We start from the raw sequence: 135265 nt of genomic DNA, 5'->3' as shown, positions 1-135265 counted from the left end.
AGCTCTAACCCCTGAGCTATGGAACCACCTGTTTTGGGAAATGCAGGGTAAGGAGCAGGAAAGAGAGGGGAAGGGAAAAGAGAGAGTGGAAGGAGTGCGAGAGAGGGGGAAGGGGAGAGAGATCGGAAAGAGAGAGAGGGAGGAGGCAGGGGAGACGCCTGCCTCCGTCTTTTCAATATTCGCCTCTCAACATCGATATATCGGGTCTTTCACGTAGTAAAACATCCCAAGGCAACTCAGTCACACTCTGCCTCAATCTCTCTGTCTCTCAATCTCTTTCTCTCTCTCCCTCTGTCTCTCTCTCTCTCTGTCTCTCTATCACTTGCTCTCTGTCGCTCACTGTCTCTCGAGCCGGAAGGGGTTAGCGAGGGGGAAGGGGAAAGTCAGAAGGGAAGGGAGAGAGAGAGAGAGAGAGGGAGGCGAGAGATTGAGGATTGAGTGGAGAGAGAGGAGCGGAGAGTGGGAAGGGGAGAAAGTGGGGGAAAGGAACAGGGAGAGGGAAGGAGTGAGTGAGAGGGGGAAGGGGAGAGAGGGAGAGAGAGAGATGGAGAGAGAGAGGAGCGTGTCAGTAGTTGTTATTACATCGGTAGTCCACTAGGTGGGGCTCTATTAGAGGAAGAGAGAGGGAAGGGGAGAGTGAGGGGAAGGAGTGAGAGAGAGGGAAGGGGAGAGTGAGGGGAAGGGAAGGGGAGAGTGAGGGGAAGGGAAGGGGAGAGTGAGGGAAGGGGAGAGTGAGGGGAAGGAGTGAGAGAGAGGGAAGGGGTGAGTGAGGGGAAGGATTAAGAGAGAGGGAAGGGGAGAGTGAGGGGAAGGAGTGAGAGAGAGGGAAGGGGAGAGTGAGGGGAAGGATTGAGAGAGAGGGAAGGGGAGAGTGAGGGGAAGGAGTGAGAGAGAGGGAAGGGGATAGTGAGGGATAGGAGTGAGAGAGAGACGGGGAAGAGGAGAGACAGAGGGAACACCAACAATAATGTATATTTATATAGCGCCTTTAACGTCGTGAAACGTCCCAAGGTGCTCCACAGGAGGATTATGGCATAAAAATTTGACACCGAGCCACAAAAGTAGAAATTAGCGCAGGTGAAGAGGTCGGTTTTAAGGAATGTCTTGAAGGAGGAAAGAGAGGTAGAGAGGCGGAGAGGTTTAAGGAGGGAGTTCCAGAGCTTGGGGCCCAGGCAACAGAAGGCACGGCCACCGATGGTGGAGCGATTATAATCAGGGATGGTCAGAGGGCAGAATTAGAGGAGTGCAGACATAAGGACATAAGAACATAAGAATTAGGAACAGGAGTAGGCCATCTAGCCCCTTGAGCCTGCTCCGCCATTCAATAAGATCATGGCTGATTGTGGGGTTACAGAGATAGGGAGGGATGTAGGAGCTGGAGGAGATTACAGAGATAGGGAGGGGTGTGGGAAGTTACAGAGATAGGGGGGGTTGTGGGGCTGGAGGAGCTTACAGAGATAGGGAGGGGTGTAGGGGCTGTAGGAGATTACAGAGATAGGGGGGGTTGTGGGGCTGGAGGAGGTTACAGAGATAGGGAGGGGTGTAGGTGCTGGAGGAGGGTACAGAGATAGGGAGGGGTGTAGGGGCTGGAGGAGATTACAGAGAAAGGGAGGGGTGTGGGGCTGGAGGAGGTTACAGAGATAGGGAGGGGTGTAGGTGCTGGAGGAGGGTACAGAGATAGGGAGGGGTGTAGGGGCTGGAGGAGGTTACAGAGATAGGGAGGGGTGTAGGGGCTGGAGGAGGTTACAGAGATAGGGAGGGGCGAGGGGCCATGCACGGATTTGTAAACAAGGATGAGAATTTTGAAATCGAGGCATTGCTTAACCGGGAGCCAATGTAGGGCAGAGAGCACAGGGGGTGATGGGTGAGCGGGACTCGGTGCGAGTTAGGACACGGGGCAGTGAGCACAGGGGGTGATGGGTGAGCGGGACTCGGTGCGAGTTAGGACACGGGGGCAGTGAGCACCAGGGGTGATGGGTGAGTGGGACTCGGTGCGAGTTAGGACACGGGGCAGTGAGCACAGGGGGTGATGGGTGAGTGGGACTGGGTGCGAGTTAGGACACGGGGCAGTGAGCACAGGGGGTGATGGGTGAGTGGGACTGGGTGCGAGTTAGGACACGGGGGCAGTGAGCACAGGGGGTGATGGGTGAGCGGGACTCGGTGCGAGTTCGGACACGGGGCAGTGAGCACAGGGGGTGATGGGTGAGCGGGACTCGGTGCGAGTTAGGACACGGGGCAGTGAGCACAGGGGGTGATGGGTGAGCGGGACTGGGTGCGAGTTAGGACACGGGGCAGTGAGCACAGGGGGTGATGGGTGAGTGGGACTCGGTGCGAGTTAGGACACGGGGGCAGTGAGCACAGGGGGTGATGGGTGAGAGTTAGGACACGGGGCAGCCGAGTTTTGGATCACTTCAAGTTTCTATTGGGTGGAATGTAGAAAGAAATTTGAGAGAGGGGGAAGGGGAGAGGATGGGAAGAGGGAAATGAGTGAGAGATGGGGAAAGCAAGAATAAGATGTGGAATGGGTCAGGGAGAGAGAGTGTAAAGGACACAAGGAGGAGAAGAGGGGAGCCTGTTGTTTCAGGAACAGTCTTGGAGCTGTTTAATATTTATAATTAGGCCCCAGGGAGATTTGAACCCACGACCTCTGGTTTACAAGACCAATTCTCTAACCCCTGAGCTATGGAGCCACCTGCTCTGGGAAAGACAGGGGAAGGAGCAGGAAAGAGAGGGGAAGGGAAAAGAGAGAGTGGAAGGAGTGAGAGAGAGGGAATAGAGACAGCGAGAAAGAGAGGAAAAGAGAGGGAGGGGATGGAGAGAGAGAGAGTGGAAGGAGGGAAAGAGAGGGCTAGGGGTGGGAGAGAGAAAGGGGCGAAGGGGAGAGAGAGGAAGGAAGAGGAAAGAGATGTTAAGGGGAGAGAGGGGGAAGGAATGAGAGAGATTGGAGGAAATGGGTAGAGGAGAGAGAGGGAAACGGGAGAGTGCGGAAGGGGAGAGAGGGGGGAATGAGTGATAAAGAGAAATGGGGAGAGCGGCAGAATGTGTAGTGATGGGGAAGATAGGGAGAGAGGGAGAATGAGAAAGGGGGCGAAAGGAGAATAGGAGAGCTTTGTGTTTCAGGGTCAGTCTCAGAGCTGGTCAATATTTATTATTAAATCCCTTGTTAATTGACAGTGAATTTAAATACTGAGTTAACTTTGAATTGGCCCCAGTGAGATTTAAACCCACAACCACTAGTTTACTAAACCAGTGCTTTAACCCCTGAACTATGGAGCCACCTGTTCCAGCGAAAACAGGGGAAGGATCAGGAAAGAGAGGGGAAGGGAAAAGGAGTGCGGAGGGAGGGGAAGGAGAGAGAGTGGGGAAGGAGTGAGAGAGTGGGAAGGGGAGACAGCGAGGAAGAGAGGGAGTTGGGGAAAGAGAGGGAGGGGATGGAGAGAGAGAGTGTGGAATGGGGGGAGAGAGAGGAGAAGGAGTGGGAGAGAGGGGGGGAGGGAAGAGAGATGTTTAGGGGAGAAAGGGTAAAGGAGTGAGAGAGAGGGGGAGTGCAGCGAGGGGGAGAACCTGAAAGGAAAGGGAAAAGAGAGAGACGGGAGTGTAAGGGTGTGGTGGTGGTCCCGGGGGTCAGGTTCACCTCTGACCTACTTGAGCGGTTCGAATCGCCCCCACTCCCTTGGGTTCTAGACTCTGGATTTATTTGGGGGGGTGTGACAAAGTGCAAAGATCAATGGTTTGGTGCAAAAAAACTTTGATTTTATTAAAGACAAGAAAATACAATGTCAAAACTTATAATCACTCTGATAAAGAACAATACATTACACATTCAAAGGGGGTGTACAGTAAAATGACACCTCCCACCTCCCCATACCTAATCCTAGCTAGGTTAGACTCCAGGGCAGGCAGGGACTATGCTTACCATCCTTTCTGGTCAGTTAGCGGTAGTTCACGGTTTCGGGGTTCCTTGAATTGTGTAGGTTCTGCTTGCCGTACCCCGAACGTTGGAGAAGACTTCTAGCTGCACAATCTTCAGTTGGGTTGAGTCCACTGATGCGGTAAAGCACGTTTTGGATCTATGGGGTAAGTACCCGGTTTTCTTCGTTAGAAATAGGTTCAAAGTCTCTTTAGGTAATGTTTTCACCTGTTGGTAGTCAGGACTTAGATTGTAGATTGGAAACTTTCGATTCTTCGGTATCTTCCAGTTGGAGTTTATTTGGAGTTTGGTCGATCGCGGTGGTTTTTCATTGATACCACGTTGGCTGTGGTCAGTTGTTGCCGTGGTGGTGATGTTCTTCCTTCAGGACTTCAGGACTTCGAGGCTGGAGAAGTTAGTTTACAACAGTCGCGTTGGTTTCTCTCCCTTCTTGATGACACAAGCGTGGTCTCGGTTGTTTGGCAAAGTATGTCACACCCTCTGTTAAAACAGGGGCCAGTTATACGGTTTGAGTGGTTCTAATCTTCACACCAAATCAGTCCAGGATTCTTTGATTGAATTTGGCGGGCTTGACTCTTCTTTGTAATATTTTGGAGGGCTCGTTCAAAGTTAACATGTTTTGTGTGGGTTGATGTTCGATAAACTGTTTCCTGATGGAAATATTAGTTTGGTAATCGCAATGTCCTTTTGTGCTTAGTTGCTCGTATACAGGCTGGATTGGGCCTCTTGGTGATGTATATGCTGAAATGGTTTTCCAGATTCAGGTTGATGGTTGGCTATCTCTGGGTTATTTGTTGTAATGTTAATGTCTCTTGTGGAGAAGGATTCTCGAATACCCATTTCTCCAGACAAGTTATGTTAGTCCCAACACCCAGACAGTCTCAATAATCAAGTTGTCTCCTGTCAGTTATTTAGGCCCGCACACAGCCTTGAATGTGTCTTTAAAAATTCCAAAAGTCGACTCAAGTTCGTAGTTTCTTCCATAAGCACTTTAGTGTTCCAAACTTTCCAATCGATAGTCCCAAATTAAATATCGTTTTGAATGAGCCCAAACACTGTGAGGGGGTTCATCTGAATGTTGCATCCTTTCAAGGGGGAAGAGAGTGGGAGGAAAGAGAGACAGGTGTCCAAATACTAAAATTAGACTGCAGTGAGATTTGAACTCACAACCCCTGGTTGATAAAACCAGTGTTCTAACCCCTGAGCTATGGAGCCACCTGCTGTGAGAAAGACATGGGAAGGAGCAGGAAAGAGAGGGGAAGGGAAAAGAGAGAGTGGAAGGAGGGAGAGAGAGGGGAAGGGGAGAGAGTGGGGAAGGAGTGAGAGAGTAGGGAAGGAGAAAGAGAGGGAGGGGAATGGGAAAGGAGTGAGAGAGATGGAAGGGGAGACTGGTCTTTGGCCAGGGACTCCCAGGTGTCGGTTGGGATGTTGCACTTTATCAGGGAGGCTTTGAGGGTGTCCCTTGTAACGTTTCCTCTGCCCACCTTTGGCTCGCTTGCCGTGAAGGAGTTCCGAGTAGAGCGCTTGCTTTGGGAGTCTCGTGTCGGGGCATGCGGACCGCCCAGCAGATAGCTCTTGGTCGGCTGGTGCGGACACGATGGGCCGAAATGGTCTCCTTCCCTGCTGTAAGTTTCTATGAGTTGATGATATATCGGTGCCTCTGAGACTGGATGTGGAAAAGGTGGGATACAGACTGGGGGTGGGAAGTGAAAGTGCTGTGGGCAGATTGTAAAGTGCGGAGTGAGTGGTTCCTGTTGATGGTGTCGGCCTGTCGTCGATTGACGGTCAATTCAGTAACAGAAGCCAAAATTGAGTAGGCGCCAGTGAGATTTGAACCCACGACCCCTGGTTTACTAGACCAGTGCTCTAACCCCTGAGCTATGGAGCCACCTGTAACACCAACTCCTGTTTGCATCTTACTATTGTTAACAAGGAGGTGGGGCCCAAATAATCATTCTCGGTGATTCATCCCTGAACATTGACAGAATCTTACAGCACACAAGGAGGGCCATTCGGCCCATCGTGTCTGTGTCGGCTCTGTGAGAGAGATTAGTGCTTGGAAGTTGTAAAAGGAGGGAGAGAGGGGAATGAGTGGGAGAGGGAATGGGAGAGAGAGGGGGAAGGAGTCAGCCAGAGGGTAATGGGAGAGAGCGTAATGGGAGAGAGTGAGTGGGGGAGGGGAGCAAGATGGGAAGTCGAGAGAGGGAGGAGGCAGGTGAGAGAGAAAGGAAGGGGAGAGAGAGGGAGCAGGGGAGAATCTGAAAAGAAAGGCAAAAGAGTGAGAGAGAGGAGGGAGAGGAGAGAGGGGAAGGGGAGAGAGAGGGAAAGGGGAGAGAGATGGGAAGTCGAGAGAGGGAGGAGGCAGGAGAGAGAGAAAGGAAGGGGAGAGAGAGGGAGCAGGGGAGAATCTGAAAAGAAAGGCAAAAGAGGGAGAGAGAGGAGTGAGGAGAGGGAGCGGAAGGAGAGAGAGGGGAAGGGGAGAGAGAGAGGGAAAGGGGAGAGAGAGATGGAGAAAGTGAGATTGCGGGAAAGTGAGAGAGGAGTTAAAAAAAAAAAGTCCAACGGGTCGTGATCTGGAAAGCAGAGAGACAGGGAAAGGTGTGAGGGGAGCCTGTAGTTACAGGGTCAATCTCAGAGCTGTTTAATATTTATAATCAATGCCTTTGTGAATTGACGGTGAATTTAAATACTGAGCTAATTTTGAGTAGGTTGCAGTGAGATTTGAACCCACGATACCTGGTTTACTAAATACTGTTTGAAGAATGAGGAGGGGGTCAGTGAAACACTCAGATTGTGTCTCATCCCCCAGACTCCTGCCTCCGTCTCTTCAATATTCACTTCTCAACATCGATATATCGGGTCTTTCACGAAGTAAAACATCCCAAGGCAACTCAGTCACACTCTGGCTCTGTCTCTCTTTCTCTCTGTCTCTCTCTCTTTCTTTCTGTCTCTCACCTTCTCACTTTGTACCTCGAGCGGGGAGGCTAGAGCGGGGGAAGGGGAGAGAGAGGGAGAAGGGGAGAGAGGGGGGGGATGGGAGAGATGGGGAGGGGAAGAGTCTGATGGGAAAGGGGAGAGCGAGAGCGAGGGAGTGAAAGGGAGGATGGAGGGGATGCAGACTGCGGAGGGGAGGGAGAAGGAGAGGGTGGGGAGAGAGAGAGGAGGGGAGAAAATGAAAAGGGAGAGGGGAAGGAGTGAGCGAGAGGGGAATGGGAGAGAGAGGGGTAAGGCGAGAGCGAGAGAGGGGAGGGGAAAGAGAGGGAAGGTGAGAGAGAGTGGGGGGAAGGTGAAAGTGATGTTAAGAGGAGTGATGGGGAAGGAGTGAGAGAGAGAGGGGAAGGAGTGAGAGAGTGAGGCAGCGGAGGGAGAAAGGGGAAGGGGAGAGAGGGAGAAGGGGAGAATCTGAAAGGAAAGGGAAAGGAGAGAGAGAGAGGAGGGAGTGGAGGAAAGGGAGCGGAGAAGGAGGAGGGAGAGGGAGAGTGGAAAGGCAGAGTCGGAAGGGGAGAGAGTGGGACGGGAAGAGGGTGAGGCAAGGGAGGGGAAAGGGGGAGAGGGGAATGAGTGAGAGACGGGGAAAGCGAGATAGCGGGAAAGTGAGAGAGGAATAAAAAGATGTGGAACGGGTCGTGATTGTTGTGTACACATGTAAACGTCACCAATATGTAAGACTTGCCACTAGGGGGCACACCTGTGGGAGACCCAATGGTCACCTGTACACCCTGGGACAAGCAGGTATATAAGGTGACTCACCATACTGCTTCCCCACCCTGGAGTCTGAATAAAGAGCACAAGGTCACCACAGTTTGAGCTTGCAATACAGTCCTGTGGATTTATTCTGAACATCACTCACTGGCGACGAGTAACGGATCACCAACCTTCACACGGTAATGGCTGCCGTTGGTCTTGTTGAGGGATTTGTTGAGGGTGATGATTTGGGAAGCCTTCGTTGAGCGTCCCGACCGGTACTACGTCGCCAATGAACAGGACGAGGCTGAGAGAGGGCGATCAAGACCAGGGCGATTCTCCTCACCGTATGTGGGTCTCCGATATACGGCCTGCTCAAAAACCTGCTGGCACCGGTCAAACCAGAGGAGAAGACTTACACAGAGCTGTGTGTGCTGGTGTGGGAACGCCTCAAGCCGAAGGAGAGCACCTTAAAGGCCAGGTATCACTTTTACACCCACCGGCGCTCCCAGGGCCAGAAGATTCCTTGCGGGGCAGTACGGCTTTTGCGGGATCTTTGCGGGAAATGTTGCCGAACGGTTTCGTGCTCGGAATCGGTCACGAGGTCATCCTTCGCAAGCTGCTGTCTGCCGGATCCCGGGATAAACGGGCCCTTTTCGGAATGGGAGGCAGTGACTAGTGGGGTACCGCAGGGCTCAGTGCTGGGACCCCAGCTATTTACAATATACATCAATGATTTAGATGCAGGAATTGAGTGTAATATCTCCAAGTTTGCAGATGACACTAAGCTGGGTGGCGGTGTGAGCTATGAGGAGGATGCTAAGAGGCTGCAGGGTGACTTGGACAGGTTAGGTGAGTGGGCAAATGCATGGCAGATGCAGTATAATGTGGATAAATGTGAGGTTATCCACTTTGGGGGCAAAAACAGGAAGGCAGAATATTATCTGAATGGTGACAGATTAGGAAAAGGGGAGGTGCAACGAGACCTGGGTGTCATGGTACATCAGTCATTGAAAGTTGGCATGCAGGTACAGCAGGAGGTGAAGAAGGCAAATGGGATGTTGGCCTTCATAGCGAGAGGATTTGAGTATAGGAGCAGGGAGGTCTTACTGCAGTTGTACAGGGCCTTGGTGAGGCCACACCTGGAATATTGTGTTCAGTTTTGGTCTCCTAATCTGAGGAAGGACATTCTTGCTATTGAGGGAGTGCAGCGAAGGTTCACCAGACTGATTCCCGGGATGGCTGGACTGATATATGAGGAGAGACTGGATCAACTGGGCCTTTATACACTGGAGTTTAGAAGGATGAGAGGGGATCTCACAGAAACATATAAGATTCTGACGGGACGGGAAGAATGTTCCCGATGTTGGGGAAGTCCAGAACCAGGGGTCACAATCTAAGGATAAGGGGTAAGCCATTTAGGACCGAGATGAGGAGAAACTTCTTCACTCAGAGAGTTGTTAACCTGTGGAATTCCCTGCCGCAGAGAGTTGTTGAGGCCAGTTCGTTGGATATATTCAAGAGGGAGTTAGATGTGGCCCTTACGGCTAAAGGGATCAAGGGGTATGGAGAGAAAGCAGGAAAGGGGTACTGAGGTGAATGATCAGCCATGATCTTATTGAATGGTGGTGCAGGCTCGAAGGGCCGAATGGCCTACTCCTGCACCTATTTTCTCTGTTTCTATGTTTCTATCTGAGCAAGGCCATCACGACAGCCCAGGCCTTCATATCCACGAGCGATAACACGAAACAGATTCGAAGCTCACCGGCAAGTACTGTGCATAAAATAATGTATTCAGCAGGCAGAACGGCACAGGACAGGGCCCACATGACCGCAGAGGCCAGACCTAGGCCTCGAGTGACTCAGAGTCCGCCGTGGGCCGTGAATGCGTATCCATTAGCACCATGTTGGCGCTGCTGGGGTCAGCCATCGAGCCCATCAATGTCGATTCAAGCCCTGTGTGTGCAAGGGCCGTGGAACAATGGGGCACCTCCAGCGAATGTGCAAACGGTCTGTGACTCACCACGTGGCAGAGTCAGGAGAGGACCATCGATCCAGCGAGGGTCACGCTGAACGAGCAGGAGAGGCAACTCAACCTGAGGCTGAAGGGGAAGTACATGGGGTACACACCTTCACCACCAAAAGCCCTCCGATAATGTGAAAAGTTGGACCTAACGGCACTCCAGTCTCCATGGAACTAGACACGGGGGCGGGTCAATCAATAATGAGCCAGAAGGCATTCGAGAGGCTGTGGGGGGGGGCGACAGAGCACAATGACCCAAGCTGATCCCGATTCAGGCAAAGCTGGGCACCTACACCAAGGAACTGAGACCAGTTATTGGTAGTGCGGGCATAAGGGTATCCCATGAGGGAGCGGTGCGCGATTTACCTCTGTGGATTGTTTCAGGTGATGGGCCAATGCTGCTTGGTAGAAGGTGGATGGGGAAGATTCGATGGAACTGGGAAGACCTCTGTGTACCTTCTCCGGCGAACAACCTCTCCCCTTGCTCAAAGGCTGAGCAAGCCCCCCACCTTCAGCTGAACCAGGCGTCGAAGTGCAGATCCATTTGCAGACCCCCGAGGCACAGGCCGCTCATCGCGACCACAGGAGGCGAAGATCAACCGAGCAGCGGTTACAGACGGGGGGTACCCAGCACCCGAAGGCGACGACCTCTTGGCGGCGACGGAAGAGGCTCCAGGTCGACCAAGCGGAGCGGGGCTCCGGCCGAAACCATCCGAATGTGTCTTCCCGACGCCAGAGGCGGGAATCCCTGGGGAGGAAGATGGCGGCAGTCGAGAGAAGCGTCCAGACCACGGGTCGAGAGAAACGTCCAGACCACGGGATGTGGCCGCTACGGAACAGAGGCATGTGTTGGCCAGCGAGGAAGGCCACTGGGTTTGGGGCAAAGGTAAAGGGGGGTGCCGCTGAGAAGGCCAGGAACCCACTATGTTCCAATAAGTTGTTTGCACTGTGGAACCCATGTGAGCGTTCTTTCGCGGCCAATGGTGTACTATCATATGGGGTCGGGGGTACGTTAAAACAAGCCAAAGTAGCGGGCAAACAACAACCGGTCGTATATGTATCTGACAAAGTACTTGTAGGAAGTGATGTGTTATCACATTACCGCCTGCTCACGGCGAACCGCCAGACGGGAGTGTTGCAGCTTATCCGTCGCAAAGACGTAATGCTCATCCCATCAGATTGCCCCCCCCCCCCGGTGGGACAAACCCTGCAACGTGTTACAAAGAAAGGCAGGGAGGCTACACACAGTCGGTGGTGCGGGAACCTCCGTACTACGGCCCAGGATCCACGGGGGACCACACGGCCTCCCGCTACCACTGAAAGTCTCAGGGCCGTATCGGCCCATCCTGGGCTCTCCAGGCCTTAGGGTCAGCGACAATAGTCCGCAGCGGGCAGCCCAGATCACCAAGCCGAGCACCACACGTGTCGCGGTAGACTCCCTACAGACCCCGGCTGTCCCGGGTTGCTACGCAGTCACCGGACAGAGTCGCTCAGGACCGAGCCTTCCGCCTGCTATCAGCAGAGAATGCACCACGATCGTACGGCCCCCCTCCACACCACATCAGAATAAGTGACGTGGACAATATTCAGGGCCCCCAGATGGGGCCGAGAGCACTGTGTGAGACAAAGAGGGGAATGGAGTGTGTGTGTGTGTGTGATGAAAATGGAGTGTTTGGTTGTGAAACCATGTACTGAGCAAACGCAGAAAGCGTTTGGACCAGACCAGACTGCAAACTATCGATAAGCAGGCCACCATTGTGAAAGGACCTGGCCACGTCTGTCCCATCACACCAGGCACTCGGCCGGGCAGCAACGTTCCGACCAACTCACCCAGGCCAGGAATTCAAATCAGGTGATCGACCCGGGGACATAGGGCGTCATATCGCCTCAACTTGCAAATAACTGGTACATAAGCCTTTGGAGGGGGCGGGGGGGGGGAGTGATGTTATGTATGCACCTAAACCTCACCAATATGTCAGACTTGCCACTAGGGGGCACACCTGTGGGAGGCCTAAGGGTCACTTGTGCACCCTGGGACAAGCAGGTACATAAGGTGATCCACCATGCTGCTTCCCCACTCTGGGGTCTCAATAAAGAGACCAAGGTCACAATAGTTTCATAGAAACATAGAAACATAGAAAGTAGGCGCAGGAGTAGGCCATTCGGCCCTTCTAGCCTGCACCGCCATTCAATGAGTTCATGGCTGAACATGCAACTTCAGTACCCCATTCCTGCTTTCTCACCATACCCCTTGATCCCCCTAGTAGTAAGGACTTCATCTAACTCCTTTTTGAATATATTTAGTGAATTAGCCTCAACAACTTTCTGTGGTAGAGAATTCCACAAGTTCACCACTCTCTGGGTGAAGAAATCCCTCCTCATCTCGGTCCTAAATGGCTTCCCCCTTATCCTTCGACTGTGTCCCCTGGTTCTGGACTTCCCCAACATTGGGAACATTCTTCCTGCATCTATAACCTGTCTAACCCCGTCAGAATTTTAAACGTTTCTATGAGGTCCCCTCTCATTCTTCTGAACTCCAGTGAATACAAGAGCAGTTTCAGGATCAGTCTCAAAGATGTTTAATATTTATAACTAAATCCCTTATTAATTGACGATGAATTTAAATACTGATCTAATTTTGAGTCGGCCCCAGTGAGTCAGCTTACGATCCGGTCCCGTGGATTTATTCTGAACATAACAGTGATGGGGGTGGCAGAGAAAGATTTGGAAGGGGAAGAGAGAGTGTGAGGGAGACAAGGAGAGGAGAGGGGAGCCTGTTGTTCTAGGGTCGGTCTCAGAGCTGGTTAATATTTATAATTAAAGCCCTTGTTAATTGACAGTGAATTTAAATCTTGAGTGAGCCCCAGTGAGATTGGATCTCACAACCCCTGGTTTACAAGACCAGTGCTCTAACCCCTGACCCCTGACCTATGGAGCCACCTACTCTGGGAACGACAGGGGTAAGGAGCAGGAAAGAGAGGGGAAGGGAAAAGAGAGAATGGAAGGAGTGAGAGAGAGGGGAAGGGGATCGAGAGAGGGAAGGGGAGAGAGAGAGGGGAAGGGGAAAGTGAGAGGGAAGGGGAGAGAGAGGGAATGAGTGAGAGAGAGGTGGAAGGAGTGAGAAAGAGGGGGAAGGTGTGAGAGAGAGGGGAAGGGGAGAGAGGGGATGAGGAGAGAAGGAGGAGGTAGGGAGAGAGAAAGGAAGGGGAGAGAGAGGGAGAAGGGGAGAATCTGAAAAGAAAGGAAAGAGAGAGAGGAGGGAGGGGAGGAAAGAGAGGGGAGGGAGAGAGAAATGGCAGAGGTGGAGGGGAGAGAGGGGGACGGAGTGAGAGAGGGGGAAGGAGTGAGAGGAGGGAAGGGAAGAAGGTGGGGCGAGGGAGGGTGAAGGGGGAAGAGGGGAATGAGTGAGAGACGGGGAAAGTGAGATAGCGGGAAAGTGAGAGAGGGGTAACAAGATTAAGAACAGGTCGTGAAGGGGAAGGGAGAGAGAGACTGCAAGGGGAGAGAGAAATAAGTGGAAGGGGAGAGAGGGTGGAAGAGAGAGGGGAAGCGGGTGAGAGAGACAGGAAGGAGTGGGAAAGAGAGCGAGGGGAAGAGAGAGGGGAAGGAGTGAGAAGGAGTGGGGAAGGGGAGAGAGCAGAAGTGTAGTGAGAGAGAGGGGGGAAGGGAAAAGAGAGGGAGGGGAAGGGGAGAGAGAGGGCAACATAAGAAATAGGAGCAGGAGTAGGCCATACGGCCCCTCGAGTCTGCTCCGCCATTTAATACGATCATGGCTGAAACGATCATGGACTCAGCTCCACTTCCCTGCCCGCCCCCTTATCCCCTTATCGGTTAAGGAACTGTCTATCTCTGTCTTAAATTTATTCAATGTCCCAGCTTCCACAGCTCTCTGAGGCAGCGAATTCCACAGATTTACAACCCTCTGAGAGAAGAAATTTATCCTCATCTCAGTTTTAAATGGGAGGCCCCTTATACTAAGATCATGCCCTCTAGTTCTAGTCTCCCCCATCAGTGGAAACATCCTCTCTGCAACCACCTTGTCAAGCCCCCTCATAATCTGAAACATTTCGATAAGATCACCTCTCATTCTTCTGAATTCCAACGAATATCGGGCCTTTCACGTAGTAAAACATCCCAAGGCAACTCAGTCACACTCTGCCTCAATCTCTCACTCGCCATCTCTCGAGGGGGAAGATGGAGGAGGAAGGAGTGAGAGAATGTAATTAGAGAGGGAAGTGGAGAGAGCGGAAAGGGAGAGAGAAGATAGAGGAGGAAGGAGTGAGAGAATGTCATTAGAGAGGGGGAAGATGGAGGAGGAAGGAGAGAGAGAATGTAATTAGAGAGGGAAGTGGAGAGAGCGGAAAGGGAGAGAGAAGATAGAGGAGGAAGGAGTGAGAGAATGTAATTAGAGAGGGAAGTGGAGAGAGCGGAAAGGGAGAGAGAAGATAGAGGAGGAAGGAGTGAGAGAATGTCATTAGAGAGGGGGCAGATGGAGGAGGAAGGAGAGAGAGAATGTAATTAGAGAGGGAAGTGGAGAGAGCGGAAAGGGAGAGAGAAGATCGAGGAGGAAGGAGTGAGAGAATGTCATTAGAGAGGGGGAAGGAGAGAGAGAATGTAATTAGAGAGGGGGAAGGAGAGAGAGAATGTAATTAGAGAGGGAAGTGGAGAGAGCGGAAAGCCAGAAATAAGATGTAGAACGGGTCATGATGGGGAAGACAGAGAGAGATTTGGAAGGGGAGAGAGTAGCCTATTATTCCAGGGTCAGTCTCAGAGCTGTTTAATATTTATAATTAGAACACTTGTTAATTGACAGCGAATTTAAATACTGAACTAATTTCAAGTAGGCCCCAGTGAGATTTGAACTAACGACCGCTGGTTTACTAGACCAGTGTTCTAGCCCCTGAGCTATGGAGACAGGGGAAGGAGCAGGAAAGAGAGGGGAAGGGAAAAGAGAGAGTGGAAGGAGTGAGAGAGAGGGGGAAGGGAAGAGAGAGGAGGAAGGGGAGAGAGAGAGGGGGAAGGAGTGAGAGAGAGGGGGAAGGGGAGAGAAAGAGGGGGAAGGGGAGAGAGAGAGGGAGGGGAGAGAGAGAGGGAGGGGAGAGAGAGAGGGAGGGAGGGAAGGGGAGAGAGAGGGTGCAGAAGGGGAGAGAGAGAGTGTGGAAGGGAGGGAGAGAGGAGAGAGGGGAAAGAGGGGGAGGGGAAGAGAGGGGAGGAGTGAGAGAGGAATGGGGACAGAGAGGGAATGGAGACAGGGAGGAAGAGAGCGGGAAGGGGAGAGAGAGGGAGGGAAGGGAGCGGTGTGGCAGGGGAAAGAGGGGGGAAAGGGAAAAAGAGGGGGAAGGAGTGAGAGAGAGAGTGGAAGGGTAGAGAGAGGGGGAAGCGGAGAGAGAGAGTGAAAGGAGTGAGAGAGAGGTAGAAGGAATGAGAGGGAGGGGGAAGGGGAGACATGGAGGAAGAGAGAGAAGGGAAGGGGAGAGAGAGAAGGGGAGAGGAGAGATGGGAACGGGAAAGAGAGGGAGAAGGGGAGAATGTGAAAAGAAAGGGAAACGAGAGAGACGGAGGAGGTCGGGGAGGAGAGAGAGGGGAGGGGAGAGGGAAAGGGAGAGTGAAAAGGCAGAGGGGGAAGGGGAGAGAGGGTGGTCGGGGAATGAGTGGGAGGGGAGAGAGAGGGAAGGAGTGGGGGGTGAATGAAAGTGAGAGAGAAGGGGAGAGAGGGGAAGTGGAGAGCGAGAGAGAGGCAGGAAGGTGAATATGTGAGGGAAATGGGAGAGCGAGAGTGGAGGAGTGGGAAAGAGATGTGAAGGGGAAAGAGAGCGGGGAATGGGGAGAGAGATAGAGGGGCGAGGGGAAAGAGAGGGGGGACGGAGAGAGAGAGAGTGAAATGATGGGGGGAGAGAGGGGAAGGGGAGAGACAGGGGGAAGGAGAGAGGGTGAGCGGGGGAGAGTGGAGTGTGTGAAAGACGGGGAACGTTATATAGCAGGAAAAAGATGTAGAATGGGAAGGGAGAGAGAGATTACTGGAGACAAGAGGAGACGATTGCTGCAGGGTCGGTCTCGGAGCTGTTTAATATTTATGTTTAAAACATTTATTAATTGACATTGAATTTAAATATTGAACTGATTTTGAGTAGGCCCCAGTGAGATTTGAATTCAGAACCCCTGGTTTATTACACCAGTGCTCTAACCCCTGAGCTATGGAGCCAACTGCTTTGGGAAAAACAGAGGAAGGAGCAGAAAAGAGAGGGGAAAGGAAAAGAGCGAGTGGAAGGAGTGAGATAGAGGGGGAAGGGGAGAGAGTGGAAGGAGTGAGAGAGAGGTGGAGGGGAGAAAGAGGGGAGTCAGGTGAAAGAGAAAGGAAGGGGAGAGAGAGGGAGAAGGGGAGAATCTGAAAAGAAAGGGAAAAGAAAGGGAAAAGAGAGAGGAGAGTGAAAGGGCAGAGGGGAAGGGGAGAGAGTGGGGAGAGACTGGGTCGGGGAAAGAGCGGGCGGGGAAAGAGAGAGAGGGAGCGGAGAGAGAGAGGGAAGATGGAGGAGAAAGGAGAGAGAGGAAGGAGTGGGGAGAGAATGAAAGGAGAGAGGGGGAAGAGAGAGAGGGGGAAGGAGAGAGGGTGAGGTGAGGGAGGGGGAAGGGGGGAGAAGGGAATGAATGACAGATGTGGAAAGTGAGATAGTGGGAAAGGCAGAGGGGGTAAAATGATGTAGAACGGGACATGATGGAGAAGGGAGAGAGAGATTTGGAAGGGGAGAGTGTCAGAGAGACGAGAAGAGGAGAGGGGGAAGGGTGTGAGGGGAGTCTGTTGTTTAGAATTCAGCAGAGGAGGACTAAGGGTTTAATTAGGACGGGGTAAGTAGAGTATGAGAGTAAGCTTGCAGGGAACATAAAAACTGACTGCAAAAGCTTCTATAGATATGTGAAGAGAAAACAATTAGTGAAGACAAATGTAGGTCCCTTGCAGTCAGAATCAGGTGAATTTATAATGGGGAACAAAGAAATGGCAGTTCAATTGAACAAATACTTTGGTTCTTTCTTACATAGAAACATAGAAACACAGAAAACAGGTGCAGGAGTAGGCCATTCGGCCCTTCGAGCCTGCACCACCATTCAATAAGATCATGACTGATCATTCCCTCAGTACCCCATTCCTGCTTTCTCTCCATACCCCTTGATCCCTTTAGCCGTAAGGGCCATATCTAACTCCCTCTTGAATATATCCAATGAACTGGTATCAACAACTCTCTGCGGCAGGGAATTCCACAGGTTAACAACTCTCTGAGTGAAGAAGTTTCTCCTCATCTCAGTCCTAAATGGCTTACGCCTTATCCTTACGCCTTAGACTATGTCCCCTGGTTCTGGACTTCCCGAACATCGGGAACATTCTTCCTGCATCTAACATGTCCAGTCCCGTTAGAATTTTATATGTTTCTATGAGATCCGCTCTCATCCTTCTAAATTCCAGTGAATATAAGCCCAGTCGATCCAGTCTCTCCTCATATGTCAGTCCAGCCATCCTGGGAATCAGTCTGGTGAACCTTCGCTGCACTCCCTCAATAGCAAGAATGTCCTTCCTCAGATTAGGAGACCAAAACTGAACTCAATATTCCAGGTGAGGCCTCACCAAGGCCCTGTACAACTGCAGTAAGACCTCCCTGCTCCTCTACTCAAATCCTCTCGCTATGAAGGCCAACATACCATTTGCCTTCTTCACCACCTGCTGTACCTGCATGCCAACTTTCAATGACTGATGTACCATGACACCCAGGTCTCGTTGCACCTCCCCTTTTCCTAATCTGCCGCCATTCAGATAATATTCGCCTTCATGTTTTTGCCACCAAAGTGGATAACCTCACATTTATCCACATTATACTGCATCTGCCATGCATTTGCCCACACACCTAACCTATCCAAGTCACCCAACACACTTTTAGTGTCCTCCTCACAGCTCACACTGCCACCCAGCTTAGTGTCATCTGCAAACTTGGAGATATTACACTCAATTCCCTCATCCAAATCATTCATGTATATTGTAAATAGCTGGGGTCCCAACACTGAGCCCTGCGGCACCCCACTAGTCACTGCCTGCCACTCTGAAAAGGACCCGTTTATCCCGACTCTCTGCTTCCTGTCTGTCAACCATTTCTCTATCCACATCAGTACATTACCCCCAATACCATGTGCTTTAATTTTGCACACCAATCTCTTGTGTGGAACCTTGTCAAAAGCCTTTTGAAAGTCCAAATACACCACATCCACTAGTTCTCCCTTGTCCACTCTACTAGTTACATCCTCAAAAAATTCTTGAAGATTTGTCTAGCATGATTTCCCTTTCATAAATCCATGCTGACTTGGACCGATCCTGTCACTGCTTTCCAAATGTGTTGCTATTTCATCTTTAATAATTGATTCCATCATTTTCCCCACTACCGATGTCAGGCTAACCGGTCTATAATTACCCGCTTTCTCTCTCCCTCCTTTTTTAAACAGCGGCATAACATTAGTTACCCTCCAGTCCATAGGAACTGATCCAGAGTCGATAGACTGTTGTAAAATGATCACCAATGCACCCACTATTTCAAGGGCCACTTCATTAAGTACTCTGGGATGCAGACTATCAGGCCCATGGGGATTTATCGGCCTTCAATCCCATCAATTTCCCGCCGAATAAGGATATCCTTCAGTTCCCCATTTTCATGAGACCCTCGGTCCCCTAGTATTTCCAAAAGATTATTTGTGTCTTCCTTCATGAAGACAGAACCAAAGTATTTGTTTAACTGGTCTGCCATTTCTTTGTTCCCCATTATAAATTCACCTGAATCTGACCTGTTTGTCGTCACTAATTTTTTTAGAAGCCTACAAGCTTCCTCTCTTTTCCCCCTTCCTGGTTAAACTCTTTGTCCTCCTCTGCTGTATTACAAAATTCCCCCAGTCCTCAGGTTTGCTGCTTTTTCTGGCCAATTTATATGCCTCTTCCTTGGATTTAACACTGTCTTTCATTTCCCTTGTGAGCCACATTGCCCATTTTATTTTTACTCCAGACAGGGATGTGCAATTGTTGGAGTTCATCCATGTGATCTTTAAATGTTTACCATTGTCAATCCAACAAGGATCACTGGCCAGTCTATTCACATCTCACACCATCAAAGTTTCCTAAACTTCAGGGCCCTCATCTCTGAATTAACTCTGTCACTCTCCATCTTAATAAAGTTTTCAACCATATTTACAATTAAAGCCCTTGCTAATTTAAATACTGAGATAATTTTGAGTAGGCCCCAGTGAGATTTGAACCCACAACCTCTGGTTTACTAGACGAGTGCTCTAACCCCTGAGCTATGGAGCCACCTGTAACACCAGCTCCTGTTTGCATCTTACTATTGTTAACAAGGAGGTGGGGCCCGAATAATCATTCTTGGTGATTCATCCCTGAACATTGACAGAATCTTACAGCACACAAGGAGGGCCATTCGGCCCATCGTGTCTGTGTCGGCTCTGTGAGAGAGATTAGTGCTTGTAAGTTGTAAAAGGAGGGAGAGAGGGGAATGAATGGGAGAGGGAATGGGAGAGAGAGGGGGAAGGAGTCAGCCAGAGGGGAATGGGAGAGAGCAGAATGGGAGAGAGCGAGTGGGGGAGGGGAGAGAGATGGGAAGTCGAGAGAGGGAGGAGGCAGGGGAGAGAGAAAGGAAGGGGAGAGGGAGGGAGCAGGGGAGAATCTGAAAAGAAAGGCAAAAGAGGGAGAGAGAGGAGGGAGGGGAGGGAGCGGAAGGGGAGAGAGGGGAAGGGGAGAGAGAGGGAAAGGGGAGACAGAGGGGACGGAGTGAGAGATGGAGAAAGTGAGATTGCAGGAAAAAAAAATGCAGAACGGATCGTGACCTGGAAAGCGGAGAGAGTGTCAGCAAGACAGAGGCCTGTTGTTTGAGGGTCAGTCTCAGAGTTGTTAATATTTATAATTAAGCCCCTTGTTAATTGACAGTGTATTTAAATACTGAACTAATTTAGAAAAGGCCCCAGTGAAATTTGAACCCACAGCCCCTGGTTCACTAGACCAGTGCTCTAACCCATGAGCTATGGAACCACCTGCTCTGGGTTGTGGGTCATTCCCCAGTTAGTGCTGTGTGTTTGAAGAATGAGGAGGGGTCAGTGAAACGCTCAGATTGTGTCTCATCCCCCAGACTCCTGCCTCCGTCTCTTCAATATTCACCTCTCAACATCGATATATCGGGTCTTTCACGTAGTAAAACATCCCAAGGCAACTCAGTCACACTCTGTCCCAATCTCTCTGTCTCTCTGTCTCTCTGTCTCTCTCTTTCTGTCATGTATGTATGCTTGGGGTTACTAGCCACCAGGTGGGGCCACTGTCGGAGGTCATTGGGCTGTGCACACGTGTGTACGGCCTAGGTATAAAAGGCCAGCCATCTTGTAATGTAATCACTTTGGGCCCTAATAAAGTAGAGCCAGGTGTGTACCTGTTCGGAGTTGACAGTAATCTGTCTGTTGAGTTATTGCACACACAACACTTTCTCACTCTCTCTCTGTCTCTCTCACACACTCACTTTCTCTCTGTGTGTCTCTCGAGGGGGAAAGGGAGAGAGGGGAAGGGGAGAGAGGGGGAAGGAGTGGGGAGAGAATGAAAGTAGAGAGGGAAGGGGAGAGAGGGGAAGGGGAGAGAGGGGGAAGGAGTGAGGAGAGAATTAAAGTAGAGAGGGAAGGGGAGAGAGGGGAAGGGGAGAGAGGGGGGGGAGGAGTGGGGAGAGAATGAAAGTAGAGAGGGAAGGGGAGAGAGGAGAGAGAGGGGAATGAGGGAGAGTGAGAGGGGAAGGGGAGAGTGAGGAAAGGGAAAGAGAGAGAGCGGGGGTGAGAACGGGGAGGGGAAGGAGAGAGAGAGAGGGGGTCGTGGAACGGGAGAGAGGGGAATGAGTGAGAGACGGGGAAAGCGAAATAGCAGGACAGGGAGTGAGGGGTAAAAAGATGTAGAACGGGTCGTGATGGGGAAGGGAGAGAGAGAGAGTGTAAGAGAGATGAGAACCTGTTGTTTCAGGGTCGGTCTCGGAGCTTTTTAATATTTATAATTAAAACCCTTGTTAATTGACTGCAAATTTAAATATAGAACTAATTGTGAATAGGCCCCAGTGACATTTGAACTCATGACCCCTGGTTTACTAGATCAGTGCTCTAACCCCTGAGCTATGGAGCCAACTGTTTTGGGAAAGACAGGGGAAGGAGCAGGAAAGAGAGGGGAAGGGAAAAGAGAGAGTGGAAGGAGTGAGAGAGACGGGGAAGGAGTGAGAGAGGGAGGAGAAGGGGAGAGAGAGGGGGAGGGGAAAGAGAGGGGGAAGGAGTGAGAGAGAGGGTGAGGGGAGAGAGAGGGGGGAAGGAGTGAGAGAGAGGGGAAGGGGAGAGAGTGGGGGAAGGAGTGAGAGAGAGGGGAAAGGAGTGAGAGAGAGGGGGAGGGGAGAGAGATAGGGGGAAGGAGTGAGAGAGAGGGGAAGGGGAGAGAGATAGGGGGAAGGAGCGATAGAGAGGGGAAGGGGAGAGAAAGGGGAAAGGAGTGAGAGAGAGGGAAGGAGTGAGAGAGAGGGGGAGGGGAGAGAGAGGGGGAAGGAGTGAGAGAGAGGGTGAGGGGAGAGAGAGGGGGGAAGGAGTGACAGAGAGCGGAAGGGGAGAGAGTGGTGGAAGGAGCGAGAGAGAGGGGAAGGGGAGAGAGTGGGGGAAGGAGTGAGAGAGAGAGGGAAGGAGTGAGAGAGAGGGGGAGGGGAGAGAGATAGGGGAAGGAGTGAGAGAGGGGGGAAGGAGTGAGTGAGAGGGGAAGGGGAGACCGAGGGGGAAGGAGTGAGAGAGAGGGGAAGGGGAGAGAGTGGTGGAAGGAGCGAGAGAGAGGGGAAGGGGAGAGAAAGGGGAAAGGAGTGAGAGAGAGGGGGAAGGAGTGAGAGAGAGGGGGAAGGAGTGAGAGAGAGGGGAAGGGGAGAGAGTGGGGGAAGGAGTGAGAGAGAGGGGGAAGGAGTGAGAGAGAGGGGAAGGGGAGAGAGGGAAGTGACAGAGAGAGAAAGGAAGGGGAGAGGGAGGGAGAAGTGGAGAATCTGAAAAGAAAGGGAAGAGAAAGCGAGAGAGCGGACGGAGGGGAAGGGAGAGGGAAAGGGAGAGTGAAACGGCAATGGGGTAAGCGGAGAGAAGGGGGAGAGATTGGGTAGAGGAAAGAGGGGGAGGGGAGAGAGAGGGAAGTTAGAGGAGGAAGGAGAGAGAGGGGAACGTGTGAAGAGGGAATGAATGTAGAGAGGGAAGGGGAGAGGGGGGGAAGGGGAGAGAAAGAGAGGGAAAGGGGAGAGAGAGAGGGGGAGGGGAAAGAAAGGGAGAGAGATGGGGAGGGGAAAGAGAGGGAGAGAGATGGGAAGGGGAGAGAGAGAGAGAGAGGGGAAAGGGAGAGATGGGAAGGGGAGAGAGAGTGAAGAGATCGCAAAGTCTCTGTTTAAAGAATGGACTCAGTCGAGAATATTGCGTGGACTTTGTAGGGTTTGTCTCTGAGGGTATTTTCCCTGTGATGGGATCTCCCTGTGCAGGTACGTGAAAACGCTGGTTTGTTAAAACTCTGGAGACCACATGGCGGCTGTCTGTGACAAAACCCAGGATGTAAAGGTTCACCTGCCAGTCCCAGCAAAAGGAAGGGGGGGGCCACTGACAAAGGGGCTCAGGAACCTGAGGCACCCGTTCACGTGAAGCCAGTGACCAGATTAGAAAGCCACTCGAACGCGAAAGCACTTCCCATCTCCAGTCTCAGACGGGAAGCTGAACAATGAACCCACAGCCTGGCCAGGTGAAGAGGAGCCAGTTTTTTCCCAACACACCGAGCGAGATATGTCCCAGACTCAGGGCCATTCGTCCAATCACAGAACACACGTGGGTCTGATGATGGCCCATCACTGACTAAGCAGCGGAGTGCTTAGAAACAAAAGATTGGTGGGACAGATAGGGGTAGCTCGACTCCGATAAAGATCGTCACTTTTCCACCGTTCTCGTGCTCCCTCTCGCTCTCGCTCCACCGAGATCGACGGAACAAGAAGACGTACCAGAGGAGGAAGCCACAGTTCGACAGAAGAAGGCGCTGAGACTGAGAACCACGTACCCCTCACGGGGTACGACCTCCAGGGCAGTGACTTCCCACGGCTGAGCTGAGCGATCGAGAGCGACTGTGTGTGTGCTGGTGAACATGGTCGCGGGTGTCCCAAGCCAGTAACCAGAGGTGGCCCAGGTGAGGTGTAACGGCTCAGGGTTCTTTCTCAGAAGTGAAGCTTTTTCGGGGCGATTCTGGGGAGGGAGCTTTGTTTGGTTGAGCCAGGGGAAGGGGCTTGTGTGATGAGGTAATTCGTTGTTCAGGGTGGAGTTAGAATCCACCGTAGCAACAAGGGAATGACTGCATGGGACCGGTCCTCAGTTCCGTACTGTGTGTATGTTGTTTGTAACCTGGATATTAATCTCCACACAGACAGTGATTGCGTTTAGTAGTGCATGTTTTACCCAGTGTATGTTAGACCTAATAAATATCAGTAACGGTGTTTCACCGAGGCTTTCCTGTCTGTAACTCATTCCATTTACACTCTGAATAATAATCCCCGGGTACAGAACTTTCGTAAGGTGAGGGCGATTAGAAACATCCGTCTAGCAATTGGGCCAGGATCAAAACCATTCACACCAGGGAGAAGGGGGGAATCTGAAAAGGAAGGGAGAAGAGAGAGAGAGAGAGAGAGGAGGGGAGGGAGGGAAGGGGAAGGGGAGAGAGAGGGAAGATAGAGGAGGAAGAAGAGAGAGGAGAAGGAGTGAGAGAATGAAAGCAGAGAGGGAAGGGGAGAGAGGGGAAGTAGAGAGCGAGAGAGGGGAAGAGGAGAGAGAGAGTGGGGAAGGAGAGGTAAAGAGAGGGGAAGGGAAAAGAGAAAGTTGGGAATGTGAAAGAGCGGGAGGGGAAGGGGAGAGATAGAGAGGGGAAGGAGTGGGAAAGAGAGGGGAAGGGGAAAGAGAGAGTGGAAGGAGTGAGAGAGAGGGGGAAGGGAAAAGAGCGGTTGGTGAAGGGGAGAGAGAGGCAGAAGGGAGAAATCTGAAAAGAAATGGAAAAGAGAGAGAGAGGAGGGAGGGGAGGGAGGGGACAAAAGAGAGGGAGGAAGGAGAGGGAAGCGCAGAGTGAAAAGCGGAGAGAGGGGGAAGGAGAGACAGTGAGGGGAGAGGGTTAGAGAGGGGAATGAGTGAATGTAATGTCTGTAAGCTTGTAATGTTTGTAGCTCCACACTGTGGATGTGGACATATTGTGTACTGCAACTGCAGAGTTAATAATTAAACAGAACCAGGCAGATTTCCGGAGGCTTCCGAGATCGCTGCCTGCCTTGTTAGGAGCTGTGTGTGCTGTGCTCTGTGAATATATCACAGTGAGAGACGGGGAAAGCGAGATAGTGGGAAAGGGAGAGAGGTAGGAAGGAGTGAGAGAGTGTTGGAAATGGGAGACAGGGAGGAAGAGAGAGCGGAAGGGAAGAGAGAGAGGGGGAGGGGAAAGAGAGGGAGGGGCAGAGAGAGGGGAAGGAGAGAGATAGAGAGAGAGGAAAGGAGTGAGAGAGGGGAAAAGGAGAGAGTGGAAGGGGAGAGAAAGAGATGGAAGGCGAGAGAGGGAGGGGAAGGCGAGAGAGGGAGGGGAAGGGGAGAGAGAGAAGGGAAGAGGAGAGAGGGAGGAGACAGAGGAGAGAGAGAAAGGAAGGGGAGAGAGAGGGAGAATGGGAGAATCGGAAAAAAAGGGAAAAGAGAGAGGAGGGAGGGGAGGGATGAGAGGGCAGGGGAGAGTGGGGGACGGAAGAGGGTGAGAGATGGGAATGTGAGAGACGGGAAAAGAGAGATAGCAGAAAAAAGATGTAAAACATGTCAGGCAGAGATCGAGAGAAGGTTGTGAGGGGAGCCTGTTGTTTCAGGGTCAGTCTCAGAGTTGTTAATATTTATAATTAAAGCCCTTGTTAATTGACACTGCATTGAAATACTGAGCTAATTTTGAGTAGGCACCAGTGAGATTTGAACCCACGACCCCTGGTTTACTAGACCAGTGCTCGAACCCCTGAGCTATGGAACCACCTGCCCTGGGCTGTGGGTCATTCCCCAGTTAGTGCTGTGTGTTTGAAGAATGAGGAGGGGTCAGTGAAACGCTCAGATTGTGTCTCATCCCCCAGACTCCTGCCAGAGAGAGGGAAGAGGTGAGTGAAGGAAAGGAGTGAGAGAGAAGGAAGGGGAGAGTGAGGGGAAGGAGTGAGAGAGAGGGGAAGGAGTGAGATAAAGGAATGAGAGAGAGGGAAGGGGAGAGTGAGGGGAAGGAGTGAGAGAGAGGGGAAGGAGTGAGATAAAGGAATGAGAGAGAGGGAAGGGGAGAGTGAGGGGATGGAGTGAGAGAGAGGGAAGGGGAGAGTGGGAGAAGGAGTGAGAGAGAGATGGGGAAGGGGAGAGTGAGGGGAAGGAGTAAGAGAGAGCGAAGGGGAGAGTGAGGGCAAGGAGTGAGAGAGAGGGAAGGGGAGAGTGAGGGGACGGTGTGAGAGAGAGGGAAGGGGAGAGTGAGGGGAAGGAGTGAGAGAGAGACGGGGAAGAGGAGAGACAGAGGGAACACCAACAATAATGTATATTTATATAGCGCCTTTAACGTAGTGAAACGTCCCAAGGTGCTCCACAAGAGGATTATGAGATAAAAATTTGACACCGAACCACAAAAGTAGAAATTAGCGCAGGTGAAGAGGTCGGTTTTAAGGAATGTCTTGAAGGAGGAAAGAGAGGTAGAGAGGCGGAGAGGTTTAGGGAGGGAGTTCCAGAGCTTGGGGCCCAGGCAACAGAAGGCACGGCCACCGATGGTGGAGCGATTATAATCAGGGATGGTCAGGAGGGCAGAATTAGAGGAGTGCAGACATCTCGGGGGGTTGTGGGGCTGGAGGAGGTTACAGAGATAGTGATGGGTGTCGGGCTGGAGGAGGTTACAGGGATAGGGAGGGGTGTAGGGGCCATGGAGGGATTTGTAAACAAGGATGAGAATTTTGAAATCGAGGCGTTGCTTAACCGGGAGCCAATGTAGGTCAGCGAGCACAGGGGGTGATGGGTGAGTGGGACTCGGTGCGAGTTAGGACACGGGGCAGTGAGCACAGAGGGTGATGGGTGAGAGGGACTCGGTGTGAGTTAGGACACGGGGCAGCGAGCACAGGGGGTGATGGGTGAGTGGGACTGGGTGTGAGTTAGGACACGGGGCAGTGAGCACAGGGGGTGATGGGTGAGTGGGACTCGGTGCGAGTTAGGACATGGGGCAGTGAGCACAGGGGGTGATGGGTGAGTGGGACTGGGTGTGAGTTAGGACACGGGGCAGTGAGCACAAGGGGTGATGGGTGAGCGGGACTCAGTGTGAGTTAGCACACGGGGCAGTGAGCACAGGGGGTGATGGGTGAGTGGGACTCGGTGTGAGTTAGGACACGGGACAGCGAGCACAGTTGGTGATGGGTGAGTGGGACTCGGTGCGAGTTGGGACACGGGGCAGTGAGCACAGGGGGTGATGGGTGAGTGGGACTCGGTGCAAGTTAGGACACGGGGCAGTGAGCACAGGAGGTGATGGGTGAGTGGGACTCGGTGCAAGTTAGGACACGGGGCAGTGAGCACAGGGGGTGATGGGTGAGCGGGACTGGGTGAGAGTTAGGACACGGGGCAGTGAGCACAGGGGGTGATGGGTGAGTGGGACTCGGTGCGAGTTAGGACACGGGGCAGTGAGCACAGGGGGTGATGGGTGAGCGGGACTCGGTGCGAGTTAGGACACGGGGGCAGCGAGCACAGGGGGTGATGGGTGAGCGGGACTCGGTGTGAGTTAGGACACAGGGGAGTGAGCACATGGGGTGATGGGTGAGCGGGACTGGGTGTGAGTTAGGACACGGGGCAGTGAGCACAGGGGGTGATGGGTGAGTGGGACTGGGTGTGAGTTAGGACTCGGTGCAGCCAGGTTTTGGATCACCTCTAGTTGACATTGGGTGGAATGTCGGAAGAAGTGAGAGAGAGGGGGAAGGGATGGAGTGAGAGACGGGGAAAGTGAGATAGCGGGAAAAGCTGTTGAATGAGGAAGGCAGAGAGAGATTTGGATGGAGAGAAAGTGAAAGAAGAGGGGAGCTTGTTGTTTCATGATTGGACTCAGAGCTGTGTAATATTTATAAATAAAGTCCTTTTTAATGGATTTTATAAAATTTGATACTGAGCTTATCTTGGGGAGGGCCTAGTGAGATTTGAACCCATGACCCCTGGTTTACTAGACCAGTGCTCTTACCCCTGAGCTATGGAACCACCTGCCCTGAGCTGTGGGTCATTCCCCAGTTAGTGCTGTGTGTTTGAAGAATGAGGAGGAGTCAGTGAAACGCTCAGATTGTGTCTCATCCCCCAGACTCCTGCCTCCGTCTCTTCAATATTCACCTCTCAACATCGATATATCGGGTCTTTCACGTAGTAAAACATCCCAAGGCAACTCAGTCACACTCTGTCCCAATCTCTCTGTCTCTCTCAGTCTCTCTGTGTCTCTGTGTATCTTTCTCAGTCTCTCTCTCTCTGTCTTTCTTTCTCACTCTCTCTCTGTCTCTCAATCATTTTGTCTCTCTGTCTCTCTCTCTCTCTCTCTCTCACTCACTCTCTCTCTGTTTCTCTCTCTTTTTCAGTCTCTCTCTCTGTCTCTCTATCACTTTCTCTCTGTCGCTCACTGTCTCTCGAGCCGGAAGGGGTGAGAGAGGCGGAAGGGGAAAGTCAGAAGGGAAAGGAGAGAGAGAGAGAGAGAGAGGGAGGAGAGAGATTGAGGAGTGAGTGGAGAGAGAGGAGCGGAGAGTGGGAAGGGGAGAAAGCGGGGGAAAGGGACAGGGAGAGGGAAGGAGTGAGTGAGAGGGGGAAGGGGAGAGAGAGAGAGAGAGAGAGAGAGAGAAGGAGAGAGAGAGAGGAGCGTGTCGGTAGTTGTTATTACATCGGTAGTCCACTAGGTGGGGCTCTATTAGAGGAAGAGAGAGGGAAGGGGAGAGTGAGGGGAAGGAGTGAGAGAGAGGGAAGGGGAGAGTGAGGGGAAGGAGTGAGAGAGAGGGAAGGGGAGAGTGAGGGGAAGGAGTGAGAGAGTGGGAAGGGGAGAGTGAGGGGAAGGAGTGAGAGAGAGGGAAGGGGTGAGTGAGGGGAAGGAGTGAGAGAGAGACGGGGAAGAGGAGAGACAGAGGGAACAACAACAATAATGTATATTTATATAGCGCCTTTAAGGTAGTGAAACGTCCCAAGGTGCTCCACAAGAGGATTATGGGATATAAATTTGACACCGAGCCAGAAAAGTAGAAATTAACGCAGGTGAAGAGGTCGGTTTTAAGGAATGTCTTGAAGGAGGAAAGAGAGGTAGAGAGGCGGAGAGGTTTAGGGAGGGAGTTCCAGAGCTTGGGGCCCAGGCAACAGAAGGCACGGCCACCGATGGTGGAGCGATTATAATCAGGGATGGTCAAGAGTGCAGAATTAGAGGAGTGCAGACATCTCGGGGGGTTGTGGGGCTGGAGGGAATTACAGAGATAGTGAGGGGTGTCGGGCTGGAGGAGGTTACAGAGATAGGGAGGGGTGTAGGGGCCATGGAGGGATTTGTAAACAAGGATGAGAATTTTGAAATCGAGGCGTTGCTTAACCGGGAGCCAATGTAGGTCAGCGAGCACAGGGGGTGATGGGTGAGTGGGACTGGGTGTGAGTTAGGACACAGGGTCAGTGAGCACAGGGGGTGATGGGTGAGTGGGACTGGGAGCGAGTTAGGACACGGGGCAGGGAGCACAGGGGGTGATGGGTGAGCGGGACTGGGTGCGAGTTAGGACACGGGGCAGCGAGCACAGGGGGTGATGGGTGAGCGGGACTCGGTGCGAGTTTGGACACGGGGGCAGCGAGCACAGGGGGTGATGGGTGAGTGGGACTGGGTGTGAATTAGGACACGGGGGCAGTGAGCACAGGGGGTGATGGGTGAGTGGGACTCGGTGCGAGTTAGGACATGGGGCAGCCAAGTTTTGGATCACCTCTAGTTTACGACGGGTAGAATGTGGGAAGGAGTGAGAGAGAGAATCAGAGAATCATAAACATTTACAGCACGGGAGGAGGCCATTCGGCCCATCGTGTCCGCACCGGCCGACCAAGAGCTACCCAGCCTAATCCCACTTTCGAGCTCTCGGTCCGTAGCCCTGTAGCTTACGACACTTCAAGTGTACATCCAAGTACTTTTTAAATGTGGTGAGGGTTTCTGCCTCTACCACCCTTTCAGGCCGTGAGTTCCAGACCCCCACCACCCTCTGGGTGAAGACATTTCCCCTCAAATCCCCTCTAAACCTCCCCCCAATTACTTTAAATCTATGCCCCTGGTTATTGACCCCTCTGCTAAGGGGAAATAGGTCCTTCCTATCCACTCTATCCAGGCCCCTCATAATTTTATACACCTCAATTAAATCTCCCCTCAGCCTCCTCTGTTCCCAGGAAAACAACCCCCAGCCTATCCAATCTTTCCTCGTGGCTAAAGTTTTCCAGTCCTGGCAACATCCTGGTAAATCTCCTCTGCACCCTCTCCAGTGCAATCACATCCTTCCTGTAATGTGGTGACCAGAACTGCACGCAGTACTCCAGCTGTGGCCTAACCAGTGTTGTGTGCAGTTCGAGCGTAACCACAGGGCAGGGGTAAGGTGTGCATTTAATAAATTTGGTGAATTTACAGAGTGCCCTCCGAGGGTCAAACCGATGTGGCCGTGGGATTCATTATTTGTGGAAAATCCCAACTGGATCATCTTGTGTCCATTGCCGCATCTTGAGCCTAAAACCAGCGAAGGCAGGAACTGGGAAATGTCAGGATATCACAGGAAGGATGTGATTGCACTGGAGAGGGTGCAGAGGAGATTTACCAGGATGTTGGCGGGACTGGAGAAATTTAGCGACGAGGAAAGATTGGATCGGCTGGGGTTGTTTTCTTTGGAACAGAGGAGGCTGAGGGGAGACCTCCATTCCTTCACCCAGAGGGTGGTGGGGGTCTGGAACTCACGGCCTGAAAGGGTGGTAGAGGCAGAAACCCTCACCACATTTAAAAGGTACTTGGATGTGCACTTGAAGTGCCGTAAGCTACAGGGCTACGCACCGAGAGCTGGAAAGTGGGATCAGGCTGGGATCATATCATCATCATAGGCAGTCCCTCGGAATCGAGGAAGACTTGCTCCCACTCTAAACATGAGTCCTTAGGTGACTGAACAGTCCAATACGGGAACCACAGTCCCTGTCACAGGTGGGACAGATAGACGTTGAGGGAAGGGGAGGGTGGGACTGGTTTGCCGCACGCTCCTTCCGCTGCCTGCGCTTGGTCTCTGCATGCTCTCGGCGACGAGACTCGAGGTGCTCAGCGCCCTCCCGGATGCACTTCCTCCACTCCGGGCGGACTGGTCTTTGGCCAGGGACTCCCAGGTGTCGGTGGGGATGTTGCACTTTATCAGGGAGGCTTTGAGAGTGTTCCCTCTGCCCACCTTTGGCTCGCTTGCCGTGAAGGAGTTCCGAGTAGAGCGCTTGCTTTGGGAGTCTCGTGTCTGGAACATGCGGACTATGTGGCCCTGCCCAGCAGATAGCTCTTGGTCGGCTGGTGCGGACACGATGGGCCGAAATGGTCTCCTTCCCTGCTGTAAGTTTCTATGAGTCGGTGATATATCGGTGTCTCTGAGACTGGATGTGGAAAAGGTGGGATACAGACTGGGGGTGGGAAGTGAAAGTGCTGTGGGCAGATTGCAAAGTGCGGAGTGAGTCGGTTTCTGTTGATGGTGTCGGCCTCTTGACGGTCAATTCAGAAACAGAAGCCAAAATTGAGTAAGACCCAGTGAGATTTGAACTCACAACCACTGGTTTACGAGTCCAGTGCTCTAACCCCTGAGCTATGGAGCCACCTGCGCTGGGAAAGACAGGTCAAGGGGAAGGAAAGAGAGGGGAAGGGGAAAGAGAGAGTGGAAGGAGTGAGAGAGACGAATGGGAGAACTCAGAATGGGAGAGAAAGAGAGTGGGAGGGGAGAGATTAGAAGGGGAGAGAGGAGAAGGGGACAGAGATGGAAAGGCGAGAGAGGGAGAATGGGGAGAATCTGAAAAGAAAGGGAAAAGAGAGAGAGAGGAGAGAGGGGAGGGAAGATGGGGAAGTGAAAAGGCAGAGGGGAGAGTGGATAGGGGAGAGAGGGGAGGAAGGAGTGGGAAGAGAATGAAATTCGAGAGGGAAGGGGAGAACGAGAGAGGAAAAAGATGTTGAACATGTCATCATGGGAAAGGCAGAGAGACAGTAGTTTCAGGATCAGTCTCAAAGATGTTTAATATTTATAACTAAATCCCTTATTAATTGATGGTGAATTTAAATACTGATCTAATTTTGAATTGGCCCCAGTGAGATTTGAACCCACGACCCATGGTTTACTAAACCAGTGCTCTAACCCCTGAGCTATGGAACCACCTGCCCTGGGCTGTGGGTCATTCCCCAGTTAGTGCTGTGTGTTTGAAGAATGAGGAGGGGTCAGTGAAACGCTCAGATTGTGTCTCATCCCCCAGACTCCTGCCTCCGTCTCTTCAATATTCACCTCTCAACATCGATATATCGGGTCTTTCACGTAGTAAAACATCCCAAGGCAACTCAGTCACACTCTGTCCCAATCTCTCTGTCTCTCTGTCTCTCTGTCTCTGTCTCTTTCTTTCTGTCTCTCACCTTCTCACTCTGTCTCTCGAGGCGGGAGGGCAGAGCGGGGGAAGGGGAGAGAGAGGGAGAAGGGAAGAGAGGGGGGGGATTGGAGAGATGGGGAGGGGGAGAGTCTGATGGGAAAGGGGAGAGCGAGAGCGAAGGAATGAAAAGGAGGATGGAGGGGAGTGGAGACTGTGGAGGGGAGGGAGAAGGAGAGGGAGGAGAGAGAGAGGAGGGGAGAAAATGAAAAGGGAGAGGGGAAGGAGTGAGCGAGAGGGGAAGGGGAGAGAGAGAGGGGGAAGGGGAGAGCAAGAGGGGGAGGGGAAAGAGTGGGAAGGGGAAAGAGAGGGGGGAAGGGGAGAGCAAGAGAGGGGAGGGGAAAGAGAGGGAAGGGAAAGGGAGAGAGGGAGAAGGGGAGAGAGAGGGGGGAAGGCGAGAGTGAGAGAGGGGAGGGGAAAGAGTAGGAAGGGGAGAGAGAGGGGGGGGAAGGTGAAAGAGATGTTAAGAAGAGTGATGGGGAAGGAGTGAGAGAGAGAGGGGAAGGAGTGAGAGAGTGAGGAAGGGGAGAAAGAAAGGGGAAGGGGAGAGAGGGAGAAGGGGAGAATCTGAAAGGAAAGGGAAAGGAGAGAGAGAGGAGGGAGGGGAGGAAAGGGAGCGGAGAAGGAGGAGGGAGAGGGAGAGTGGAAAGGCAGAGTTGGAAGGGGAGAGAGTGGGACGGGAAGAGGGTGAGGCGAGGGAGGGGAAAGGGGAAGAGGGGAATGAGTGAGAGACGGGGAAAGCGAGATAGCGGGAAAGTGAGAGAGGAATAAAAAGATGTGGAACGGGTCGTGATTGTTGTGTACACATGTAAACGTCACCAATATGTAAGACTTGCCACTAGGGGGCACACCTGTGGGAGACCCAATGGTCACCTGTACACCCTGGGACAAGCAGGTATATAAGGTGACTCACCATACTGCTTCCCCACCCTGGAGTCTGAATAAAGAGCACAAGGTCACCACAGTTTGAGCTTGCAATACAGTCCTGTGGATTTATTCTGAACATCACTCACTGGCGACGAGTAACGGATCACCAACCTTCACACGGTAATGGCTGCCGTTGGTCTTGTTGAGGGATTTGTTGAGGGTGATGATTTGGGAAGCCTTCGTTGAGCGTCCCGACCGGTACTACGTCGCCAATGAACAGGACGAGGCTGAGAGAGGGCGATCAAGACCAGGGCGATTCTCCTCACCGTATGTGGGTCTCCGATATACGGCCTGCTCAAAAACCTGCTGGCACCGGTCAAACCAGAGGAGAAGACTTACACAGAGCTGTGTGTGCTGGTGTGGGAACGCCTCAAGCCGAAGGAGAGCACCTTAAAGGCCAGGTATCACTTTTACACCCACCGGCGCTCCCAGGGCCAGAAGATTCCTTGCGGGGCAGTACGGTTTTTGCGGGATCTTTGCGGGAAATGTTGCCGAACGGTTTCGTGCTCGGAATCGGTCACGAGGTCATCCTTCGCAAGCTGCTGTCTGCCGGATCCCGGGATAAACGGGTCCTTTTCGGAATGGGAGGCAGTGACTAGTGGGGTACCGCAGGGCTCAGTGCTGGGACCCCAGCTATTTACAATATACATCAATGATTTAGATGAAGGAATTGAGTGTAATATCTCCAAGTTTGCAGATGACACTAAGCTGGGTGGCCAGTGTGAGCTGTGAGGAGGATGCTAAGAGGCTGCAGGGTGACTTGGACAGGTTAGGTGAGTGGGCAAATGCATGGCAGATGCAGTATAATGTGGATAAATGTGAGGTTATCCACTTTGGGGGCAAAAACAGGAAGGCAGAATATTATCTGAATGGTGACAGATTAGGAAAAGGGGAGGTGCAACGAGACCTGGGTGTCATGGTTCATCAGTCATTGAAAGTTGGCATGCAGGTACAGCAGGCGGTGAAGAAGGCAAATGGTATGTTGGCCGACATAGCGAGGGGATTTGAGTATCGGAGCAGGGAGGTCTTACTGCAGTTGTACAGGTCCTTGGTGAGGCCACACCTGGAATATTGTGTTCAGTTTTGGTCTCCTAATCTGAGGAAGGACGTTCTTGCTGTTGAGGGAGTGCAGCGAAGGTTCACCAGACTGATTCCCAGGATGGCAGGACTGACATATGAGGAGAGACTGGATCGACTGGGCTTGTATTCACTGGAGTTTAGAAGGATGAGAGGGGATCTCATCGAAACGTATAAGATTCTGACGGGACAGGACAGGTTAGATGCTGGCCGAATGTTCCCGATGTTGGGGAAGTCCAGAACCAGGGGACACAGTCTAAGGATAAGGGGGAAGCCATTTAGGACCGAGATGAGGAGAAACTTCTTCACTCAGAGAGTTGTTAACCTGTGGAATTCCCTGCCGCAGAGAGTTGTTGAGGCCAGTTCATTGGATATATTCAAGAGGGAGTTAGTTATGGCCCTTAAGGCTAAAGGGATCAAGGGGTATGGAGAGAAAGCAGGAAAGGGGTACTGAGGTGAATGATCAGCCATGATCTTATTGAATGGTGGTGCAGGCTCGAAGGGCCGAATGGCCTACTCCTGCACCTATTTTCTCTGTTTCTATGTTTCTATCTGAGCAAGGCCATCACGACAGCCCAGGCCTTCATATCCACGAGCGATAACACGAAACAGATTCGAAGCTCACCGGCAAGTACTGTGCATAAAATAATGTATTCAGCAGGCAGAACGGCACAGGACAGGGCCCACATGACCGCAGAGGCCAGACCTAGGCCTCGAGTGACTCAGAGTCCGCCGTGGGCCGTGAATGCGTATCCATTAGCACCATGTTGGCCCTGCTGGGGTCAGCCATCGAGCCCATCAATGTCGATTCAAGCCCTGTGTGTGCAAGGGCCGTGGAACAATGGGGCACCTCCAGCGAATGTGCAAACGGTCTGTGACTCACCACGTGGCAGAGTCAGGAGAGGACCATCGATCCAGCGAGGGTCACGCTGAACGAGCAGGAGAGGCAACTCAACCTGAGGCTGAAGGGGAAGTACATGGGGTACACACCTTCACCACCAAAAGCCCTCCGATAATGTGAAAAGTTGGACCTAACGGTACTCCAGTCTCCATGGAACTAGACACGGGGGCGAGTCAATCAATAATGAGCCAGAAGGCATTCGAGAGGCTGTGGAGGGGGGCGACAGAGCACAATGACCCAAGCTGATCCCGATTCAGGCAAAGCTGGGCACCTACACCAAGGAACTGAGACCAGTTATTGGTAGTGCGGGCATAAGGGTATCCCATGAGGGAGCGGTGCGCGATTTACCTCTGTGGATTGTTTCAGGTGATGGGCCAATGCTGCTTGGTAGAAGGTGGATGGGGAAGATTCGATGGAACTGGGAAGACCTCTGTGTACCTTCTCTGGCGAACAACCTCTCCCCTTGCTCAAAGGCTGAGCAAGCCCCCCACCTTCAGCTGAACCAGGCGTCGAAGTGCAGATCCATTTGCAGACCCCCGAGGCACAGGCCGCTCGTCGCGACCACCAGGAGGCGAAGATCAACCGAGCAGCGGTTACAGACGGGGGTACCCAGCACCCGAAGCCGACGACCTCTTGGCGGCGACGGAAGAGGCTCCAGGTCGACCAAGCGGAGCGGGGCTCCGGCCGAAACCATCCGAATGTGTCTTCCCGACGCCAGAGGCGGGAATCCCTGGGGAGGAAGATGGCGGCAGTCGAGAGAAGCGTCCAGACCACGGGTCGAGAGAAACGTCCAGACCACGGGATGTGGCCGCAACGGAACAGAGGCATGTGTTGGCCAGCGAGGAAGGCCACTGGGTTTGGGGCAAAGGTAAAGGGGGGGGGCCGCTGAGAAGGCCAGGAACCCACTATGTCCCAATAAGTTGTTTGCACTGTGGAACCCATGTGAGCGTTCTTTCACAGCCAATGGTGTACTATCATATGGGGTCGGGGGTACGTTAAAACAAGCCAAAGTAGCGGGCAAACACCAACCGGTCGTATATGTATCTGACAAAGTACTTGTAGCAAGTGATGTGTTATCACATTACGGCCTGCTCACGGCGAACCGCCAGACGGGAGTGTTGTACACCAAGCCAAAGTAGCGGGCGAGCCCTAACCGGTTGTATATGTATCTAACAGTTGTATATGTATCGGTGCTGTGACCACAACTGTTTACAATATACATAGATGACCTGGAAGAGGGGACAGAGTGTAGTGTAACAAAATTTGCGGATGACACAAAGATTAGTGGGAAAGCGGGTTGTGTAGAGGACACAGAGAGGCTGCAAAGAGATTTCGATAGGTTAAGCGAGTGGGCTAAGGTTTGGCAGATGGAATACAATGTCGGAAAGTGTGAGGTCATTCACCTTGGGAAAAAAAACAATAAAAGGGAATATTATTTGAATGGGGAGAAATTACAACATGCTGCAGTGCAGAGGGACCTGGGGGGTCCTTGTGCATGAAACTCTTTTGAGAAATGCTACCAACCGGTTTCCAAACATGGTCTGTTGGCGTGTTAAGGTCAACGTGATAACCACTACACTACGGAAACGTTGTTCCAAAAAGTTAGTTTGCAGGTGCAGCAGGTAATCAGGAAGGCGAATGGGATGTTGGCCTTCATTGCGATAGGGATGGAGTACAAAAGCAGGGAGGTCCTGCTGCAACTGTACAGGGTATTGGTGAGGCTGCACCTGGAGTACTGCATGCAGTTTTGGTCACCTTACTTAAGGAAGGATATACTGGCTTTGGAGGGGGTACAGAGACGATTCACTCGGCTGATTCCGGAGATGAGGGGGTTACCTTATGATGATAGATTGAGTAGACTGGGTCTTTACTTGTTGGAGTTCAGAAGGATGAGGGGTGATCTTATAGAAACATTTAAAATCATGAAAGGGATAGACAAGATAGAGGCAGAGAGGTTGTTTCCACTGGTCGGGGAGACTAGAACTAGGGGGCACAGCCTCAAAATACGGGGGGAGCCAATTTAAAGCCCAGTTGAGAAGGAATTTCTCCTCCCAGAGGGTTGTGAATCTGTGGAATTCTCTGCCCAAGGAAGCAGTTGAGGCTAGCTCATTGAATGTATTCAAGTCACAGATAGATAGATTTTTAACCAATAAGGGAATTAAGGGTTCCGGGGAGCGGGCGGGTAAGTGGAGCTGAGTCCACGGCCAGATCAGCCATGATCTTGTTGAATGGCGGAGCAGGCTCGAGGGGCTAGATGGCCTACTCCTGTTCCTAATTCTCATGTTCTTATGTTCTTATAAGTGTTCGTAGCAAGTGATGTGTTACCACACGAGGTCGGGAGTGTTGTACACCAAACCAAAGTAGCGGGCGAGCCTCAGCCGGTTGGACATGTATCCTGTAAGTTACCCAAGGCAGTAGCCTGCGTTCATGGGGCAAAAGAGAGGCACCAACAGGGGTCCCAATATGTGCCCGAGTCAGACAAGCTGCCCATCCCACAGTTTTGGGAGAGCAGAGGCAGCATTATCAAGGCTTTGTTTGGAATATGTCTAACACTGTCTGTGCTCTGTAACATGATCCGCCACGGGCCAGGCACTGAGAATGGCGCTGATGCCCTCAGTTGACCAACCTTGCCCACCCCCCCCGGGGTGGAAACGGCGCAGCCCACAGACCTGCTCGTTGTTACGGAAGTGCGAGAAAGCGATGGGTCCACCGTAAGGGCCCCCTCAGTTTAGGCCCTGGACCAGCCAGGGTCCCACATTACCGCCTGCTCACGGCGAACCGCCAGACGGGAGTGTTGCAGCTTATCCGTCGCAAAGACGTAATGCTCATCCCATCAGATTGCCCCCCGCCCTGTGGGACAAACCCTGCAACGTGTTACAAAGAAAGGCAGGGAGGCTACACACAGTCGGTGGTGCGGGAACCTCCGTACTACGTCCCAGGATCCACGGGGGACCACACGGCCTCCCGCTACCACTGAAAGTCTCAGGGCCGTATCGGCCCATCCTGGGCTCTCCAGGCCTTAGGGTCAGCGACAATAGTCCGCAGCGGGCAGCCCAGATCACCAAGCCGAGCACCACACGTGTCGCGGTAGACTCCCTACAGACCCCGGCTGTCCCGGGTTGCTACGCAGTCACCGGACAGAGTCGCTCAGGACCGAGCCTTCCGTCTGCTATCAGCAGAGAATGCACCATGATCGTACGGCCCCCCTCCACACCACATCAGAATAAGTGACGTGGACAATATTCAGGGCCCCCAGATGGGGCCGAGAGCACTGTGTGAGACAAAGAGGGGAATGGAGTGTGTGTGTGTGTGTGATGAAAATGGAGTGTTTGGTTGTGAAACCATGTACTGAGCAAACGCAGAAAGCGTTTGGACCAGACCAGACTGCAAACTATCGATAAGCAGGCCACCATTGTGAAAGGACCTGGCCACGTCTGTCCCATCACACCAGGCACTCGGCCGGGCAGCAACGTTCCGACCAACTCACCCAGGCCAGGAATTCAAATCAGGTGATCGACCCGGGGACACAGGGCGTCATATCGCCTCAACTTGCACATAACTGGTACATAAGCCTTTGGAGGGGTGGGCGGGGGGGGAGTGATGTTATGTATGCACCAAAACCTCACCAATATGTAAGACTTGCCACTAGGGGGCACACCTGTGGGAGGCCTAAGGGTCACTTGTGCACCCTGGGACAAGCAGGTACATAAGGTGATCCACCATGCTGCTTCCCCACTCTGGGGTCTCAATAAAGAGACCAAGGTCACAATAGTTTCAGCTTACGATACGGTCCCGTGGATTTATTCTGAACATAACAGTGATGGAGAGGGCAGAGAAAAGTGCTGTACCTGCATGCCAACTTTCAATGACTGATGTACCATGACACCCAGGTCTCGTTGCACCTCCCCTTTTCCTAATCTGCCGCCATTCAGATAATATTCTGCCTTCATGTTTTTGCCCCCAAAGTGGATAACCTCACATTTATCCACATTATACTGCATCTGCCATGCATTTGCCCACTCACCTAACCTGTCCAAGTCACCCAACACACTTTTAGTGTCCTCCCCACAGCTCACACTGCCACCCAGTTGGAGATATTACACTCAATTCCCTCATCCAAATCATTAATGTATATTGTAAATAGCTGGGGTCCCAGCACTGAGCCCTGCGGCACCCCACTAGTCACTGCCTGCCATTCTGAAAACGACCCGTTTATCCCGATTCTTTGCTTCCTGTCTGCCAACCAGTTCTCTATCCACGTCAATACATTACCCCCAATACCATGTGCTTTAATTTTGCACACAATCTCTTGTGTGGGACCTTGTCAAAAGCCTTTTGAAAGTCCAAATACACCACATCCACTGGTTCTCCCTTGTCCACTCTACGAGTTACATCCTCAAAAAATTCGAGAAGATTTGTCTGGCATGATTTCCCTTTCATAAACCCATGCTGACTTGGATCGATCCTGTCACTGCTTTCCAAATGTGCTGCTTTTTCATGTTTAATAATTGATTCCATCATTTTCCCCACTACCGATGTCAGGCTAACCGGTCTTTAATTACCCGCTTTCTCTCTCCCTCCTTTTTTAAACAGCGGCATAACATTAGTTACCCTCCAGTCCATAGGAACTGATCCAGAGTCGATAGACTGTTGGAAAATGATCACCAATGCATCCACTATTTTGAGGGCCACTTCCTTAAGTACTCTAGGATGCAGACTATCAGGCCCTGGGGATTTATCAGCCTTCAATCCCATCAATTTCCCAAACACAAGTTCCCACCTAATACGGATATCCTTCAGTTCCCCCTTCTCACTGGACCCTCAGTCCCCTAGTACTTCCGGAAACTTATTTGTGTCTTCCTTCGTGAAGACAGAACCAAAGTATTTGTTTAACTGGTCTGCCATTTCTTTGTTCCCCATTATAAATTCACCTGAATCTGACTGCAAGGGATCTATGTTTGTCGTCACTAATCTTTTTCGAAGCTTTTGCAGTCAGTTTTTATGTTGCCTGCAAGCTTCCTCTCATACTCGATTTTCCCCCTCCTGGTTAAACCCTTTGTCCTCCTCTGCTGTATTACAAAATTTTCCCAGTCCTCAGGTTTGCTGCTTTTTCTGGCCAATTTATATGCCTCTTCCTTGGATTTAACACTATCCTTCATTTCCCTTGTGAGCCACATTCCCCATTTTATTTTTACTCCAGATAGGGATGTGTAATTGTTGGAGTTCATCCATGTGATCTTTAAATGTTGGCCATTATCAATCCAACATCAACCCTTTAAGGGTCACTGGCCAGTCTATTCACATCTCACACCATCAAAGTTATCTTTCCTGAACTTCAAGGCCCTCATCTCTGAATTAACTCTGTCACTCTCCATCTTAATAAAGTATTTGACCCATATTTACAATTCAAGCCCTTGCTAATTTAAATACTGAGCTAATTCTGAGTTGGCCCCAGTGAGATTTGAACCCACGACCCCTGATATAATAGACCAGTGCTCTAACCCCTGAGCTATGGAACCACCTGCCCTGGGCTGTGGGTCATTCCCCAGTTAGTGCTGTGTGTTTGAAGAATGAGGAGGGGTCAGTGAAACGCTCAGATTGTGTCTCATCCCCCAGACTCCAGCCTCCGTCTCTTCAATATTCGCCTCTCAACATCGATATATCGGGTCTTTCACGTCGTAAAACATCCCAAAACAACTCAGTCACACTCTGCCTCAATCTCTCTGTCTCTCTGTCTTTCTCTCTGTCTCTCTGTCTCTCAGTCTCTTGATCTCTCTCTCTCTCTCTCTCTCTCTCTCTCACTGTCTCTCTCTTTCTGTGCAGAGCGGAGGAAGGGGAGAGAGGGAGAAGGGGAGAATTGTTGAGATGGGGAGGGGGAGAATCTGATGGGAAAGGGGAGAGCGAGAGCGAGGGAAGGAGAGAAAGTGAGGAGGGAGGAGAGTGGAGACAGGTGAGGGGAGGGAGAAGGAGAGGGAAGATAGAGCGAGGAGGGGAGAAAATGAAAAGGGAGAGAGGAAGGAGTGAGCGAGAGGGGGAAGGGAGAGAGAGCAGAATGGGGAGCGAGGGGGGAAGGAGAGGGAGAGAGGGGGGAAGCTGAGAGAGAGGGGGAAGAGGAGAAAGATCAGCAAGGAGAGAGCAGAAGGGGCGAGATAGGTGAAAGGATAGAGAGTGAGGGGAGAGAGGGGAAGGAGTGAGAGATGGGGAAAGAGAGATAGCAGGAGAGAGGGTAAAAAGATGCAGAACAGATTGTGATGGGGAAGGAAGAGAGAGGTTTGGAAGGGTAGAGAGAAGCCTGTTTTTCAAGGGTCGGTCTCAGAGCTGTTTAATATTTATAATTTAAGCCCTTGTTAATTGACAGTGCACTTAAATACTGAACTAATTTTGAGTAGGCCCCAGTAAGATTTGAACTCACAACCCTGGTTTATTGGACCAGTGCTCTAACCCCTGAGCTATGGAGCCACCTGCTCTGAGAAAGACAGGGGAAGGAGCAGGAAAGAGAGGGGAAGGGAAAAGAGAGAGTGCAAGGAGGAAGAGAGAGGGGAATTGTCATTTATTCAACCAGCATTTTAACCCATGTCTCATCTGACCAAAGTTGTACACTATGAGAACATTGACCACAAGGGGGTGAACTTGTGGGAGACACTCCTAACCTGGATCTTCAGGTATAAAAGTGGAAGCTCCACCCACTTCCATCACTTGAGTGCTGTGGAATAAAGGACAGGTCACAGACTGACCTTCTCTCAAGCATGGGCCTCGTGTGCATTTATACTGTGCAGTAAGGACGTATCAGGGAAGGGGAGAGAGAGAGAGGAGAGAGAGAGGGGAAGGGGAGAGAGAGGGGAAGGAGTGAGAGAGAGGGAAGGGGAGACAGGTAGGAAGAGTGAGGGGAAGGGAGAGGGAAGAGGGGGTAAGTGGAGAGAGTGTCTGGAATGGTGGGGAGAGAGTGGAAGGAGTGAGAGAGGGAAGGGGAGAGAGGGGGAAGGAGTGGTTAGCGGACAGAGGGGTTAGGGAGAGAAGTAAGATAGACGAGGAAGGAGAGAGAGGAAGGAGTGGGGAAAGAATGAAAGTAGAGAGGGAAGGGGAGAGCAAGAGGAGTGAGAGGGTGAGGCAAGGGAAGGGGGGAGAGGGGAATGAGTGAGAGACGGGGAAAGCGAGATAGCGGGAAAAAGATATAGAACAGGTCGTGATGAAGAAGGGAGAAAGAGATTTGGAAGGGGAAAGAGAATAGGGGGAAGGGAGCCTGTTGTTGCAGAGTCGGTCTTGGAGCTGTTTAATATTTATAATTAAAGCCCTTGTTAATTGAAATACTGAGCTAATTTTGAGTAGGCCCCAGTGAGATTTGAACCCACGACCCCTGGTTTACAAGACCAGTGCTCCAACCCCTGAGCTATGGAGCCACCTACTCTGTGAAAGACAGGGGAAGGAACAGGAAAGAGAGGGGAAGGGAAAAGAGAGAGTGCAAGGAGTGAGAGAGAGGGGGAAGGGGAGAGAGAGAGTGGGGAATGGGGGGAAGGGGAGAGAGAGTGGATGGAGTGAGAGATATCAATGGAAATTGACACGGGTGCATCCGTGAGTGTAATAGCGGAGTCGCTGTACATCGACAAATTGCGTGATTTCCAGCTTGAATGAGATGAGGAGTCCAAGTCATGTTTGACTATAAATACTCATCTATGCCGAAATCAATTTAATAGGCTACCGTTTGGAGTGTCTTCCGCCCCTGCCATATTCCAAGGGGTGATGAACCAGATTTTGCAAGGTATTGAAGGGTTAGTATGTTATTTAGATGACATACGAATTTCAGCATCAAATAGACAAATTCACAATAACATATTGAATGAAGTCCTCAAAAGGCTTGAGAAGCACAGAGTGCGCGTGTCTGCTCGTAAGTGTGAGTTATTTAAAAACTCAGTGGAGTACTTAGGGTACAGAGTAGACAAAGATGGTTTACATCCAACCATGGGAAAGCTGGATGCAATTAGAAATGCACCGACTCCCAGGGTGTGGCAAAGGCTACATATTGATTTTGCTGAGTTAGAAGGACAACAATTGTTCATTGTGATTGATAGCCATTCGAAGTGGGTTGAGGTGTTTCCAATGTGGAAAATAACAACAAGTAAAACAGTGGACATTTTACGAAAATTATTTTCTTCATTTGGCCTCCCTGAAGAAATTGTTTCAGATAATGGACCACAATTTCGTTCAGAAGAATTTGCACAATTCACGAGCAAAAATGGTGTGAAACATACCAAGGTTCCACCATACCATCCTGCTTCGAATGGTGCAGCAGAGCACACTGTACAAATTGTAAAACGTGTCCTCATAAAACAAATGTTAGATCCAAATCCAAGGAAACGACAATTGTCATTGGATCACTAATTGGTTAATTTTTTGATTCCATATTGAAATACTCCTCATACAACTACTGGTCGAACACCAACAGAGTTGTTTCTCAAACGACAGCCACGAACCAGATTCTCGTTGTTAAAGCCAAATTTGGCACAGTCCGTAGAAGAGACACAATTAAGACAGAAAGAGAAGCATGATAGAGGTAGAGTAAAAGAGAGAAGTGTGAAATTGAACCAGAAGGTGAGAGTGAAGAACCATCACCATAAATGTTTAAAGTGGTTACCAGGAAGAGTGGTGAAGATATGTGGTCCTCGCACATATTTGGTAAAGATGTTTGATAATGGACAGGTTAGGTTTGTTCATATTGATCATATTTTACGTACAGACATGGAAGGAGTTGAAGGTGGGAATGATTCAATTATTTCTGACTTATCAGATAGTTTTGATACACCAGTAGCAAATCCTAAATCCAATGTACTGGAAACAAATCCAGGAGAGAATCAGAATGAAAGTCTGAGTCCGAGTCAGGAAAACAAAGAGCCTGACGTTAGAGTGAGTTCAAATGAAAATCAAGGAAATTCCGTGAGGAAAACGTTCTTCAGGATGAGCCTCGAATGAGTGTGAAATCGACACCATGTTTGGAAGGTTCTGTTCGAGAAGGAAGGAATCCTCTTCGAAACAGAAAACAAGTGGTAAAGTTAAATTTGTAAATATGGAAAAAAGAATAAGTTTATATCCTGTGTTATGTATAAACATGAAAATTATGTATGATGTTTGTTATAATAACTTCTTCATTGAGGAGGGAGAAGTGTAATGTCTGTAAGCTTGTAATGTTTATAGCTCCACTCTGTGGATGTGGACGTATTGTGTACTGCAACTGCATAGTTAATAATAAACAGAACCAGGCAGATTTCCGGAGGCTTCTGAGAGAGCAGCGTAACATGTTGGAAGCTGTGTGTGCTTGTGCTCTGTGACTATATCACAGTGAGATAGCGGAAAAGGGAGAGAGGGGTAAAAAGATGTAAAATGGCAAAGGCAGATGGAGAGACAGTGAGGGAGCCTGTTGTTCCAGGGTTGGTCTCGGAGTTGTTTAATATTTATAATTAAAGCTCTTGTTAATTGACAGTGAATTTAAATACTGAGCTAATTTAGAAAAGGCCCCAGTGAGATTTGAACCCACAACCCCTGGTTTACAAGACCAGTGCTCTAACCCCTGAGCTATGGAGCCACCTGCTCTGGGCTGTGGGTCATTCCCCAGTTATTGTTGTGTGTTTGAAGAATGAGGAGGGGTCAGTGAAACGCTCAGATGATGTCTCATCCCCCAGACTCCTGCCTCCGTCTCTTCAATATTCACCTCTCAACATCGATATATCGGGTCTTTCACGTAGTAAAACATCCCAAGGCAACTCAGTCATACTCTGCCTCAATCTCTCTTTCTCTCTCTGTCTCTGTCTCTCTCTCTCTGTCTCTCTATCACTTTCTCTCTGTCGCTCACTGTGTCTCGAGCCGGAAGGGGTCAGAGAGGGGCAAGGGGAAAGTCAGAAGGGAAAGGAGAGAGAGAGAGAGAGAGAGGGAGGAGAGAGATTGAGGAGTGAGTGGAGAGAGAGGAGCGGAGAGTGGGGGAGTGGAGAAAGAGGGGGAAAGGGACAGGGAGAGGAAAGGAGCGAGTGAGAGGGGAAAGGGGAGAGAGAGAGAGAGAGGGAGATGGAGAGAGAGATGAGTGTGTCATTAGTTGGTATTACATCGATAGGTCACTAGGTGGGGCTCTATTAGAGGAAGAGAGAGGGAAGGGGAGAGTGAGGGGAAGGAGTGAGAGAGTGGGAAGGGGAGAGTGAGGGGAAGGAGTGAGAGAGAGAGGAAAGGGGAGAGTGAGGGGAAGGAGTGAGAGAGAGGGAAGAGGAGAGTGAGGGGAAGGAGTGAGAGAGAGAGACGGGGAGAGTGAGAGGAAGGAGTGAGAGAGAGGGAAGTGGAGAGTGAGGGGAAGGAGTGAGAGAGAGACGGGGAAGAGGAGAGACAGAGGGAACACCAACAATAATGTATATTTATATAGCGCCTTTAACGTAGTGAAACGTCCCAAGGTGCTCCACAGGAGGATTATGGGATAAAAATTTGACACCGAGCCAGAAAAGTAGAAATTAGCGCAGGGGACGGAGGGAGGTTTTAAGGAATGTCTTGAAGGAGGAAAGAGAGGTCGAGAGGTTTAGGGAGGGAGTTCCAGAGCTTGGGGCCCAGGCAACAGAAGGCACGGCCACCGATGGTGGAGCGATTATAATCAGGCATGGTCAGGAGGGCAGAATTAGAGGAGTGCAGACATCTCGGGGGGTTGTGGGGCTGGAGGAGGTTACAGAGATAGGGAGGGGTGTCGGGGCTGGAGGAGGTTACAGAGAGAGGGAGGGGTGTTGGGGCTGGGAGAGGTTAGAGATAGGGAGGGGTGTAGGGGCTGGAGGAAGTTGCAGAGATAGGGAGTTGTGAGGGGCCATGGAGGGATTTGTAAACAAGGATGAGAATTTTGAAATCGAGATGTTGCTTAACCGGAAGCCAATATAGGTCACCGAGCACAGTGGGTGATGGGTGAGTGGGACTGGGTGTGAGTTAGGACACGTGGCAGGGAGCACAGGGGGTAATGGGTGAGTGGGACTGGGTGTGAGTTAGGACACGTGGCAGGGAGCACAGTGGGTGATGGGTGAGTGGGACTCGGTGCGAGTTAGGACATGGGGCAGTGAGCACAGGGGGTGATGGGTGAGTGGGACTGGGTGTGAGTTAGGACACGGGGCAGGGAGCACAGGGGGTAATGGGTGAGTGGGACTCGGTGCGAGTTGGGACACGGGGCAGTGGGTGAGCGGGACTTGGTGCGAGTTTGGACACGGGGCAGCGAGCACAGGGGGTGATGGGTGAGCGGGACTTGGTGCGAGTTAGGACACGGGGCAGCGAGCACAGGGGGTGATGGGTGAGCGGGACTTGGTGCGAGTTTGGACACGGGGCAGTGAGCACAGGGGGTGATGGGTGAGTGGGACCTGGTGCGAGTTAGGACACGGGGCAGTGGGTGAGTGGGACCTGGTGCGAGTTTGGACACGGGGGCAGTGAGCACAGTGGGTGATGGGTGAGCGGGACTCGGTGCGAGTTAGGACACAGGGCAGCCGAGTTTTGGATCACCCATAGTTTAAATTGGGTAGAATGTCGAAAGAAGTGTGAGAGAGGGGGAAGGGGAGAGGATACAGAGTGTGGCAAGAGAGGAGAGGGAATTGAGTAAGAGACGGGGAAAAGGGAGAGAGTGTGTGAGAGACACAACAAGGAGGAGAGGGGAGCCTGTTGTTCCAGGGACAGTATTGGAGCTGTTTAACATTTATAATTAAATTCCTTGTTAATTGAGGGTGAATTTAAATACTGAGCCCTACTGAGATTTGAACCCACGACCACTGGTTTATCAGACCAGTGCTCTAACCCCTGAGCTATGGAGCCACCTGCTATGGGAAAGACAGGGGAAGGAGCAGGAAAGAGAGGGAAAGGGAAAAGAGAGAGTGGAAGGAGTGAGAGAGAGGGGAAAGGGGAGAGAGAGGGAAAGGGGAGAGAGAGAGAGTGGAAGAAGTGAGAGAGAGGGGGTAGGGGAAAGAGAGTGGGAGGGGAAGGGGATAGGGAGACAGGGCGGAGGAGAGAGTGGAAGGGGAGAGAGTGGGGAAGGACTGAGAGAGTGGGGAGAAGGGGAGACTGGGAGGGGCAGGGGAGAGGGAGGGAGGAAGGGTAAAGAGATGTTAAGGGGAGAGAGCGGGAAGGAATGTGAGATATCTGGAGGGCAGAGAGGGGAAGGGGAGAGAGAGGGGGAGAACCTGCAAGGAAAGGGAAAGGAGGGAGACAGGAGGGAGGGAAAAGGGGGAAGTGAGTGAGGGAAGGGGAGAGAGAGGGGAAGGGGAGAGAAGGGGAAGGAGAGAGAGAGAGAGAGGAGAAGGGGAGTGCGAGGGGGAAGGGGAGTGTGAGGGGGAAGGGGCGAGAGAGGAGAAAATGGGGAGAAAAGAGAGAGGGAACGGGTGAGGGAGAGGGGAAAGGGGAAAGTGATGGAGGGGAATGGGAGAGAGGGGGATGAAGGGGATAGATAGCGAGGGAAGGGGCGAGGGAGAATGGAGGAAAGGGAGAGAGAGAGGCGAAGGGGAGCGAAAGAGGTGGAAAGGGAGCGTGAAAAGAGAGTGAGGGAAGGGGAGAGATAGGGGAAGGAGTGAGAGAGAGAAGGAGTGAGTGAGGGAGATGGCTAGAGAGAGGGACGGGGAGAGTGAGGGGAAGGAGTGAGAGAGAGAAGGAGTGAGTGAGGGAGATGGCTAGAGAGAGGGACGGGGAGAGTGAGGGGAAGGAGTGAGAGAGAGGACGCTGCCTCAGGTAATCCAGCCGTGGGTCCCAGCCCCCTCCCAACAACAATAATGTATATTTATATAGCGCCTTTAACGTAGTGAAACGTCCCAAGGTGCTCCACAGGAGGATTATGGGATAAAAATTTGACACCGAGCCACAAAAGGAGATATTCGGGCAGGTGACAAGAGGTCGGTTTTAAGGAGCGTCTTGAAGGAGGAAAGAGAGGTAGAGGGAGGGAGTTCCAGAGCTTGGGGCCCAGGCAACAGAAGGCACGGCCACCGATGGTGGAGCGATTATAATCAGGGATGGTCAGGAGGGCAGAATTAGAGGAGTGCAGACATCTCGGGGGGTTGTGGGGCTGGAGGAGATTACAGAGATAGGGAGGGGTGTAGGGGCTGGAGGAGGTTACAGAGATAGGGAGGCGTGGAGGGGCTGGAGGAGATTACAAAGATAGGGAGGCGTGGAGGGGCTGGAGGAGGTTACAGAGATAGGGAGGCGTGGAGGGGCTGGAGGAGATTACAGAGATAAGGAGAGGTGTAGGGGCTGGAGGAGGTTACAGAGATAGGGAGGGGTGTAGGGGCTGGAGGAGGTTACAGAGATAGGGAGAGGTGTTAGGGCTGGAAGAGATTACAGAAAAATGGAGGGCCATGGGCCATGGAGGGATTTGATAACAAGGATGAGAATTTTGAAATCGAGGTGGTGCTTAACCGGGAGCCAATGTAGGTCAGCGAGTACAGGGGGTGATGGGTGAGCGGGACTGGGTGCGAGTTAGGACACGGGGCAGCGAGCACAGGGGGTGATGGGTGAGTGGGACTCGGTGCGAGTTAGGACACGGGGCAGTGAGCACAGGGGGTGATGGGTGAGTGGAACTCGGTGCGAGTTAGGACACGGGGCAGTGAGCACAGGGGGTGATGGGTGAGTGGGATTCGGTGCGAGTTAGGACACGGGGGCAGCAAGCACGGTGGGGGTGATGGGTGAGCGGGACTCAGTGCGAGTTAGGACACGGGGGCAGTGAGCACAGGGGGTGATGTGTGAGCGGGACTTGGTGCGAGTTAGGACACGGGGCAGTGAGCACAGCGGGTGATGGGTGAGTGGGACTTGGTGCGAGTTAGGACACGGGGCAGCGAGCACAGTGGGTGATGTGTGAGCGGGACTTGGTGCGAGTTAGGACACGGGGGCAGTGAGCACAGGGGGTGATGTGTGAGCGGGACTTGGTGTGAGTTAGGACATGGGGCAGCGAGCACAGGGGGTGAAGGGTGAGCGGGACTCGGTGTGAGTTAGGACACGGGGCAGCGAGCACAGGGGGTGATGGGTGAGTGGGACTCGGTGCGAGTTAGGACATGGGGCAGCCGAGTTTTGGATCACCTCTAGTTTACGTCGGGTAGAATGTGGGAAGGAGTGAGAGAGAGAATCAGAGAATCATAAACATTTACAGCACGGGAGGAGGCCATTCGGCCCATCGTGTCCGCACCGGCCGACCAAGAGCTACCCAGCCTAATCCCACTTTCCAGCTCTCGGTCCGTAGCCCTGTAGGATACGACACTTCAAGTGTACATTCAAGTACTTTTTAAATGTGGTGAGGGTTTCTGCCTCTATCACCCTTTCAGGCCGTGAGTTCCAGACCCCCACCACCCTCTGGGTGAAGACATTTCCCCTCAAATCCCCTCTAAACCTCCCCCCAATTACTTTAAATCTGTGCCCCCCGGTTATTGACCCCTCTGCTAAGGGGAAATAGGTCCTTCTTATCCACTCTATCCAGGCCCCTCATAATTTTATACACCTCAATTAAATCTCCCCTCAGCCTCCTCTGTTCCCAGGAAAACAAACCCAGCCTATCCAATCTTTCCTCATGGCTAAAGTTTTCCAGTCCCGACAACATCCTGGTAAATCCCCTCTGCACCCTCTCCAGTGCAATCACATCCTTCCTGTAATGTGGTGACCAGAACTGCACGCAGTACTCCAGCTGTGGCCTAACAAGTGTTGTGTGCAGTTCGAGCGTAACCACAGGGCAGGGGTAAGGTGTGCATTTAATAAATTTGGTGAATTTACAGCGTGCCCTCCGAGGGTCAAACAGATGTGGCCGTGGGATTCATTATTTGTGGAAAATCCCAACTGGGTCATCTTGTGTCCATTGCCACATCTTGAGCCTAAAACCAGCGAAGGCAGGAACTGGGAAATGTCAGGATATCGCAGGAAGGATGTGATTGCACTGGAGAGGGTGCAGAGGAGATTTACCAGGATGTTGGCGGGACTGGAGAATTTTAGCGATGAGGAAAGATTGGATCGGCTGGGGTTGTTTTCTTTGGAACAGAGGAGGCTGAGGGGAGACCTCCATTCCTTCACCCAGAGGGTGGTGGGGGTCTGGAACTCACGGCCTGAAAGGGTGGTAGAGGCAGAAACCCTCACCACATTTAAAAGATACTTGGATGTGCACTTGAAGTGCCGTAAGCTACAGGGCTACGGACCGAGAGCTGGAAAGTGGGATCAGGCTGGGATCATATCATCATCATAGGCAGTCCCTCGGAATCGAGGAAGACTTGCTCCCACTCTAAACATGAGTCCTGAGGTGACTGAACAGTCCCAATACGAGAACCACAGTCCCTGTCACAGGTGGGACAGATAGACGTTGAGGGAAGGGGAGGGTGGGACTGGTTTGCCGCACGCTCCTTCCGCTGCCTGCGCTTGGTTTCTGCACGCTCTCGGCGACGAGACTCGAGGTGCTCAGCGCCCTCCCGGATGCACTTCCTCCACTCCGGGCGGACTGGTCTTTGGCCTGGGACTCCCAGGTGTCGGTGGGGATGTTGCACTTTATCAGGGAGGCTTTGAGAGTGTTCCCTCTGCCCACCTTTGGCTCGCTTGCCGTGAAGGAGTTCCGAGTAGAGCGCTTGCTTTGGGGAGTCTCGTGACTGGGACATGCGGACTATGTGGCCCTGCCCAGCAGATAGCTCTTGGTCGGCTGGTGCGGACACGATGGGCCGAAATGGTCTCCTTCCGTGCTGTAAGTTTCTATGAGTCGATGATATATCGGTGTCTCTGAGACTGGATGTGGAAAAGGTGGGATACAGACTGGGGGTGGGAAGTGAAAGTACTGTGGGCAGATTGTAAAGTGCGGAGTGAGTAGTTCCTGTTGATGGTGTCGGCCTGTCGCCGATTGACGGTCAATTCAGTAACAGAAGCCAAAATTGAGTAGACCCCAGTGAGATTTGAACCCACGACCCCTGGTTTACTAGACCAGTGCTCTAACCCCTGAGCTATGGAACCACCTGCCTTGGGCTGTGGGTCATTCCCCAGTTAGTGCTGTGTGTTTGAAGAATGAGGAGGGGTCAGTGAAACGCTCAGATTGTGTCTCATCCCCCAGACTCCTGCCTCCGTCTCTTCAATATTCGCCTCTCAACATCGATATATCGGGTCTTTCACGTAGTAAAACATCCCAAGGCAACTCAGTCACACTCTGGCTCTGTCTCTTTCTTTCTGTCTCTCACCTTCTCACGCGGTCCCTCGAGGGGGGAGGGTGTAGCGGGGGAAGGGGAGAGAGAGGGAGAAGGGAAGAGAGGGGGGGGATTGGAGAGATGGGGAGGGGGAGAGTCTGATGGGAAAGGGGAGAGCGAGAGCAAGGGAATGAAAGGGAGGATGGAGGGGAGTGGAGACTGGGGAGGGGAGGGAGAAGGAGAGGGAGGAGAGAGAGAGGAGGGGAGAAAATGAAAAGGGAGAGGGGAAGGAGTGAGCGAGAGGGGAAGGGGAGAGAGAGAGGGGGAAGGGGAGAGCAAGAGGGGGAGGGGAAAGAGTGGGAAGGGGAAAGAGAGGGGGGAAGGGGAGAGCAAGAGAGGGGAGGGGAAAGAGAGGGAAGGGAAAGGGAGAGAGGGAGAAGGGGAGAGAGAGGGGGGAAGGCGAGAGTGAGAGAGGGGAGGGGAAAGAGTAGGAAGGGGAGAGAGAGGGGGGGGAAGGTGAAAGAGATGTTAAGAGGAGTGATGGGGAAGGAGTGAGAGAGAGAGGGGAAGGAGTGAGAGAGTGAGGAAGGGGAGAGAGAAAGGGGAAGGGGAGAGAGGGAGAAGGGGAGAATCTGAAAGGAAAGGGAAATGAGAGAGAGAGAGGAGGGAGGGGAGGAAAGGGAGCGGAGAAGGAGGAGGGAGAGGGAGAGTGGAAAGGCAGAGTCGGAAGGGGAGAGAGTGGGACGGGAAGAGGGTGAGGCGAGGGAGGGGAAAGGGGGAGAGGGGAACGAGTGAGAGACGGGGAAAGCGAGATAGCGGGAAAGTGAGAGAGGAATAAAAAGATGTGGAACGGGTCGTGATTGTTGTGTACACATGTAAACGTCACCAATATGTAAGACTTGCCACTAGGGGGCACACCTGTGGGAGACCCAATGGTCACCTGTACACCCTGGGACAAGCAGGTATATAAGGTGACTCACCATACTGCTTCCCCACCCTGGAGTCTGAATAAAGAGCACAAGGTCACCACAGTTTGAGCTTGCAATACAGTCCTGTGGATTTATTCTGAACATCACTCACTGGCGACGAGTAACGGATCACCAACCTTCACACGGTAATGGCTGCCGTTGGTCTTGTTGAGGGATTTGTTGAGGGTGATGATTTGGGAAGCCTTCGTTGAGCGTCCCGACCGGTACTACGTCGCCAATGAACAGGACGAGGCTGAGAGAGGGCGATCAAGACCAGGGCGATTCTCCTCACCGTATGTGGGTCTCCGATATACGGCCTGCTCAAAAACCTGCTGGCACCGGTCAAACCAGAGGAGAAGACTTACACAGAGCTGTGTGTGCTGGTGTGGGAACGCCTCAAGCCGAAGGAGAGCACCTTAAAGGCCAGGTATCACTTTTACACCCACCGGCGCTCCCAGGGCCAGAAGATTCCTTGCGGGGCAGTACGGTTTTTGCGGGATCTTTGCGGGAAATGTTGCCGAACGGTTTCGTGCTCGGAATCGGTCACGAGGTCATCCTTCGCAAGCTGCTGTCTGCCGGATCCCGGGATAAACGGGTCCTTTTCGGAATGGGAGGCACTGACTAGTGGAGTACCGCAGGGCTCAGTGCTGGGACCCCAGCTATTTACAATATACATCAATGATTTAGATAAAGGAATTGAGTGTAATATCTCCAAGTTTTCAGCTGACACTAAACTGGGTGGCGGTGTGAGCTGTGAGGAGGATGCTAAGAGGCTGCAGGGTGACTTGGACAGGTTAGGTGAGTGGGCAAATGCATGGCAGATGCAGTATAATGTGGATAAATGTGAGGTTATCCACTTTGGGGGCAAAAACACGAAGGCAGAATATTATCTGAATGGTGACAGATTAGGAAAAGGGGAGGTGCAACGAGACCTGGGTGTCATGGTTCATCAGTCATTGAAAGTTGGCATGCAGGTACAGCAGGCAGTGAAGAAGGCAAATGGCATGTTAGCCTTCATAGCGAGAGGATTTGAGTATAGGAGCAGGGAGGACTTACTTCAGTTGTACAGGGTCTTGGTGAGGCCTCACCTGGAATATTGTGTTCAGTTTTGGTCTCCTAATCTGAGGAAGGACATTCTTGCTATTGAGGGAGTGCAGCGAAGGTTCACCAGACTGATTCCCGGGATGGCTGGACTGACATATGAAGAGAGACTGGATCAACTGGACCATTATACACTGGAGTTTCGAAGGATGAAACGTATAAGATTCTGACGGGACGGGACAGGTTAGATGCGGGAAGAATGTTCCTGATGTTGGGGAAGTCCAGAACCAGGGGACACAGTCTAAGGATAAGGGGTAAGCCATTTAGGACTGAGATGAGGAGAAACTTCTTCACTCAGAGAGTTGTTCACCTGTGGAATTCCCTGCCGCAGAGAGTTGTTGAGGTCAGTTCATTGGATATATTCAAGAGGGAGTTCGATGTGGCCCTTACGGCCAAAGGGATCAAGGGGTATGGAGAGAAAGCAGGAAAGGGGTACTGAGGGAATGATCAGCCATGATCATATTGAATGGTGGTGCAGGCTCGAAGGGCTGAATGGCCTACTCCTGCACCTATTTTCTATGTTTCTATGTTTCTCAGATTTTTTTCTCCCTAAAATGTCAGGATATCACAGGAAGGATGTGATTGCACTGGAGAGGGTGCAGAGGAGATTTACCAGGATGTTGGCGGGACTGGAGAATTTTAGCGATGAGGAAAGATTGGATCGGCTGGGGTTGTTTTCTTTGGAACAGAGGAGGCTGAGGGGAGACCTCCATTCCTTCACCCTGAGGGTGGTGGGGGTCTGGAACTCACGGCCTGAAAGGGTGGTAGAGGCAGAAACCCTCACCACATTTAAAAGGCACTTGGATGTGCACTTGAAGTGTCGTAAGCTACAGGGCTACGGACCGAGAGCTGGAAAGTGGGATCAGGCTGGGATCATATCATCATCATAGGCAGTCCCTCGGAATCGAGGAAGACTTGCTTCCACTCTAAAAGTGAGGCCTTAGGTGACTGAACAGTCCAATACGGGAACCACAGTCCCTGTCACAGGTGGGACAGATAGACGTTGAGGGAAGGGGAGGGTGGGACAGGTTTGCCGCACGCTCCTTCCGCTGCCTGCGCTTGGTCTCTGCACGCTCTCGGCGACGACACTCGAGGTGCTCAGCGCCCTCCCGGATGCACTTCCTCCACGCCGGGTGGATTGGTCTTTGGCCAGGGACTCCCAGGTGTCGGTGGGGATGTTGCACTTTATCAGGGAGGCTTTGAGGGTGTACCCTGTAATGTTCCCTCTGCCCACCTTTGGCTCGCTTGCCGTGAAGGAGTTCCGAGTAGAGCGCTTGCTTTGGGAGTCTCGTGTCTGGAACATGCGGACAATGTGGCCCTGCCCAGCAGATAGCTCTTGGTCGGCTGGTGCAGACACGATGGGCCGAAATGGTCTCCTTCCCTGCTGTAAGTTTCTATGAGTCGATGATATATCGGTGTCTCTGAGACTGGATGTGGAAAAGGTGGGATACAGACTGGAGGTGGGAAGTGAAAGTGCTGTGGGCAGATTGTAAAGTGCGGAGTGAGTGGTTCCTGTTGATGGTGTCGGCCTGTCGCCGATTGACGGTCAATTCAGTAACAGAAGCCAAAATTGAGTAGGCCCCAGTGAGATTTGAACCCATGATCCCTGGTTTACAAGACCAGTGCTCTAACCCCTGAGCTATGGAGCCACCTGTAACACCAGCTCCTGTTTGCATCTTACTATTGTTAACAAGGAGGTGGGGCCCGAATAATCATTCTTGGTGATTCATCCCTGAACATTGACAGAATCTTACAGCACACAAGGAGGGCCATTCGGCCCATCGTGTCTGTGCCGGCTCTGTGAGAGAGATTCGTGCTTGGAAGTTGTAAAAGGAGGGAGAGAGGGGAATGAGTGGGAGAGGGAATGGGAGAGAGAGGGGGAAGGAGTCAGCCAGAGGGGAATGGGAGAGAGCGAATGGGAGAGCGCGAAAGGGGGAGGGGAGCAAGATGGGAAGTCGAGAGAGGGAGGAGGCAGGGGAGAGAGAAAGGAAGGGGAGAGGGAGAGAGCAGGGGAGAATCTGAAGAGAAAGGCAAAAGCGGGAGAGAGAGGAGTGAGGGGAGGGAGCGGAAGGAGAGAGAGGGGAAGGGGAGAGAGAGAGGGGAAGGGGAGAGAGAGATGGAGAAAATGAGATCGCGGGAAAGTGAGAGAGGAGTTAAAAAAAAAAATGTAGAACGGGTCGTGATCTGGAAAGCAAAGAGACAGGGAAACCTGCCTTTCTGGGGTAGGTCTCAGAGCTGTTTAATATTTATAATTAAAGCTGTGGTCAATTGACAGTGAATTTAAATACCGAACTAATTTTGAGTTTTCCCCAGTGAGATTTGAACCCACAACCCCTGGTTTAATCGACCAGTGCTTTAACCCCTGAGCTATGGAGCCACCTGCCCTGGACTCTGGGTCATTCCCCAGTTAGTGCTGTGTGTTTGAAGAATGAGGAGGGGTCAGTGAAACGCTCAGATTGTGTCTCATCCCCCAGAACTCCTGCCTCCGTCTCTTCAATATTCACTTCTCAACATCGATATATCGGGTCTTTCACGTAGTAAAACATCCCAAGGCAACTCAGTCACACTCTGGCTCTGTCTCTCTGTCTCTCGGTCTCTCTCTTTCTGTCATGCATGTATGCTTGGGGTTACTAGCCACCAGGTGGGGCCACTGTCGGAGGTCATTGGGCTGTACACACGCGTGTTCGGCCCAGGTATAAAAGGCCAGCCATCTTGTAATGTAATCACTTTGGGCCCGAATAAAGTAGAGCCAGGTGTGTACCTGTTCGGAGTTGACAGTAATCTGTCTATTGAGTTATTGCACACACAACACTTTCTCACTCTTTCTCTGTCTCTCTCACACACTCTCACTTTCTCTCTGTGTGTCTCTCGAGGGGGAAAGGGAGAGAGGAGAAGGGGAGAGAATGGGAAGGAGTGGGGAGAGAATGAAAGTAGAGAGGGAAGGGGAGAGAGGGGAAGGGGAGAGAAGGGGAAGGAGTGGGGAGAGAATGAAAGTAGAGAGGGAAGGGGAGAGAGGAGAGAGAGGGGAAAGAGGGAGAGTGAGAGGGGAAGGGGAGAGCGAGGAATGGGAAAGAGAGAGAGGGGAAGGAGAGAGAGGGAGGGGAAAGGGAGAGAGGGGAAGGGGAGAGAAGGGGAAGGAGTGGGGAGAGAATGAAAGTAGAGAGGGAAGGGGAGAGAGGAGAGAGAGGGGAAAGAGGGAGAGTGAGAGGGGAAGGGGAGAGCGAGGAAAGGGAAAGAGAGAGAGGGGAAGGAGAGAGAGTGGGGAAAGGGAGAGAGGGGAAGGGGAGAGAAGGGGAAGGAGTGGGGTCAGAATGAAAGTAGAGAAGGAAGGGGAGAGAGGAGAGAGAGGGGAAAGAGGGAGAGTGAGAGGGGAAGGGGAGAGCGAGGAAAGGGAAAGAGAGCGAGGGGAAGGGGAAAGAGAGGGAGGGGAAGGAGTGAGAGGGGGGGTTGAGAACAGGGAGGGGAAGGAGAGAGGATAAGAAAGGGGAATGAGTGAGAGATGGGGAAAGTGGGAAAAAGATGCAGAATGGGTCATGATGGGGAAGGGAAAGAGAGATTTTTAATGTGGGAGAGAGAGTAAATCAGGACAAGAAGAGGAGAGGGGAGCTGTAATTCCAGGGTCAGTCTCAGAGCTGTTTAATATTTATAATTAAATCGCTAGTTAATTCACGGTGAATTTAAATACTGAGCTAATTTTGATTTGGCTCCAGTGTAATTTAAACTCACGACCCCTGGTTTACAAGACCAGTGCTCTAACCCCTCAGATATGGGGCCACCTGCTCTGGGAAAGACACGGGAAGGAGCAGGAAAGAGAGGGGAAGGGAAAAGAGAGAGTGGAAGGAGTGAGAGAGAGGGGGAAGGGGAGAGAGGGGGCAAGGGGAGAGTGTGGGGAGGGGAGTGAGACGGTGGAAGGGGAGAGAGTAAGGGGAAGGGGAGAGAGAGAGAGAGAGAGAGGGGAAGGAATGAGAGAGAGGGGGAAGGAATGAGAGAGAGGGGAAGGGGAGAGGGAGGGAGGGGAAGGGGAGAGGGAGGGAGGGGAAGGGGAGAGGGAGGGAAGGAGTGACAGAGCGAAGTTGAGACAGTGAGAAAGAGAAGGAGGTGGGGAAAGAGAGGGATGGGAGTGGGAGAGAGGTGGAGGGGAAAGAGCGGAAGAGGAGAGAAAGGGGAAGGAGTGAGAGAGAGGGGGAAGAGGAGACTAGCGGGGGCAGGGGAGAGTGAAGAAGGGGAGAGAGAGGGGAAGGGGAGAGAGTGGTGAAGGGGAGAGAGAGGGGAAGGGGAGAGAGATGGTGGAAGGGGAGAGATTGGGGAAGGGGAGAGAGTGAGGAAGGGGCTCTCTGCGGCAGGTAATTCCACAGGTTAACAACTCTCTGAGTGAAGAAGTTTCTCCTCATCTCGGTCCTAAATGGCTTACCCCTTATCCTTAGAATGTGTCCTCTGGTTCTGGACTTCCCCAACATCGGGAACATTCTTCCTGCATCTAACCTGTCCAGTCCCATCAGAATTGTATATGTTTCTATGAGATCCCCTCTCATCCTTCGAAACTCCAGTGAATACAGGCCCAGTTGATCCAGTCTGTCCTCATATGTCAGTTCTGCCATCCCTGGAATCAGTCTGGTGAACCTTCGCTGCATTCCCTCAACAGCAAGAATGTCCTTCCTCAGATTAGAAGACCAAAACTGAACACAATATTCCAGGTGAGGCCTCACCAAGGCCCTGTACAACTGCAGTAAGACCTCCCTGCTCCTATACTCAAATCCCCTCGCTATGAAGACCAACATGTCATTTGCCTTCTTCACTGCCTGCTGTACCTGCATGCCAACTTTCAATGACTGATGTACCATGACACCCAGGTCTTGTTTTACCTCCTCTTTTCCTAAAGTGTCACCATTCAGATAATATTCTGCCTTCCTGTTTTTGCCACCAAAGTGGATAACCTCACATTTATCCACATTATACTGCATCTGCCATGCATTTGCCCACTCACCTAACCTGTCCAAGTCACCCTGCAGCCTCTTAGCATCCTCCTCACAGCTCACACTGCCACCCAGTTTAGTGTCATCTGCAAACTTGGAGATATTACACTCAATTCCTGCATCTAAATCATTGATGTATATTGTAAATAGCTGGGGTCCCAGCACTGAGCCCTGCGGCACTCCACTAGTCACTGCCTGCCATTCTGAAAAGGACCCGTTTATCCTGACTCTCTGCTTCCTGTCTGCCAACCAGTTCTCTCTCCACGTCAGTACATTACCCCCAATACCATGTGCTTTAATTTTGCACACCAATCTCTTGTGTGGGACCTTATCAAAAGCCTTTTGAAAGTCCAAATACACCACATCCACTGGTTCTCCCTTGTCCACTCTACTAGTTACATCCTCAAAAAATTCCAGAAGATTTGTCAAGCATGATTTCCCTTTCATAAATCCATGCTGACTTGGACCGATCCTGTCACTGACACAGACAGATAGGGGATGGGTGACCAATAGGAAGAGCAGTGGAAGGAAGGTAGTGCAGAGGTACCCTGTGGTCATCCCCCTCCAAAACAGAGACACCGTTTTGGGTACTGCTGGAGGGATGACTCACCAGGGGAGGGCAGCAGCATCCTAGTCCATGGCACTGTGGGTGGCTCTGTTCCTGTCGATGGTCTCAGCCTGTCGCTGATTGACGGCAAATTTAGAAACAGAAGACACCCCACTGAAATTTGAACTCACAACCCCTGGTTTATTAGACCAGTGCTCTAACCCCTGGGCTATGGAGCCACCTGCTCTGGAAAAGACAGGGGAAGGAGTAGGAAAGAGAGGGGAAGGGAAAAGAGAGAGTGGAAGGAGTGAGAGAGAGGGGGAAAGGGGAGAGAGTGGGGAAAGGGAGAGAGAGAGTGGAAGGAGTGAGAGAGAGGTGGAGGGGAGAGAGAGGGGAGTCAGGGGAAAGAGAAAGGAAGGGGAGAGAGAGGGAGAAGGGGAGAATCTGAAAAGAAAGGGAAAAGAAAGGGAAAGGAGAGAGGAGACTGAAAGGGCAGAGGGGAAAGGGAGAGAGTGGGGAGAGACTGGGTCGGGGAAAGAGAGAGAGAGAGGGAAGATAGAGGAGGAAGGAGAGAGAGGAAGGAGTGGGGAGAGAATGAAAGGAGAGAGGGGGAAGAGAGAGAGAGGGAAGGAGAGAGGGTGAGGTAAGGGGGGAGAAGGGAATGAATGACAGATGGGGAAAGCGAGATAGCGGGAAAGACAGAGGGGGTAAAATGATGTAGAACGGGACATGATGGAGAAGGGAGAGAGAGATTTGGAAGGGGAGAGTGTCAGAGAAACGAGAAGAGGAGAGGGGGAAGGGTGTGAGGGGAGTCTGTTATTTAGAATTCAGGAGAGGAGGACTAAGAGTTTAATTAGGATGGGGCAAGTAAAATATGAGAGTAAGCTTGCAGGGAACATAAAAACTGACTGCAAAAGCTTCTATAGATATGTGAAGAGAAAACGATTAGTGAAGACAAATGTAGGTCCCTTGCAGTCAGAATCAGGTGAATTTATAATGGAGAACAAAGAAATGGCAGACCAATTGAACAAATACTTTGGTTATTTCTTCCATAGAAACATAGAAACACAGAAAATAGGTGCAGGAGTAGGCCATTCGGCCCTTCGAGCCTGCACCACCATTCAATAAGATCATGACTGATCATTCCCTCAGTACCCCATTCCTGCTTTCTCTCCATACCCCTTGATCCCTCTAGCCATAAGGGCCATATCTAACTACCTCTTGAATATATCCAATGACCTGGTATCAACAACTCTCTGCGGCAGGGAATTCCACAGGTTAACAACTCTCTGAGTGAAGAAGTTTCTCCTCATCTCAGTCCTAAATGGCTTACCCCTTATCCTTAGACTATGTCCCCTGGTTCTGGACTTCCCGAACATCGGGAACATTCTTCCTGCATCTAACCTGTCCAGTCCCGTTAGAATTTTATATGTTTCTATGAGATCCCCTCTCATCCTTCTAAACTCCAGTGAATACAGGCCCAGTCGATCCAGTCTCTCCTCATATATCAGTCCAGCCATCCCGGGAATCAGTCTGGTGAACCTTCGCTGCATTCCCTCAATAGCAAGAACGTCCTTCCTCAGATTAGAAGACCAAAACTGAACACAATATTCCAGGTGTGGCCTCACCAAGGCCCTGTACAACTGCAGTAAGACCTCCCTGCTCCTAAACTCAAATCCCCTCGCTATGAAGGCCAACATACCATTTGCCTTCTTCACCACCTGCTGTACCTGCATGCCAACTTTCAATGACTGATGTACCATGACACCCAGGTCTCGTTGCACCTCCCCTTTTCCTAATCTGCCGCCATTCAGATAATATTCGCCTTCATGTTTTTGCCACCAAAGTGGATAACCTCACATTTATCCACATTATACTGCATCTGCCATGCATTTGCCCACTCACCTAACCTGTCCAAGTCATCCTGCAGCCTCTTAGCATCCTCCTCACAGCTCACACTGCCACCCAGCTTAGTGTCATCTGCAAACTTGGAGATATTACACTCAATTCCCTCATCCAAATCATTAATGTATATTGTAAATAGCTGGGGTCCCAACACTGAGCCCTGCGGCACCCCACTAGTCACTGCCTGCCACTCTGAAAAGGACCCGTTTATCCCGACTCTCTGCTTCCTGTCTGTCAACCATTTCTCTATCCACATCAGTACATTACCCCCAATACCACGTGCTTTGATTTTGCACACCAATCTCTTGTGTGGAACCTTGTCAAAAGCCTTTTGAAAGTCCAAATACACCACATCCACTGGTTCTCCCTTGTCCACTCTACTCGTTACATCCTCAAAAAATTCTTGAAGATTTGTCTAGCATGATTTCCCTTTCATAAATCCATGCTGACTTGGACCGATCCTGTCACTGCTTTCCAAATGTGTTGCTATTTCATCTTTAATAATTGATTCCATCATTTTCCCCACTACCGATGTCAGGCTAACCGGTCTATAATTACCCGCTTTCTCTCTCCCTCCTTTTTTAAACAGCGGCATAACATTAGTTACCCTCCAGTCCATAGGAACTGATCCAGAGTCAATAGGCTGTTGTAAAATGATCACCAATGCATCCATTATTTCAAGGGCCACTTCCTTAAGTACTCTGGGATGCAAGCTATCAGGCCCTGGGGATTTATCGGCCTTCAATCCCATCAATTTCCCGCCTAATAAGGATATCCTTCAGTTCCCCCTTCTCACGAGACCCTCGGTCCCCTAGTATTTCCAGAAGATTATTTGTGTCTTCCTTCATGAAGACAGAACCAAAGTATTTGTTTAACTGGTCCGCCATTTCTTTGTTCCCCATTATAAATTCACCTGAATCTGACTGCAAGGGATCTGTTTGTCGTCACTAATTTTTTTAGAAGCCTACAAGCTTCCTCTCATAATCTATTTTCCCCCCTCCTGGTTAAAACCCTTTGTCCTCCTCTGCTGTGTTACAAAATTCTCCCAGTCCTCAGGTTTGCTGCTTTTTCTGGCCAATTTATATGCCTCTTCCTTGGATTTAACACTATCCTTCATTTCCCTTGTGAGCCACATTCCCCATTCTATTTTTACTCCAGACAGGGATGTACAATTGTTGGAGTTCATCCATGTGATCTTTAAATGTTTGCCATTGTCAATCCAACAAGGATCACTGGCCAGTCTATTCACATCTCACACCATCAAAGTTTCCAAAACTTCAGGGCCCTCATCTCTGAATTAACTCTGTCACTCTCCATCTTAATAAAGTTTTCAACCATATTTACAATTAAAGCCCTTGCTTATTTAAATACTGAGATAATTTTGAGTTGGCCCCAGTAAGATTTGAACCCACGACCCCTGGTTTACAAGACCAGTGCTCTAACCCCTGAGCTATGGAGCCACCTGTAACACCAGCTCATGTTTGCATCTTACTATTGTTAACAAGGAGGTGGGGCCCGAATAATCATTCTTGGTGATTCATCCCTGAACATTCACAGAATCTTACAGCACACAAGGAGGGCCATTCGGCCCATCGTGTCTGTGCCGGCTCTGTGAGAGAGATTAGTGCTTGTAAGTTGTAAAAGGAGGGAGAGGGGGAATGAGTGGGAGAGGGAATGGGAGAGAGAGGGGGAAGGAGTCAGCCAGAGGGGAATGGGAGAGAGCAGAATGGGAGAGAGCGAGAGGGGGAGGGGAGAGAGATTGGAAGTCGAGAGAGGGAGGAGGCAGGGGAGAGAGAAAGGAAGGGGAGAGGGAGGGAGCAGGGGAGAATCTGAAAAGAAAGGCAAAAGAGGGAGAGAGAGGAGGGAGGGGAGGGAGAGAGAGGAGGGAGGGGAGGGAGCGGAAGGGGAGAGAGGGGAAGGGGAGAGAGAGGGAAAGGGGAGACAGAGGGGAAGGAGTGAGAGATGGAGAAAGTGAGATTGCAGGGAAAAAAAATGCAGAACGGATCGTGACCTGGAAAGCGGAGAGAGTGTAAGCAAGACAGAGGCCTGTTGTTTGAGGGTCAGTCTCAGAGTTGTTAATATTTATAATTAAACCCCTTGTTAATTGACAGTGTATTTAAATACTGAACTAATTTAGAAAAGGCCCCAGTGAGATTTGAACTCACAACCCCTGGTTTACTAGACCAGTGCTCTAACCCCTGAGCTATGGAACCACCTGCCCTGGGCTGTGGGTCATTCCCCAGTTAGTGCTGTGTGTTTGAAGAATGAGGAGGGGTCAGTGAAACGCTCAGATTGTGTCTCACCCCCCAGACTCCAGCCTCCATCTCTTCAATATTCGCCTCTCAACATCGATATATCGGGTCTTTCACGTAGTAAAACATCCCAAGGCAACTCAGTCACACTCTGGCTCAATCTCTCTGTCTCTCTCTCTTTCTCTCTGTCTCTCAGTCTCTCGATCTCTCTCTCTCTCTCTCTCACTGTCTCTCTCTTTCTGTGCAGAGCGGAGGAAGGGGAGAGAGGGAGAAGGGGAGAATTGTTGAGATGGGGAGGGGGAGAGTCTGATGGAAAAGGGGAGAGCGAGAGTGAGGGAAGGAGAGAAAGTCAGGAGGGAGGGGAGTGGAGACAGGTGAAGGGAGGGAGAAGGAGAGGGAAGATAGAGCGAGGAGGGGAGAAAATGAAAAGGGAGAGAGGAAGGAGTGAGCGAGAGGGGAAGGGGAGAGAGAGCAGAATGGGGAGCGAGGGGGAAAGGAGAGGGAGAGAGGGGGGAAGCTGAGAGAGAGGGGGAAGAGGAGAAAGATCAGCAAGGAGAGAGCAGAAGGGGCGAGATAGGTGAAAGGATAGAGAGTGAGGGGAGAGAGGGGAAGGAGTGAGAGACGGGGAAAGAGAGATAGCGGGAGAGAGGGTAAAAAGATGCAGAACGGATTGTGATGGGGAAGGAAGAGAGAGGTTTGGAAGGGTAGAGAGAAGCCTGTTTTTCAAGGGTCGGTCTCAGAGCTGTTTAATATTTATAATTTAAGCCCTTGTTAATTGACAGTGAACTTAAATACTGAACTAATTTTGAGTAGGCCCCAGTGAGATTTGAACTCACAACCCCTGGTTTACTAGATCAGTGCTCTAACCCCTGAGCTATGGAGCCACCTGCTTTGAGAAAGACAGGGGAAGGAGCAGGAAAGAGAGGGGAAGGGAAAAGAGAGAGTGCAAGGAGGAAGAGAGAGGGGAATTGTCATTTATTCAACCAGCATTTTAACCCATGTCTCATCTGACCAAAGTTGTACACTATGAGAACATTGACCACAAGGGGGTGAACTTGTGGGAGACACTCCTAACCTGGATCTTCAGGTATAAAAGTGGAAGCTCCACCCACTTCCATCACTTGAGTGCTGTGGAATAAAGGACAGGTCACAGACTGACCTTCTCTCAAGCATGGGCCTCGTGTGCATTTATACTGTGCAGTAAGGACGTATCAGTGAAGGGGAGAGAGAGAGGGGAAGGAGTGAGAGAGAGGGAAGGGGAGACAGGTAGGAAGAGTGAGGGGAAGGGAGAGTCAGAGGGGGAGAGGAAAGAGGGGGTAAGTGGAGAGAGTGTCTGTAATGGTGGGGAGAGAGTGGAAGGAGTGTGAGAGGGAAGGGGAGAGAGGGGGAAGGAGTGGTTAGCGGACAGAGGGGTTAGGGAGAGAAGTAAGATAGACGAGGAAGGAGAGAGAGGAAGGAGTGGGGAGAGAATGAAAGTAGAGAGGAAAGGGGAGAGCAAGAGGAGTGAGAGGGTGAGGCAAGGGAAGGGGGGAAAGGGGAATGAGTGAGAGACGGGGAAAGCGAGATAGCGGGAAAGGAGAGAGGGGTAAAAAGATATAGAACAGGTCGTGATGAGGAAGGGAGAAAGAGATTTGGAAGGGGAAAGAGAATCGAGAAGAGGAGAGGGGGAAGGGAGCCTGTTGTTGCAGAGTCGGTCTTGGAGCTGTTTAATATTTATAATTAAAGCCCTTGTTAATTGAAATACTGAGCTAATTTTGAGTAGGCTCCAGTGAGATTTGAACCCACGACCCCTGGTTTACAAGACCAGTGCTCTTACCCCTGAGCTATGGAGCCACCTACTCTGTGAAAGACAGGGGAAGGAACAGGAAAGAGAGGGGAAGGGAAAAGAGAGAGTGCAAGGAGTGAGAGAGAGGGGGAAGGGGAGAGAGAGAGTGGGGAATGGGGGGAAGGGGAGAGAGAGTGGATGGAGTGAGAGATATCAATGGAAATTGACACGGGTGCATCCGTGAGTGTAATAGCGGAGTCGCTGTACATCGACAAATTGCGTGATTTCCAGCTTGAACAAGATGAGGAGTCCAAGTCATGTTTGACTATAAATACTCATCTAGGCCTATATCAATTTAATAGGCTACCGTTTGGAGTGTCTTCCGCCCCTGCCATATTCCAAGGGGTGATGAACCAGATTTTGCAAGGTATTGAAGGGTTAGTATGTTATTTAGATGACATACGAATTTCAGCATCAAATAGACAAATTCACAATAACATATTGAATGAAGTCCTCAAAAGGCTTGAGAAGCACAGAGTGCGCGTGTCTGCTCGTAAGTGTGAGTTATTTAAAAACTCAGTGGAGTACTTAGGGTACAGAGTAGACAAAGATGGTTTACATCCAACCATGGGAAAGCTGGATGCAATTAGGAATGCACCCACTCACAGGGTGTGGCAAAGGCTACATATTGATTTTGCTGAGTTAGAAGGACAACAATTGTTCATTGTGATTGATAGCCATTCGAAGTGGGTTGAGGTGTTTCCAATGTGGAAAATAACAACAAGTAAAACAGTGGACATTTTACGAAAATTATTTTCTTCATTTGGCCTCCCTGAAGAAATTGTTTCAGATACTGGACCACAATTTCGTTCAGAAGAATTTGCACAATTCACGAGCAAAAATGGTGTGAAGCATACCAAGGTTCCACCATACCATCCTGCTTCGAATGGTGCAGCAGAGCACACTGTACAAATTGTAAAACGTGCCCTCACAAAACAAATGTTAGATCCAAATCCAAGGAAACGACAATTGTCATTGGATCACAAATTGGTTAATTTTTTGATTACATATTGAAATACTCCTCATACAACTACTGGTCGAACACCAGCAGAGTTGTTTCTCAAATGACAGCCACGAACCAGATTCTCGTTGTTAAAGCCAAATTTGGCACAGTCCGTAGAAGAGACACAATTAAGACAGAAAGAGAAGCATGATAGAGGTAGAGTAAAAGAGAGAAGTGTGAAATTGAACCAGAAGTTGAGAGTGAAGAACCATCACCATAAATGGTTAAAGTGGTTACCAGGAAGAGTGATGAAGATATGTGGTCCGCGCACATATTTGGGAAGGATGTTTGATAATGGGCAGGTTAGGTTTGTTCATATTGATCATATTTTACGTACAGACATGGAAGGAGTTGAAGGTGGGAATGATTCAATTATTTCTGACTTATCAGATAGTTTTGATACACCAGTAGCAAATCCTAAATCCAATGTACTGGAAACAAATCCAGGAGAGAATCAGAATGAAAGTCTGAGTCCGAGTCAGGAAAACAAAGAGCCTGACGTTAGAGTGAGTTCAAATGAAAATCAAGGAAATTCCGTGAGGAAAACGTTCTTCAGGATGAGCCTCGAATGAGTGTGAAATCGACACCATGTTTGGAAGGTTCTGTTCAAGAGCGAAGAAATCCTCTTCGAAACAGAAAACAAGTGGTAAAGTTAAATTTGTAAATATGGAAAAAAGAATAAGTTTATATCCTGTGTTATGTATAAACATGAAAGTTATGTATGATGTTTGTTATAATAACTTCTTCATTAAGGAGGGAGAAGTGCAATGTCTGTCAGCTTGTAATGTTTATAGCTCCACTCTGTGGATGTGGACGTATTGTGTACTGCAACTGCATAGTTAATAATAAACAGAACCAGGCAGATTTCCGGAGGCTTCCGAGAGAGCTGCCTGCCATGTTGGAAGCTGTGTGTGCTTATGCTCTGTGAATATATCACAGTGAGATAGCGGAAAAGGGAGAGAGGGGTAAAAGGATGTAAAATGGCAAAGGCAGATGGAGAGACAGTGTAAGCGAGACGAGAACTTGCAGTTCCATGGTCGGTCTCGGAGCTGTTTAATATTTATAATTAAAGACCTTGTTAATTGACAGTGAACTTAAATATTGAGCTGCTTTAGAATAGGCCCCAGTGAGCTTTGAACTCATAACCCCTGGTTTACAAGACCAGTGCTCTAACCCCTGAGCTATGGAACCACCTGCTCTGGGCTGTGGGTCATTCCCCAGTTAGTGCTGTGTGTTTGAAGAATGAGGAGGGGTCAGTGAAACGCTCAGATTGTGTCTCATCCCCCAGACTCCTGCCTCAGTCTCTTCAATATTCGCCTCTCAACATCGATATATCGGGTCTTTCACGTAGTAAAACATCCCAAGGCAACTCAGTCACACTCTGTCCCAATCTCTCAGTCTCTCTGTCGCTCACTATATCTCTCTCACGCTCTCTCTCTGTCTCTCCATCACTTTCTCTCTGTCGCTCTCTGTCTCTCGAGCTGGAAGGAGTTAGAGAGAGGCAAGGGGAAAGTCAGAAGGGAAAGGAGAGAGAGAGAGAGAGGGAGGAGAGAGATTGAGGAGTGAGTGGAGAGAGAGGAGCGGAGAGTGGGGAAGGGGAGAAAGCGGGGGAAAGGGACAGGGAAGGGGAGAGAGAGAGAGAGAGAAGGAGAGAGAGAGGAGTGTGTCAGTAGTTGTCATGACATCGACAGTCCACGAGGTGAGCGTCTATTAGAGGAAGAGAGAGGGAAGGCGAGAGTGAGGGGAAGGAGTGAGAGAGAGGGAAGGGGAGAGTGAGGGGAAGGAGTGAGAGAGAGGGAAGGGGAGAGTGAGGGGAAAGAGTGAGAGAGAGGGAAGGCGAGAGTGAGGGGAAGGAGTGAGAGAGAGGGAAGGGGAGAGTGAGGGGAAGGAGTGAGAGAGAGGGAAGGGGAGAGTGAGGGGAAAGAGTGAGAGAGAGGGAAGGGGAGAGTGAGGGGAAGGAGTGAGAGAGAGGGGAGGGGAGAGTGAGGGGAAGGAGTGAGAGAGAGGGAAGGGGAGAGTGAGGGGAAAGAGTGAGAGAGAGAGAAGGGGAGAGTGAGGGGAAGGATTGAGAGAGAGACAGGGAAGAGGAGAGACAGAGGGAACACCAACAATAATGTGTATTTATATAGCGCCTTTAACGTAGTGAAACGTCCCAAGCTGCTCCACAGGAGGATTATGGGATAAAAATTTGACACCGAGCCACAAAAGTAGAAATTAACGCAGGTGAAGAGGTCGGTTTTAAGGAGCGTCTTGAAGGAGGAAAGAGAGGTAGAGAGGCGGAGAGGTTTAGGGAGGGAGTTCCAGAGCTTGGGGCCCAGGCAACAGAAGGCCCGGCCACCGATGGTGGAGCGATTATAATCAGCGATGGTCAGGAGGACAGAATTAGAGGAGTGCAGACATCTCGGGGGGTTGTGGGGCTGGAGGAGATTACAGAGATAGGGAGGGGTGTAGGGGCTGGAGGAGGTTACAGAGATAGGGAGGGGTGTAGGGCTGGAGGAGGTTACAGAGATAGTAAGGGGTGTAGGGGCTGGAGGAGATTACAGAGATAGGGAGGGGTGTAGGGGCTGGAGGAGGTTACAGAGATCTCGGGGGGTTGTGGGGCTGGAGGAGGTTACAGGGATAGGGAGGGGCGAGGGGCTGGAGGAGGTTACAGAGATAGGGAGAGGTGTAGGGCTGGAGGGGGTGACAGAGATAGGGAGGGATGTAGGGGCTGGAAGAGGTTACAGAGATAGGGAGGGGTGTAGGGGCTGGAGGAGGTTACAGAGATCTCGGGGGGTTGTGGGGCTGGAGGAGGTTACAGAGATAGGGAGGGGCGAGGGGCTGGAGGAGGTTACAGAGATAGGGAGAGGTGTAGGGGCTGGAGAAAGTTACACAGATACGGAGGCTTGTGGGGCCGGAGGAGTTTACAGAGATAGGGAGGGGTGTAGGGGCTGGAGGAGGTTACAGAGATAGGGAGGGGTGTAGGGGCTGGAGGTTACAGAGATAGGGAGGGGTGTAGGGGCTGGAGGAGATTACAGAGATAGGGAGGGGTGTAGGGGCCATGGAGAGATTTGTAAACAAGGATGAGAATTTTGAAATCGAGGCGTTGCTTTACCGGGAGTCAATGTAGGTCAGTGAGCACAGGGAGGTGATGGGTGAGTGGGACTGGGTGCGAGTTAGGACACGGGGGTAGTGAGCACAGGGGGTGATGGGTGAGTGGGACTCGGTGCGAGTTAGGACACGGGGGTAGTGAGCACAGGGGGTGATGGGTGAGTGGGACTCGGTGTGAGTTAGGACACGGGGGCAGTGAGCACAGGGGGTGATGGGTGAGCGGGACTCGGTGCGAGTTAGGACACGGGGCAGTGAGCACAGGGGGTGATGGGTGAGCGGGACTGGGTGCGAGTTAGGACACGGGTCAGTGAGCACAGGGGGTGATGGGTGAGTGGGACTGGGTGCGAGTTAGGACACGGGGCAGTGAGCACAGGGGGTGATGGGTGAGCGGGACTGGGTGTGAGTTAGGACACGGGTCAGTGAGCACAGTGGGTGATGGGTGAGTGGGACTGGGTGCGAGTTAGGACACGGGGCAGTGAGCACAGGGGGTGATGGGTGAGCGGGACTGGGTGTGAGTTAGGACACGGGGTCAGTGAGCACAGGGGGTGATGGGTGAGCAGGACTCGGTGCGAGTTAGGACACGGGGCAGCGAGCACAGGGGGTGATGGGTGAGTGGGACTGGGTGTGAGTTAATACACGGGGTCAGTGAGCACAGGGGGTGATGGGTGAGCGGGACTCGGTGCGAGTTAGGACACAGGACAGTGAGCACAGGGGGTGATGGGTGAGTGGGACTCGGTGCGAGTTAGGACACGGGGTCAGTGAGCACAGGGGGTGATGGGTGAGCGGGACTCGGTGCGAGTTAGGACACGGGGCAGTGAGCACAGAGGGTGATGGGTGAGTGGGACTCGGTGCGAGTTAGGACACGGGGCAATGAGCACAGGGCTGATGGGAGGGCGGGACTCGGTGCGCGTTAGGACACGGGAGTGAGCACAGGGGGTGATGGGTGAGCGAGACTGGGTGCGAGTTAGGACATGGGGTCAGCGAGAACAGGGGGTGATGGGTGAGTGGGACTGGGTGCGAGTTAGGACACGGGGGCAGTGAGCACAGAGGGTGATGGGTGAGTGGGACTGGGTGCGAGTTAGGACACGGGGGCAGTGAGCACAGAGGGTGATGGGTGAGCGGGGCTGGGTGCGAGTTAGGACACAGGTCAGTGAGCACAGGGGGTGGTGGGTGAGTGGGACTGGGTGCGAGTTAGGACACGGGTCAGTGAGCATAGGGGGTGATGGGTGAGCGGGACTCGGTGCGAGTTAGGACACGGGGCAATGAGCACATGGGGTGATAGGTGAGCGGGACTCGGTGCGAGTTAGGACATGGGGCAGCCGAGTTTTGGATCACCTCTAGTTTACGACGGGTAGAATGTGGGAAGGAGTGAGAGAGAGAATCAGTGAATCATAAACATTTACAGCATGGAAGGACGACATTCCGGCCCATCGTGTCCACACCGGCCGACCAAGAGCTACCCAGCCTAATCCCACTTTCCAGCTCTGGGTCCGTAGCCCTGTAGGTTACGACACTTCAAGTGTACATCCAAGTACTTTTTAAATGTGGTGAGGGTTTCTGCCTCTACCACCCTTTCAGGCCGTGAGTTCCAGACCCCCACCACCCTCTGGGTGAAGACATTTCCCCTCAAATCCCCTCTAAACCTCCCCCCAATTACTTTAAATCTGTGCCCCCTGGTTATTGACCCCTCTGCTAAGGGGAAATAGGTCCTTCCTATCCACTCTATCCAGGCCCCTCATAATTTTATACACCTCAATTAAATCTCCCCTCAGCCTCCTCTGTTCCCAGGAAAACAACCCCAGCCTATCCAATCTTTCCTCGTGGCTAAAGTTTTCCAGTCCCGGCAACATCCTGGTAAATCTCCTCTGCACCCTCTCCAGTGCAATCACATCCTTCCTGTAATGTGGTGACCAGAACTGCACGCAGTACTCCAGCTGTGGCCTAACCAGTGTTGTGTACAGTTCGAGCGTAACCACAGGGCGGGGGTAAGGTGTGCATTTAATAAATTTGGTGAATTTACAGAGATCCCTCCGAGGGTCAAACCGATGTGGCCGTGGGATTCATTATTTGTGGAAAATCCCAACTGGATCATCTTGTGTCCATTGCCGCATCTTGAGCCTAAAACCAGCGAAGGCAGGAACTGGGAAATGTCAGGATATCGCAGGAAGGATGTGATTGCACTGGAGAGGGTGCAGAGGAGATTTACCAGGATGTTGGCGGGACTGGAGAATTTTAGCGACGAGGAAAGATTGGATCGGCTGGGGTTGTTTTCTTTGGAACAGAGGAGGCTGAGGGGAGACCTCCATTCCTTCACCCAGAGGGTGGTGGGGGTCTGGAACTCACGGCCTGAAAGGGTGGTAGAGGCAGAAACCCTCACCACATTTAAAAGGTACTTGGATGTACACTTGAAGGGAGAGAGGGGAATGAGTGGGAGAGGGAATGGGAGAGAGAGGGGGAAGGAGTCAGCCAGAGGGGAATGGGAGAGAGCGTAATGGGAGAGAGCGAGACGGGGAGGGGAGCGAGATGGGAAGTCGAGAGAGGGAGGAGGCAGGGGAGAGAGAAAGGAAGGGGAGAGGGAGGGAGCAGGGGAGAATCTGAAAAGAAAGGCAAAAGAGTGAGAGAGAGGAGGGAGGAGAGAGACAGGGAAAGGGGAGAGAGAGGGAAAGGGGAGAGAGATGGGAAGTCGAGAGAGGGAGGAGGCAGGGGACAGAGAAAGGAAGGGGAGAGAGAGGGAGCAGGGGAGAATCTGAAAAGAAAGGCAAAAGAGGGAGAGAGAGGAGTGAGGGGAGGGAGCGGAAGGAGAGAGAGGGGAAGGGGAGAGAGAGAGGGAAAGGGGAGAGAGAGATGGAGAAAGTGAGATTGCGGGAAAGTGAGAGAGGAGTTAAAAAAAAATGTAGAACAGGTCGCGATCTGGAAAGCAGAGAGGCAGGCAAAGGTGTGAGGGGAGCCTGAAGTTCCAGGGTCAATCTCAGAGCTGTTTAATATTTATAATCAATGCCCTTGTTAATTGAAATCCTGAGCTCATTTTGAGCAGTTTGCAGTGAGATTTGAACCCACGACCCCTGGTTTACTAAACCAGTGCTCTAACCCCTGAGCTATGGAACCAGCTGCCCTGGGCTGTGGGTCATTCCCCAGTTAGTGCTGTGTGTTTGAAGAATGAGGAGGGGTCAGTGAAACCCTCAGATTGTGTCTCATCCCTCAGACTCCTGCCTCTGTCTCTTCAATATTCGTCTCTCAACATCGATATATCGGGTCTTTCACGTAGTAAAACATCCCAAGGCAACTCAGTCACACTCTGTCCCAATCTCTCTGTCTCTCTGTCTCTCTATCTCTTTCTTTCTGTCTCTCACCTTCTCACTCTGTCCCTCGAGGGGAGAGGGTAGAGCGGGGGAAGAGGAGAGAGAGGGAGAAGGGGAGAGAGAGGGGGGATGGGAGAGATGGGGAGGGGGAGAGTCTGATGGGAAAGGGGAGAGCGAGAGCGAGGGAATGAAAGGGAGGATGGAGGGGAGTGGAGACTGTGGAGGGGAGAGAGAAGGTGAGGGAGAGGAGAGAGAGAGGAGGGGAGAAAATGAAAAGGGAGAGGGGAAGGAGTGAGCGAGAAGGGAATGGGAGAGAGAGAGGGAAGGCGAGAGCGAGAGAGGGGAGGGGAAAGAGAGGGAAGGGGAGAGAGAGTGGGGGGAAGGTGAAAGAGATGTTGAGAGGAGTGATGGGGAAGGAGTGAGAGAGAGAGGGGAAAGGGAGAGAAAGAGTGGGGAAGGAGAGGGAAAGAGAGGGGAAGGGAAAAGAGAAAGTTGGGAATGTGAAAGAGCGGGAGGGGAAGGGGAGAGAGTGGGAGAAGGGGGAAACCTGAAAAGAAATGGAAAAGAGAGAGAGAGAGAGGAGGGAGGGGACGAAAGAGAGGGAGGAAGGAGAGGGAAGCGGAGAGAGGAGGAAGGAGAGACAGTGAGGGGAGAGGGTTAGAGAGGGGAATGAGTGAGTGTAATGTCTGTAAGCTTGTAATGTTTGTCGCTCCACACTGTGGATGTGGACATATTGTGTACTGCAACTGCAGAGTTAATAATTAAACTGAACCAGGCAGATTTCCGGAGGCTTCCGAGAGAGCTGCCTGCCTTGTTAGGAGCTGTGTGTGCTGTGCTCTGTGAATATATCACAGTGAGTGACGGGGAAAGCGAGATAGTGGGAAAGGGAGAGAGGTAGGAAGGAGTGAGAGAGAGTTGGAAATGGGAGACAGGGAGGAAGAGAGAGTGGAAGGGGGGAGAGAGAGGGGGAGGGGAAAGAGAGGGAGGGGACAGAGAGAGGGGGAAGGAGAGAGATAGAGAGAGAGGAAAGGATAAGAGAGTGGAATAGGAGAGAGCGGAAGGGGAGAGAAAGAGATGGAAGGCGAGAGAGGAAGGGGAGATGGAAGGCGAGAGAGGAAGGGGAGAGAGAGAAGGGAAGAGGAGAGAGGGAGGGATAGAGAGAGAAAGGAAGGGGAGAGAGAGGGAGAATGGGAGAATCTGAAAAAAAAGGGAAAAGAGAGAGAGAGGAGGGAGGGGAGGGAAGAGAGAGCAGGGGAGAGTGGGGGATGGAAGAGGGCGAGAGATGGGAATGTGAGAGACGGGAAAAGCGAGAAAGCGGAAAAAAGATGTAAAATATGTCAAGCAGAGAGTGAGAGAATGTTGTGAGGGGAGCCTGTTGTTGCAGGGTCAGTCTCAGAGATGTTGAATATTTATAATTAAAGCCCTTGTTAATTGACAGTGAATTTAAATACTGAACTAATTTTGAGTAGGCCCCAGTGAAATTTGAACCCATGACCCCTGGTTTACTAGACCAGTGCTCTAACCCCTGAGCTATGGGTCATTCCCCAGTTAGTGCTGTGTGTTTGAAGAATGAGGAGGGGTCAGTGAAACGCTCAGATTGTGTCTCATCCCTCAGACTCCTGCCTCCGTCTCTTCAATATTCGCCTCTCAACATCGATATATCGGGTCTTTCACGTAGTAAAACATCCCAAGGCAACTCAGTCACACTCTGCCTCAATCTCTCAGTCTCTCTCAATCTCTCTGTGTCTCTGTGTATCTTTCTCAGTCTCTCTCTCTCTGTCTTTCTTTCTCACTCTCTCTCTGTCTCTCTATCACTTTGTCTCTCTGTCTCTCTCTCTCTCTCTCTCACTCACTCTCTCTCTGTTTCTCTCTCTTTTTCAGTCTCTCTCTCTGTCTCTCTATCACTTTCTTTCTGTCGCTCACTGTCTCTCGAGCTGGAAGGGGTTAGAGAGGGGGAAGGGGAAAGTCAGAAGGGAAAGGAGAGAGAGAGAGAGAGAGGGAGGGGAGAGATTGAGGAGTGAGTAGAGAGAGAGGAGCGGAGAGTGGGAAGGGGAGAAAGTGGGGCAAAGGAACAGGGAGAGGGAAGGAGTGAGTGAGGGGGGAAGGCGAGAGAGAGAGAGAGAGAGATGGAGAGAGGAGCGTGTCAGTAGTTGTTATTACATCGATAGTCCACTAGGTGGGGGTCTATTAGAGGAAGAGAGAGGGAACGGGAGAGTGAGGGGAAGGAGTGAGAGAGAGGGAAGGAGAGAGTGAGGGGAAGGAGTGAGAGAGAGGGAAGGGGAGAGTGAGGTGAAGGAGTGAGAGAGAGGGAAGGAGAGAATGAGAGGAAGGAGTGAGAGAGAGGGAAGGGGAGAGTGAGGGGAAGGAGTGAGAGAGAGGGAAGGGGAGAGTGAGAGGAAGGAGTGAGAGAGAGAGGGGAGCGGAAAGAGAGGGAAGGGGAGAGAGAGTGGGGGGAAGGTGAAAGAGTTGTTGAGAGGAGTGATGGGGAAGGAGTGAGAGAGAGCGAGGGGAAGCGGAGAGAAAGAGTGAGGAAGGAGAGGGAAAGAGAGGGGAAGGGAAAAGAGAAAGTTGGGAATGTGAAAGAGCGGGAGGGGAAGGGGAGAGGGTGGGAGCAGGGGGAAACCTGAAAAGAAATGGAAAAGAAAGAGAGAGAGAAGAGGGAAGGGAGGGAGGGGACGAAAGAGAGGGAGGAAGCAGAGGAAAGCGGAGAGTGAAAAGCGGAGAGAGGGGGACGGAGAGACAGTGAGGGGAGAGGGTTAGAGAGGGGAATGAGTGAGTGTAATGTCTGTAAGCTTGTAATGTCTGTAGCTCCACACTGTGAATGTGGACATATTGTGTACTGCAACTGCAGAGTTAATAATTAAACAGAATCAGGCAGATTTCCGGAGGCTTCCGAGAGAGCTGCCTGCCTTGTTAGGAGCTGTGTGTGCTGTGCTCTGTGAATATATCACAGTGAGAGATGGGGAAAGCGAGATAGTGGGAAAGGGAGAGAGGTAGGAAGGAGTGAGAGAGAGTTGGAAATGGGAGACAGGGAGGAAGAGAGAGCGGAAGGGGGGAGAGAGAGGGGGAGGGGAAAGAGAGGGAGGGGACAGAGAGAGGGGGAAGGAGAGAGATAGAGAGAGAGGAAAGGATAAGAGAGTGGAATAGGAGAGAGCGGAAGGGGAGAGAGAGAAGGGAAGAGGAGAGAGGGAGGGATAGAGAGAGAAAGGAAGGGGAGAGAGAGGGAGAATGGGAGAATCTGAAAAAAAAGGGAAAAGAGAGAGAGAGGAGGGAGGGGAGGGAAGAGAGAGCAGGGGAGAGTGGGGGATGGAAGAGGGCGAGAGATGGGAATGTGAGAGACGGGAAAAGCGAGAAAGCGGAAAAAAGATGTAAAATATGTCAAGCAGAGAGTGAGAGAATGTTGTGAGGGGAGCCTGTTGTTGCAGGGTCAGTCTCAGAGATGTTGAATATTTATAATTAAAGCCCTTGTTAATTGACAGTGAATTTAAATACTGAACTAATTTTGAGTAGGCCCCAGTGAGATTTGAACCCATGATCCCTGGTTTACTAGACCAGTGCTCTAACCCCTGAGCTATGGAACCACCAGCCCTGGGCTGTGGGTCATTCCCCAGTTAGTGCTGTGTGTTTGAAGAATGAGGAGGGGTCAGTGAAACGCTCAGATTGTGTCTCATCCCCCAGACTCCTGCCTCCGTCTCTTCAATATTCGCCTCTCAACATCGATATATCGGGTCTTTCACGTAGTAAAACATCCCAAGGCAACTCAGTCACACTCTGCCTCAATCTCTCTGTCTCTCTGTCTCTCTGTCTCTGTCTCTTTCTTTCTGTCTCTCACCTTCTCACTATGTCCCTCGAAGGGAGAGGGTAGAGCGGGAGAAGGGGAGAGAGAGGGAGAAGGGGAGAGAGAGGGGGGATGGGAGAGATGGGGAGGGGGAGAGTCTGATGGGAAAGGGGAGAGCGAGTGCGAGGGAATGAAAGGGAGGATGGAGGGGAGTGGAGACTGTGGAGGGGATAGAGAAGGTGAGTGAGAGGAGAGAGAGAGGTGGGGAGAAAATAAAAAGGGAGAGGGGAAGGAGTGAGCGAGAAGGGAATGGGAGAGAGAGAGGGAAGGAGTGAGCGAGAGAGGGGAGGGGAAAGAGAGGGAAGGGGAGAGAGAGTGGGGGGAAGGTGAAAGAGATGTTGAGAGGAGTGATGGGGAAGGAGTGAGAGAGAGAGAGGGGAAGGGGAGAGAAAGAGTGGGGAAGGAGAGGGAAAGAGAGGGGAAGGGAAAAGAGAAAGTTGGGAATGTGAAAGAGCGGGAGGGGAAGGGGAGAGAGTGGGAGCAGGGGGAAACCTGAAAAGAAATGGAAAAGAGAGAGAGAGGAGGGAGGGGACGAAAGAGAGGGAGGAAGGAGAGGGAAGCGGAGAGTGAAAAGCGGAGAGAGGGGGAAGGAGAGACAGTGAGGGGAGAGGGTTAGAGAGGGGAATGAGTGAGTGTAATGTCTGTAAGCTTGTAATGTTTGTCGCTCCACACTGTGGATGTGGACATATTGTGTACTGCAACTGCAGAGTTAATAATTAAACTGAACCAGGCAGATTTCCGGAGGCTTCCGAGAGAGCTGCCTGCCTTGTTAGGAGCTGTGTGTGCTGTGCTCTGTGAATATATCACAGTGAGAGACGGGGAAAGCGAGATAGTGGGAAAGGGAGAGAGGTAGGAAGGAGTGAGAGAGAGTTGGAAATGGGAGACAGGGAGGAAGAGAGAGCGGAAGGGGAGAGAGAGAGGGGGAGGGGAAAGAGAGGGAGGGGACAGAGAGAGGGGGAAGGAGAGAGATAGAGAGAGAGGAAAGGATGAGAGCGGGGAATAGGAGAGAGCGGAAGGGGAGAGAAAGAGATGGAAGGCGAGAGAGGAAGGGGAGAGAGAGAAGGGAAGAGGAGAGAGAGGGAGAATGGGAGAATCTGAAAAAAAAGGGAAAAGAGAGAGAGAGGAGGGAGGGGAGGGAAGAGAGGGCAGGGGAGAGTGGGGGATGGAAGAGGGCGAGAGATGGGAATGTGAGAGACGGGAAAAGCGAGAAAGCGGAAAAAAGATGTAAAACATGTCAAGCAGAGAGAGAGAGAATGTTGTGAGGGGAGCTTGTTGTTCCAGGGTCAGTCTCAGAGATGTTGAATAATTATAATTAAAGCCCTTGTTAATTCACAGTGAATTTAAATACTGAACTAATTTTGAGTAGGCCTCAGAGAGATTTGAACCCACGACCCCTGGTTTACTACACCAGTGCTCTAACCCCTGAGCTATGCAACCACCTGTTGTGGGCTGTGGGTCATTCCCAGTTAGTGCTGTGTGTTTGAAGAATGAGGAGGGGTCAGTGAAACGCTCAGATTGTGTCTCATCCCCCAGACTCCTGCCTCCGTCTCTTCAATATTCACTTCTCAACATCGATATATCGGGTCTTTCACGTAGTAAAACATCCCAAGGCAACTCAGTCACAATCTGCCCCAATCTCTCAGTCTCTCTCAATCTCTCTGTGTCTCTGTGTATCTTTCTCAGTCTCTCTCTCTCTGTCTTTCTTTCTCACTCTCTCTCTGTCTCTCTATCACTTTGTCTCTCTGTCTCTCTCTCTCTCTCTCTCACTCACTCTCTCTCTGTTTCTCTCTCTTTTTCAGTCTCTCTCTCTGTCTCTCTATCACTTTCTTTCTGTCGCTCACTGTCTCTCGAGCTGGAAGGGGTTAGAGAGGGGGAAGGGGAAAGTCAGAAGGGAAAGGAGAGAGAGAGAGAGAGAGGGAGGGGAGAGATTGAGGAGTGAGTAGAGAGAGAGGAGCGGAGAGTGGGAAGGGGAGAAAGTGGGGCAAAGGAACAGGGAGAGGGAAGGAGTGAGTGAGGGGGGAAGGCGAGAGAGAGAGAGAGAGAGATGGAGAGAGGAGCGTGTCAGTAGTTGTTATTACATCGATAGTCCACTAGGTGGGGGTCTATTAGAGGAAGAGAGAGGGAACGGGAGAGTGAGGGGAAGCAGTGAGAGAGAGGGAAGGGGAGAGTGAGGGGAAGGAGTGAGAGAGAGGGAAGGGGAGAGTGAGGTGAAGGAGTGAGAGAGAGGGAAGGGGAGAGTGAGGGGAAGGAGTGAGAGAGAGGGAAGGGGAGAGTGAGGTGAAGGAGTGAGAGAGAGGGAAGGAGAGAATGAGAGGAAGGAGTGAGAGAGAGGGAAGGGGAGAGTGAGGGGAAGGAGTGAGAGAGAGGGATGGGGAGAGTGAGAGGAAGGAGTGAGAGAGAGGGAAGGGGAGAGTGAGGGGAAGGAGTGAGAGAGAGGGAAGGGGAGAGTGAGAGGAAGGAGTGAGAGAGAGTGGGGAGCGGAAAGAGAGGGAAGGGGAGAGAGAGTGGGGGGAAGGTGAAAGAGTTGTTGAGAGGAGTGATGGGGAAGGAGTGAGAGAGAGAGAGGGGAAGCGGAGAGAAAGAGTGGGGAAGGAGAGGGAAAGAGAGGGGAAGGGAAAAGAGAAAGTTGGGAATGTGAAAGAGCGGGAGGGGACGGGGAGAGGGTGGGAGCAGGGGGAAACCTGAAAAGAAATGGAAAAGAAAGAGAGAGAGAAGAGGGAAGGGAGGGAGGGGACGAAAGAGAGGGAGGAAGCAGAGGAAAGCGGAGAGTGAAAAGCGGAGAGAGGGGGACGGAGGGACAGTGAGGGGAGAGGGTTAGAGAGGGGAATGAGTGAGTGTAATGTCTGTAAGCTTGTAATGTTTGTCGCTCCACACTGTGAATGTGGACATATTGTGTACTGCAACTGCAGAGTTAATAATTAAACTGAACCAGGCAGATTTCCGGAGGCTTCCGAGAGAGCTGCCTGCCTTGTTAGGAGCTGTGTGTGCTGTGCTCTGTGAATATATCACAGTGAGTGACGGGGAAAGCGAGATAGTGGGAAAGGGAGAGAGGTAGGAAGGAGTGAGAGAGAGTTGGAAATGGGAGACAGGGAGGAAGAGAGAGTGGAAGGGGGGAGAGAGAGGGGGAGGGGAAAGAGAGGGAGGGGACAGAGAGAGGGGGAAGGAGAGAGATAGAGAGAGAGGAAAGGATAAGAGAGTGGAATAGGAGAGAGCGGAAGGGGAGAGAAAGAGATGGAAGGCGAGAGAGGAAGGGGAGATGGAAGGCGAGAGAGGAAGGGGAGAGAGAGAAGGGAAGAGGAGAGAGGGAGGGATAGAGAGAGAAAGGAAGGGGAGAGAGAGGGAGAATGGGAGAATCTGAAAAAAAAGGGAAAAGAGAGAGAGAGGAGGGAGGGGAGGGAAGAGAGAGCAGGGGAGAGTGGGGGATGGAAGAGGGCGAGAGATGGGAATGTGAGAGACGGGAAAAGCGAGAAAGCGGAAAAAAGATGTAAAATATGTCAAGCAGAGAGTGAGAGAATGTTGTGAGGGGAGCCTGTTGTTGCAGGGTCAGTCTCAGAGATGTTGAATATTTATAATTAAAGCCCTTGTTAATTGACAGTGAATTTAAATACTGAACTAATTTTGAGTAGGCCCCAGTGAAATTTGAACCCATGACCCCTGGTTTACTAGACCAGTGCTCTAACCCCTGAGCTATGGGTCATTCCCCAGTTAGTGCTTTGTGTTTGAAGAATGAGGAGGGGTCAGTGAAACGCTCAGATTGTGTCTCATCCCCCAGACTCCTGCCTCCGTCTCTTCAATATTCACCTCTCAACATCGATATATCGGGTCTTTCACGTAGTAAAACATCCCAAGGCAACTCAGTCACACTCTGCCTCAATCTCTCTGTCTCTCTGTGTCTCTGTGTATCTTTCTCAGTCTCTCTCTCTCTCTCTCTGTCTTCCTTTCTCACTCTCTCTCTGCCTCAATCTCTCTGTGTCTCTGTGTATTTTTCTCAGTCTCTCTCTCTCTGTCTTTCTTTCTCACTCTCTCTCTGTCTCTCAATCACTTTGTCTCTCTGTCTCTCTCTCTCTCTCTCTCACTCACTCTCTCTCTGTTTCTCTCTCTTTTTCAGTCTCTCTCCCTGTCTCTCTATCACTTTCTCTCTGTCGCTCACTGTCTCTCGAGCCGGAAGGGGTTAGAGAGGGGGAAGAGGAAAGTCAGAAGGGAAAGGAGAGAGAGAGAGAGAGAGAGGGAGGGGAGAGATTGAGGAGTGAGTAGAGAGAGGAGCGGAGAGTGGGAAGGGGAGAAAGTGAGGGAAAGGAACAGGGAGAGGGAAGGAGTGAGTGAGGGGGAAGGCGAGAGAGAGAGAGAGAGAGATGAAGAGAGAGGAGCGTGTCGGTAGTTGTTATTACATCGATAGTCCACTAGGTGGGGGTCTATTAGAGGAAGAGAGAGGGAAGGGGAGAGTGAGGGGAAGGAGTGAGAGAGAGGGAAGGGGAGAGTGAGGGGAAGGAGTGAGAGAGAGGGAAGGGGAGAGTGAGGGGAAGGAGTGAGAGAGAGGGAAGGGGAGAGTGAGGGGAAGGAGTGAGAGAGAGGGAAGGGGAGAGTGAGAGGAAGGAGTGAGAGAGAGGGAAGGGGAGAGTGAGGGGAAGGAGTGAGAGAGAGGGAAGGGGAGAGTGAGAGGAAGGAGTGAGAGAAAGGGAAGAGGTGAGTGAAGGAAAGGAGTGAGAGAGAAGGAAAGGGAGAGTGAGGGGAAGGAGTGAGAGAGAGGTAAGGGGAGAGTGAGGGGAAGGAGTGAGAGAGAGAGAAGCAGAGAGTGGGGGAAGGAGTGAGAGAGAGGGAAGGGGAGAGTGAGGGGAAGGAGAGAGAGAGAGGGAAGGGGAGAGTGAGGGGAAGGAGTGAGAGAGAGGGAAGGGGAGAGTGAAGGGAAGGTGTGAGAGAGAAGGAAGGGGAGAGTGAGGGGAAGGAGTGAGAGAGAGGGAAGGGGAGAGTGAGGGGAAGGAGTGAGAGAGAGGGAAGGGGAGAGTGAGGGGAAGGAGTGAGAGAGAGGGAGGAGGAGAGTGAGGGGAAGGAGTGAGAGAGAGACGGGGAAGAGGAGAGACAGAGGGAACAACAACAATAATGTGTATTTATATAGTGCCTTTAACGTAGTGAAACGTCCCAAGGTGCTCCACAGGAGGATTATGGGATAAAAATTTGACACCGAACCACAAAAGTAGAAATTAGCGCAGGTGAAGAGGTTGGTTTTAAGGAGCATCTTGAAGGAGGAAAGAGAGGTAGAGAGGTGGAGAGGTTTAGGGAGGGAGTTCTAGAGCTTGGGGCCCAGACAACAGAAGGCAAGGCCACCGATGGTGGAGCGATTATAATCAGGGATGGTCAAGAGTGCAGAATTAGAGGAGTGCAGACATCTCGGGGGGTTGTGGGGCTGGAGGGAATTACAGAGATAGTGAGGGGTGTCGGGCTGGAGGAGGTTACAGAGATAGGGAGGGGTGTAGGGGCCATGGAGGGATTTGTATACAAGGAAGAGAATTTTGAAATCGAGGCGTTGCTTAACCGGGAGCCAATGTAGGTCAGCGAGCACAGGGGGTGATGGGTGAGTGGGACTGGGTGTGAGTTTGGACACAGGGTCAGTGAGCACAGTGGGTGATGGGTGAGTGGGACTCGGTTTGAGTTAGGACACGGGGGCAGCGAGCACAGGGGGTGATGGGTGAGTGGGACTCGGTGCGAGTTAGGACACGGGGCAGTGAGCACAGGGGGTGATGGGTGAGCGGGACTCGGTGCGAGTTAGGACACGGGGGCAGCGAGCACAGGGGGTGATGGGTGAGTGGGACTGGGTGTGAGTTAGGACACGGGGGCAGTGAGCACAGGGGGTGATGGGTGAGTGGGACTCGGTGCGAGTTAGGACACGGGGCAGTGAGCACAGTGGGTGATGGGTGAGTGGGACTCGGTGCGAGTTAGGACATGGGGCAGCCAAATTTTGGATCACCTCTAGTTTACGACGGGTAGAATGTGGGAAGGAGTGAGAGAGAGAATCAGAGAATCATGAACATTTACAGCACGGGGAGGAGGCCATTCGCCCATCGTGTCCGCACCGGCCGACCAAGAGCTACCCAGCCTAATCCCACTTTCCAGCTCTCGGTCCGTAGCCCTGTAGGATACGACACTTCAAGTGTACATCCAAGTACTTTTTAAATGTGGTGAGGGTTTCTGCCTCTACCACCCTTTCAGGCCGTGAGTTCCAGACCCCCACCATCCTCTGGGTGAAGACATTTCCCCTCAAATCCCCTCTAAACCTCCCCCCAATTACTTTAAATCTGTGCCCCCTGGTTATTGACCTCTCTGCTAAGGGGAAATAGGTCCTTCCTATCCACTCTATCCAGGCCCCTCATAATTTTATACACCTCAATTAAATCTTCCCTCAGCCTCCTCTGTTCCGAGGAAAACAACCCCAGCCTATCCAATCTTTCCTCATGGCTAAAGTTTTCCAGTCCCGGCAACATCCTGGTAAATCTCCTCTGCACCCTCTCCAGTGCAATCACATCCTTCCTGTAATGTGGTGACCAGAACTGCACGCAGTACTCCAGCTGTGGCCTAACCAGTGTTGTGTACAGTTCGAGCGTAACCACAGGGCGGGGGTAAGGTGTGCATTTAATAAATTTGGTGAATTTACAGAGTGCCCTCCGAGGGTCAAACCGATGTGGCCGTGGGATTCATTATTTGTGGAAAATCCCAACTGGATCATCTTGTGTCCATTGCCGCATCTTGAGCCTAAAACCAGCGAAGGCAGGAACTGGGAAATGTCAGGATATCGCAGGAAGGATGTGATTGTACTGGAGAGGGTGCAGAGGAGATTTACCAGGATGTTGGCGGGACTGGAGAATTTTAGCGACGAGGGAAGATTGGATCGGCTGGGGTTGTTTTCTTTGGAACAGAGGAGGCTGAGGGGAGACCTCCATTCCTTCACCCAGAGGGTGGTGGGGGTCTGGAACTCACGGCCTGAAAGGGTGGTAGAGGCAGAAACCCTCACCACATTTAAAAGGTACTTGGATGTGCACTTGAAGTGCCGTAAGCTACAGGGCTACGCACCGAGAGCTGGAAAGTGGGATCAGGCTGGGATCATATCATCATCATCGGCAGTCCCTCGGAATCGAGGAAGACTTGCTCCCACTCGTAACATGAGTCCTGAGGTGACTGAAATGGTCACCTTCCGTGCTGTAAGTTTCTATGAGTCGGTGATATATCGGTGTCTCTGAGACTGGATGTGGAAAAGGTGGGATACAGACTGGGGGTGGGAAGTGAAAGTACTGTGGGCAGATTATAAAGTGCGGAGTGAGTGGTTCCTGTTGATGGTGTCGGCCTGTCGCCGATTGACGGTCAATTCAGTAACAGAAGCCAAAATTGAATAGGCCCCAGTGAGATTTGGTGCAAAGGTAAAGCGGAGGGACGCTGAGAAGTCCAGGAACCCACTGCGTTCCAATAAGTTGTTTGCAACTGTGGAACCCATGTGAGCGTTCTTTCGCGGCCAATGATGTACTATCATATGGGGTCGGGGGTACGTTAAAACAAGCCAAAGTAGCGGGTGAACACCAACCGGTCGTATATGTATCTGACAAAGTACTTGTAGCAAGTGATGTGTTACCACACGAGGTCGGGAGTGTTGTACACCAAACCAAAGTAGCGGGCGAGCCCCAACCGGTTGTACATGTATCCTGTAAGTTACCCAAGGCAGTAGCCTGCGTTCATGGGGCAAAAGAGAGGCACCAACGAGGGTCCCAATATGTGCCCGAGTCAGACAAGCTGCCCATCCCACAGTTTTGGGAGAGCAGAGGCAGCATTATCAAGGCTTTGTTTGGAATATGTCTAACACTGTGTGTGCTCTGTAACATGATCCGCCACGGGCCAGGCACTGAGAATGGCGCTGATGCCCTCAGTTGACCAACCTTGCCCACCCCCCGGGGTGGAAACGGCGCAGCCCACAGACCTGCTCGTTGTTACGGAAGTGCGAGAAAGCGATGGGTCCACCGTAAGGGCCCCCTCAGTTTAGGCCCTGGACCAGCCAGGGTCCCACATTACCGCCTGCTCACGGCGAACCGCCAGACGGGAGTGTTGCAGCTTATCCGTCGCAAAGACGTAATGCTCATCCCATCAGATTGCCCCCCCCCCCTGTGGGGCAAACCCTGCAACGTGTTACAAAGAAAGGCAGGGAGGCTACACACAGTCGGTGGTGCGGGAACCTCCGTACTACGGCCCAGGATCCACGGGGGACCACACGGCCTCCCGCTACCACTGAAAGTCTCAGGGCCGTATCGGCCCATCCTGGGCTCTCCAGGCCTTAGGGCCAGCGACAATAGTCCGCAGCGGGCAGCCCAGATCACCAAGCCGAGCACCACACGTGTCGCGGTAGACTCCCTACAGACCCCGGCTGTCCCGGGTTGCTACGCAGTCACCGGACAGAGTCGCTCAGGACCGAGCCTTCCGCCTGCTATCAGCAGAGAATGCACCACGATCGTACGGCCCCCCTCCACGCCACATCAGAATAAGTGACGTGGACAATATTCAGGGCCCCCAGATGGGGCCGAGAGCACTGTGTGAGACAAAGAGGGGAATGGAGTGTGTGTGTGTGTGTGATGAAAATGGAGTGTTTGGTTGTGAAACCATGTACTGAGCAAACGCAGAAAGCGTTTGGACCAGACCAGACTGCAAACTATCGATAAGCAGGCCACCATTGTGAAAGGACCTGGCCACGTCTGTCCCATCACACCAGGCACTCGGCCGGGCAGCAACGTTCCGACCAACTCACCCAGGCCAGGAATTCAAATCAGGTGATCGACCCGGGGACACAGGGCGTCATATCGCCTCAACTTGCAAATAACTGGTACATGAGCCTTTGGAGGGGGCGGGGGGGGGGAGTGATGTTATGTATGCACCTAAACCTCACCAATATGTCAGACTTGCCACTAGGGGGCACACCTGTGGGAGGCCTAAGGGTCACTTGTGCACCCTGGGACAAGCAGGTACATAAGGTGATCCACCATGCTGCTTCCCCACTCTGGGGTCTCAATAAAGAGACCAAGGTCACAATAGTTTCAGCTTACGATACGGTCCCGTGGATTTATTCTGAACATAACAGTGATGGGGAGGGCAGAGAGAGATTTGGAAGGGGGAGAGAGAGTGTGAGGGAGACAAGGAGAGGAGAGGGGAGCCTGTTGTTCCAGGGTCGGTCTCAGAGCTGGTTTATATTTATAATTAAAGCCCTTGTTAATTGACGGTGAATTTAATAAATAAGCTGATCTTGAGTAGGCCCCAGTGAGATTTGAACTCACGACGCCTGGTTTACTAGACCAGTGCTCTAACCCCTGAGCTATGGAGCCACCTGCTCTGGGAAAGACAGGGGAAGGAGCAGGAAAGAGAGGGGAAGGGAAAAGAGAGAGTGGAAGGAGTGAGAGAGAGGGGGAAGGGGAGACAGAGAAGGAAGGAGTGAGAGAGAGGGGGAAGGAGGGGGAAGAGGAAGAGAGGGAGGGAAAGGAGTGAGAGGGGTAAAGGGGAGAGAGTGTGTGGAAGGGAGGGAGAGAGTGTGGAAGGGAGGGAGAGAGTAGAAGGAGTGAGAAAGGGAGGGGAGGGGAAGAGAGGGGAGGAGGAGTGAGAGAGAGAGGGGAAGTGGAGAGAGAGTGGAAGGAGTGAGAGAGGGGGAAGGGGAGAGAGATGGGGATAGGAGAAATAGGAACGAGAAAGAGAGGGAGAAGGGGAGAATCTGAAAAGAAAGGGAAAAGGGAGAGACAGAGGAGGTAGGGGTGGAGAGAGAGGGGAGGAGAGAGGGAAAGGGAGAGTGAAAAGGCAGAACGGGAGGGGGAGAGAGGGTGGAGAGAGTGGGTAGGGGTATGAGGGGGAGGGGAGAGAGAGGGAAGATAGAGGAGGAAGGAGAGAGAGGGAAGGAGTGCGCGGTGAATAAAAGTGAGAGAGAAGGGGAGAGAGGGGAAGTGGAGAGTGAGAAAAGGGAAGGGTTAGAGAGAGGCGGGAAGGGGAAGGTGATCGTGGAGGAGTGGGAAAGAGAAGTGAAGGGGAAAGGGAGAGAGAAAGAGTGGCGAGGGGAAAGAGAGGGGACGGAGAGAGAGAGAGTGAAAGGGTGGGGGAGAGAGGGGGAGGGGAGTCTGTGAGGGACGGGGAAAGTTCAATAGCGGGAAAAAGATGCAGAACGGGAAGGGAGAGCGATATCACTGGAGACAAAAGGAGATTGTTGCTCCAGGGTCAGTCTCAAAGCTGTTTAATAGCCTTGTTAATTGAGGCTGAATTTAAATATTGAGTTAACTTTGAGGAGGCCCCATTGAGATTTGAACTCATGACCGCTCGTTTACAAGACCAGTGCTCTAACCCCTGAGCTATGGAGCCTCCTGTTTGAGGAGTTACAGGGGAAGGAACAGGAAAGAGAGGGGAAGGGAAAAGAGAGCGTGGAAGGAGTGAGAGAGATGGGGAAGGGGAAAGAGAGGAAGGGGAGAGAGAGGAAGACGGAGTGAGAGAGAGAGGAATGGGAGAGAAGGAGAGGGGGAGGGGAGAGACGGGAAGGGGAGAGAGATGGGAAGACGAGAGAGGGAGGGGGCAGGGGAGAGAGAAAGGAAGGGGAGACAGAGAGGGCGAAGGGGAGAATCGGAAAAGAATGGTAAAGAGAGAGAGTGGAGGGAGGGGAGGGACGAGAGTGGAAGGGGAGAGGGAGAGTGAAAGGGAGAGTGAAAAAGCAGAGGGGGAAGGGGAGAGAGGGGGGAGAGAGGGGGAGAGGAGAGAGAGGCAAGATAGAGGAGGGAGGAGAGAGAGGGGAAGGAGTGGGGGGAGAATGACAGGAGAGAGGAAAGGGGAGAGAGAGAGAGGGAGGGGAAGGGGAGTGAGCGAGGGGAATGGTAATGTGGGAGGGGAAGGGGAGAGAGAGAGGGGGAGGGGGAAAGAGTGGGGATGAAGAGATAGAGTTAAGGGGGGGAGAGAGAGCGGAAGGACTGAGAGAGGGAAGGGGAGAGAGAAGAATAGATGGTTCTGTTGTGTATCTGTAAAGCATGCACTCCCATCTTCCGCCACCAGGGAGCACATCCCCTGAAGTCCCAAGGGATCCCAGCATCCCTTGGGAGCACTGTGTATAAGCCGGGCCCTAAGGCCTGTTCCTCACTCTGGAGTGTCTTAATAAAGACTGAGGTCACTGTTACTTTAACCTCCCTGTGTGCAGTCTCATCTGTGTTAGGAACACAACAGGTTCATTCTCTGGTTACCAACCAGTAACTAGTGGTGTGCCGCAGGGATCAGTGCTGGGACCCCAACTATTTACAATCTATATTAACGACTTGGAAGAAGGGACTGAGTGTAACGTAGACAAGTTTGCTGACGATACAAAGATGGGAGGAAAAGCAATGTGTGAGGAGGACACAAAAAATCTGCAAAAGGACATAGACAGGCTAAGTGAGTGGGCAAAAATTTGTCAGATGGAGTATAATGTTGGAAAGTGTGAGGTCATGCACTTGGGCAGAAAAAAATCAAAGGGCAAGTTATTATTTAAATGGAGAACGATCGCAAAGTGCCGCAGTACAGCGGGACCTGGGGGTACTTGTGCATGAAACACAAAAGGTTAGTGTGCAGGTACAGCAAGTGATCAGGAAGGCCAATGGTATCTTGGCCTTTATTGCAAAGGGGATGGAGTATAAAAGCAGGGAAGTCTTGCTACAGTTATACAGGGTATTGGTGAGGCCACACCTGGAGTACTGCGTGCAGTTTTGGTCTCCATATTTACGAAAGGATATACTTGCTTTGGAGGCAGTTCAGAGAAGGTTCACTCGGTTTATTCCGGGGATGAGGGGGGTTGACTTATGAGGAAAGGTTGAGGAGGTTGGGCCTCTACTCATTGGAATTCAGAAGAAGGAGAGGTGATCTTATCGAAACGTATAAGATTATGAGGGGGCTTGACAAGGTGGATGCAGAGAGGATGTTTCCACTGATGGGGGAGACTAGAACTAGGGGGCATGGTCTTAGAATAAGGGGCCGCCCATTTAAAACTGAGATGAGGAGGAATTTCTTCTCTCAGAGGGTTGTAAATCTGTGGAATTCGCTGCCTCAGAGAGCTGTGGAAGCTGGGACATTGAATACATTTAAGACAGAGATAGACAGTTTCTTAACCGACAAGGGAATAAAGGGGCGGGCAGGGAAGTGGAGCTGAGTCCATGATGGTATTAAATGGCGGAGCAGGCTCGATGGGCCGTATGACCTACTCCTGCTCCTATTTCTTATGTTCTTATGTTTTTATCGTAGAATCTGAAAAGAAAGGGAGAAGAGACACAAAGAGTGGGTAGGGGAGAGGGTGACAGAGAGGAATGAGTGAGAGACTGGGGAAAAAAGGTTACAATGGGAAGGGAGGAGAGAGTGTAAGAGACGGGGAAGTGTAGACAGGGAGTCTGTTGTTTCAGGGTCGGTCTTTGAGCTGTTCAATTTTTATAATTAAAGTCCTTGTTAATTGACAGTGAACTTAAATACTGAGCTAATTTTGAGTAGGTCCCAGTGAGATTTGAACCCACGACCCCAGGTTTACTAGACCAGTGCTCTAACCCCTGAGCTATGGAGCCACCTGTTTTGTGAAAAGACAAGGGGAAGGAGCAGGAAAGGGAGGGGAAGGGAAAAGAGAGAATGGAAGGAGTGAGAGAGAGGGGGAAGGGGAGAGTAAGAGATGGAAGGGGAGAGGGGGGAAGGGGAGAGAGATGGGAAGGCAAGAGAGGGAGGAGGCAAGGGAGAGAGAAAGGAAGGGGAGAGAGAGGGAGAACGGGAGATTCTGAAAAGAAAGGGAAAAGAGAGCGAGAGAGGAAGGAGGGGAGGGAGGGAAGTGGAGAGTGAAAAGGCGAGGGGAAAGGGAGAGAGGGTGGAGAGACTGGGTCAGCGAAAGAGACACAATGAGAGAGTGGATAGCTGAGAGAGAGGGTGAGGCGATGGAGGGGGGAGAGGGGAATGAGTGAGAGCTGGGAAAGCGAGATCGTGGGAAAAAGATGTAGAACAGGTCATGATGGGGAAGAGAGAGACAGGAGTCTGTTGTTCCAGGGTTGGTCTCAGAGCTGTTGAATATTTATAATTAAACCCCTTGTTAATTGACAGTAAATTTAAACAATGAGCTAATTTTGAGTAGGCCCCATTGAGATTTGAACCCACGACCCCTGGTTTACTAGACCAGTGCTCTAACCCCTGACCTATGGAGCCACCTGCCCTGGGCTGTGGGTCATTCCCCAGTTAGTGCTGTGTGTTTGAAGAATAAGGAGGGGTCAGTGAAACGCTCAGATTGTGTCTCATCCCCCAGACTCCTGCCTCCGTCTCTTCAATGTTCGCCTCTCAACATCGATATATCGGGTCTTTCACGTAGTAAAACATCCCAAGGCAACTCAGTCACACTCTGCCCCAATCTCTCTGTCTCTCAGTCTCTCTGTGTCTCTGTGTATCTTTCTCAGTCTCTCTCTCTCTCTCTGTCTTCCTTTCTCACTCTCTCTCTGCCTCAATCTCTCTTTGTCTCTGTGTATTTTTCTCAGTCTCTCTCTCTCTGTCTTTCTTTCTCACTCTCTCTCTGTCTCTCTATCACTTTGTCTCTCTGTCTCTCTCTCTCTCACTCACTCACTCTCGCTCTGTTTCTCTCTCTTTCTCAGTCTCTCTCTCTGTCTCTCAATCACTTTCTCTCTGTCGCTCACTGTCTCTCGAGCTGGAAGGGGTTAGAGGGGGGAAGGGGAAAGTCAGAAGGGAAAGGAGAGAGAGGGAGGGAGGGGAGAGATTGAGGAGTGAGTGGAGAGAGAGGAGCGGAGAGTGGGAAGGGGAGAAAGCGGGGGAAAGGAACAGGGAGAGGGAAGGAGAGAGTGAGGGGGGAAGGCGAGAGAGAGAGAGAGAGAGATGGAGAGAGAGAGGAGCGTGTCAGTAGTTGTTATTACATCGATAGTCCACTAGGTGGGGCTCTATTAGAGGAAGAGAGAGGGAAGGGGAGAGAGAGGTGAAGGAGTGAGAGAGAGGGAAGGGGAGAGTGATGGGAAGGAGTGAGAGAGAGGGAAGGGGAGAGTGAGGGGAAGGAGTGAGAGAGAGGGAAGGGGAGAGTGAGGGGAAGGAGTGAGAGAGAGGGAAGGGGATGGAGTGAGAGAGAGGGAAGGGGAGAGTGAGGGGAAGGAGTGAGAGAGAGACGGGGAAGAGGAGAGACAGAGGGAACACCAACAATAATGTATATTTATATAGCGCCTTTAACGTAGTGAAACGTCCCAAGGTGCTCCACAGGAGGATTATGGGATAAAAATTTGACACCGAGCCACAAAAGTAGAAATTAGCGCAGGTGAAGAGGTCGGTTTTAAGGAGAGTCTTGAAGGAGGAAAGAGAGGTAGAGAGGCGGAGAGGTTTCGGGAGGGAGTTCCAGAGCTTGGGGCCCAGGCAACAGAAGGCACGGCCACTGATGGTGGAGCGATTATAATCAGGGATGGTCATGAGAGCAGATATAGAGGAGTGCAGACATCTCGGGGGGTTGTGGGGCTGGAGATTACAGAGATAGGGAGGGGTGTAGGGGCTGGAGGAGGTTACAGAGATAGGGAGGGGTGTAGGGGCTGGAGATTACAGAGATAGGGAGGGTGTAGGGGCTGGAGGAGGTTACAGAGATAGGGAGGGGTGTAGGAACTGGAGGAGGTTATAGAGATAGGGAGGGTGTAGGGGCTGGAGGAGGATACAGAGATAGGGAGGGGAGTAGGGGCTGGAGGAGGTTACAGAGATAGGGAGGGGTGTAGGGGCTGGAGGAGGTTACAGAGATAGGGAGGGGTGTAGGGGCTGGAGGAGGTTACAGAGATAGGGAGGTGCGAGCGTCATGGAGGGATTTGTAAACAAGGATGAGAATTTTGAAATCGAGGTGTTGCTTAACCGGGAGCCAATGTAGGGCAGAGAGCACAGGGGGTGATGGGTGAGCAGGACTGGGTGTGAGTTAGGACACGGGGGCAGTGAGCACAGGGGGTGATGGGTGAGTGGGACTCGGTGCGAGTTAGGACACGGGGGCAGTGAGCACAGGGGGTGATGGGTGAGTGGGACTTGGTGCGAGTTAGGACACGGGGCAGTGAACACAGGGGGTGATGGGTGAGCGGGACTGGGTGTGAGTTAGGACACGGGGCAGTGAACACAGTGGGTGATGGGTGAGCGGGACTGGGTGCGAGTTAGGACACGGGATCAGCCAAGTTTTGGATCATCTCTGGTTTATATTGGGTAGAATGTGGGAAGAATTGAGAGACAGGGGGAAGGGGAATGAGAGGTGGGGAGCGGAAGGGGGAGAGAGAGAGACAGGAAAGGATAGAGAGTGGGTGTGGCAAGGGAGGGGGGAGACGGGCAAAGCGAGATCGCGGGAAAGGGGGTAAAAGATGCAGAATGGGGGTCGGCAGAGAGAGATTTGGATGGAGAGAAAGTGTAATTGAGACGACAACCTGTTGTTCCAGGGTCGGTATCAGAGCAGTTTAATATTTATAATTAAAGCCCTTGTTAATTGACGGTGAATTTAAATACTGACCTAATTTTGAGTATGCCCCAGTGAGATTTGAACCCACGACCCTGATTTACTAGACCAGTGTTCGAACCCCTGAGCTATGGAACCACTTGTTTTGGGAAACGCAGGGTAAGGAGCAGGAAAGAGAGGGGAAGGGAAAAGAGAGAGTGGAAGGAGTGAGAGAGAGGGGGAAGGGGAAATAGAGGGAGAGGGAAGGGTGGCGATGGAGTGAGTGAGAGAGGATAATGGATGAGAGCGGAAGGGGAGAGTAAGTGATGGAAGGGAAGAAAGGGGAAGGGGAGAGGGGGGAAGGGGAGAGAGATGGGAAGGCAAGAGAGGGAGGAGGCAAGGGAGAGAGAAAGGAAGGGGATAGAGAGGGAGAACGGGAGACTCTGAAAAGAAAGGGAAAAGAGAGCGAGAGAGGAAGGAGGGGAGGGAGGGAAGTGGAGAGTGAAAAGGCGAGGGGAAGGGGAGAGAGGGTGGAGAGACTGGGTTGGCGAAAGAGACAGAGTAAGCGGAGAGAGGGGGTGAGAGAGTGGATAGCGGAGAGAGAGGGTGAGGCGAGGGAGGGGGAAAGGGGGAGAAGGGAATGAGTGAGAGACGGGAAAGCGATAAAAATGTGTAGAACGGGTCGTGATGAGGAAGGGAGAGTCAGAGACACAAGAAGGAGGAGAGAGGGGGGACCCTGTTGTTGCAGGGACAGTCTTGGAGCTGTTTAATATTTATAATTAAAGCCCTTGTTAATTGACAGTGAATTTAAATACTGAGCTAATTTTGAGTAGGCCCCAGTGAGATTTGAACCCACGACCCCTGGTTTATTAGACCAGTGCTCTAACCCCAGAGCTATGGAACCACCTGCCCTGGGCTGTGGGTCATTCCCCAGTTAGTGCTGTGTGTTTGAAGAATGAGGAGGGGTCAGTGAAACGCTCAGATTGTGTCTCATCCCCCAGACTCCTGCCTCCGTCTCTTCAATATTCGCCTCTCAACATCGATATATCGGGTCTTTCACGTAGTAAAACATCCCAAGGCAACTCAGTCACACTCTGTCCCAATCTCTCAGTCTCTCTCTGTCTCACTGTCTCTGTCTCTTTCTTTCTGTCTCTCACCTTCTCACTCTGTCCCTCGAGGGGAGAGGGTAGAGCGGGGAAAGGGGAGAGAGAGGGAGAAGGGGAGTGAGAGGGGGGATGGGAGAGATGGGGAGGGGGAGAGTCTGATGGGAAAGGGGAGAGCGAGAGCGAGGGAATAAAAGGGAGGATGGAGGGGAGTGGAGACTGTGGAGGGGAGAGAGAAGGTGAGGGAGAGGAGAGAGAGAGGAGGGGAGAAAATGAAAAGGGAGAGGGGAAGGAGTGAGCGAGAGGGGAATGGGAGAGAGAGAGAGGGAAGGCGAGAGCGAGAGAGGGGAGGGGAAAGAGAGGGAAGGGGAGAGAGAGTGGGGGGAAGGTGAAAGAGATGTTGAGAGGAGTGATGGGGAAGGAGTGAGAGAGAGAGGGGAAGGGGAGAGAAAGAGTGGGGAAGGAGAGGGAAAGAGAGGGGAAGGGAAAAGAGAAAGTTGGGAATGTGAAAGAGCGGGAGGGGAAGGGGAGAGAGTGGGAGAAGGGGGAAACCTGAAAAGAAATGGAAAAGAGAGAGAGAGAGAGGAGGGAGGGGACGAAAGAGAGGGAGGAAGGAGAGGGAAGCGGAGAGTGAAAAGCGGAGAGAGGAGGAAGGAGAGACAGTGAGGGGAGAGGGTTAGAGAGGGGAATGAGTGAGTGTAATGTCTGTCAGCTTGTAATGTTTGTCGCTCCACACTGTGGATGTGGACATATTGTGTACTGCAACTGCAGAGTTAATAATTAAACTGAACCAGGCAGATTTCCGGAGGCTTCCGAGAGAGCTGCCTGCCTTGTTAGGAGCTGTGTGTGCTGTGCTTTGTGAATATATCACAGTGAGAGACGGGGAAAGCGAGATAGTGGGAAAGGGAGAGAGGTAGGAAGGAGTGAGAGAGAGTTGGAAATGGGAGACAGGGAGGAAGAGAGAGCGGAAGGGGAGAGAGAGAGGGGGAGGGGAAAGAGAGGGAGGGGACAGAGAGAGGGGGAAGGAGAGAGATAGAGAGAGAGGAAAGGATGAGAGCGGGGAATAGGAGAGAGCGGAAGGGGAGAGAAAGAGATGGAAGGCGAGAGAGGAAGGGGAGAGAGAGAAGGGAAGAGGAGAGAGAGGGAGAATGGGAGAATCTGAAAAAAAAGGGAAAAGAGAGAGAGAGGAGGGAGGGGAGGGAAGAGAGGGCAGGGGAGAGTGGGGGATGGAAGAGGGCGAGAGATGGGAATGTGAGAGACGGGAAAAGCGAGAAAGCGGAAAAAAGATGTAAAACATGTCAAGCAGAGAGAGAGAGAATGTTGTGAGGGGAGCTTGTTGTTCCAGGGTCAGTCTCAGAGATGTTGAATAATTATAATTAAAGCCCTTGTTAATTCACAGTGAATTTAAATACTGAACTAATTTTGAGTAGGCCTCAGAGAGATTTGAACCCACGACCCCTGGTTTACTACACCAGTGCTCTAACCCCTGAGCTATGCAACCACCTGTTGTGGGCTGTGGGTCATTCCCCAGTTAGTGCTGTGTGTTTGAAGAATGAGGAGGGGTCAGTGAAACGCTCAGATTGTGTCTCATCCCTCAGACTCCTGCCTCCGTCTCTTCAATATTCACCTCTCAACATCGATATATCGGGTCTTTCACGTAGTAAAACATCCCAAGGCAACTCAGTCACACTCTGCCTCAATCTCTCAGTCTCTCTCAATCTCTCTGTGTCTCTGTGTATCTTTCTCAGTCTCTCTCTCTCTGTCTTTCTTTCTCACTCTCTCTCTGTCTCTCTATCACTTTGTCTCTCTGTCTCTCTCTCTCTCTCTCTCACTCACTCTCTCTCTGTTTCTCTCTCTTTTTCAGTCTCTCTCTCTGTCTCTCTATCACTTTCTTTCTGTCGCTCACTGTCTCTCGAGCTGGAAGGGGTTAGAGAGGGGGAAGGGGAAAGTCAGAAGGGAAAGGAGAGAGAGAGAGAGAGAGGGAGGGGAGAGATTGAGGAGTGAGTAGAGAGAGAGGAGCGGAGAGTGGGAAGGGGAGAAAGTGGGGCAAAGGAACAGGGAGAGGGAAGGAGTGAGTGAGGGGGGAAGGCGAGAGAGAGAGAGAGATGGAGAGAGGAGCGTGTCAGTAGTTGTTATTACATCGATAGTCCACTAGGTGGGGGTCTATTAGAGGAAGAGAGAGGGAACGGGAGAGTGAGGGGAAGCAGTGAGAGAGAGGGAAGGAGAGAGTGAGGGGAAGGAGTGAGAGAGAGGGAAGGGGAGAGTGAGGTGAAGGAGTGAGAGAGAGGGAAGGAGAGAATGAGAGGAAGGAGTGAGAGAGAGGGAAGGGGAGAGTGAGGGGAAGGAGTGAGAGAGAGGGAAGGGGAGAGTGAGAGGAAGGAGTGAGAGAGAGAGGGGAGCGGAAAGAGAGGGAAGGGGAGAGAGAGTGGGGGGAAGGTGAAAGAGTTGTTGAGAGGAGTGATGGGGAAGGAGTGAGAGAGAGCGAGGGGAAGCGGAGAGAAAGAGTGAGGAAGGAGAGGGAAAGAGAGGGGAAGGGAAAAGAGAAAGTTGGGAATGTGAAAGAGCGGGAGGGGAAGGGGAGAGGGTGGGAGCAGGGGGAAACCTGAAAAGAAATGGAAAAGAAAGAGAGAGAGAAGAGGGAAGGGAGGGAGGGGACGAAAGAGAGGGAGGAAGCAGAGGAAAGCGGAGAGTGAAAAGCGGAGAGAGGGGGACGGAGAGACAGTGAGGGGAGAGGGTTAGAGAGGGGAATGAGTGAGTGTAATGTCTGTAAGCTTGTAATGTCTGTAGCTCCACACTGTGAATGTGGACATATTGTGTACTGCAACTGCAGAGTTAATAATTAAACAGAATCAGGCAGATTTCCGGAGGCTTCCGAGAGAGCTGCCTGCCTTGTTAGGAGCTGTGTGTGCTGTGCTCTGTGAATATATCACAGTGAGAGACGGGGAAAGCGAGATAGTGGGAAAGGGAGAGAGGTAGGAAGGAGTGAGAGAGAGTTGGAAATGGGAGACAGGGAGGAAGAGAGAGCGGAAGGGGGGAGAGAGAGGGGGAGGGGAAAGAGAGGGAGGGGACAGAGAGAGGGGGAAGGAGAGAGATAGAGAGAGAGGAAAGGATAAGAGAGTGGAATAGGAGAGAGCGGAAGGGGAGAGAGAGAAGGGAAGAGGAGAGAGGGAGGGATAGAGAGAGAAAGGAAGGGGAGAGAGAGGGAGAATGGGAGAATCTGAAAAAAAAGGGAAAAGAGAGAGAGAGGAGGGAGGGGAGGGAAGAGAGAGCAGGGGAGAGTGGGGGATGGAAGAGGGCGAGAGATGGGAATGTGAGAGACGGGAAAAGCGAGAAAGCGGAAAAAAGATGTAAAATATGTCAAGCAGAGAGTGAGAGAATGTTGTGAGGGGAGCCTGTTGTTGCAGGGTCAGTCTCAGAGATGTTGAATATTTATAATTAAAGCCCTTGTTAATTGACAGTGAATTTAAATACTGAACTAATTTTGAGTAGGCCCCAGTGAGATTTGAACCCATGATCCCTGGTTTACTAGACCAGTGCTCTAACCCCTGAGCTATGGAACCACCAGCCCTGGGCTGTGGGTCATTCCCCAGTTAGTGCTGTGTGTTTGAAGAATGAGGAGGGGTCAGTGAAACGCTCAGATTGTGTCTCATCCCCCAGACTCCTGCCTCCGTCTCTTCAATATTCGCCTCTCAACATCGATATATCGGGTCTTTCACGTAGTAAAACATCCCAAGGCAACTCAGTCACACTCTGCCTCAATCTCTCTGTCTCTCTGTCTCTCTGTCTCTGTCTCTTTCTTTCTGTCTCTCACCTTCTCACTATGTCCCTCGAAGGGAGAGGGTAGAGCGGGAGAAGGGGAGAGAGAGGGAGAAGGGGAGAGAGAGGGGGGATGGGAGAGATGGGGAGGGGGAGAGTCTGATGGGAAAGGGGAGAGCGAGTGCGAGGGAATGAAAGGGAGGATGGAGGGGAGTGGAGACTGTGGAGGGGATAGAGAAGGTGAGTGAGAGGAGAGAGAGAGGTGGGGAGAAAATAAAAAGGGAGAGGGGAAGGAGTGAGCGAGAAGGGAATGGGAGAGAGAGAGGGAAGGAGTGAGCGAGAGAGGGGAGGGGAAAGAGAGGGAAGGGGAGAGAGAGTGGGGGGAAGGTGAAAGAGATGTTGAGAGGAGTGATGGGGAAGGAGTGAGAGAGAGAGAGGGGAAGGGGAGAGAAAGAGTGGGGAAGGAGAGGGAAAGAGAGGGGAAGGGAAAAGAGAAAGTTGGGAATGTGAAAGAGCGGGAGGGGAAGGGGAGAGAGTGGGAGCAGGGGGAAACCTGAAAAGAAATGGAAAAGAGAGAGAGAGGAGGGAGGGGACGAAAGAGAGGGAGGAAGGAGAGGGAAGCGGAGAGTGAAAAGCGGAGAGAGGGGGAAGGAGAGACAGTGAGGGGAGAGGGTTAGAGAGGGGAATGAGTGAGTGTAATGTCTGTAAGCTTGTAATGTTTGTCGCTCCACACTGTGGATGTGGACATATTGTGTACTGCAACTGCAGAGTTAATAATTAAACTGAACCAGGCAGATTTCCGGAGGCTTCCGAGAGAGCTGCCTGCCTTGTTAGGAGCTGTGTGTGCTGTGCTCTGTGAATATATCACAGTGAGAGACGGGGAAAGCGAGATAGTGGGAAAGGGAGAGAGGTAGGAAGGAGTGAGAGAGAGTTGGAAATGGGAGACAGGGAGGAAGAGAGAGCGGAAGGGGAGAGAGAGAGGGGGAGGGGAAAGAGAGGGAGGGGACAGAGAGAGGGGGAAGGAGAGAGATAGAGAGAGAGGAAAGGATGAGAGCGGGGAATAGGAGAGAGCGGAAGGGGAGAGAAAGAGATGGAAGGCGAGAGAGGAAGGGGAGAGAGAGAAGGGAAGAGGAGAGAGAGGGAGAATGGGAGAATCTGAAAAAAAAGGGAAAAGAGAGAGAGAGGAGGGAGGGGAGGGAAGAGAGGGCAGGGGAGAGTGGGGGATGGAAGAGGGCGAGAGATGGGAATGTGAGAGACGGGAAAAGCGAGAAAGCGGAAAAAAGATGTAAAACATGTCAAGCAGAGAGAGAGAGAATGTTGTGAGGGGAGCTTGTTGTTCCAGGGTCAGTCTCAGAGATGTTGAATAATTATAATTAAAGCCCTTGTTAATTCACAGTGAATTTAAATACTGAACTAATTTTGAGTAGGCCTCAGAGAGATTTGAACCCACGACCCCTGGTTTACTACACCAGTGCTCTAACCCCTGAGCTATGCAACCACCTGTTGTGGGCTGTGGGTCATTCCCCAGTTAGTGCTGTGTGTTTGAAGAATGAGGAGGGGTCAGTGAAACGCTCAGATTGTGTCTCATCCCCCAGACTCCTGCCTCCGTCTCTTCAATATTCACTTCTCAACATCGATATATCGGGTCTTTCACGTAGTAAAACATCCCAAGGCAACTCAGTCACAATCTGCCCCAATCTCTCAGTCTCTCTCAATCTCTCTGTGTCTCTGTGTATCTTTCTCAGTCTCTCTCTCTCTGTCTTTCTTTCTCACTCTCTCTCTGTCTCTCTATCACTTTGTCTCTCTGTCTCTCTCTCTCTCTCTCTCACTCACTCTCTCTCTGTTTCTCTCTCTTTTTCAGTCTCTCTCTCTGTCTCTCTATCACTTTCTTTCTGTCGCTCACTGTCTCTCGAGCTGGAAGGGGTTAGAGAGGGGGAAGGGGAAAGTCAGAAGGGAAAGGAGAGAGAGAGAGAGAGAGGGAGGGGAGAGATTGAGGAGTGAGTAGAGAGAGAGGAGCGGAGAGTGGGAAGGGGAGAAAGTGGGGCAAAGGAACAGGGAGAGGGAAGGAGTGAGTGAGGGGGGAAGGCGAGAGAGAGAGAGAGAGAGATGGAGAGAGGAGCGTGTCAGTAGTTGTTATTACATCGATAGTCCACTAGGTGGGGGTCTATTAGAGGAAGAGAGAGGGAACGGGAGAGTGAGGGGAAGCAGTGAGAGAGAGGGAAGGGGAGAGTGAGGGGAAGGAGTGAGAGAGAGGGAAGGGGAGAGTGAGGTGAAGGAGTGAGAGAGAGGGAAGGGGAGAGTGAGGGGAAGGAGTGAGAGAGAGGGAAGGGGAGAGTGAGGTGAAGGAGTGAGAGAGAGGGAAGGAGAGAATGAGAGGAAGGAGTGAGAGAGAGGGAAGGGGAGAGTGAGGGGAAGGAGTGAGAGAGAGGGATGGGGAGAGTGAGAGGAAGGAGTGAGAGAGAGGGAAGGGGAGAGTGAGGGGAAGGAGTGAGAGAGAGGGAAGGGGAGAGTGAGAGGAAGGAGTGAGAGAGAGTGGGGAGCGGAAAGAGAGGGAAGGGGAGAGAGAGTGGGGGGAAGGTGAAAGAGTTGTTGAGAGGAGTGATGGGGAAGGAGTGAGAGAGAGAGAGGGGAAGCGGAGAGAAAGAGTGGGGAAGGAGAGGGAAAGAGAGGGGAAGGGAAAAGAGAAAGTTGGGAATGTGAAAGAGCGGGAGGGGAAGGGGAGAGGGTGGGAGCAGGGGGAAACCTGAAAAGAAATGGAAAAGAAAGAGAGAGAGAAGAGGGAAGGGAGGGAGGGGACGAAAGAGAGGGAGGAAGCAGAGGAAAGCGGAGAGTGAAAAGCGGAGAGAGGGGGACGGAGAGACAGTGAGGGGAGAGGGTTAGAGAGGGGAATGAGTGAGTGTAATGTCTGTAAGCTTGTAATGTTTGTCGCTCCACACTGTGAATGTGGACATATTGTGTACTGCAACTGCAGAGTTAATAATTAAACTGAACCAGGCAGATTTCCGGAGGCTTCCGAGAGAGCTGCCTGCCTTGTTAGGAGCTGTGTGTGCTGTGCTCTGTGAATATATCACAGTGAGTGACGGGGAAAGCGAGATAGTGGGAAAGGGAGAGAGGTAGGAAGGAGTGAGAGAGAGTTGGAAATGGGAGACAGGGAGGAAGAGAGAGTGGAAGGGGGGAGAGAGAGGGGGAGGGGAAAGAGAGGGAGGGGACAGAGAGAGGGGGAAGGAGAGAGATAGAGAGAGAGGAAAGGATAAGAGAGTGGAATAGGAGAGAGCGGAAGGGGAGAGAAAGAGATGGAAGGCGAGAGAGGAAGGGGAGATGGAAGGCGAGAGAGGAAGGGGAGAGAGAGAAGGGAAGAGGAGAGAGGGAGGGATAGAGAGAGAAAGGAAGGGGAGAGAGAGGGAGAATGGGAGAATCTGAAAAAAAAGGGAAAAGAGAGAGAGAGGAGGGAGGGGAGGGAAGAGAGAGCAGGGGAGAGTGGGGGATGGAAGAGGGCGAGAGATGGGAATGTGAGAGACGGGAAAAGCGAGAAAGCGGAAAAAAGATGTAAAATATGTCAAGCAGAGAGTGAGAGAATGTTGTGAGGGGAGCCTGTTGTTGCAGGGTCAGTCTCAGAGATGTTGAATATTTATAATTAAAGCCCTTGTTAATTGACAGTGAATTTAAATACTGAACTAATTTTGAGTAGGCCCCAGTGAAATTTGAACCCATGACCCCTGGTTTACTAGACCAGTGCTCTAACCCCTGAGCTATGGGTCATTCCCCAGTTAGTGCTTTGTGTTTGAAGAATGAGGAGGGGTCAGTGAAACGCTCAGATTGTGTCTCATCCCCCAGACTCCTGCCTCCGTCTCTTCAATATTCACCTCTCAACATCGATATATCGGGTCTTTCACGTAGTAAAACATCCCAAGGCAACTCAGTCACACTCTGCCTCAATCTCTCTGTCTCTCTGTGTCTCTGTGTATCTTTCTCAGTCTCTCTCTCTCTCTCTCTGTCTTCCTTTCTCACTCTCTCTCTGCCTCAATCTCTCTGTGTCTCTGTGTATTTTTCTCAGTCTCTCTCTCTCTGTCTTTCTTTCTCACTCTCTCTCTGTCTCTCAATCACTTTGTCTCTCTGTCTCTCTCTCTCTCTCTCTCACTCACTCTCTCTCTGTTTCTCTCTCTTTTTCAGTCTCTCTCCCTGTCTCTCTATCACTTTCTCTCTGTCGCTCACTGTCTCTCGAGCCGGAAGGGGTTAGAGAGGGGGAAGAGGAAAGTCAGAAGGGAAAGGAGAGAGAGAGAGAGAGAGAGGGAGGGGAGAGATTGAGGAGTGAGTAGAGAGAGGAGCGGAGAGTGGGAAGGGGAGAAAGTGAGGGAAAGGAACAGGGAGAGGGAAGGAGTGAGTGAGGGGGAAGGCGAGAGAGAGAGAGAGAGAGATGAAGAGAGAGGAGCGTGTCGGTAGTTGTTATTACATCGATAGTCCACTAGGTGGGGGTCTATTAGAGGAAGAGAGAGGGAAGGGGAGAGTGAGGGGAAGGAGTGAGAGAGAGGGAAGGGGAGAGTGAGGGGAAGGAGTGAGAGAGAGGGAAGGGGAGAGTGAGGGGAAGGAGTGAGAGAGAGGGAAGGGGAGAGTGAGGGGAAGGAGTGAGAGAGAGGGAAGGGGAGAGTGAGAGGAAGGAGTGAGAGAGAGGGAAGGGGAGAGTGAGGGGAAGGAGTGAGAGAGAGGGAAGGGGAGAGTGAGAGGAAGGAGTGAGAGAAAGGGAAGAGGTGAGTGAAGGAAAGGAGTGAGAGAGAAGGAAAGGGAGAGTGAGGGGAAGGAGTGAGAGAGAGGTAAGGGGAGAGTGAGGGGAAGGAGTGAGAGAGAGAGAAGCAGAGAGTGGGGGAAGGAGTGAGAGAGAGGGAAGGGGAGAGTGAGGGGAAGGAGAGAGAGAGAGGGAAGGGGAGAGTGAGGGGAAGGAGTGAGAGAGAGGGAAGGGGAGAGTGAAGGGAAGGTGTGAGAGAGAAGGAAGGGGAGAGTGAGGGGAAGGAGTGAGAGAGAGGGAAGGGGAGAGTGAGGGGAAGGAGTGAGAGAGAGGGAAGGGGAGAGTGAGGGGAAGGAGTGAGAGAGAGGGAGGAGGAGAGTGAGGGGAAGGAGTGAGAGAGAGACGGGGAAGAGGAGAGACAGAGGGAACAACAACAATAATGTGTATTTATATAGTGCCTTTAACGTAGTGAAACGTCCCAAGGTGCTCCACAGGAGGATTATGGGATAAAAATTTGACACCGAACCACAAAAGTAGAAATTAGCGCAGGTGAAGAGGTTGGTTTTAAGGAGCATCTTGAAGGAGGAAAGAGAGGTAGAGAGGTGGAGAGGTTTAGGGAGGGAGTTCTAGAGCTTGGGGCCCAGACAACAGAAGGCAAGGCCACCGATGGTGGAGCGATTATAATCAGGGATGGTCAAGAGTGCAGAATTAGAGGAGTGCAGACATCTCGGGGGGTTGTGGGGCTGGAGGGAATTACAGAGATAGTGAGGGGTGTCGGGCTGGAGGAGGTTACAGAGATAGGGAGGGGTGTAGGGGCCATGGAGGGATTTGTATACAAGGAAGAGAATTTTGAAATCGAGGCGTTGCTTAACCGGGAGCCAATGTAGGTCAGCGAGCACAGGGGGTGATGGGTGAGTGGGACTGGGTGTGAGTTTGGACACAGGGTCAGTGAGCACAGTGGGTGATGGGTGAGTGGGACTCGGTTTGAGTTAGGACACGGGGGCAGCGAGCACAGGGGGTGATGGGTGAGTGGGACTCGGTGCGAGTTAGGACACGGGGCAGTGAGCACAGGGGGTGATGGGTGAGCGGGACTCGGTGCGAGTTAGGACACGGGGGCAGCGAGCACAGGGGGTGATGGGTGAGTGGGACTGGGTGTGAGTTAGGACACGGGGGCAGTGAGCACAGGGGGTGATGGGTGAGTGGGACTCGGTGCGAGTTAGGACATGGGGCAGCCAAATTTTGGATCACCTCTAGTTTACGACGGGTAGAATGTGGGAAGGAGTGAGAGAGAGAATCAGAGAATCATGAACATTTACAGCACGGGGAGGAGGCCATTCGCCCATCGTGTCCGCACCGGCCGACCAAGAGCTACCCAGCCTAATCCCACTTTCCAGCTCTCGGTCCGTAGCCCTGTAGGATACGACACTTCAAGTGTACATCCAAGTACTTTTTAAATGTGGTGAGGGTTTCTGCCTCTACCACCCTTTCAGGCCGTGAGTTCCAGACCCCCACCATCCTCTGGGTGAAGACATTTCCCCTCAAATCCCCTCTAAACCTCCCCCCAATTACTTTAAATCTGTGCCCCCTGGTTATTGACCTCTCTGCTAAGGGGAAATAGGTCCTTCCTATCCACTCTATCCAGGCCCCTCATAATTTTATACACCTCAATTAAATCTTCCCTCAGCCTCCTCTGTTCCGAGGAAAACAACCCCAGCCTATCCAATCTTTCCTCATGGCTAAAGTTTTCCAGTCCCGGCAACATCCTGGTAAATCTCCTCTGCACCCTCTCCAGTGCAATCACATCCTTCCTGTAATGTGGTGACCAGAACTGCACGCAGTACTCCAGCTGTGGCCTAACCAGTGTTGTGTACAGTTCGAGCGTAACCACAGGGCGGGGGTAAGGTGTGCATTTAATAAATTTGGTGAATTTACAGAGTGCCCTCCGAGGGTCAAACCGATGTGGCCGTGGGATTCATTATTTGTGGAAAATCCCAACTGGATCATCTTGTGTCCATTGCCGCATCTTGAGCCTAAAACCAGCGAAGGCAGGAACTGGGAAATGTCAGGATATCGCAGGAAGGATGTGATTGTACTGGAGAGGGTGCAGAGGAGATTTACCAGGATGTTGGCGGGACTGGAGAATTTTAGCGACGAGGGAAGATTGGATCGGCTGGGGTTGTTTTCTTTGGAACAGAGGAGGCTGAGGGGAGACCTCCATTCCTTCACCCAGAGGGTGGTGGGGGTCTGGAACTCACGGCCTGAAAGGGTGGTAGAGGCAGAAACCCTCACCACATTTAAAAGGTACTTGGATGTGCACTTGAAGTGCCGTAAGCTACAGGGCTACGCACCGAGAGCTGGAAAGTGGGATCAGGCTGGGATCATATCATCATCATCGGCAGTCCCTCGGAATCGAGGAAGACTTGCTCCCACTCGTAACATGAGTCCTGAGGTGACTGAAATGGTCACCTTCCGTGCTGTAAGTTTCTATGAGTCGGTGATATATCGGTGTCTCTGAGACTGGATGTGGAAAAGGTGGGATACAGACTGGGGGTGGGAAGTGAAAGTACTGTGGGCAGATTATAAAGTGCGGAGTGAGTGGTTCCTGTTGATGGTGTCGGCCTGTCGCCGATTGACGGTCAATTCAGTAACAGAAGCCAAAATTGAATAGGCCCCAGTGAGATTTGGTGCAAAGGTAAAGCGGAGGGACGCTGAGAAGTCCAGGAACCCACTGCGTTCCAATAAGTTGTTTGCAACTGTGGAACCCATGTGAGCGTTCTTTCGCGGCCAATGATGTACTATCATATGGGGTCGGGGGTACGTTAAAACAAGCCAAAGTAGCGGGTGAACACCAACCGGTCGTATATGTATCTGACAAAGTACTTGTAGCAAGTGATGTGTTACCACACGAGGTCGGGAGTGTTGTACACCAAACCAAAGTAGCGGGCGAGCCCCAACCGGTTGTACATGTATCCTGTAAGTTACCCAAGGCAGTAGCCTGCGTTCATGGGGCAAAAGAGAGGCACCAACGAGGGTCCCAATATGTGCCCGAGTCAGACAAGCTGCCCATCCCACAGTTTTGGGAGAGCAGAGGCAGCATTATCAAGGCTTTGTTTGGAATATGTCTAACACTGTGTGTGCTCTGTAACATGATCCGCCACGGGCCAGGCACTGAGAATGGCGCTGATGCCCTCAGTTGACCAACCTTGCCCACCCCCCGGGGTGGAAACGGCGCAGCCCACAGACCTGCTCGTTGTTACGGAAGTGCGAGAAAGCGATGGGTCCACCGTAAGGGCCCCCTCAGTTTAGGCCCTGGACCAGCCAGGGTCCCACATTACCGCCTGCTCACGGCGAACCGCCAGACGGGAGTGTTGCAGCTTATCCGTCGCAAAGACGTAATGCTCATCCCATCAGATTGCCCCCCCCCCCTGTGGGGCAAACCCTGCAACGTGTTACAAAGAAAGGCAGGGAGGCTACACACAGTCGGTGGTGCGGGAACCTCCGTACTACGGCCCAGGATCCACGGGGGACCACACGGCCTCCCGCTACCACTGAAAGTCTCAGGGCCGTATCGGCCCATCCTGGGCTCTCCAGGCCTTAGGGCCAGCGACAATAGTCCGCAGCGGGCAGCCCAGATCACCAAGCCGAGCACCACACGTGTCGCGGTAGACTCCCTACAGACCCCGGCTGTCCCGGGTTGCTACGCAGTCACCGGACAGAGTCGCTCAGGACCGAGCCTTCCGCCTGCTATCAGCAGAGAATGCACCACGATCGTACGGCCCCCCTCCACGCCACATCAGAATAAGTGACGTGGACAATATTCAGGGCCCCCAGATGGGGCCGAGAGCACTGTGTGAGACAAAGAGGGGAATGGAGTGTGTGTGTGTGTGTGATGAAAATGGAGTGTTTGGTTGTGAAACCATGTACTGAGCAAACGCAGAAAGCGTTTGGACCAGACCAGACTGCAAACTATCGATAAGCAGGCCACCATTGTGAAAGGACCTGGCCACGTCTGTCCCATCACACCAGGCACTCGGCCGGGCAGCAACGTTCCGACCAACTCACCCAGGCCAGGAATTCAAATCAGGTGATCGACCCGGGGACACAGGGCGTCATATCGCCTCAACTTGCAAATAACTGGTACATGAGCCTTTGGAGGGGGCGGGGGGGGGGAGTGATGTTATGTATGCACCTAAACCTCACCAATATGTCAGACTTGCCACTAGGGGGCACACCTGTGGGAGGCCTAAGGGTCACTTGTGCACCCTGGGACAAGCAGGTACATAAGGTGATCCACCATGCTGCTTCCCCACTCTGGGGTCTCAATAAAGAGACCAAGGTCACAATAGTTTCAGCTTACGATACGGTCCCGTGGATTTATTCTGAACATAACAGTGATGGGGAGGGCAGAGAGAGATTTGGAAGGGGAAGAGAGAGTGTGAGGGAGACAAGGAGAGGAGAGGGGAGCCTGTTGTTCCAGGGTCGGTCTCAGAGCTGGTTTATATTTATAATTAAAGCCCTTGTTAATTGACGGTGAATTTAATAAATAAGCTGATCTTGAGTAGGCCCCAGTGAGATTTGAACTCACGACGCCTGGTTTACTAGACCAGTGCTCTAACCCCTGAGCTATGGAGCCACCTGCTCTGAGAAAGACAGGGGAAGGAGCAGGAAAGAGAGGGGAAGGGAAAAGAGAGAGTGGAAGGAGTGAGAGAGAGGGGGAAGGGGAGACAGAGAAGGAAGGAGTGAGAGAGAGGGGGAAGGAGGGGGAAGAGGAAGAGAGGGAGGGAAAGGAGTGAGAGGGGTAAAGGGGAGAGAGTGTGTGGAAGGGAGGGAGAGAGTGTGGAAGGGAGGGAGAGAGTAGAAGGAGTGAGAAAGGGAGGGGAGGGGAAGAGAGGGGAGGAGGAGTGAGAGAGAGAGGGGAAGTGGAGAGAGAGTGGAAGGAGTGAGAGAGGGGGAAGGGGAGAGAGATGGGGATAGGAGAAATAGGAACGAGAAAGAGAGGGAGAAGGGGAGAATCTGAAAAGAAAGGGAAAAGGGAGAGACAGAGGAGGTAGGGGTGGAGAGAGAGGGGAGGAGAGAGGGAAAGGGAGAGTGAAAAGGCAGAACGGGAGGGGGAGAGAGGGTGGAGAGAGTGGGTAGGGGTATGAGGGGGAGGGGAGAGAGAGGGAAGATAGAGGAGGAAGGAGAGAGAGGGAAGGAGTGCGCGGTGAATAAAAGTGAGAGAGAAGGGGAGAGAGGGGAAGTGGAGAGTGAGAAAAGGGAAGGGTTAGAGAGAGGCGGGAAGGGGAAGGTGATCGTGGAGGAGTGGGAAAGAGAAGTGAAGGGGAAAGGGAGAGAGAAAGAGTGGCGAGGGGAAAGAGAGGGGACGGAGAGAGAGAGAGTGAAAGGGTGGGGGAGAGAGGGGGAGGGGAGTCTGTGAGGGACGGGGAAAGTTCAATAGCGGGAAAAAGATGCAGAACGGGAAGGGAGAGCGATATCACTGGAGACAAAAGGAGATTGTTGCTCCAGGGTCAGTCTCAAAGCTGTTTAATAGCCTTGTTAATTGAGGGTGAATTTAAATATTGAGTTAACTTTGAGGAGGCCCCATTGAGATTTGAACTCATGACCGCTGGTTTACAAGACCAGTGCTCTAACCCCTGAGCTATGGAGCCTCCTGTTTGAGGAGTTACAGGGGAAGGAACAGGAAAGAGAGGGGAAGGGAAAAGAGAGCGTGGAAGGAGTGAGAGAGATGGGGAAGGGGAAAGAGAGGAAGGGGAGAGAGAGGAAGACGGAGTGAGAGAGAGAGGAATGGGAGAGAAGGAGAGGGGGAGGGGAGAGACGGGAAGGGGAGAGAGATGGGAAGACGAGAGAGGGAGGGGGCAGGGGAGAGAGAAAGGAAGGGGAGACAGAGAGGGCGAAGGGGAGAATCGGAAAAGAATGGTAAAGAGAGAGAGTGGAGGGAGGGGAGGGACGAGAGTGGAAGGGGAGAGGGAGAGTGAAAGGGAGAGTGAAAAAGCAGAGGGGGAAGGGGAGAGAGGGGGGAGAGAGGGGGAGGGGAGAGAGAGGCAAGATAGAGGAGGGAGGAGAGAGAGGGGAAGGAGTGGGGGGAGAATGACAGTAGAGAGGAAAGGGGAGAGAGAGAGAGGGAGGGGAAGGGGAGTGAGCGAGGGGAATGGTAATGTGGGAGGGGAAGGGGAGAGAGAGAGGGGGAGGGGGAAAGAGTGGGGATGAAGAGATAGAGTTAAGGGGGGGAGAGAGAGCGGAAGGACTGAGAGAGGGAAGGGGAGAGAGAAGAATAGATGGTTCTGTTGTGTATCTGTAAAGCATGCACTCCCATCTTCCGCCACCAGGAAGCACATCCCCTGAAGTCCCAAGGGATCCCAGCATCCCTTGGGAGCACTGTGTATAAGCCGGGCCCTAAGGCCTGTTCCTCACTCTGGAGTGTCTTAATAAAGACTGAGGTCACTGTTACTTTAACCTCCCTGTGTGCAGTCTCATCTGTGTTAGGAACACAACAGGTTCATTCTCTGGTTACCAACCAGTAACTAGTGGTGTGCCGCAGGGATCAGTGCTGGGACCCTAACTATTTACAATCTATATTAACCACTTGGAAGAAGGGACTGAGTGTAACGTAGACAAGTTTGCTGACGATACAAAGATGGGAGGAAAAGCAATGTGTGAGGAGGACACAAAAAATCTGCAAAGGGACATAGACAGGCTAAGTGAGTGGGCAAAAATTTGTCAGATGGAGTATAATGTTGGAAAGTGTGAGGTCATGCACTTGGGCAGAAAAAAATCAAAGGGCAAGTTATTATTTAAATGGAGAACGATCGCAAAGTGCCGCAGTACAGCGGGACCTGGGGGTTACTTGTGCATGAAACACAAAAGGTTAGTATGCAGGTACAGCAAGTGATCAGGAAGGCCAATGGTATCTTGGCCTTTATTGCAAAGGGGATGGAGTATAAAAGCAGGGAAGTCTTGCTACAGTTATACAGGGTATTGGTGAGGCCACACCTGGAGTACTGCGTGCAGTTTTGGTCTCCATATTTACGAAAGGATATACTTGCTTTGGAGGCAGTTCAGAGAAGGTTCACTCGGTTTATTCCGGGGATGAGGGGGGTTGACTTATGAGGAAAGGTTGAGGAGGTTGGGCCTCTACTCATTGGAATTCAGAAGAAGGAGAGGTGATCTTATCGAAACGTATAAGATTATGAGGGGGCTTGACAAGGTGGATGCAGAGAGGATGTTTCCACTGATGGGGGAGACTAGAACTAGGAGGCATGGTCTTAGAATAAGGGGCCGCCCATTTAAAACTGAGATGAGGAGGAGTTTCTTCTCTCAGAGGGTTGTAAATCTGTGGAATTCGCTGCCTCAGAGAGCTGTGGAAGCTGGGACATTGAATACATTTAAGACAGAGATAGACAGTTTCTTAACCGACAAGGGAATAAAGGGGCGGGCAGGGAAGTGGAGCTGAGTCCATGATGGTATTAAATGGCGGAGTAGGCTCGATGGGCCGTATGACCTACTCCTGCTCCTATTTCTTATGTTCTTATGTTTTTATCGTAGAATCTGAAAAGAAAGGGAGAAGAGACACAGAGAGTGGGTAGGGGAGAGAGGGGGAGGGGAGAGGGTGACAGAGAGGAATGAGTGAGAGACTGGGGAAAAAAGGTTACAATGGGAAGGGAGGAGAGAGTGTAAGAGACGGGGAAGTGTAGACAGGGAGCTTGTTGTTTCAGGGTCGGTCTTTGAGCTGTTCAATTTTTATAATTAAAGTCCTTGTTAATTGACAGTGAACTTAAATACTGAGCTAATTTTGAGTAGGTCCCAGTGAGATTTGAACCCACGACCCCTGGTTTACTAGACCAGTGCTCTAACCCCTGAGCTATGGAGCCACCTGCTTTGTGAAAAGACAAGGGGAAGGAGCAGGAAAGGGAGGGGAAGGGAAAAGAGAGAATGGAAGGAGTGAGAGAGAGGGGGAAGGGGAGAGTAAGAGATGGAAGGGGAGAGGGGGGAAGGGGAGAGAGATGGGAAGGCAAGAGAGGGAGGAGGCAAGGGAGAGAGAAAGGAAGGGGAGAGAGAGGGAGAACGGGAGATTCTGAAAAGAAAGGGAAAAGAGAGCGAGAGAGGAAGGAGGGGAGGGAGGGAAGTGGAGAGTGAAAAGGCGAGGGGAAGGGGAGAGAGGGTGGAGAGACTGGGTCAGCGAAAGAGACAGAATGAGAGAGTGGATAGCTGAGAGAGAGGGTGAGGCGATGGAGGGGGGAGAGGGGAATGAGTGAGAGCTGGGAAAGCGAGATCGTGGGAAAAAGATGTAGAACAGGTCATGATGGGGAAGAGAGAGACAGGAGTCTGTTGTTCCAGGGTTGGTCTCAGAGCTGTTGAATATTTATAATTAAACCCCTTGTTAATTGACAGTAAATTTAAACAATGAGCTAATTTTGAGTAGGCGCCAGTGAGATTTGAACCCGCGACCCCTGGTTTACTAGACCAGTGCTCTAACCCCTGACCTATGGAGCCACCTGCCCTGGGCTGTGGGTCATTCCCCAGTTAGTGCTGTGTGTTTGAAGAATGAGGAGGGGTCAGTGAAACGCTCAGATTGTGTCTCATCCCCCAGACTCCTGCCTCCGTCTCTTCAATATTCACTTCTCAACATCGATATATCGGGTCTTTCACGGAGTAAAACATCCCAAGGCAACTCACTCACTCCTTCCCCTCTCTCTGTCTCTCAGTCTCTCTGTGTCTCTGTGTATCTTTCTCAGTCTCTCTCTCTCTCTCTCTGTCTTCCTTTCTCACTCTCTCTCTGCCTCAATCTCTCTTTGTCTCTGTGTATTTTTCTCAGTCTCTCTCTCTCTGTCTTTCTTTCTCACTCTCTCTCTGTCTCTCTATCACTTTGTCTCTCTGTCTCTCTCTCTCTCACTCACTCACTCTCGCTCTGTTTCTCTCTCTTTCTCAGTCTCTCTCTCTCTGTCTCTCAATCACTTTCTCTCTGTCGCTCACTGTCTCTCGAGCTGGAAGGGGTTAGAGGGGGGAAGGGGAAAGTCAGAAGGGAAAGGAGAGAGAGGGAGGGAGGGGAGAGATTGAGGAGTGAGTGGAGAGAGAGGAGCGGAGAGTGGGAAGGGGAGAAAGCGGGGGAAAGGAACAGGGAGAGGGAAGGAGAGAGTGAGGGGGGAAGGCGAGAGAGAGAGAGAGAGAGATGGAGAGAGAGAGGAGCGTGTCAGTAGTTGTTATTACATCGATAGTCCACTAGGTGGGGCTCTATTAGAGGAAGAGAGAGGGAAGGGGAGAGAGAGGTGAAGGAGTGAGAGAGAGGGAAGGGGAGAGTGATGGGAAGGAGTGAGAGAGAGGGAAGGGGAGAGTGAGGGGAAGGAGTGAGAGAGAGGGAAGGGGAGAGTGAGGGGAAGGAGTGAGAGAGAGGGAAGGGGATGGAGTGAGAGAGAGGGAAGGGGAGAGTGTGGGGAAGGAGTGAGAGAGAGACGGGGAAGAGGAGAGACAGAGGGAACACCAACAATAATGTATATTTATATAGCGCCTTTAACGTAGTGAAACGTCCCAAGGTGCTCCACAGGAGGATTATGGGATACAAATTTGACACCGAGCCACAAAAATAGAAATTAGCGCAGGTGAAGAGATCGGTTTGAAGGAGAGTCTTGAAGGAGGAAAGAGAGGTAGAGAGGCGGAGAGGTTTCGGGAGGGAGTTCCAGAGCTTGGGGCCCAGGCAACAGAAGGCATGGCCACTGATGGTGGAGCGATTATAATCAGGGATGGTCATGAGGGCAGATATAGAGGAGTGCAGACATCTCGGGGGGTTGTGGGGCTGGAGATTACAGAGATAGGGAGGGGTGTAGGGGCTGGAGGAGGTTACAGAGATAGGGAGGGGTGTAGGGGCTGGAGATTACAGAGATAGGGAGGGTGTAGGGGCTGGAGGAGGTTACAGATATAGGGAGGGGTGTAGGAACTGGAGGAGGTTATAGAGATAGGGAGGGTGTAGGGGCTGGAGGAGGATACAGAGATAGGGAGGGGAGTAGGGGCTGGAGAAGGTTATAGAGATAGGAGGGGTGTAGACGCTGGAGGAGGTAACAGAGATAGGGAGGGGTGTAGTGCTGGAGGAAGTTACAGAGATAGGGAGGGGTGTAGGGGCTGGAGGAGGTTACAGAGATAGGGAGGGGTGTAGGGGCTGGAGGAGGTTACAGAGATAGGGAGGTGCGAGCGTCATGGAGGGATTTGTAAACAAGGATGAGAATTTTAAAATCGAGGTGTTGCTTAACCGGGAGCCAATGTAGGGCAGAGAGCACAGGGGGTGATGGGTGAGCAGGACTGGGTGTGAGTTAGGACACGGGGGCAGTGAGCACAGTGGGTGATGGGTGAGTGGGACTCGGTGCGAGTTAGGACACGGGGGCAGTGAGCACAGGGGGTGATGGGTGAGTGGGACTTGGTGCGAGTTAGGACACGGGGCAGTGAACACAGGGGGTGATGGGTGAGCGGGACTGGGTGTGAGTTAGGACACGGGGCAGTGAACACAGTGGGTGATGGGTGAGCGGGACTGGATGCGAGTTAGGACACGGGATCAGCCAAGTTTTGGATCATCTCTGGTTTATATTGGGTAGAATGTGGGAAGAATTGAGAGACAGGGGGAAGGGGAGTGAGAGGTGGGGAGCGGAAGGGGGAGAGAGAGAGACAGGAAAGGATAGAGAGTGGGTGTGGCAAGGGAGGGGGGAGACGGGCAAAGCGAGATAGCGGGAAAGGGGGTAAAAGATGCAGAATGGGGGTCGGCAGAGAGAGATTTGGATGGAGAGAAAGTGTAATTGAGACGACAACCTGTTGTTCCAGGGTCGGTATCAGAGCAGTTTAATATTTATAATTAAAGCCCTTGTTAATTGACGGTGAATTTAAATACTGACCTAATTTTGAGTATGCCCCAGTGAGATTTGAACCCACAACCCTGATTTACTAGACCAGTGCTCTAACCCCTGAGCTATGGAACCACCTGCTTTGGGAAACGCAGGGTAAGGAGCAGGAAAGAGAGGGGAAGGGAAAAGAGAGAGTGGAAGGAGTGAGAGAGAGGGGGAAGGGGAAATAGAGGGAGAGGGAAGGGTGGCGATGGAGTGAGTGAGAGAGGATAATGGATGAGAGCGGAAGGGGAGAGTAAGTGATGGAAGGGAAGAAAGGGGAAGGGGAGAGGGGGGAAGGGGAGAGAGATGGGAAGGCAAGAGAGGGAGGAGGCAAGGGAGAGAGAAAGGAAAGGGAGAGAGAGGGAGAACGGGAGACTCTGAAAAGAAAGGGAAAAGAGAGCGAGAGAGGAAGGAGGGGAGGGTGGGAGGTGGAGAGTGAAAAGGTGAGGTGAAGGGGAGAGAGGGTGGAGAGACTGGGTTGGCGAAAGAGACAGAGTGAGCGGAGAGAGGGGGTGAGAGAGTGGATAGCGGAGAGAGAGGGTGAGGCGAGGGAGGGGGAAAGGGGGAGAAGGGAATGAGTGAGAGACGGGAAAGCGATAAAAAGGTGTAGAACGGGTCGTGATGAGGAAGGGAGAGTCAGAGACACAAGAAGGAGGAGAGAGGGGGGACCCTGTTGTTGCAGGGACAGTCTTGGAGCTGTTTGATATTTATAATTAAAGCCCTTGTTAATTGACAGTGAATTTAAATACTGAGCTAATTTTGAGTCGGCCCCAGTGAGATTTGAACCCACGACCCCTGGTTTATTAGACCAGTGCTCTAACCCCAGAGCTATGGAACCACCTGCCCTGGGCTGTGGGTCATTCCCCAGTTAGTGCTGTGTGTTTGAAGAATGAGGAGGGGTCAGTGAAACGCTCAGATTGTGTCTCATCCCCCAGACTCCTGCCTCCGTCTCTTCAATATTCGCCTCTCAACATCGATATATCGGATCTTTCACGTAGTAAAACATCCCAAGGCAACTCAGTCACACTCTGTCCCAATCTCTCAGTCTCTCTCTGTCTCACTGTCTCTGTCTCTTTCTTTCTGTCTCTCACCTTCTCACTCTGTCCCTCGAGGGGAGAGGGTAGAGCGGGGAAAGGGGAGAGAGAGGGAGAAGGGGAGTGAGAGGGGGGATGGGAGAGATGGGGAGGGGGAGAGTCTGATGGGAAAGGGGAGAGCGAGAGCGAGGGAATAAAAGGGAGGATGGAGGGGAGTGGAGACTGTGGAGGGGAGAGAGAAGGTGAGGGAGAGGAGAGAGAGAGGAGGGGAGAAAATGAAAAGGGAGAGGGGAAGGAGTGAGCGAGAAGGGAATGGGAGAGAAAGAGAGGGAAGGAGTGAGCGAGAGAGGGGAGGGGAAAGAGAGGGAAGGGGAGAGAGAGTGGGGGGAAGGTGAAAGAGATGTTGAGAGGAGTGATGGGGAAGGAGTGAGAGAGAGAGAGGGGAAGGGGAGAGAAAGAGTGGGGAAGGAGAGGGAAAGAGAGGGGAAGGGAAAAGAGAAAGTTGGGAATGTGAAAGAGCGGGAGGGGAAGGGGAGAGAGTGGGAGAAGGGGGAAACCTGAAAAGAAATGGAAAAGAGAGAGAGAGAGAGGAGAGAGGGGAGGGAGGGGACGAAAGAGAGGGAGGAAGGAGAGGGAAGCGGAGAGTGAAAAGCGGAGAGAGGGGGAAGGAGAGACAGTGAGGGGAGAGGGTTAGAGAGGGGAATGAGTGAGTGTAATGTCTGTAAGCTTGTAATGTTTGTCGCTCCACACTGTGGATGTGGACATATTGTGTACTGCAACTGCAGAGTTAATAATTAAACTGAACCAGGCAGATTTCCGGAGGCTTCCGAGAGAGCTGCCTGCCTTGTTAGGAGCTGTGTGTGCTGTGCTCTGTGAATATATCACAGTGAGAGACGGGGAAAGCGAGATAGTGGGAAAGGGAGAGAGGTAGGAAGGAGTGAGAGAGAGTTGGAAATGGGAGACAGGGAGGAAGAGAGAGTGGAAGGGGAGAGAGAGAGGGGGAGGGGAAAGAGAGGGAGGGGACAGAGAGAGGGGGAAGGAGAGAGATAGAGAGAGAGGAAAGGATGAGAGCGGGGAATGGGAGAGAGCGGAAGGGGAGAGAAAGAGATGGAAGGCGAGAGAGGAAGGGGAGAGAGAGAAGGGAAGAGGAGAGAGGGAGGGGAGAGAGAGAAAGAGAGGGAGGGGACAGAGAGAGGGGGAATGGGAGAATCTGAAAAAAAAGGGAAAAGAGAGAGAGAGGAGGGAGGGGAGGGAAGAGAGGGCAGGGGAGAGTGGGGGATGGAAGAGGGTGAGAGATGGGAATGTGAGAGACGGGAAAAGCGAGAAAGCGGAAAAAAGATGTAAAACATGTCAAGCAGAGAGAGAGAGAATGTTGTGAGGGGAGCCTGTTATTCCAGGGTCAGTCTCAGAGATGTTTAATATTTATAATTAAAGCCCTTGTTAATTGACACTGTATTTAAATACTGAATTAATTGTGAGTAGGCCCCAGTGAGATTTGAACCCACAGTCCATGGTTTACTAGACCAGTGCTCTAACCCCTGAGCTATGGAGCCACCTGCCCTGGGCTGTGGGTCATTCCCAGTTAGTGCTGTGTGTTTGAAGAATGAGGAGGGGTCAGTGAAACGCTCAGATTGTGTCTCATCCCCCAGACTCCTGCCTCCGTCTCTTCAATATTCACCTCTCAACATCGATATATCGGGTCTTTCACGTAGTAAAACATCCCAAGGCAACTCAGTCACACTCTGTCCCAATCTCTCTGTCTCTCTGTCTCTCTGTGTCTCTGTGTATCTTTCTCAGTCTCTCTCTCTCTGTCTTTCTTTCTCAGTCTCTCTCTCTGTCTCTCGATCACTTTGTCTCTCTGTCTCTCTCTCTCTCACTCACTCACTCTCTCTCTGTTTCTCTCTCTTTCTCAGTCTCTCTCTCTGTCTCTCTATCACTTTCTCTCTGTCGCTCACTGTCTCTCGAGCCGGAAGGGGTTAGAGGGGGGAAGGGGAAAGTCAGAAGGGAAAGGAGAGAGAGAGAGAGGGAGGGGAGAGATTGAGGAGTGAGTGGAGAGAGAGGAGCGGAGAGTGGGAAGGGGAGAAAGCGGGGGAAAGGAACAGGGAGAGGGAAGGAGTGAGTGAGGGGGGAAGGCGAGAGAGAGAGAGAGATGGAGAGAGAAAGGAGCGTGTCAGTAGTTGTTATTACATCGATAGTCCACCAGGTGGGGCTCTATTAGAGGAAGAGAGAGGGAAGGGGAGAGTGAGGGGAAGGAGTGAGAGAGAGAGAAGGGGAGAGAGAGGGGAAGGAGTGAGAGAGAGGGAAGGGGAGAGTGAGGGGAAGGAGTGAGAGAGAGGGAAGGGGAGAGTGAGGGGAAGGAGTGAGAGAGAGGGAAGGGGAGAGTGAGGGGAAGGAGTGAGAGAGAGGGAAGGGGAGAGTGAGGGGAAGGAGTGAGAGAGAGGGAAGGGGAGAGTGAGGGGATGGAGTGAGAGAGAGGGAAGGGGAGAGTGAGGGGAAGGAGTGAGAGAGAGACGGGGAAGAGGAGAGACAGAGGGAACAACAACAATAATGTATATTTATATAGCGCCTTTGACGTAGTGAAACGTCCCAAGGTGCTCCACAGGAGGATTATGGGACAAAAATTTGACACCGAGCCACAAAAGTAGAAATTAGCGCAGGTGAAGAGGTCGGTTTTAAGGAGAGTCTTGAAGGAGGAAAGAGAGGTCGAGAGGCGGAGAGGTTTAGGGAGGGAGTTCCAGAGCTTGGGGCCCAGGCAACAGAAGGCCCGGCCACCGATGGTGGACCGATTATAATCAGGGATGGTCAGGAGGGCAGAATTAGAGGAGTGCAGACATAAGGACATAAGAATTAGGAACAGGAGTAGGCCATCTAGCCCCTTGAGCCTGCTCCGCCATTCAATAAGAACATGGCTGATTGTGGGGTTACACAGATAGGGAGGGATGTAGGAGCTGGAAGAGATTACAGAGATAGGGAGGTGTGTGGGAAGTTACAGAGATCGGGAGGGTTGTGGGGCTGGAGGAGGTTACAGAGATAGGGAGGGGTGTAGGGGCTGGAGGAGATTACAGAGAAAGGGAGGGGTGTAGGGGCTGGAGGAGTTTACAGAGATAGGGAGGGGTGTAGGTGCTGGAGGAGGTTACAGAGATAGGGAGGGGTGTAGGTGCTGGTGGAGGTTACAGAGATAGGGAGGGGTGTAGGGGCTGGTGGAGGTTACAGAGATAGGGAGGGGTGTATGTGCTGGAGGAGGTTACAGAGATAGGGAGGGGTGTAGGGGCTGGAGGAGGTTACAGAGATAGGGAGGGGTGTAGGGGCTGGAGGAGGTTACAGATATAGGGAGGGGTGTAGGGGCTGGAGGAGGTTACAGAGATAGGGAGGGGTGTAGGTGCTGGAGGAGGTTCCAGAGATAGGGAGGGGTGTAGGGGCTGAAGGAGGTTCCAGAGATAGGGAGGGGTGTAGGGGCTGGAGGAGGTTACAGAGATAGGGAGGGGTGTAGTGGCTGGAGGAGGTTACAGAGATAGGGAGGGGTGTAGGTGTTGGAGGAGGTTATAGAGATAGGGAGGGGTGTAGACGCTGGAGGAGGTAACAGAGATAGGGAGGGGTGTAGTGCTGGAGGAAGTTACAGAGATAGGGAGGGGTGTAGTGCTGGAGGAAGTTACAGAGATAGGGAGGGGTGTAGGTGTTGGAGGAGGTTATAGAGATATGGAGGGGTGTAGACGCTGGAGGAGGTAACAGAGATAGGGAGGGGTGTAGTGCTGGAGGAAGTTACAGAGATAGGGAGGCGCGAGCGTCATGGAGGGATTTGTAAACAAGGATGAGAATTTTGAAATCGAGGCGTTGCTTAACCGGGAGCCAATGTAGGGCAGAGAGTACAGGGGGTGATGGGTGAGTGGGACTCGGTGTGAGTTAGGACATGGGGCAGTGAGCACAGGGGGTGATGGGTGAGCGGGACTCGGTGCGAGTTAGGACACGGGGCAGTGAGCACAGTGGGTGATGGGTGAGCGGGACTCGGTGCGAGTTAGGACAGGGGGCAGAGAGCACAGACGGTGATGGGTGAGCGGGACTCGGTGCGAGTTAGGACATGGGGCAGTAAGCACAGGGGGTGATGGGTGACCGGGACTCGGTGCGAGTTAGGACACGGGGCAGTGAGCACAGGGGGTGATGGGTGAGCGGGACTCGGTGCGAGTTAGGACACGGGGCAGTGAGCACAGTGGGTGATGGGTGCGCGGGACTCGGTGCGAGTTAGGACACGGGGCAGTGAGCACAGGGGGTGATGGGTGAGCGGGACTCGGTGCGAGTTAGGACATGGGGCAGTGAGCACAGGGGATGATGGGTGAGCGGGACTCGGTGCGAGTTCGGACACGGGGCAGCGAGCACAGGGGGTGATGGGTGAGCGGGACTTGGTGTGAGTTAGGACACGGGGCAGGGAGCACGGAGGGTGATCGGTGAGCGGGACTGGGTGTGAGTTAGGAGACGGGGCAGTGAGCACAGCGGGTGATGGGTGAGCGGGACTTGGTGCGAGTTAGGACACGGGGTCAGTCGAGTTTTGGATCACCTCTAGTTTATATTGGGGTAGAATGTGGGAAGAATTGAGAGACAGGGGGAAGGGTAATGAGAGGTGGGGAGCGGAAGGGGGAGAGAGAGAGACTGGAAAGGATAGAGAGTGGGTGTGGCAAGGGAGGGGGGAGACGGGCAAAGCGAGATAGCGGGAAAGGGGGTAAAAGATGCAGAATGGGGGTCGGCAGAGAGAGATTTGGATGGAGAGAAAGTGTAATGGAGATGACAACCTGTTGTTCCAGGGTCGGTATCAGAGCAATTTAATATTTATAATTAAAGCCCTTGTTAATTGACGGTGAATTTAAATATTGAGCTAATTTTGAGTAGGCCCCAGTGAAATTTGAACCCACGGCCCTGATTTACTAGACCAGAGCTCTAACCCCTGAGCTATGGAACCACCTGTTTTGGGAAACGCAGGGTAAGGAGCAGGAAAGAGAGGGGAAGGGAAAAGAGAGAGTGGCAGGAGTGAGAGAGAGGGGGAAGGGGAAATAGAGGGAGAGGGGAGGATGGCGATGGAGTGAGTGAGAGAGGATAATGGATGAGAGCGGAAGGGGAGAGTAAGTGATGGAAGGGGAGAGAGGGGAAGGGGAGAGGGGGGAAGGGGAGAGAGATGGGAAGGCAAGAGAGGGAGGAGGCAAGGGAGAGAGAAAGGAAGGGGAGAGAGAGGGAGAACGGGAGACTCTGAAAAGAAAGGGAAAAGAGAGGAAGGAGGGGAGGGAGGGGAGGGAGGGAAGTGGAGAGTGAAAAGGTGAGGGGAAGGGGAGAGAGGGTGGAGAGACTGGGTTGGCGAAAGAGACAGAGTGAGCGGAGAGAGGGGGTGAGAGAGTGGATAGCGGAAGAGGGTGAGGCGAGGGAGGGGGAAAGGGGGAGAAGGGAATGAGTGAGAGACGGGAAAGCGATAAAAAGGTGTAGAACGGTTCGTGATGAGGAAGGGAGAGTCAGAGACACAAGAAGGAGGAGAGAGGGGGGACCCTGTTGTTCCAGGGAAGGTCTTGGAGCTGTTTAATATTTATAATTAAAGCCCTTGTTAATTGACAGCGAATTTAAATACTGAGCTAATTTTGAGTAGGCCCCAGTGAGATTTGAACCCATGACCCCTGGTTTACTCGACCAGTGCTCTAACCCCTGAGCTATGGAGCCACCTGCTCTGGGAACTCAGGGGAAGGAGCAGGAAAGTGAGGGGAAGGAGTGAGAGAGAGGGGGAAGGGGAGAGAGATCGGAAAGAGAGAGAGGGAGGAGGCAGGGGAGACTCCTGCCTCCCTCTCTTCAATATTCGCCTCTCAACATCGATATATCGGGTCTTTCACGTAGTAAAACATCCCAAGGCAACTCAGTCACACTCTGCCCCAATCTCTCTGTCTCTCAATCTCTTTCTCTCTCTCCCTCTGTCTCTCTCTCCCTCTGTCTCTCTCTCACTTTCTCTCTGTCGCTCACTGTCTCTCGAGCCGGAAATGTTAGAGAGGGGGAAGGGGAAAGTCAGAAGGGAAGGGAGAGAGAGAGAGAGAGAGGGAGGAGAGAGATTGAGGATTGAGTGGAGAGAGAGGAGCGGAGAGTGGGAAGGGGAGAAAGCGGGCGAAAGGGACAGCGTGAGGGAAGGAGTGAGTGAGCGGGGGAAGCGGAGAGAGGGAGAGAGGGAGATGGAGAGAGAGCGGAGCGTGTCAGTAGTTGTTATTACATCGATAGTCCACTAGGTGGGGCTCTATTAGAGGAAGAGAGAGGGAAGGGGATAGAGAGAGGGAAGGGGAGAGAGAGAGGGGAAGGGGAAAGTGAGAGGGAAGGGGAGAGAGAGGGAATGAGTGAGAGAGAGGTGGAAGGAGTGAGAAAGAGGGGGAAGGTGTGAGAGAGAGGGGAAGGGGAGAGAGGGGATGAGGAGAGAAGGAGGAGGTAGGGAGAGAGAAAGGAAGGGGAGAGAGAGGGAGAAGGGGAGAATCTGAAAAGAAAGGAAAGAGAGAGAGGAGGGAGGGGAGGAAAGAGAGGGGAGGGAGAGAGAAATGGCAGAGGTGGAGGGGAGAGAGGGGGACGGAGTGAGAGAGGGGGAAGGAGTGAGAGGAGGGAAGGGAAGAAGGTGGGGCGAGGGAGGGTGAAGGGGGAAGAGGGGAATGAGTGAGAGACGGGGTAAGTGAGATAGCGGGAAAGTGAGAGAGGGGTAACAAGATTAAGAACAGGTCGTGAAGGGGAAGGGAGAGAGAGACTGCAAGGGGAGAGAGAAATAAGGGGAAGGGGAGAGAGGGTGGAAGAGAGAGGGGAAGCGGGTGAGAGAGACGGGAAGGAGTGGGAAAGAGAGCGAGGGGAAGAGAGAGGGGAACGAGTGAGAAGGAGTGGGGAAGGGGAGAGAGCAGAAGTGTAGTGAGAGAGAGGGGGAAAGGGAAAAGAGAGGGAGGGGAAGGGGAGAGAGAGGGCAACATAAGAAATAGGAGCAGGAGTAGGCCATACGGCCCCTCGAGTCTGCTCCGCCATTTAATACGATCATGGCTGAACCGATCATAGACTCAGCTCCACTTCCCTGCCCGCCCCCTTATCCCCTTATCGGTTAAGGAACTGTCTATCTCTGTCTTAAATTTATTCAATGTCCCGGCTTCCACAGCTCTCTGAGGCAGCGAATTCCACAGATTTACAACCCTCTGAGAGAAGAAATTTCTCCTCATCTCAGTTTTAAATGGGCGGCCCCTTATTCTAAGATCATGCCCCCTAGTTCTAGTCTCCCCCATCAGTGGAAACATCCTCTCTGCATCCACCTTGTCAAGCCCCCTCATAATCTGAAACATTTCGATAAGATCACCTCTCATTCTTCTGAATTCCAACGAATATCGGGCCTTTCACGTAGTAAAACATCCCAAGGCAACTCAGTCACACTCTGCCTCAATCTCTCACTCGCCATCTCTCGAGGGGGAAGCTGGAGGAGGAAGGAGTGAGAGAATGTAATTAGAGAGGGAAGTGGAGAGAGCGGAAAGGGAGAGAGAAGATCGAGGAGGAAGGAGTGAGAGAATGTCATTAGAGAGGGGGAAGGAGAGAGAGAATGTAATTAGAGAGGGAAGTGGAGAGAGCGGAAAGCCAGAAATAAGATGTCGAACGGGTCATGATGGGGAAGACAGAGAGAGATTTGGAAGGGGAGAGAGTAGCCTATTATTCCAGGGTCAGTCTCAGAGCTGTTTAATATTTATAATTAGAACACTTGTTAATTGACAGCGAATTTAAATACTGAACTAATTTCAAGTAGGCCCCAGTGAGATTTGAACTAACGACCGCTGGTTTACGAGACCAGTGTTCGAACCCCTGAGCTATGGAGACAGGGGAAGGAGCAGGAAAGAGAGGGGAAGGGAAAGAGAGAGTGGAAGGAGTGAGAGAGAGGGGGAAGGGGAGAGAGAGAGGGAGGGGAGAGAGAGAGGGAGGGAGGGAAGGGGAGAGAGAGGGAGCAGAAGGGGAGAGAGAGAGAGTGTGGAAGGGAGGGAGAGAGGGGAGAGGGGAAAGAGGGGGAGGGGAAGAGAGGGGAGGAGTGAGAGACGGATGGGGACAGAGAGGGAATGGAGACAGGGATGAAGAGAGCGGGAAGGGGAGAGAGAGGGGGTGAAGGGAGCGGTGTGGCAGGGGAAAGAGGGGGGAAAGGGAAAAAGAGGGGGAAGGAGTGAGAGAGAGAGTGGAAGGGTAGAGAGAGGGGGGAGCGGAGAGAGAGAGTGAAAGAAGTGAGAGAGAGGTAGAAGGAATGAGAGGGAGGGGGAAGGGGAGACATGGAGGAAGAGAGAGAAGGGAAGGGGAGAGAGAGAAGGGGAGAGGAGAGATGGGAACGGGAAAGAGAGGGAGAAGGGGAGAATGTGAAAAGAAATGGAAACGAGAGAGACGGAGGAGGTCGGGGAGGAGAGAGAGGGGAGGGGAGAGGGAAAGGGAGAGTGAAAAGGCAGAGGGGGAAGGGGAGAGAGGGTGGTCGGGGAATGAGTGGGAGGGGAGAGAGAGGGAAGGAGTGGGGGGTGAATGAAAGTGAGAGAGAAGGGGAGAGAGGGGAAGTGGAGAGCGAGAGAGAGGCAGGAAGGTGAATGTGGGAGGGGAATGGGAGAGCGAGAGTGGAGGAGTGGGAAAGAGATGTGAAGGGGAAAGAGAGCAGGGAATGGGAGAGAGATAGAGGGGCGAGGGGATAGAGAGGGGGGACGGAGAGAGAGAGAGTGAAAGGATGGGGGGAGAGAGGGGAAGGGGAGAGACAGGGGGAAGGAGAGAGGGTGAGCGGGGGAGAGTGGAGTGTGTGAAAGACGGGGAAAGTTTTTCAGCAGGAAAAAGATGCAGAATGGGAAGGGAGAGAGAGATTACTGGAGACAAGAGGAGACGATTGCTGCAGGGTCGGTCTCGGAGCTGTTTAATATTTATGTTTAAAACACTTATTAATTGACATTGAATTTAAATATTGAACTGATTTTGAGTCGGCCCCAGTGAGATTTGAATTCAGAACCCCTGGTTTACAAGACCAGTGCTCTAACCCCTGAGCTATGGAGCCAACTGCTCTGGGAAAAACAGGGGAAGGAGCAGAAAAGAGAGGGGAAAGGAAAAGAGAGAGTGGAAGGAGTGAGATAGAGGGGGAAGGGGAGAGAGTGGAAGGAGTGAGAGAGAGGTGGAGGGGAGAAAGAGGGGAGTCAGGTGAAAGAGAAAGGAAGGGGAGAGAGAGGGAGAAGGGGAGAATCTGAAAAGAAAGGGAAAAGAAAGGGAAAAGAGAGAGGAGAGTGAAAGGGCAGAGGGGAAGGGGAGAGAGTGGGGAGAGACTGGGTCGGGGAAAGAGCGGGCGGGGAAAGAGAGAGAGGGAGCGGAGAGAGAGAGGGAAGATAGAGGAGAAAGGAGAGAGAGGAAGGAGTGGGGAGAGAATGAAAGGAGAGAGGGGGAAGAGAGAGAGGGGGAAGGAGAGAGGGTGAGGTGAGGGAGGGGGAAAGGGGGAGAAGGGAATGAATGACAGATGTGGAAAGTGAGATAGCGGGAAAGGCAGAGGGGGTAAAATGATGTAGAACGGGACATGATGGAGAAGGGAGAGAGAGATTTGGAAGGGGATTGAGAGTGTCAGAGAGACGAGAAGAGGAGAGGGGGAAGGGTGTGAGGGGAGTCTGTTATTTAGAATTCAGCAGAGGAGGACTAAGGGTTTAATTAGGACGGGGTAAGTAAAGTATGAGAGTAAGCTTGCAGGGAACATAAAAACTGACTGCAAAAGCTTCTATAGATATGTGAAGAGAAAACAATTAGTGAAGACAAATGTAGGTCCCTTGCAGTCAGAATCAGGTGAATTTGTAATGGGGAACAAAGAAATGGCAGATCAATTGAACAAATACTTTGGTTCTGTCTTACATAGGAATATAGAAACACAGAAAATAGGTGCAGGAGCAGGCCATTCAGCCCTTCGAGCCTGCACCACCATTCAATATGATCATGACTGATCATTCCCTCAGTACCCCATTCCTGCTTTCTCTCCATACCCCTTGATCCCTTCAGCCGTAAGGGCCATATCTAACTCCCTCTTGAATATATCCAATGAACTGGAATCAACAACTCTCTGCGGCAGGGAATTCCACAGGTTAACAACTCTCTGAGTGAAGAAGTTTCTCCTCATCTCGGTCCTAAATGGCTTACCCCTTATCCTTAGACTGTGTCCCCTGGTTCTGGACTTCCCCAACATCGGGAACATTCTTCCTGCATCTAACCTGTCCAGACCTGTTAGAATTTTATATGTTTCTATGAGATCCCCTCTCATCCTTCTAAACTCCACTGAATAAAGGCCCAGTTGCTCCAGTCTCTCCTCATATGACAGTCCGGCCATCCCGGGAATCAGTCTGGTGAACCTTCGCTGCACTCCCTCAATAGCAAGAACGTCCTTCCTCAGGCTAGGAGACCAAAACTGAACACAATATTCCAGGTGAGGCCTCACCAAGGCCCTGTACAACTGCAGTAAGACCTCCCTGCTCCTATACTCAAATCCTCTCGCTATGAAGGCCAACATACCATTTGCCTTCTTCACCACCTGCTGTACCTGCATGCCAACCTTCAATGACTGATGTATCATGACACCCAGGTCTCGTTGCACCTCCCCTTTTCCTAATCTGCCGCCATTCAGATAATATTCGCCTTCATGTTTTTGCCACCAAAGTGGATAACCTCATATTTATTCACATTATACTGCATCTGCCATGCATTTGTCCACTCACCTAACCTGTCCAAGTCACCCTGCAGCCTCTTAGTGTCCTCCTCACAGCTCACACCGCCACCCAGTTTAGTGTCATCTGCAAACTTGGAGATATTACACTCAATTCCCTCATCCAAACCATTAATGTATATTGTAAATAGCTGGGGTCCCAACACTGAGCCCTGCGGCACTCCACTAGTCACTGCCTCCCATTCTGAAAACGACCCGTTTATCCCGATTCTTTGCTTCCTGTCTGCCAACCAGTTCTCTATCCACGTCAATACATTACCCCCAATACCATGTGCTTTAATTTTGCACACTAATCTCTTGTGTGGAACCTTGTCAAAAGCCTTTTGAAAGTCCAAATACACCACATCCACTGGTTCTCCCTTGTCCACTCTACTAGTTACATCCTCAAAAAATTCCAGAAGATTTGTCTAGCATGATTTCCCTTTCATAAATCCATGCTGACTTGGACCGATCCTGTCACTGCTTTCCAAATGTGCTGCTTTTTCATGTTTAATAATTGATTCCATCATTTTCCCCACTACCGATGTCAGGCTAACCGGTCTATAATTACCCGCTTTCTCTCTCCCTCCTTTTTTAAACAGCGGCATAACATTAGTTACCCTCCAGTCCATAGGAACTGATCCAGAGTCAATAGACTGTTGGAAAATTATCACCAATGCATCCACTATTTTGAGAGCCACTTCCTTAAGGACTCTGGGATGCAGGCTATCAGGCCCCGGGGATTTATCTGCCTTCAATCCCATCAATTTGCCGAACACAAGTTCCCACCTAATAAGGATATCCTTCAGTTCCCCCTTCTCACTGGACCCCGCAGTCCCCGAGTACTTCCGGAAACTTATTTGTGTCTTCCTTCGTGAAGACAGAACCAAAGTATTTGTTTAACTGGTCCGCCATTTCTTTGTTCCCCATTATAAATTCACCTGAATCTGACTGCAAGGGATCTATGTTTGTCGTCACTAATTCTTTTAGAAGCCTGCAAGTTTCCTCTCATACTCTATTTCCCCCCACTTCCTGGTTAAACCCTTTGTCCTCCTCTGCTGTGTTACAAAATACTCCCACAGTCCTCAGGTTTGCTGCTTTTTCTGGCCAATTTATATGCCTCTTCCTTGGATTTAACACTATCCTTCCCTTGTTAGCCACGGTTGAGCCACCTTCCCCGTTTTATTTTTACTCCAGACAGGGATGTACAATTGTTGGAGTTCATCCATGTGATCTTTAAATGTTTGCCATTGTCAATCCAACATCAACCCTTTCAGGATCACTGGCCAGTCTATTCTAGTCTAATACCATCAAAGTTACCTTTCTTGAACTTCAGGCCCCTCATTTCTGAATTACTTCTGTCATTCTCCATCTTAATAAAGTATTTGACCATATTTACAATTAAAGCCCTTGCTAACTTAAATACTGAACTAATTTTGAGTAGGCCCCAGTGAAATTTGAACCCACAACCCTTGGTTTACGAGACCAGTGCTCTAACCCCTGAGCTATGGAACCACCTGCCCTGGGCTGTGGGTCATTCCCCAGTTAGTGCTGTGTGTTTGAAGAATGAGGAGGGGGTCAGTGAAACGCTCAGATTGTGTCTCATCCCCCAGACTCCTGCCTCCGTCTCTTCAATATTCGCCTCTCAACATCGATATATCGGGTCTTTCACGTAGTAAAACATCCCAAGGCAACTCAGTCACACTCTGCCTCTCTCTCTCTGTCTCTCTGTCTCTGGCTCTCTGTCACTCACTGTCTCTCGAGCCGGAACAGGTTGGAGAGGGGGAAGGGGAAAGTGAGAAGGGAAAGGAGAGAGAGAGAGAGAGGGGGAGGAGAGAGATTGAGGAGTGAGTGGAGAGAGAGGAGCGGAGAGTGGGGAAGTGGAGAAAGAGGGGGGAAAGGGACAGAGAGAGGGAAGGAGAGAGTGAGGGGAAGGAGTGAGAGAGAGGGAAGGGGAGAGTGAGGGGAAGGATTGAGAGAGAGGGAAGGGGAGAGTGAGGGGAAGGAGTGAGAGAGAGGGAAGGGGAGAGTGAGGGGAAGGATTGAGAGAGAGGGAAGGGGAGAGTGAGGGGAAGGAGTGAGAGAGAGGGAAGGGGAGAGTGAGGGAAAGGAGTGAGAGAGAGGGAAGGGGAGAGTGAGGGGAAGGAATGAGAGAGAGGGAAGGGGAGAGTGAGGGGAAGGAGTGAGAGAGAGTGAAGGGGAGAGTGAGGGGAAGGAGGGAGAGAGAGGGAAGGGGAGAGTGAGGGGAAGGAGCAAGAGAGAGGGAAGGAGAGAGTGAGGGGAAGGAATGAGAGACAGAGAAGGGGAGAGTGAGGGGAAGGAGTGAGAGAGAGAGAAGGGGAGAGTGTGGGGAAGGAGGGAGAGAGAGGGAAGGGGAGAGTGAGGGGAAGGAGTGAGAGAGCGGAAAGGAGAGAGTGAGGGGAAGGAATGAGAGAGAGGGAAGAGGAGAGTGAGGTGAAGGAGTGAGAGTGAGGGAAGCGGAGAGTGAGGGGAAGGAGTGAGAGAGAGGGAAGGGGAGAGTGAGGGGAAGGAGTGAGAGAGAGACGGGGAAGAGGAGAGACAGAGGGAACACCAACAATAATGTATATTTATATAGCGCCTTTAACGTAGTGAAACGTCCCAAGGTGCTCCACAGGAGGATTATGGGATAAAAATTTGACACCGAGCCACAAAATGAGATATTAGGGCAGGTGAAGAGGTCGGTTTTAAGGAGCGTCTTGAAGGAGGAAAGAGGGGGAGAGAGGTTGAGAGGTTTAGGGAGGGAGTTCCAGAGCTTGGGGCCCAGGCAACAGAAGGCCCGGCCACCGATGGTGGAGTGATTATAATCAGGGATGGTCAGGAGGGCAGAATTAGAGGAGTGCAGACATCTCGAGGGGTGTAGATGCTGGAGGAGGTTAGAGATAGGGAGGGGTGTAGGGGCTGGAGGAGGTTACAGAGATAGGGAGGGTTGTGGGGCCGGAGGAGATTACATAGATAGGGAGTTGTGAGGGGCCATGGAGAGATTTTAAAGAAGGATGAGAATTTTGAAATCGAGAGGTTGCTTTACCGGGAGTCAATGTAGGACAGTGAGCACAGGGGGAGATGGGTGAGCGGGTCTCGGTGAGAGTGAGGACACGGGGGCAGTGAGCACAGGAGGTGATGGGTGAGCGGGACTCGGTGCGAGTTAGGACACGGGGCAGCGAGCACAGGGGGTGATGGGTGAGCGGGACCCGGTGCGAGTTAGGACACGGGGCAGCGTGCACAGTGGGTGATGGGTGAGTGGGACTCGGTGCGAGTTAGGACACTGGGCAGCGAGCACAAGGGCTGATGGGTGAGTGGGGCTCGGTGCGAGTTAGGACACGGGGCAGTGAGCACAGGGGTGATGGGTGAGTGGGACTTGGTGCGAGTTAGGACACGGGGGCAGTGAGCACAGGGGGTGATGGGTGAGTGGGACTCGGTGCGAGTTAGGACACAGGGGCAGTGAGCACAGTGGGTGATGGGTGAGTGAGACTCGGTGCGAGTTAGGACACGGGGCAACGAGCACAGGGGGTGATGGGTGAGCGGGACTCGGTGTGAGTTAGGACACGGAGCAGTGAGCACAGGGGGTGATGGGTGAGCGGGACTGGGTGTGAGTTAGGACACGGGTCAGTCAGCACAGGGGGTGATGGGTGAGTGAGACTTGGTGCAAGTTAGGTCATGGGGCAGCCGAGTTTTGGATCACCTCTAGTTTACGATTGGTAGAATGTGGGAAGGAGTGAGAGAGAGAATCAGAGAACCATACAGCATTTACAGCATGGAAGGAGGCCATTCCGGCCCATCGTGTCCGTACCGGCCGACCAAGAGCTACCCAGCCTAATCCCACTTTCCAGCTCTCGGTCCGTAGCCCTGTAGCTTACGACACTTCAAGTGTACATCCAAGTACTTTTAAATGTGGTGAGGGTTTCTGCCTCTACCACCCTTTCAGGCCGTGAGTTCCAGACCCCCACCATCCTCTGGGTGAAGACATTTCCCCTCAAATCCCCTCTAAACCTCCCCCCAATTACTTTAAATCTATGCCCCCTGGTTATTGACCCTCTCTGCTAAGGGGAAATAGGTCCTTCCTATCCACTCTATCCAGGCCCCTCATAATTTTATACACCTCAATTAAATCTCCCCTCAGCCTCCTCTGTTCCCAGGAAAACAAACCCAGCCGATCCAATCTTTCCTCATGGCTAAAGTTTTCCAGTCCCGGCAACATCCTGGTAAATCTCCTCTGCACCCTCTCCAGTGCAATCACATCCTTCCTGTAATGTGGTGACCAGAACTGCACGCAGTACTCCAGCTGTGGCCTAACCAGTGTTGTGTACAGTTCGAGCGTAACCACAGGGCGGGCATTTAATAAATTTGGTGAATTTACAGAGTGCCCTCCGAGGGTCAAACAGATGTGGCCGTGGGATTCATTATTTGTGGAAAATCCCAACTGGATCATCTTGTGTCCATTGCCGCATCTTGAGCATAAACCAGCGAAGGCAGGAACTGGGAAATGTCAGGATATCGCAGGAAGGATGTGATTGCACTGGAGAGGGTGCAGAGGAGATTTACCAGGATGTTGCCGGACTGGAGAATTTTAGCGACGAGGGAAGATTGGATCGGCTGGGGTTGTTTTCTTTGGAACAGAGGAGGTTGAGGGGAGACCTCTATTCCTTCACCCAGAGGGTGGTGGGGGTCTGGAACTCACGGCCTGAAAGGGTGGTAGAGGCAGAAACCCTCACCACATTTAAAAGGTACTTGGATGTGCACTTGAAGTGCCGTAAGCTACAAGGCTACGCACCGAGAGCTGGAAAGTGGGATCAGGCTGGGATCATATCATCATCATAGGCAGTCCCTTGGAATCGAGGAAGACTTGCTTCCACTCTTAACATGAGTCCTTAGGTGACTGAACAGTCCAATAGGGGAACCACAGTCCCTGTCACAGGTGGGACAGATAGACGTTGAGGGAAGGGGAGGGTGGGACTGGTTTGCCGCACGCTCCTTCCGCTGCCTGCGCTTGGTTTCTGCACGCTCTCGGCGACGAGACTCGAGGTGCTCAGCGCCCTCCCAGATGCACTTCCTCCACTCCGGGCAGACTGGTCTTTGGCCCAGGGTCTCCCAGGTGTCGGTGGGGATGTTGCACTTTATCAGGGAGGCTTTGAGGGGTGTCCCTTGTAACGTTTCCTCTGCCCACCTTTGGATCGCTTGCCGTGAAGGAGTTCCGAGTCGAGCGCTTGCTTTGGGAGTCTCGTGTCTGGGACATGCGGACTATGTGGCCCTGCCCAGCAGATAGCTCTTGGTCGGCTGGTGCAGACACGATGGGCCGAAATGGTCTCCTTCCCTGCTGTAAGTTTCTATGAGTTGATGATATATCGGTGTCTCTGAGACTGGATGTGGAAAAGGTGGGATACAGACTGGGGGTGGGAAGTGAAAGTACTGTGGGCAGATTATAAAGTGCGGAGTGAGTGGTTCCTGTTGATGGTGTCGGCCTGTCGCCGATTGACGGTCAATTCAGTAACAGAAGCCAAAATTGAGTAAGCCCCAGTGAGATTTGAACCCACGACCCCTGGTTTACAAGACCAGTGCTCTAACCCCTGAGCTATGGAGCCACCTGTAACACCAGCTCCTGTTTGCATCTTACTATTGTTAACAAGGAGGTGGGGCCCGAATAATCATTCTCGGTGATTCATCCCTGAACATTGACAGAATCTTACAGCACACAAGGAGGGCCATTCGGCCCATCGTGTCGGTGTCGGCTCTGTGAGAGAGATTAGTGCTTGGAAGTTGTAAAAGGAGGGAGAGAGGGGAATGAGTGGGAGAGGGAATGGGAGAGAGAGGGGGAAGGAGTCAGCCAGAGGGGAATGGGAGAGAGCGGAACGGGGGAGAGCGAGAGGGGGAGGGGAGAGAGATGGGAAGTCGAGAGAGGGAGGAGGCAGGGGAGAGAGAAAGGAAGGGAAGAGAGAGGGAGGGAGCAGAGGAGAATCTGAAAAGAAAGGAAAAAGAGTGAGAGAGAGGGGAGAGAGAGGGAAAGGGGAGAGAGAGGGGAAAGAGTGAGAGAAGGAGAAAGTGAGATTGCAGGAAAAAAAAATGCAGAGCGGATCGTGACCTGGAAAGCAGAGAGAGTGTAAGCAAGACAGAGGCCTGTTGTTTGAGGGTCAGTCTCAGAGTTGTTAATATTTATAATTAAAGCCCTTGTTAATTGACACTGTATTTAAATACTGAACTAATTTAGAAAAGGCCCCAGTGAGATTTCAACCCACGACCCCTGGTTTACTAGACCAGTGCTCTAACCCCTGAGCTATGGAACCACCTGCCCTGGGCTGTGGGTCATTCCCCAGTTAGTGCTGTGTGTTTGAAGAATGAGGAGGGGTCAGTGAAACGCTCAGATTGTGTCTCATCCCCCAGACTCCTGCCTCCGTCTCTTCAATATTCGCCTCTCAACATCGATATATCGGGTCTTTCACGTAGTAAAACATCCCAAGGCAACTCAGTCACACTCTGTCCCAATCTCTCTGTCTCTCTGTCTCTCTCTTTCTGTCATGTATGTATGCTTGGGGTTACTAGCCACCAGGTGGGGCCACTGTCGGAGGTCATTGGGCTGTACACACGCGTGTACGGCCTAGGTATAAAAGGCCAGCCATCTTGTAATGTAATCACTTTGGGCCCTAATAAAGTAGAGCCAGGTGTGCACCTGTTCGGAGTTGACAGTAATCTGTCTGTTGAGTTATTGCACACACAACACTTTCTCACTCTCTCTGTCTCTCTCACACACTCTCACTTTCTCTCTGTGTGTCTCTCGAGGGGGAAAGGGAGAGAGGGGAAGGGGAGAGAGAGGGGGAAGGAGTGAGAGAGAGGAGAAGGAGTGGGGAGAGAATGAAAGTAGAGAGGGAAGGGAAGAGAGGGGAAGGGGAGAGAGGGGAAGGGGAGAGAAGGGGAAGGAGTGGGGAGAGAATGAAAGTAGAGAGGGAAGGGGAGAGAGGAGAGAGAGGGGAAAGAGGGAGAGTGAGAGGGGAAGGGGAGAGCGAGGAAAGGGAAAGAGAGAGAGGGAGAGAGGGGTAAAAAATGTAGAACGGGTCGTGATGGGGAAGGGAGAGAGAGAGAGATGAGAACCTGTTGTTCCAGGGTCGGTCTCGGAGCTTTTTAATATTTATAATTAAAACCCTTGTTAATTGACGGCAAATTTAAATACAGAACTAATTTTGAATAGGCCCCAGTGAGATTTGAACACACGACCCCTGGTTTATTAGACCAGTGCTCTAACCCCTGAGCTATGGAGCAAACTGCTTTGGGAAAGATAGGGGAAGGGGCAGGAAAGAGAGGGGAAGGTAAAAGAGAGAGTGGAATTAGTGAGAGAGAGAGGGAAGGAGTGAGAGAGGGAGGGGAAGGGGAGAGAGAGTGGGGGAAGGGGAGAAAGTGGGGGAAGGAGTGGGAGAGTGGGAGAAGGAGTGAGAGAGCGGCGAAGGAGTGAGAGAGAGGGGGAAGCAGTGAGAGAGAGGGGGAGGGGAGAGAGAGGGGGAAGGAGTGAGAGAGAGGGTGAGGGGCGAGAGAGGGGGGAAGGAGTGAGAGAGGGGGAAGGGGAGAGAGTGGGGGAAGGAGTGAGAGAGAGGGGGAAGGAGTGAGAGAGAGGGGGAGGGGAGAGAGAGGGGGAAGGAGTGAGAGAGAGGGTGAGGGGCGAGAGAGGGGGGAAGGAGTGAGAGAGGGGGAAGGGGAGAGAGTGGGGGAAGGAGTGAGAGAGAGGGGGAAGGAGTGAGAGAGAGGGGGAGGGGAGAGAGATAGGGGAAGGAGTGAGAGAGAGGGGGAAGGAGTGAGGTAGAAGGGGAGGGGAGAGAGATAGGGGAAGCAGTGAGAGAGTGCGGAAGGAATGAGAGAGAGGGGAAAGGGAGAGAGAGGGGGGAAGGAGTGAGAGAGAGCGGAAGGGGAGAGAGTGGTGGAAGGAGCAAGAGAGAGGGGAAGGGGAGAGAGTGGGGTAAGGAGTGAGAGAGAGGGGGAAGGAGCGAGAGAGAGGGGGAGGGGAGAGAGATAGGGGAAGAAGTGAGAGAGGGGGGAAGGGGAGAGCGAGGGGGAAGGAGTGAGAGAGAGGGGAAGGGGAGAGAGTGGTGGAACGAGTGAGAGAGAGGGGGAGGGGAGAGAGAGGGGGAAGGAGTGAGAGAGAGGGTGAGGGGAGAGAGAGGGGAAGGAGTGAGAGAGAGGGGAAGGGGAGAGAGTGGGGGAAGGAGTGAGAGAGAGGGGGAAGGAGCGAGAGAGAGGGGGAAGGAGTGAGAGAGAGGGGGAGGGGAGAGAGAGGGGGAAGGAGTGAGAGAGAGGGTGAGGGGAGAGAGAGGGGGAAGGAGTGAGAGAGAGGGGAAGGGGAGAGAGTGGGGGAAGGAGTGAGAGAGAGGGGAAGGGGAGAGAAAGGGGAAAGGAGTGAGAGACAGTGGAAGGGGAGAGAGGGGAAGGGGAGAGAGGGAGGTGACAGAGAGAGAAAGGAAGGGGAGAGAGAGGGAGAAGTGGAGAATCTGAAAAGAAAGGGAAGAGAAAGCGAGAGAGCGGACGGAGGGGAAGGGAGAGGGAAAGGGAGAGTGAAACGGCAATGGGGTAAGCGGAGAGAAGGGGGAGAGATTGGGTAGTGGAAAGAGGGGGAGGGAAGAGAGAGGGAAGTTAGAGGAGGAAGGAGAGAGAGGGGAACGTGTGAAGAGGGAATGAATGTAGAGAGGGAAGGGGAGAGGGGGGAAGGGGAGAGAAAGAGAGGGAAAGGGGAGAGAGAGAGGGGGAGGGGAAAGAGAGGGCGAGAGATGGGAAGGGGAGAGAGAGTGAAGAGATCGCAAAGTCTCTGTTTGAAGCATGGACTCAGTCGAGAATATTGCGTGGACTTTGTAGGGTTTGTCTCTGAGGGTATTTGCCCTGTGATGGGATCTCCCTGTGCAGGTACGTGAAAACGCTGGTTTGTTTAAAACTCTGGAGACCACATGGCGGCTGTCTGTGACAAAACCCAGGATGTAAAGGTTCACCCGCCAGTCCCAGCAAAAGGAAGGGGGGGGCCACTGACAAAGGGGCTCAGGAACCTGAGGCACCCGTTCACGTGAAGCCAGTGACCAGATTAGAAAGCCACTCGAACGCGAAAGCACTTCCCATCTCCAGTCTCAGACGGGAAGCTGAACAATGAACCCACAGCCTGGCCAGGTGAAGAGGAGCCAGTTTTTTCCCAACACACCGAGCGAGATATGTCCCAGACTCAGGGCCATTCGTCCAATCACAGAACACACGTGGGTCTGATGATGGCCCATCACTGACTAAGCAGCGGAGTGCTTCGAAACAAAAGTTTGGTGGGACAGATAGGGGTAGCTCGACTCCGATAAAGATAGTCACTTTTCCACCGTTCTCGTGCTCCCTCTCGCTCTCGCTCCACCGAGATCGACGGAACAAGAAGACGTACCAGAGGGGGAAGCCACAGTTCGACAGAAGAAGGCGCTGAGACTGAGAACCACGTACCCCTCACGGGGTACGACCTCCAGGGCAGTGACTTCCCACGGCTGAGCTGAGCGATCGAGAGCGACTGTGTGTGTGCTGGTGAACATGGTCGCGGGTGTCCCAAGCCAGTAACCAGAGGTGGCCCAGGTGAGGTGTAACGGCTCAGGGTTCTTTCTCAGAAGTGAAGCTTTTTCGGGGCGATTCTGGGGAGGGAGCTTTGTTTGGTTGAGCCAGGGGAAGGGGCTTGTGTGATGAGGTAATTCGTTGTTCAGGGTGGAGTTAGAATCCACCGTAGCAACAAGGGAATGACTGCATGGGACCGGTCCTCAGTTCCGTACTGTGTGTATGTTGTTTGTAACCTGGATATTAATCTCCACACAGACAGTGATTGCGTTTAGTAGTGCATGTTTTACCCAGTGTATGTTAGACCTAATAAATATCAGTAACGGTGTTTCACCGAGGCTTTCCTGTCTGTAACTCATTCCATTTACACTCTGAATAATAATCCCCGGGTACAGAACTTTCGTAAGGTGAGGGCGATTAGAAACATCCGTCTAGCAATTGGGCCAGGATCAAAACCATTCACACCAGGGAGAAGGGGGGAATCTGAAAAGGAAGGGAAAAGAGAGAGAGAGAGAGAGGAGGGGAGGGAGGGAAGGGGAAGGGGAGAGAGAGGGAAGATAGAGGAGGAAGAAGAGAGAGGAGAAGGAGTGAGAGAATGAAAGTAGAGAGGGAAGGGGAGAGAGGGGAAGTAGAGAGCGAGAGAGGGGAAGGGGAGAGAGAGAGTGGGGAAGGAGAAGGAAAGGGAAAGAGAGGGGAAGGGAAAAGAGAAAGTTGGGAATGTGAAAGAGTGGGAGGGGAAGGGGAGAGATAGAGAGGGGAAGGAGTGGGAAAGAGAGGGGAAGGGGAAAGAGAGGGGGGAAGGAGAATAAGCGGGTGGTGAAGGGGAGAGAGAGGCAGAAGGGAGAAATCTGAAAAGAAATGGAAAAGAGAGAGAGAGAGGAGGGAGGGGAGGGAGGGGACGAAAGAGAGGGAGGAAGGAGAGGGAAGCGGAGAGTGAAAAGGAGAGACAGTGAGGGGAGAGGGTTAGAGAGGGGAATGAGTGAGTGTAATGTCTGTAAGCTTGTAATGTTTGTAGCTCCACACTGTGGATGTGGACATATTGTGTACTGCAACTGCAGAGTTAATAATTCAACATAACCAGGCAGATTTCCGGAGGATTCCGAGATCGCTGCCTGCCTTGTTAGGAGCTGTGTGTGCTGTGCTCTGTGAATATATCACAGTGAGAGACGGGGAAAGCGAGATAGTGGGAAAGGGAGAGAGGTAGGAAGGAGTGAGAGAGAGTTGGAAGGGGAGACAGGGAGGAAGAGAGAGCGGAAGGGAAGAGAGAGAGGGGGAGGGGAAAGAGAGGGAGGGGACAGAGAGAGGGGGAAGGAGAGAGATAGAGAGAAAGGAAAGGAGTGAGAGAGGGGAGTAGGAGAGAGCGGAAGGGGAGAGAAAGAGATGGAAGGCGAGAGAGGGACGGGAAGGGGAGAGAGAGAAGGGGAGAGGAGAGAGGGAGGAGACAGGGGAGAGAGAGAAAGGAAGGGGAGAGAGAGGGAGAATGGAAGAATCTGAAAAAAAGGGAAAAGAGAGATACAGGAGGGAGGGGAGAGAAGAGAGGAATGTGAGACAGGAAAAGCGAGATAGCGTAAAAAAGATGTAAAACATGTCAGGCAGAGAGAGAGAAGGTTGTGAGGGGAGCCTGTTATTCCAGGGTCAGTCTCAGAGCTGTTTAACATTTATAATTTAACCTGTTGTTAATTGACACTGTATTTAAATACTGAATTAATTGTGAGTAGACCCCAGTGAGATTTGAACCCACGACCCCTGGTTTACTAGACCAGTGCTCTAACCCCTGAGCTATGGAACCACCTGCCCGGGGTTGTGGGTCATTCCCCAGTTAGTGCTGTGTGTTTGAAGAATGAGGAGGGGTCTGTGAAACCCTCAGATTGTGTCTCATCCCCCAGACTCCTGCCTCCGTCTCTTCAATATTCGCCTCTCAACATCGATATATCGGGTCTTTCACGTAGTAAAACATCCCAAGGCAACTCAGTCACACTCTGGCTCAATCTCTCTTTCTCTCTCAGTCTCTCTGTGTCTCTGTGTATGTTTCTCAGTCTCTCTCTCTGTCTTTCTTTCTCAGTCTCTCTCTCCGTCTCTCTATCACTGTCTCTCTGTCTCTCTCTCTCTCTCTCACACACTCTCTCTGTTTCTCTCTCTTTCTCAGTCTCTGTCTCTGTCTCTCTATCACTTTCTCTCTGTCACACACTGTCTCTCGAGCCGGAAGGGGTTAGAGGGGGGAAGGGGAAAGTCAGAAGGGAAAGGAGAGAGAGAGAGAGAGAGGGAGGGGAGAGATTGAGGAGTGAGTGGAGAGAGAGGAGTGGAGAGTGGGAAGGGGAGAAAGTGGGGGAAAGGAACAGGGAGAGGGAAGGAGTGAGTGAGGGGGGAAGGCGAGAGAGAGAGAGAGATGGAGAGAGAGAGGAGCGTGTCAGTAGTTGTTATTACATTGGTAGTCCACTAGGTGGGGCTCTACTAGAGGAAGAGAGAGGGACGGGGAGAGAGAGGGGAAGGAGTGAGAGAGAGGGAAGGGGAGAGTGAGGGGAAGGAGTGAGAGAGAGGGAAGGGGAGAGTGAGGGGAAGGAGTGAGAGGGAGGGAAGGGGAGAGTGAGGGGAAGGAGTGAGAGAGAGGGAAGGGGAGATTGAGGGGAAGGAGTGAGAGGGAGGGAAGGGGAGAGTGAGGGGAAGGAGTGAGAGAGCGGGAAGGGGAGAGTGAAGGGAAGAAGTGAGAGAGAAGGAAGTAGAGAGTGAGGGGAACGAGTGGAGAGAGAGGGAAGGGGAGAGTGAGGGGAAGGAGTGAGAGAGTGGCAATAGAGTGTGTTCTCTATCTTTTCCTTCTATCTCTCACTTTCCTTTTCTCTATCTTTTCCTTCCATCTCTCTTTTTCTCTTTCCTTTTCTCTATCCACCACACACACACACCACACACACCCCCCCCCCCCCTTC

The 135265-nt window shown here is 52.0% G+C and overlaps 36 non-coding genes across 36 annotated transcripts in view; all 36 read right to left on the bottom strand.

Annotated features, from left to right (window-relative positions):
* The window catches only part of trnat-agu (transfer RNA threonine (anticodon AGU)), a 78-nt gene extending 52 nt beyond the window's left edge, over nucleotides 1-26 (bottom strand). The window contains exon 1 of the tRNA in view: nucleotides 1-26. This exon is cut by the window's left edge and continues 52 nt beyond it. This is a non-coding gene — a tRNA (tRNA-Thr).
* A 2591-nt stretch (nucleotides 27-2617) lies between these two features.
* Nucleotides 2618-2690, bottom strand: trnat-ugu (transfer RNA threonine (anticodon UGU)). Its single transcript has one exon. It is a non-coding gene; the product is annotated as a tRNA-Thr (tRNA).
* Nucleotides 2691-5746: 3056 nt separating this feature from the next.
* Nucleotides 5747-5819, bottom strand: trnat-agu (transfer RNA threonine (anticodon AGU)). The gene has a single exon. It is a non-coding gene; the product is annotated as a tRNA-Thr (tRNA).
* A 13080-nt stretch (nucleotides 5820-18899) lies between these two features.
* On the bottom strand, nucleotides 18900-18972 carry trnat-agu (transfer RNA threonine (anticodon AGU)). Its single transcript has one exon. It is a non-coding gene; the product is annotated as a tRNA-Thr (tRNA).
* A 1778-nt stretch (nucleotides 18973-20750) lies between these two features.
* trnat-agu (transfer RNA threonine (anticodon AGU)) lies at nucleotides 20751-20823 on the bottom strand. The gene has a single exon. It is a non-coding gene; the product is annotated as a tRNA-Thr (tRNA).
* Nucleotides 20824-24650: 3827 nt separating this feature from the next.
* Nucleotides 24651-24723, bottom strand: trnat-agu (transfer RNA threonine (anticodon AGU)). Its single transcript has one exon. It is a non-coding gene; the product is annotated as a tRNA-Thr (tRNA).
* Nucleotides 24724-30484: 5761 nt separating this feature from the next.
* On the bottom strand, nucleotides 30485-30557 carry trnat-cgu (transfer RNA threonine (anticodon CGU)). Its single transcript has one exon. It is a non-coding gene; the product is annotated as a tRNA-Thr (tRNA).
* Nucleotides 30558-31032: 475 nt separating this feature from the next.
* On the bottom strand, nucleotides 31033-31105 carry trnat-agu (transfer RNA threonine (anticodon AGU)). Its single transcript has one exon. It is a non-coding gene; the product is annotated as a tRNA-Thr (tRNA).
* An 8613-nt stretch (nucleotides 31106-39718) lies between these two features.
* On the bottom strand, nucleotides 39719-39791 carry trnan-auu (transfer RNA asparagine (anticodon AUU)). Its single transcript has one exon. It is a non-coding gene; the product is annotated as a tRNA-Asn (tRNA).
* Nucleotides 39792-40659: 868 nt separating this feature from the next.
* On the bottom strand, nucleotides 40660-40731 carry trnai-aau (transfer RNA isoleucine (anticodon AAU)). The gene has a single exon. It is a non-coding gene; the product is annotated as a tRNA-Ile (tRNA).
* Nucleotides 40732-41596: 865 nt separating this feature from the next.
* On the bottom strand, nucleotides 41597-41669 carry trnat-ugu (transfer RNA threonine (anticodon UGU)). Its single transcript has one exon. It is a non-coding gene; the product is annotated as a tRNA-Thr (tRNA).
* A 2104-nt stretch (nucleotides 41670-43773) lies between these two features.
* Nucleotides 43774-43846, bottom strand: trnat-ugu (transfer RNA threonine (anticodon UGU)). Its single transcript has one exon. It is a non-coding gene; the product is annotated as a tRNA-Thr (tRNA).
* A 6298-nt stretch (nucleotides 43847-50144) lies between these two features.
* On the bottom strand, nucleotides 50145-50217 carry trnat-agu (transfer RNA threonine (anticodon AGU)). Its single transcript has one exon. It is a non-coding gene; the product is annotated as a tRNA-Thr (tRNA).
* A 3812-nt stretch (nucleotides 50218-54029) lies between these two features.
* Nucleotides 54030-54102, bottom strand: trnat-ugu (transfer RNA threonine (anticodon UGU)). Its single transcript has one exon. It is a non-coding gene; the product is annotated as a tRNA-Thr (tRNA).
* A 7163-nt stretch (nucleotides 54103-61265) lies between these two features.
* trnat-ugu (transfer RNA threonine (anticodon UGU)) lies at nucleotides 61266-61338 on the bottom strand. Its single transcript has one exon. It is a non-coding gene; the product is annotated as a tRNA-Thr (tRNA).
* Nucleotides 61339-62018: 680 nt separating this feature from the next.
* On the bottom strand, nucleotides 62019-62091 carry trnat-agu (transfer RNA threonine (anticodon AGU)). The gene has a single exon. It is a non-coding gene; the product is annotated as a tRNA-Thr (tRNA).
* An 850-nt stretch (nucleotides 62092-62941) lies between these two features.
* trnat-agu (transfer RNA threonine (anticodon AGU)) lies at nucleotides 62942-63014 on the bottom strand. Its single transcript has one exon. It is a non-coding gene; the product is annotated as a tRNA-Thr (tRNA).
* Nucleotides 63015-63890: 876 nt separating this feature from the next.
* Nucleotides 63891-63963, bottom strand: trnat-ugu (transfer RNA threonine (anticodon UGU)). The gene has a single exon. It is a non-coding gene; the product is annotated as a tRNA-Thr (tRNA).
* A 2113-nt stretch (nucleotides 63964-66076) lies between these two features.
* trnat-ugu (transfer RNA threonine (anticodon UGU)) lies at nucleotides 66077-66149 on the bottom strand. Its single transcript has one exon. It is a non-coding gene; the product is annotated as a tRNA-Thr (tRNA).
* Nucleotides 66150-74855: 8706 nt separating this feature from the next.
* Nucleotides 74856-74928, bottom strand: trnat-agu (transfer RNA threonine (anticodon AGU)). Its single transcript has one exon. It is a non-coding gene; the product is annotated as a tRNA-Thr (tRNA).
* Nucleotides 74929-84459: 9531 nt separating this feature from the next.
* Nucleotides 84460-84532, bottom strand: trnat-agu (transfer RNA threonine (anticodon AGU)). The gene has a single exon. It is a non-coding gene; the product is annotated as a tRNA-Thr (tRNA).
* A 942-nt stretch (nucleotides 84533-85474) lies between these two features.
* trnat-ugu (transfer RNA threonine (anticodon UGU)) lies at nucleotides 85475-85547 on the bottom strand. The gene has a single exon. It is a non-coding gene; the product is annotated as a tRNA-Thr (tRNA).
* Nucleotides 85548-87678: 2131 nt separating this feature from the next.
* trnat-agu (transfer RNA threonine (anticodon AGU)) lies at nucleotides 87679-87751 on the bottom strand. Its single transcript has one exon. It is a non-coding gene; the product is annotated as a tRNA-Thr (tRNA).
* Nucleotides 87752-91437: 3686 nt separating this feature from the next.
* Nucleotides 91438-91510, bottom strand: trnai-aau (transfer RNA isoleucine (anticodon AAU)). The gene has a single exon. It is a non-coding gene; the product is annotated as a tRNA-Ile (tRNA).
* A 3686-nt stretch (nucleotides 91511-95196) lies between these two features.
* On the bottom strand, nucleotides 95197-95269 carry trnat-agu (transfer RNA threonine (anticodon AGU)). The gene has a single exon. It is a non-coding gene; the product is annotated as a tRNA-Thr (tRNA).
* A 9476-nt stretch (nucleotides 95270-104745) lies between these two features.
* trnat-agu (transfer RNA threonine (anticodon AGU)) lies at nucleotides 104746-104818 on the bottom strand. The gene has a single exon. It is a non-coding gene; the product is annotated as a tRNA-Thr (tRNA).
* A 942-nt stretch (nucleotides 104819-105760) lies between these two features.
* Nucleotides 105761-105833, bottom strand: trnat-ugu (transfer RNA threonine (anticodon UGU)). Its single transcript has one exon. It is a non-coding gene; the product is annotated as a tRNA-Thr (tRNA).
* A 2147-nt stretch (nucleotides 105834-107980) lies between these two features.
* On the bottom strand, nucleotides 107981-108053 carry trnat-agu (transfer RNA threonine (anticodon AGU)). The gene has a single exon. It is a non-coding gene; the product is annotated as a tRNA-Thr (tRNA).
* A 3759-nt stretch (nucleotides 108054-111812) lies between these two features.
* On the bottom strand, nucleotides 111813-111885 carry trnai-aau (transfer RNA isoleucine (anticodon AAU)). The gene has a single exon. It is a non-coding gene; the product is annotated as a tRNA-Ile (tRNA).
* Nucleotides 111886-113561: 1676 nt separating this feature from the next.
* On the bottom strand, nucleotides 113562-113634 carry trnat-agu (transfer RNA threonine (anticodon AGU)). The gene has a single exon. It is a non-coding gene; the product is annotated as a tRNA-Thr (tRNA).
* A 4065-nt stretch (nucleotides 113635-117699) lies between these two features.
* Nucleotides 117700-117772, bottom strand: trnat-agu (transfer RNA threonine (anticodon AGU)). Its single transcript has one exon. It is a non-coding gene; the product is annotated as a tRNA-Thr (tRNA).
* Nucleotides 117773-121039: 3267 nt separating this feature from the next.
* On the bottom strand, nucleotides 121040-121112 carry trnat-ugu (transfer RNA threonine (anticodon UGU)). Its single transcript has one exon. It is a non-coding gene; the product is annotated as a tRNA-Thr (tRNA).
* A 7198-nt stretch (nucleotides 121113-128310) lies between these two features.
* Nucleotides 128311-128383, bottom strand: trnat-ugu (transfer RNA threonine (anticodon UGU)). Its single transcript has one exon. It is a non-coding gene; the product is annotated as a tRNA-Thr (tRNA).
* A 626-nt stretch (nucleotides 128384-129009) lies between these two features.
* Nucleotides 129010-129082, bottom strand: trnat-agu (transfer RNA threonine (anticodon AGU)). Its single transcript has one exon. It is a non-coding gene; the product is annotated as a tRNA-Thr (tRNA).
* An 897-nt stretch (nucleotides 129083-129979) lies between these two features.
* Nucleotides 129980-130052, bottom strand: trnai-aau (transfer RNA isoleucine (anticodon AAU)). Its single transcript has one exon. It is a non-coding gene; the product is annotated as a tRNA-Ile (tRNA).
* Nucleotides 130053-134060: 4008 nt separating this feature from the next.
* Nucleotides 134061-134133, bottom strand: trnat-agu (transfer RNA threonine (anticodon AGU)). Its single transcript has one exon. It is a non-coding gene; the product is annotated as a tRNA-Thr (tRNA).
* Between the last annotated feature and the right edge of the window lie 1132 nt (nucleotides 134134-135265).

The sequence above is a fragment of the Pristiophorus japonicus genome, unplaced genomic scaffold (assembly GCF_044704955.1).
Source record: "Pristiophorus japonicus isolate sPriJap1 unplaced genomic scaffold, sPriJap1.hap1 HAP1_SCAFFOLD_594, whole genome shotgun sequence".
NCBI lineage: Eukaryota > Metazoa > Chordata > Chondrichthyes > Pristiophoridae > Pristiophorus > Pristiophorus japonicus.
This window is presented reverse-complemented; position numbering and strand designations above follow the sequence as displayed.